We start from the raw sequence: 143,747 nt of genomic DNA, 5'->3' as shown, positions 1-143,747 counted from the left end.
GTTTGGATTCCATTATATGCATTCGTACGATTACCATTGATTTCCAACAAGTGATAACACGCTTTCCTTGCACAACAGTTAGATATAACTTCCTTTGCAAAGAAATAAACCAAGTTAAAAAATGAGTTAATTTAATGAAAAATATTATGTCACATTAATAGAACTGGTGAGAAAATATGGCAAAAATGGTGAAAGTGGGGAAGGTAACTAAAGCTTGTCATATACAATCTTAAGGAAAGCCAAGACCAGATAGTCACTGTGTCTCTTCCTTTGATGTCCCAAATCATAAATGCAAAAGATTGAAATGAAAATGACAACATATACAATGACTAGAAAAAGCATGAAGTGGGCAAAATTATTTTGACTTTGTCTTACCTTTTCCCACCTTCTCCCCTTGTCATTTGCCTTCCCTCGCCTGGAGTCCCAGGATCTGCATCCAGCCAGGCTCCTGCTTTTCTCCAAAAAAAAAAAACCAATCCAGCCGGGTGCAGTGACTCACACCTGTAATCCCAGAGCTTTAGGAGGCCAAGGCTAGAGGATCACTTTAGTCCAAGAGTTCAAGACAAGCCTGGGAAGCACAAGAAGACCTCTCTCTACTAAAAATTTCAAAATTAGCCAGGCATGGTGGCATGTACCTGTAAGTCTCAGCTACTTGGGGTTATGAGGGAGAAGGAGGATTGTGAAGCCAGGGAATTCTGAGGCTACAGTGAGCTATGATCGCACCACTGCACTCCAGTATTTTAGTATTCTACTAAAAATATAAAAATTAGCCAGCCATGGTGGCGGGTGCCTATAATCCTAACTACTCTGGAGGCTGAGGCAAGAGAATTGCTTGAACCCAGGAGGCAGAGGTTGCAGTGAGTCAAGATTGTCCCATTGCACTCCAGCCTGCGTGACAAGAACAGGACTCCGTCTTAAAAAAAAAAAAAAAAAAAAAAGAAAATCTGATAAACTAGCCTCCACTGAGCTTGGAGTTAGAGAACTCAGTGACAGCCCCATCACTGTCACTAACGTGGTGAGTGACTTTGGGCAAATCCCTTAGTCTCTCTAGACTTCAGTTTCCTCTCTACAAGAGCAGATAAGACAATCTTCAGGGTCTCTTTTTGCTCAGAATTCTGTGCTTCTGGGATGTTAGCAAGTTAATGTGTTCCCCTCATAGGGACTCACGTTCCACTTTGAAAAAGACTTTAGGAAAAAGATTAATAAATCAGAGGAATGAGTCCCCAGAAGTGAACTTCCAGGTTCAGTGGCATGTGGGGGAGAGATTTTTTTTAGGGTGGTAGGTGAGGCACTTGTAAAATCACACAGTCAGCAACCAGCAACTGCTGCCTCTGTATGAGACCGGGTTCGCTTCCAGATGGTACCGCTGTCTCAGACCCCTGTGCCCCACGAGGCCTGCCCTGGCCCTTTGGGTAGCCTTCCATTCCATCAGAAATCAGGAAGTCAGATCTCTGATAGGGATAAATACTGTATTTTTAATTTTTCAAAAGCAAAATATAGATATTTATTTATATTCATGTCCGTGTACACACATGCACACACACACACACACACACACACACAGAGTTAGGGGCAGGAAAGGGCCAAGAAGAAAAATCAGCTTTGACAACCTAATAAATGTCAATTTCTGAGTGGGGCTGAGTTAGAAGATGAATCCTCAGAACTTTAATTGGAGACATGATGCTCTCACTTTGCCGACAGACCCGCCTCTCCCGATCCCTCCACAGATAGCAAAGCCCTTCCCTTGCTCTAATTGACAAGAGGCCTCTGTCTGCTAGAATTTGCCTCTGGCATGTCAAGAGGCCCAGGGATAGGGTGAAGGTGGTGCTCTAATGCCCTTCAGAGAGAAGAGGAGAAGCAGCAGATTTGTGTCCCAAAGGACACAAAAGAGAGCCCAGTGGGCTGACCAGTCACACAGATGTGTCCTACAGTGTGCCTCCCCTACATGAGACCCTGCAGAGACAAAGGGGTCCCTCCTGGCGAGTGATGGGAGCGAGGTTGTGTTGAATGGTGGTTTTGGGGATCCCTCCCCAGCCAGGCTCCCTAGAGTCACCAGCACTGCTGAACTTTGTGTCAAGTGTTTGACTCCTCTGTGCCTCAGTTTTATCATCTGTGACATGGAGATCATATAGCACCTACCTAAACACACTATGAGAGGGTCGGATGGGTTAATTGGGGTGGAGTTAACCCACACACACTCATGCCCAACAGAAGACTCAGCGGTAACAGCCCTTCTTCCACTCAGCACAGCTGCCAGAGCTTTGGAGCCAGCACTCCTGGGCAAACTGTGGAGTCTCGGCACCATCACCCAGACAAGCTGCATGTCATGCATGAGACAGTTCGGCTGTGACAGACAGCCACCACAGTGATCTAGCTGGGCAGGAGAAGCAGTCATGGCCACCAACCCCTGGCCCGCCACTGCATTCTAACCACCACTATCTAGTAAAACACCGAGGACCACTCTTCCTTCGAGACCCCCACTCTAACTTCTGCCACCTCCAGAACCCCCAAGCGTTCTTTCTTTTGGCCTCCTACAGACTCTAATCTTAGCCATGAAATTTAGCTCGTTTGTGTCTTAGTAATAGTTCAGGTAACTAGCATCTGCACAGTGCTTTGCAGTTTACAAAGGAATGTTTAGTTTACATTTTTGAATTGTTAATAAACTAACATGGTTCAAAATTTAAAAATCTGTATTGAAAGGCAAACAGTGGGCCAGGTGTGGTGGCTCACACCTGTAATCCCAGCACTGTGGGAGGCCAAGGTGGGAGGATCACAAGGTCAGGAGTTCCAGAGCAGCCTGGCCAGTATGATGAAACCCTGTCTCTACTAAAAATACAAAAATTAGCCTGGCATGGTGGCACATGCCTGTAATCTCAGCTACTGAGGAGGCTGAGGCAGGAGAATCACTTGAACCCGGGAGGCGGAGGTTGCAGTGAGCTAAGATCATGCCACTGCCCTCCAGTCTGGGTGACAGAGCAAGACTCCATCTTAACAACAACAACAAAAAGGGCAAACAGTGAAGAGTCTCCATGTGACTCCTGTCTCCTACCCTTCCAGCCCCCAGCCTGAGCCGCAACAGGTAACCACTGTTTTTACTTCCTCAGAGATCCTTCTAGAGTTGCATTCTGTATGCATAAGTAAATATTTCTATTTCCCCTCTTTTTATTTTATTATTTTTTTAGAGATGGAAACCACTATGCTGCTCAGGCTGGTCTCCAATTTCTGGGCTCAAACCATCCTCCCACTTCAGCCTCCCAAAGTTCTGGGATTATAGGTGTGAACCTCTGCACCTGGACTCCCTGCTTTTTAAACACAAATGTAGCATGCTATGTATGCACACTGTTCTGTGCCTTGCTTTTCTTCACTTGATGAGATGTCTTATACATAAGTGCAAAGCTTTCTGTCTCCTTCCTTTTTATAGCTGCATAATACTCCATTGTGTGGGGAAAACAAAATATCTTTTTTTTATTATACATTAAGTTCTGGGGTACATGTGCAGAATGTGCATATTTGTTACATAGGTATACACGTGCCATGGTGGTTTGCTGCATCCATCACCCTGTCATCTAAATTAGGTATTTCTCCTAATGCTATCCCTCCTCTATCCCCTATCCCCCTGCTATCCCTTCCCTAGTCCCCCACCCCCCAACAGGCCCTGGTGTGTGATGTTCCCCTCCCTGTGTCCATGTGTTCTCATTGTTCAACACCCACTTATGAGTGAGAATAAGCAATGTTTGGTTTTCTGTTCTTGTGTCAGTTTGGTGAGAATGATGGTTTCTAGCTTCATCCATATCTCTGCAAAGGACATGAACTCATCCTTTTTTATGGCTGCATAGTATTCCATGGTCTATATGTGCCACATTTTCTTTATCCAGTCTATCATTGATGGGCATTTGGGCTGGTTCTAAGTCTTTGCTATTGTGAATGATGCCACATACAAACAAAATATCTTAAAGAGGCCCCTGTTACCCAGCATTTACATTGTTTTCAATCTTTTCCCATCACAAACATTCTGTAACAAACAGCCATAAACAAATCCTTTGCACTTATGCAAATGTATTTATAGGACAATTTCCCAGAAATGGAATTGCGAGGTCAGAAAATACGTGCATTTAAACCGTGGATAGATACTGCCAAACTGCCCTCCCTAGAGGCTATACGCATTTATCTTCCCTCATCTACTTCCTTACAACTTTACTCTAACTGTGTAACCGACTTTCTGGACTTTTGCCAATATGATAGGTGAAAAAATTGTTACTGGTGTAATTTTAATTTACATTTCTCTTATTTTGAATGAGGTTCAGCATACTCGTATATATTCAAGAGCTATTTGCATTTCCTTACCCTAAATGTACTTTGCTAGCCATTTATCTCCTTTGTCTTCACAATCCCCCTGTGAGAAATGTGAGATAATTTTAATAATATCTGCATTTTTAAATGGTAGGGCTAAGACTCGAAGAATTTAAGATACTGGCTCAAAGCCTAGGCTGGTGTGGAAGGGCCAAAATACCATCTTGCATTTTTTTTTATTGTTTTATGCTTGGGATAGTCTCAATTGAGTGGTACACTTTTTTCTTTTTTTGAGACAGTGTCTTGTTCTATCACCCAGGCTGGAGTGCAGTGGCATGATCTCAGCTCACCTCAACCTCCACTCCAGGTTCAAGCGATTCTCCTGCTCAGCCTCCTGACTAGCTGGGATTACAGGCACATGCCACCATGCCTGGCTAATTTTTGTATTTTTAATAGAGACAGGGTTTCACTATGTTGGTCAAGCTGATCTGACCTCGTGATCCACCCGCCTCGGCTTCCGAAAGTGCTGGGATTAAGGCGTGAGCCACTGCACCTGGCCAAGTGATACACTTCTTAGCTGCCTTCAGATTGTCCCCATGAACCTAGAATGGTGCTGAGATATGGCGGAAGAGTGAACCAGGAGACCATGGGTACCAAGCCCTGGTTTCTTGCTGTGGCTGAGTTGCTGGCTTCATGCCTTTGGGCAATTCCCTTGTCTGTAAAGCCAAGATTTGAATGAAATAACCAAAGTCCCTTCCAGGAAATGATTATAGTGGGAAGCACTCCATGAATCTTTTATTATTATTTGTTTTTGAGCAGAGGAAATAAAACCGTTTTCAGACCTCCCAAGATGAGAATGTTCAAATCATACCCGTTTATGCGAACACAGTCTAATCAGGGGCAGTGAGCGAGGCAGCAGGGGAAGGGATTAGGGGGTCTTCAGGCAGTATTGCAGAGTGGAGAGGCTGTCGAAGTGGTATGTTGGAGTCTGCCTGTACTGAGAGCCGACTGCAAGATCTTTTAGGAGTTTTGCAAGCCAATTGACATCCCATTGATAGCTTAAAACAGGCCATGGTGGGAATATTTCCACCATAGAAATCAGCAAATGCTACATGTGATAGCATCCCCATCTCCCACACCCAGAGCCTGTATTCAGCCAGTTGTTCACCAGTATTCAGCTGCCAGCACATCACTCCTGAGGATCTACAACATGTCATTAGCAACAGGGGCACTGGAGAATTGACAGGACTGTCAGGGAGCATGGAGGGTTCTGGGAGTGAGAAGAGCTTACACAGCTCAGGACCCTGCTCAGACAGGGGCCACTGGGCCACACCCTACCTTAGCCAGGAAGTCAGTTGACCCCAGTGGTCCACGTCATCTTCAAGGGTAAGAGCAATAACCCTAGAGCAAACTGCAAGGTTTGCAAGTCCCCGCTCCCCACATACAAGGTGCGTGACCTTGAATAAGTTGCTGAAGTGCCATGTTCAGGCTCCCCATCTGAAAAATGGGGAAGTAAGCCAGGTGTGGTGGCTCAGGCCCGTAATCCCAACACTTTGGGAGGCTGAGGTGGGTGGATCACCTGAGGTCAGGAGTTTGAGACCAACCTGAGAAACATGGAGAAACCCCGTCTCTACTAAAAACACAAAATTAGCTGGGCGTGGTGGCATGCGCCTGTAATCCCAGCTACTCGGGAGGCTGAGGCTGGAGAATGGCCTGAAACCAGGAGGCGGAGGATGCAGAGAGCCAAGATGGCATCATTGCACTCCAGACTGGGCAACAAGAGTGAAACTCTGTCTCAAAAAAAAAAAAAAAAAAAGAAACAAAGAAAAATGGGGAAGTAATAGCTATTATCCCTACCTCAAGGGGTTTTTGTTAAATTAACCAGTTAACACATAGGATGGATTTAGGACAGTAAGTGTCTGGCACCATCAAATGCTCAGTAAGCAATTGCTATTGTTATTCTTTTACTAGAGCCATAGGGTGAGACTTGGGTTGGAGAGACCAGAAACCTGGCCCCCAGTCTGTGAGATCTGGAAAAATTATCTTTCCTGCTCCAGGCCTGTTTTGCTATCAGTAAAGAAAGGGATTGGGGTAGTTGTCACTGGGATCCTTTTAGCCCTTCCCTTCCCTCGTCTAGTGCTATAGTCCCTTGACCCTGTGGGTTCTCATTAAGGACACTCCTGCGTCACCACCCCTGGGAAGCCTTCCTGGGTGCCCTGATAGAGTCAAGCCTCCTTCCTCTGGGCCCCGCATCCCAGCACTGTGTCTGTGAGCCCCTGATCATCTAACACACCTCCTTTAATACCTGCCCACCTCCCCTCTAGATTTCTCCAGGCAGGGATATGCCTCTATTTTGCCCAGGCTGGAAGTGCAATGACGAGATCTTGGGTCACCGCAACCTCCGCCTCCCGGGTTAGAGCTATTCTCCTGCCTCAGCCTCCCTAGTAGCTGGGACTACAGGCATCTGCCATCATGCCCAGCTAATTTTTTGTATTTTTAGTAGAGACGAGGTTTCACCATTTTAGCCAGGATAGTCTTGATCTCCTAACCTGGTGATCTGCCTGCCTCGGCCTCCTCGGCTGGGATTACAGGCGTGAGCCACCTTGCCCAGCCACCGCCTCTATTTTCTTCTCTATCCCCTTCCCTGGAGAAGACCCTCAATAGTGGAATGAGGAAGGGAGAGAGGCCAGGCACCTTCTGAAACATACCCTTACCTACCAAGCCTGTACCCATCCCACTCTAAGTGCCTTCCAAAACTCCCACAGTCTATCATTTCCAGTCTGTCATTTCTTTATTCAGTCAGTGATAGACTGGGTAAAGAAAATGTGGCACATATACACCATGGAATAGTATGCCGCCATAAAAACGGATGAGCTCATGTCCTTTGCAGGGACATAGATGAAGCTGGAAACCATCCTTCTCGCAAACTAACACAGGAACGGAAAACCAAACGCTGCATGTTCTCACTCATAAGTGGTTGCTGAACAATGAGAACACATGGACACAGGGAGGGGAACATTACACACTGGGGCCACGTGTTGCTGGGGGGCCTAGGGGAGGGGTAACATAGGAGAAATACCTAATGTAGATGATGGGTTGATGGCTTCAGTGAAACACCATGGCACATGTATACCTATGTAACAAACCTGCACATTCTGCACATGTATCCCAAAACTTAAAGTATTAAAAAAAAAAATCCCAAGCCTCAACTTTCTGCTGGAGAGTGACCCAAGCCCTGCCACAAAGCTGTGCTTCTCTGCTCCCTCCTCATCTTGGTGTGAAACAAGAGAGCAATTGCCCAGAAATGGGCTGGGTAATAATCCATGTGTGGGAGCCAGCACTACGTTCCCCCATAGTCTGGGCTGGTCCAGAACTTGCCAGCTGCACTTGCTCCCTCCTTCTGCTGGCCCAGGAAACATCTCCAGCTGGTGGTCTGCCAGGAGGCTGGCTCCCCACAGCCCACTCCACTGGGCTCCGAGGGTTCTCTGGCTGTTGGGGCGTTTGGTGGAAGAAGGGAATGGGCAAACTCAGAGGGCAGGCCCCAGGGAACTTAAAGCTTCTGAGGGCCAGCAAGGACCCTCCTCAGTTCTGTGTCCTGAACACCTCACCTATTTCACCCTAGTCCTGGCACTTGCAGAGAAGAAAAGTCTCGTCCTCCCCTGGTAGCCAAGCCCAAAACCAGAAAGTCTGCCTCCCTCCCCCAACCATAACCTGTCCCTCCTCGTTGCTGTATTTTTCTCCATCGCACTTACTGCCATCTGACATATCATAAATTTTATTTGTTTTTTGTGTATTGCCTTCCTCCCTCAAAAGAAAGTAAATTCCACAAGGGCAAAGGTTTTTATTCTTTCTTTCACTCTCTATCCCCAGGACCAAGAACACTGTTTAACATTTCATTAGTACTTGATCAATATCAGTTGAATGAATGAAAAACTACATCTGTTGCCCTCAACCCAAACACACTACACACACACACACACACACACACACACACACACACACACACACTGATTCTTCTATCCAGATCAAATTTCTGGCAGTTACCTGTTTTCTGCTCAAACGATAAAACTTGAGTTGTTGGCTGATAATGAACTTAAGCCATGACCACTTTTTAGAGGTATTTGCATTTTACAAGGGAAGCCTTTAGAAATGATAAAATTGGCCGGGTGCGGTGGCTCACGCCTGTAATTCCAGAACTTTGGGAGGCCGAGGCAGGTGGATCCCGAGGTCAAGAGATCGAGACCATCCTAGTCAACATGGTGAAACCTGTCTCTACTAAAAATACAAAAATTAGCTGGGCCTGGTGGTGCGTGTCTGTAGTCCCAGCTACTCGGGAGGCTGAGGCAGGAGAATTGCTTGAACCCAGGAGGCGGAGGTTGCAGTGAGCCGAGATCACACCATTGCACTCCAGTCTGGGTAACAAGAGCGAAACTCCGTCTCAAAAAAAAAAAAGAAATGATAAAATCTTTCTTGAGTCAGTGAAGTAAAGCTATAATGAGTGAATTATATGGGGAGGCTTTTAGGGAACTCTCTCCCCCACTGCTCAGAGTGCTTCAAAGCAGATCAGCACATAGGAGTCAGGCCCCCACATCGCACAGCCACCAGCCAGACCCCTCAGCCCAGTTCTGCTCTCCCTGATTCTAGGGGAAGTTGTATCAGCTGTCCAGACCACTGAAATCTCCATCTCGCTCTCTTTCCCCAGCCTAGCTCCTCCACAGAAGGACTTATTTTATCTTTGTCCCAGCAGTCAAGTGGGGCTGCTGGGCATGGACTTGGAGCACTAGGAAGCGTGGCTTTCTAGAGAGGGGATTCCCAGCTAGCGCCAGGGGTGGCCCAGTCCTCTGCTACCAGAGGCCTCTGGCATTTCATGGAGGTGTTACTAGGCCTAGAATCTCAGGTGCCTGCTTGGAAGAGCCAGCCAGCATACTGACACTCTGGGTATCAGACCCGGTAGCTTAGGACAGGATGATTAAGGATGAAGCATGGGACTCTGCAGAGTGAAGACCATCTGGGGATTATCAACGAAGTCATCCTTACCGAGCATCTAGTTCGTGCAAAGCATGTGGTTGGGGTCCAGGCAGAGGAACATCCCACGGCGCAGGTCACCATCTCCTACCCACATAGCCCTCATCAGCTCTGATCTGGTCAGGGTGTGGGCTGCTTTGGGGGAGCCAATCAAGAGGCTAGCCTTGAAGGCAGAGGGTGCTCTTCAGATTGTCCCTTTACTTTGGAAGCTCCCATGTGCAAGTGGCGGTGAGGCTTTTCCATCAGGGCCCCAGCCTGCTCAGCCAATTCTGTCCCTGCTTGGGAATGTTCTGAGCAGGAGGAAGGGTTTCTCTGGAATGGGAAGCAGGGAGAGGACATTCTGAACAGATGCTGCTCCTAGGTCCAGACCTCCTGGAGCTGATGGCATGATGGGGCTGCCCCTCTGAGCACCCCCTCCTGGGGGCTGGAGGAAACCCTGAAGGCTCAAGGCAGCAGTGACCTCAGGGTACCCACAGACACCAGCAGTGACAAGCCAGGGGACATTCAGATATGAATGCATCCAGACACTGAAATGAAAACACACCCTCCCAACACCACCTGCTCAGTGCTGCTGGGGCATACCTTCAGCGGCCAGCACATTTCGCTCCAATCACACAACTGCTCAACAAAGCCTCCCCTGCAGTAGAGTCTCGGTAAGGAGGGTTTCTGGACTGTCCCAGAGTTAGGGTGAGGCTCCAGCCAGAACTGCTCTCTTCTGTGGGGGGCACAGAAGCATACAACAGGCTCCAGGGAGCCCCTGTGCTCCCTTCCTGGCCCGTAAATGCAGCCCCTCCATCTAGATATCTCCATTGATCTGCTGGAGATTTTGCAGACTGGTCAGTTCTCCATCCCATTGTTCTTGCAGCTCCAGTCCCCTCCTCCTCGGACTATCCATCATCTGTCCACCTGCCTGAATCACATCAGGGGTTGGAAGGGGCAGCCTCTTAAAGGAGCTGGGCCCGACCCTCGGGTACCATATTAGCTGCCCACAGGTACCAAAGCCTCCCTCTGCCCTGGGACATTTGCACTTGGTTCTGACTGTGCAGTCTCGAGAGCCCCAGAGGGAGCTGGCTGAGCTCACAGCAGGTGGATCTAAGGGTCTCTAGACTTTGTCCTCTCAGTGGGCCTGTCCTGTGTCCTATCCTGATTGTTCTCAATCTGATGCCTCATGGAAACTCCAATGACCCTGGAGATGTGAGCTGAGAAAAATGTAGACATTTGCTTGCCATGCAGGACTCTGAAGGATGATCAGGACTTACGATTCAACAGAGGTACATGACTTCCACTCTCATTTCAAGATCTTATTTAAGCCATGTGACAACCCCATGAGGTCTACCTCATGTTTCTAACCCTATGTGACAGATGAAAGATCCCAGCTCAGAGCAGTGAGTTGACTTGCCTAAGTCAGCACAGCTGTCAGGGAAGAGTCCCTGGAGTTAGCTCTCTTGCCACTGCCCCTTGGAAGTCTTCAAATCACAAAGGAAGGAATCTCCCCAAGGGACAGTAACCAGCAGCATGGCCGGCAGGCAGCCTGGCACACTGGGAAGGGCTTGGCCAAATCCCAGCTCAGCCACTTAGGAGCCCTGGCAGCCTGGGGCCAGTTATCCAGTTTCTGCGAACTCACTTTCCTCATCTGCAGAACACAGAGAGCATCCATGCCTTTCCAGAAAGAAACAGAGGAAAACGTGGGGTGTTCCAGATCTAAGAAGTCCTGTGCCCCAAGAGGGGCCAAGGCTACTGCACCCCCAGGAGGCCCCCCATGCCCAGTATTTGGGACAATGTGACATGCTGCAACAAAGCAGCCTCTGCAGCTTACTGTGGTTTCCATAAACAGAAGCTGCTGTCTCACTTCCTCCGGAAGAGACCTCTGTGTCCATAACTCCATTTGTAAAAGGAACAAAGGATGAGCACCGTGGCTCACGCCTGTAATCCCAGCACTTTGGGAGGCAGAGGCGGGCAGATCACCTGAGGTCAGGAGTTCGTGACCAGCCTGGCCAACATGGTGAAACTCCATCTCTATTAAAAATACAAAAATTACCTGGGCATGGTGGCACACACCTGTAATCAAAGCTATTCGGGAGGCTAAGGAAAGAAAATCACTTGAACCCAGGAGGCAGAACTTGCAGTGAGCCAAGATCATGCCACTGCACTCTAGCCTGAATGACAGAGCAACACTCCATCTAAAAAAAAAAGGAATTAAGAGGACCAGGCCAATGGCTGAGAGGAGAGAAAAGAAAGAAAGCTACATGAAGCAGGCAGGGCTCAGGTCAGGGATGATTCACACTTAGAGACAGCTGTTCCTGGTAGCTGAAGCAGGTGAACCCAGCTGGGACCCAGACCAGCGGGGACAGGAGGGAGAAGAGACAGCTGGACTGGGAGATGGCTCTAAGACCAGCTTCCCAGGAAGAATGAAGCTGGATTTTACAGCCACTTGCAGGCACCTGCTAATGCAGGACCCTAGTCCATGAAAAGTGCCTCCCAGGTATTTGTGGCTGTCCCCAGGGCCTGGCTCTGTGTCTTCTGGCACTGGTGCCATCTCCACCAAGACCTCTGCTTCTACACTTTTGTGTTCACTGGGTACCATCAACACCCAAATTCTTGAGGCTGACAGTGCTTGGCATCCTGTAGCAAAGTGAGGAAACTGTCCCATTCTCTGCTCTGTTTCAACCTCAACTAGATGAATGCCCAAATGTGCAGTGAGTGTCCAAAGGCCTTAAGAGCTCTAAGTGAAAGAGGCATGTTGAGAGAGAAGTCCTAGAGGTAGATGCCCAGAGGTGACTCCACTGTGGTCTAATGGTGCCACCTGGACTAGTGCAGTGCACATCCTGTGCAGCTGTCCATGGTATCCCGGTAGACACTACACTATCCTCACAGTACCTCATCTACCTGACAGCTTGCTCTTTTGCCTTGGTCAAATTTGTCGTGCTTGCCTAAGCCCTCATTGTAAATGCATCTCCTAAATTTGCTCATTGCTCAAGCTGCGTGAGCTTGCACAGAGAACCTGCAGTGCAGTCTCCTTCCGTCAGAGACAGTTCTGTCCCAGGGAGCCCCTCTGTCCCTCACGCTACTGGACCCATCCTACTGGGCTGACTTACTTCCTCCTGTAAGAGAGACCATCCTACCATTTCTGTAGACACAGCTGACTCCCAGAAGTGAGCCCCACAAGGTTCAAGTTAAGACTTTGAACCTATATTTACCACATTCCCTCTTGGCAAAGTCATTTCTGCCATCTCGCTATCCTGACAATTTCCCCCAAACAAAAGAGAATAAAATCAATGGGAATTTTGAAGATCTTCTGATCCGGGCCTACCATTCTGCAGATGCAAGAATAAGGCCAAGAGAGGGAAGAGACTTGCTGGACAGACCATGGCCAGTTAGTGGCAGAGCTGGAATTAGAGCTCCTGGTTTTGTTCCCTGTCTAGTATCCATTGTCACAGACCTACCGAGGTTATGGGTTGATGAAGAAAGCAAGCACAGTGTCCTCTGCCCTGCTGCTGGGCTCACCTGCCTTCCCCATCAAAGAAGTCAAAGACCGGCCTAGCCAACATGGTAAAACCCTGTCTCTACTAAAAATCCAAAAATTAGCTGGGTGTGGTGGCAGGCGCCTGTAATCCCAGCAACTCGGGAGGCTGAGGCAGGAGAATCTGGGATTGAACCTGGGACGTGGAGGTTGCAGTGAGCTGAGATTGTACCACTGCACTCCAGCCTTGGGTGACTGAGCAAGACTCCACCTCAAAAAAAAAAAAAAAAGTCAAAGGTGACTATTTTTTTAGGAGGCAGCTCTATTTTGTCTACTGGGGAACAGGGCCCTGTGCTGAGCCAGCCACGCCAGAAGTCAGGACTAAGAGAACAGAGATTGGCTGTCTGGAGGGTCTGACAATGACTGACGATCCTTATGTCCTGCAGGGAGGTGGCCCAGTCTCTCCCATAGGTTCAGGCTGGGTTTGCTGGGCGTGGCTTGTCAATTCGGCCCAAGTGGCCCTGAGGGCCCCAGACACTGAATGTGTGGTTCTGGGCACCAGTTCTTACTTCTAGCAAGGCTCATCTCCAGCCTGCCAGGCCTGCCCAGGAAAGCCTACTGAGTGCTCTGTGTCCAGTCCACCCTGGCTGGCCATGCTTCTGTGAGCCCCCAACCTCTCCTCCATCCCCCCTCCCACCCCAGAGCCAGCCAGGTTTCCATTCTCTTTCCACCAACAGTCTTTGAGAAAACCAAATTGTTTTCATTGCCTCTTAGCCATAATCCCCAGATTCAGACAAACCAATCTTTTTTTTCTTTTTTCCTTTTCTTTTTCTTTCTTTTTTTTTTTTTTTTTTGGAAAAGGAGTTTCACTCTTGTCGCCCAGGCTGGAGTGGAATGGCCCAGTCTCGGTTCACTGCAACCTCCACCTCCTGGGCCCAAGCCTCAGCTTCCCAAGTAGCTGGTATCATAGGCATGCACCACCACACCAGCTAATTTGCATTTTTAGTAGAGACTGGGTTTCATCGTCTTGGCCAGGCTCATCTCAAACTCCTGACCTCAGGTGATCCGGCCGCCTCAGCATCCCAAAGTGCTCTGATTACAGGCATGAGCCACTGTGCCCAGCCAGACAAATGAATCTTGCAGGCAGCTTAGCGGGGCTACACCCAGGCTTCAGTAACTGCTCCAGCAACCTCTTGAGACTTCTCCTTGCCCTGTGGCCCAGCAGGTCATCTTGTCCCAGCTGCCCTCCCTTGAGCCATTCCTAGATGAACCCTCATCACCACGGAACCTCTGGTTCCTTTCCTAGACCCTGCCTCTGGTTGTTTCTTCATATGTCCCAATCCCTCCCCTTCAACCAGACCCATCCCAGTTCGTTTCTGCACCCCATCAGCCTAAGCCTGTATGGCCTCATGCATACTCATGGGCCAAGTGGTTCTTGTCTGTAGGTGGAATCCAGAATTGGAGCCCAGAGTTGGCTGCTGCACCTTACTCTGAAGTTGCCTGCTGGGGAAGCTACGCCTCAGGGATCAAGGTCAATGGTAACATAGAAGGAGTTGTCATCAGAGGAGGATGGAAAGGGAATAGGTCTTTCCAGCATGGGAAGCAAGGTAACCAGCAGGAAAAGAGCAGGTCAGTCTCAGCTGCCTGTAATTAACCGGGGCCCAGGCTCACTCCCCAATGCATTTGCTCAGAGCCATGCAGTGGTGGCATTAGTGAGGGGAAGAAACCCTTGCTTAGTGATAGTGGCCCTTGCAGGAAGGTAGAACAGGGAACCAGAAATCTCCTTCCCTTTTGCTCTCCCCCATCTACATTAAAGGTCAAAAACCGTTTCCCATTGGCCAGGCGTGGCAGCTCGTGCCTGTAATCCCAGCACTTTGGGAGGCCGAGGTGGGCGGATCACCTGAGGTCACGGGTTTAAGACCAGCCTGGCCAACATGGTGAAACCCCGTCTCTACTAAAAATACAAAAATTAGCCGTGTGTAGTGGTTCATGCCTGTAGTCCAAGCTACAAGGGGTTACTGAGGCAGCAGAAGTGCTTGAAAGGGTGGAGGTTGCAGTGAGCTGAGATTGCGCCACCTTACTCCAGGCTGGGCAACAGAGCAAAAGACTCTGTCTAAAAAAAAATAGCCGGGCGCGGTGGCTCAAGCCTGTAATCCCAGCACTTTGGGAGGCCGAGGCGGGTGGATCATGAGGTCAAGATATCGAGACCATCCTGGTCAACATGGTGAAACCCCGTCTCTACTAAAGATACAAAATATTAGCTGCGCACAGTGGCGCGTGCCTGTAATCCCAGCTACTTGGGAGGCTGAAGCAGGAGAATTGCCTGAACCCAGGAGGCGGAGGTTGCGGTGAGCCGAGATCGCGCCATTGCACTCCAGCCTGGGTCACAAGAGCGAAACTCCATCTCAAAAAAAAAAAAAAAAAAAAATCCGGGCGCGGTGGCTCACACCTGTAATCCCAGCACTTTGGGAGGCTGAGGCGGGTGGATCACGAGGTCAAGAGATTGAGACCATCCTGGTCAACATGGTGAAACCCCATCTGTACTAAAAATACAAAAAATTAGCTGGGCATGGTGGCGGGTGCCTGTTATCCCAGCTACTCAGGAGACTGAGGCAGGAGAATTGCCTGAACCCAGGAGGCGGAGGTTGCAGTGAGCCGAGATCGCGCCATTGCGCTCCAGCCTGGGTAACAAGAGCGAAACTCCGTCTCAAATAAATAAGTAAGAAAAAAAAATCCCTGTGGAGGAAGGAAACCCTGACATTGGTGACTGAGTCCTTTCCCTGAAGCACAACCATAAACAAATTCTCATAAAATGTAAAACACCTGAGAAGGATTCAAAAATTAACTTGGCCTTGCCGGGCGCAGTGGCTCACGCCTATAATCCCAGCACTTTGGGAGGCAGACACGGGTGGATCACTAGGTCAAGAGATCAAGACCATCCTGGTCAACATGGTGAAACCTCCGTCTCTACTAAAAATATAAAACTTAGCTGGGCATGGTAGCGCAGCCTGTAGTCCCAGCTACTCAGGAGGCTGAGGTAGGAGAATTGCTTGAACCGAGGAGGCAGAGGTTGCTGTGAGCTGAGATCGTGCCATTGCATTCCAGCCTGGGTAATAAGAGTGAAACTCCATCTCAAAAAAAAAAAAAAATTAACTTGGCCTCAGTTTCCAAAAGTACGAAAGTTCTGTAAGGCTGGAGTGTTGTTAGGACCCTTTCCGGATCAGACATCATGCTCCTTGAAATCTCTGTGGTTAGGAGTTTCTCAGCCCCTGGGGCTCCCAGAAGTCCCCAGCCCACACAGGATGGCAAATGAGGTGAGGACATAGGCACAGGGAGAGAGGTGGGCATCAACAGAGGGAAGACAGGGCCCATCCCCAGGGCTCTGTCTGGACCTCCATCTGCAGGCCTGGCTGCCAGGTTTTGAGAGCGCACCCCCAACTGCAGCTCCAGCTGAGGGCCATTCTCACCCTCTGGGGGTCCTGGAGACCTCATTCATCCCAGTGATGCCTCACCCCATGGCATCTGCATTTAAAAAGAAGCCTGCTAGGAGAAGGAAGTGGGATTCTTGGCATGGGCAGGGGTTGTATTTCTGGAGAGGGAGTCCTCCGAGGGCCACAACTCTACACACTGGAGATCACCTGTGTAAAAGGCAAAGTGGACTTCTTTTATTCTTCCAATCAAGAAACAGTTATGTGTGCCTGCCTCACGCCAGGCATTGTGTTAAGTGTCGGGAATGGAACAACGGACCCGGTAAAGTACGAACCCTGCCCTTTGAACATTTGCAGTCTAGGGGGAGAGATGGCAAACTCCTGAATGTTCTCTTGGCTCCTTTCTGCCCACCTCCTCCCCAGCTTCCCCCTGAGTAGTTACTGTTCCCAGAGCTCCTCTGTGGCTGCAGGGCAGAGGCCCTGGGAGTGTGTATTGATCACACCAGTTGGTGAGCCCTGCCAAATGAACCAGGGGCTCCTCCCAGCAAGGAGCCTGCCTCTGCACCCCGATGAGCCGCCCGCTGGGCCATGCGGGGGTGGGGGGGGATGTGGCAGCTCAGATGAAAGGAGGAAAGCCCCCCCCGTGGCTGCCTGTTCTCCAGCCTTGCCTGAAGCCAAAGGTCTTCTAGTCAATGAAGCAGCTTCCTTTCACCGCTCTCCCATGTCTGGGCATAATAGGCCGCTCGAGCATTGCTCTGCCCAGGTGTGCAAATTCGGCCCCCGCTCAAGCCCCCCTGTCCAGCATCTGAAAGGCCATTCATGCTGCTCTCTTCACCTCTCCTGAAACACCCTTCTGCTATTGTGCCTTCCTATCAAAAGCTTAGCTCCTTCCCAACCAGGTACTTCCATCCGCAAAGCCTCAGTTCACCCTCCGAAGGCAAGGACGTCTCTGCTCCCCTATGCCTCCATTGTCTTGTTGGTAAGACAGGGATGTCTTGCCTTGCCCGCCTGGCAGAGCTGTTGGAGATGAAATGAGATCATGAATAATCTCGGAGCTCTGTGTGTGTCAGGCACTGTTCTCGAGCTGGGCATTTATTCACTCATTTTATCCTCACCACCAGCCTCTGAGACACATATTATCATCATCTTCATTTTTCACATGTGCAAACAGATGCAGCTGCCCAGAGACACAGCTAGCAAGTTGCAGAAGCAGAATTTGGACCCAGATAGTCAGGCTACGGTCTGCATGCTTAACAGTCCACACTCAACGGCCCCCAAAGCAGTTTGGAAGCAGAAAGTGCTGTGTGAACTCAAGAACATTCTTACCATCCTAAATTCGGGTGCCCCCTAGCCAAGCACTAGGACCCCATCTCCCTCACAAGTCTATCGGAACCCAGTACTCCCCCATCTGTTCCCCTACCCCGCTCCCGACCAGCCATCTCTGGCCCAGGGATCCAGTAGCTAGGCTTAAGAAGAGAATTCCGACCAGCCCCAGTAGCTCACACCTGTAATCCCAACACTTTGGGAAGCCGAGGCGGGCGGATTGTGTGAACTCAGGAGTTCGAGACCAGCCTGGGCAACATGGTGAAACCTCATCTCTACTAGAAAATACAAAAAATTATCCAGGTGTGGGAGGCTGACGCTAGTGAATGACTTGAGTCCAGGAGTTTGAGACCAGCCTGGGCAACACGGCAAAACCCCATCTCTACAAAAAAATACAAAAAATTATATGGGTGTGGTGCAATGCTGAGTATGGTTGACAGGTCTGTCCTGTGGTCCCAGCTACATGGGAGGCTAACATGGGACGATCACGTGAGCCCAGGAGGTCAAGTTTGCAGTGAGCCGAGATCACGCCACTGCACTCCAGCCTGGGTGGCAAAGCGAGACCCCGTCTCAAAATAAAAAGCAGAGGGTTCCAGAGGCTGCAGGGAGGCAAAGAGGAGAGAAGCAGACTTGGCCAGGGCCTGGAGATTGATGGGTTCTGCTCCGTGCTGGCCAGCATGGGATCCACCCGGGAGCTGAAGATGGGAACAGGACAATGATGAACAGCCTCCTGCCATGGGGAAGCCAGCTTGAGGCCTAATCAGATCAGATCCCCCCTCCCAGCTCCTCTGGCTCCTTTCCTTCCTCTTCCCAGCTCACTGACCTCCCACTCTTAACTTCCCAGCCCTACCCTGCCTGAGGTCTCCAGCCACCCCAGTTGCTTTTATAAATGGCCCTGGCAGGCAGTGGGCACCTTGGCTAATTGAGTCAGCGCCCAGGAGACAGGAAGCAGGAGGCTGGTTAGCATCATGGCTGTTAGGCAGTGGCAGCAACAACTTGAGTGGAGTCGTCAGGGAGGAGCCTGCGGGAGCGGAGAGTGCCAAGGAGCTGGGCCTTTGTAGATTCTGAAGCTCCAGGTTGATAACTCATGGGGTGGGGATGGCGGGGCGGCCTGATTCCCACTGTCACAGGCTGACACCACGGACCACTGGCCAACATACATACACACACACACACACACACACATATCACTCCTATGCTTTAGAAAAAGAAAATTCAAGGGGAGGCAAGAGAGGCAGAGAAGAAAAGGAGCGGGAAGAATGATGATGTATGCTGTATGTGCACACCTCTGTGCTAGATGTCAGTCATGAAGCCATCCTTACCTGCCCAGTGTCACCTCTGCATAATAATTAGCAAATCAAACCAGTTTCTAGGTGTCCTGGTCACAGCAAACCTTCTCATGGTATCAACAGCTATCTGACTTCAGACCTTGGAGCCTTCAAGAGACCCTTCTGGATGGATCAGTTACTTGCTGTGATATTGCCCTGTCCCCTTTGAGGGCAGCTATTTCCTTACCTATGAATTTGCCCCTGGGCAGCCTGGTGGCATACAGGCCCTCCAAGGAGGCCAGCACAGTGGCCCATGCCTATAATCCCAGCACTTTGGGAGGCCGAGGCAGGTAGTTCACGTAAGGTCAAGAGTTAGAGACCAGCCTGGACAACATGGTGAAACGCTGTCTCTACTAAAAATACAAAAAATAAGCCCAGTGTGGCGGCAGGTGCCTTTAATCCCAGCTATTCCAGAGGCTGAGGCAGGAGAATCATTAGAACCCAGGAGGCAGAGGTTGCAGTGAGCCGAGATCATGCCCTTGCACTCCAGCCTAGGCTACAAGAGAGAAACTCCATCTCAAAAAAAAGAAAAAAGAAAGAAAGAAACTCTCCCAGGAGGATCTGACCTCTGAGTGTCTGTTTGAGGAGGGTGATCCCTCAAGCAAACTCCTTCATTCCTGCATTCAGTGAGCATCTGGCTGCCCACTCCACCTGGCAGGCCCCCCCGCAGACCCCTCGAGGGTGGGGATGGGTCTGTGTGGCTCCCCAGCCCCTAGGTGGGGCTGGTCCATGAGCTATGCGATGCTCCATGGCATTTGGTTTTCTGTTGTTTTTGCTTTTGACCAGGTCCTCACTCTGTCACCCAGGCTGCTGTGCAGTGGCTCAGTCACAGCTTACTGTAGCCTCAACCTCCTGGACTCATGCAATCCTCCCACCTCAGCCTCCCTAGTAGCTGGGACGACAGACAAGCACCACCATACTCAGCTAATTTTTAAATTTTCTGGGGAGATGGAGTTTCCTCATTTTGTCTAGACTGGTCTCAAACTCCTGGGTTCAAGTAATCCTCCAGCCTCAGCCTCCTAAAATGATGAAATTACAGACGTGAGCAGCCGTGCCTGGCCCATGGCGTTTGTTGAATGAAGGAAGGTACACATTGCAGATGGCCGTGGTGCACTTGAGGCCGGAGTGGCACTGACACCATTCTCCGGAGGGTGGCCCACCCCTCAATCACATCTTCTGAGAGGGACCCTGATGGCCTGATCAGCATTTTCTCAACAACTGTCTTAAGGACTTTCATTACCCCTCCCAACTTCCCCAAATGCCACTTCCCCTGCCCCTCCAGCCCTCACGCCACCTTTCCCGAGGGCCCCAATCAACCACTTCCCCTTTTGAGGCACAGAGAGCATCAGAATGGAAGAATCCAAGTCCCTAGATTTGGAAAGGGACAGAGAGGGGACGAGGGAGCAATGTTCAACTTAGGACCCTGCACCTCTTGGAGGCAGGGTTCATACATCTGGGAGTGGGATTCTGAGGCTCTGAAGGGACGCTCTGACACACACACAGTCCTCAAATTATCCCCAAGCCCTTCGGGTAGTAAATGGCTTCCTTCAGGGCCAAGCCCCCAAGCCTGGCAGTGGCGAAGCTGCCAGTGGCCTTTTCCACAGGCTAACACTGCCCCCTGCCGGGCTGAGGCAGGAAGGCCACTTCAAATGCCGCCTTAGGAAATCCAAAATGTGGCTGCCTTGCCAAAGAGAACACCCAACTCCCACCGCTGGACTGAAGAAGGGGAAGAGTAAAAGCGTTAAGGGCAGTAGAGCCTTCCCGCCTTCAGTGATCCTGAGGCTGGGAAGGGATGGTGCCGGGCGACGCTCTTCTGCACAGACAGGAAGGCCCCCACTGGCTCTCCCCAGGCAACTCATCCATTGCTCAAGTTCCTTCAACAAGGGAAAAGGCCACAGTGAGAGGAGAAACAGAGGTCACAGCACACCTGGGAGGCAGACGTCCATGCCTAAGTCTATGCCCCTCTCCCTCCTAAGCGCTACTTCGGTCCAGCTCCAGGACTCGTCTTGCTGGATCAGTGCCAGCCATCTCCCTCTCAACGCATCAGAAACTAAGTTCATCCTGTTCTCAAGACCCAAGTCTCAGGACCAGCATGGGGGCTCATGCCTATAATCTCAGCACTTTGGTAGCTGAGGAGGGCAGATCACTTGAGGTCAGGAGTTCGAGACCAGCCTGGCCAACATGGTGAAACCCTGTTTCTACTAAAAAAAAAAAAAAAAGAATACAAAAATTAGCCTTGCATGGTGGCTCACACCTGTAATCCCAGCACTTTGGGAGGCTGAGGCAGGCAGATCACCTGAGGTCAGAAGTTCAAGACCAGCCTTGCCAGCATGGTGAAACCCCAGCTTACCTAAAAATACAAAAAATTAGTCAGATGTGGTTGGTGCATGCCTGTAGTCCCAGCTACTCCAGAGGCTGAGATGGGAGAATCACTTGAACCCGGGAGGCAGAGATGGCAGTGAGTCAAGATCGTACCACTGCACTCCAGCCTGAGTGACAGAGCGAGATTCTGTCTCAAGAGAAAAAAAAAAAAAAAAAAAAAACCAAGTCTCTCTAGAAAACCTCTTTCTCTGTGTTCCACATTGAGTATGAGTCCAAGATCCGCAGGGGCCAGCTGTATACCTTCTTTTGAATCCAGTCCTTTCTGAATTCTCCCTTCCCTCTTTTTTTTGAGCCAGGGACTTGCTCTCTTGCCAAAGCTAAATGATTCTCCAGCCTCAGTCTCCCAAGTAGCTGAGACTACAAGTATGCACCACCACACCTGGCTAAATTTGTTTCTTTGTTTTTATAGAGACAGGGTCTCACTATATTGCCCAGGTTGGTCTCAAATTCCTGGGCTCAAGTGATTCTCCCACTTTGGCCTCCCAAGTCGCTGGGATCACAGGTGTGAGCCACCATGCCCAGATGAATTTCCCCTTTTCAGTTTAGTCCCAACCTACCCCTTCCTACCCAAAATCCATCCTCCACAGGGCTATCAGGTTATTGCCCTAAAGCTCAGCTTTTATGGGACTCACTGTTCAAAAGCCTTGAGTCATTCCACCTTTCCCTCTAATTAGGTACCAATTACCCTTAAGACAGTCAGAACCTGCCTTCCCAACTAGATTGTGTCACCTTCCCCGAGCTCTGGGTGTAGAACTCCATCCTGAATGCGACACATCCATACGCCCCGTGGTTTCACCCACACTCCCATCCCCATCCAAGATGCTCCTTCCCACCCCAGAATCTCCATGGAACTCCTTCCCATCTGTAAACACCCACCTGAAATGGTATCTTTGATACGAAGCCTTTCTTGCGCTCCCAGGAAATAGTTATCTCTCGGGCACTCACACCCACTGTGAGACAGACACCTGTGCCCTGTCTCATCTCGTCCTGTTCTGGGCTGTGCACCTCTCACAGGCCAGGCAGTCTACAGCCTCCCACAAACAGACTATGCCGATAGTGGAAGTCCATGGACACACCCTGCCAGGAAAGCAGGTTTGATCAGAGGACCAAGCACAAGGACACAGGCTGACCTGCAGGAAAATGGGTGTGTGGGGGCCTGGGAGCCCAGGGCCAAAGGGAATCACAGAGCTGGAAGGCTGCTCAGTGCCCACATGGTGCAACCCCCTCATTTTACAAAGATGTACACAAATCTCAGAGAAGGGAGAGAGCCTAGGACCACGGAGCAGGTGACTCCCACCCCTGGTGTGTAAGAGGCTCCAGCAATCCAATGCTTTCCTTCCTTGCAATTCGGCTTTCCCTTGCTCCCCAGTGTTTCCCCCACCATTTCTCTGAGGTTGACCTTATCCTGGCAAAGGGGGGACATGCTTGAACACTGTTCTCAGGGCGCCCTGACTTCTTTTTTTTTGAGATGAAATCTCGCACTGTCTCCCAAGCTGGTGTGTGATGGCGCAGTCTCGGCTCACTGTAACCTCCGCCCCGCAGGTTCAAGTGATTCTCCTGCCTCTGCCTCCTAAGTAGCTAGGATTACAGGCACCTGCCACCATGCCTGGCTAATTTTTTAGAGATGGGGTTTCACTATGTTGGCCAGGCTGGTCTTGAATGCGTGACCTCGTGATCCACCCAACTCAGCCTCCCAAAGTGCTGGAATTACGGGCATGAACCACTGCGCTGCCTGGGTACTCCGACTCCTGCGGGCCTCTGGGAGGTTACCAGAGCGCAGCCTAGGCCCTGGGGGCACCTTGCAGCTGGGAGAGGAGGTGATCAAGGGTGGTCAGTTAGAGTCTTCACTCCCACAGCATTCATGCCACACAAAATGTTTCCAAAATGCTTTAATGCCACTGAGAAATCTGAAAGCTGAGGAAGCTACCGCCACCCACCTTGGTGCCTGGGCCCAGGCTGTCCCTGAAGTGGCCATCAGCAGTCAGGAGGCCTGCACAGCCAAGCAGCCCAGGCAATTGCTGACATCCTTTTGTCCTCTGCCCCAAATGCCCCAGGTTCCCCCTCAGCTGGGGAAAGAAAGAGGAGGAAGTGGAAAAAGAGTGGGAGGAGGGTGGGTCCTCCAGGGCACCCTTCCTGCTTTGGGATGGTGACTCACCCAGCAGGCCCTGGGAGGGGCAGTGTTTCAGCCCCAAGGAAGGCAGGCCAGGCCTCGGGCTCCAGAGGGGCAGAGGAGGGTCGTCTGATGCTGTGGCCATGAGGAGTCACCAGCAGAAGCCAGGGACAGGGCTGCGGCCTCTGTCACTACGGGCCTTTCTTAAGTATGACGTTGTCATACTCGGTTCCTGGCTGCCAGCCAGAGGCAGAGAAATCCTGCCCGGCTGGGTGGACATGCTGGAGGCCACTGGGGTCCCTGTCAGCTGTTGCCTGCCTCCTCCAGGCCTCACCCTGGGGCTCCTGTGGGCTGTCATAAAGGCACAGGGCAGCCACTCCCTCGGGCTCATCATATATGTGGTCGGGTCGAGGGGGCGGGGGCTCCTCAATGCTGTCGTACAGAGGGTCAGCCAAGAGCTGAGGAGGGACTGCCAATATGCTCCTGAAGTTATTTCCCAAGGAACGGGCCACTGCATCAAAGGGCACGGCATACTCCCCCTCTGGGCCCAGAGGCCGTGGAGCAGGTACTAGTGCGGTGGGTGAAGGCAGCGGCAGTGAGTCATGGGGCCGGGAGTAGGGGCTCTCAGGCCGGGGCAGTGAGGCGGGGATTGTGGCTGGCTGGGGTTGGGGTGCAGCGGGGGTGGCATTCTTCTGGGCAGAGATGGCCTCTTCCAGGGCCAAGAAGATATCATTGCCTTGCCGGGTTTCAAACTCAAAGTTGCCCTCTCCAGAGGCGCAGCGCCGGCCTGCCTCAAAGGAAAAGGTTACCTAGGCCAGGGAGAAAGGAGGTTATCGGCCAGCCACAGGGCAGGGATGCTTTCTTTCTTTCTTTTTTCTTTGAAATGGAGGGTCATTCTGTCGCCAGGCTGAAGTACAGTGGTGTGATCTCAGCTCACTGCAACTTCTACCTCCCGGGTTCAAGCGATTCTCCTGCCTCAGCTTCCCGAGTAGCTGAGACTATAGGCATGCACTGCCACACCCGGCTAATTTTTGTATTTTTAGTAGAAACAGGGTTTCAGCATATTGGTCAGGATGGTCTTGATCTCTTGACCTCATGGTTTGCCCACCTCAGCCTCCCAAAGTGCTGGGATTACAGGCTAAGCCCCTGCGCCTGGCCCAGGAATGCCTTCTAAACCCTATCTCTAACCCATGCCCTGGGACCTCCAGCTTCCCTTCACCAGAACCTCTGTGCTTTTCCCTACAAGCAGACTTGGCTCTCTCCTCTCCCATCTCCAGGCCCTTCCTGCTCACTGCTCCATTCAAGGATGGAGCCAGGCACTAGTTCAGCCACTGTTCACTCCTCCATGGTCTCTCCACCTCTTCTCATTCTCCTTTCTCCTTCCTTCTCCTCCACTTCCACCATCTTGTCACTCTCCTCTTTGCTTCACTCCGTCTCCCTCTCCTAGTCTCTCCCATCCCCTCGATGCTTCTTTTCTCTTCCACTGGCCTTTATTCTCTGCCTTTGCTTCCTCCCACCTCCTCCTCCCCACCATCCTCTCTGCCTCTAATGGCTCCCTCGGCCTCATCTGGCCTCCTCTGCCTCTCCCTGATCACCCACTTTGTTCATAGCTTATCCTTTCTCCCAACCCAGCCCGATGCAGCTTCCCACTCACCTTGTCCCGCCCAAAGCGCCGCAGAAACCTGTAGGGCCAGTTGTACAGCTGGGTCCCTGGTTCAGGCCCACCCCACAGCTCCAGAGCACTCTCCCCCGCCCGGAGGGTATAGGACCCCCGCAGGTGGCACCTCTCGCTGGCTTCTGTAGATCTCATGGTCACAGCAAATTCCTTGCGGGGGCCAACTGGGGAGAAGAGAGAGAAGGTGAAGGCAGTTAATGGGAAAGAGCTGGCCTGCCTCACCGCTGCCCAGTTCTAAATGACTGTGCCAGAAGTGTTCTAGAAAGAATATTATCCACGTACTCATGACCGCCCATCTGGGTCTTGGAGGCTGAGCTGCTCTATGCCAGGTCATACTCCCCAAAAGGCCAGGTACATCCACCCCCTACCCTAGTAGGCCTCATGTCCCTACCCACATCCACCCCAACCTCGTGCCCACATCCTTCCTGCCCCTGTTGCCAGAGCCACAGTCTTGTCTTCCCCACCCCTTCTCTCACCCCAAACCAGTCACCTCCCCAATCCCTACTGTCACAGCTGCAGGTGAAGCCTGGCCCTGCCCTCCCACTGCCAGGGCCCTGGGGGGTAGAGCTTAGATGGAAGGCAGATGAAAGCTGCTTCTCCCTCCACCAGCTCCTCAAAAGCAGCACCTGGGCCGGTGTGGTGGCTCACACCTATAATCCCAGCTCTTGGGGAGGCTGAGGTAGGTGGATCACTTGAGGTCAAGAGTTCGAGACCAGCCTGACCAACATGGTGAAACCCCTGTCTCTACTAAAATTGCAAAAAAATTAGCTGGACATGGTGGCGGGCACCTGTAATCCCAGCTACTCAGGAGGCTGAGGCAGGAAAATGGATAGAACCTGGGAGGCGGAGGTTGCAGTGAGCTGAGATTAGGCCATTGCACTCCAGCCTGGGGGACAAGAGCAAAACTCTGCCTCAAAAATAAAAATAAAAAGGCAACACCTGGGCCCCTAGGGTTCCCCTCTCGCACCAGCAGGCCCTAGGTAAAATGGGGTGAGCCAAGGGAGACACTCAAGGCAGGCCAGGCTCCCCTCCGCTGGGCTGTACCCGGAAGTGAAAAAGAGAGGCTGATAAGGTGGCTGGCCCCAGCTGCGGGTAACCACAAGGCAGGAAGACTTTGGGCCAGCAGCTAGCTGGCCCACACCTCCTCTTCACCTCAGCCTGGGGAGAACCCCCAGGGATAGCAGGGCAGCCCCCGCCCCTCACCTGTGGCCGCGCAGCTGTACAATTCATTTTCCTCCATGCACGGCCGGCTCTGCTTTCCCTCTGGCCCCGAGAGCTCCTTCCTCTGCCCCTGGGAAGGAGGCCCCAGGTCTCACCACCTTCCTCCCCAGGTCCCCCTCTGACCCAGGCCTCCTTGCAGGGCACCCCAGCCTGCTGGCTCTGTCTGTGCGCTGGGTTCGGGTCCCCTTCTCAAGGAAGCACCCTGACCTTGACTTCTCTAACACCTGCCCACAGGAAGCATGTAACACCCTGGCCTGCATGCCCCCTTGCCCTTTCTGCACCCCAGGGTGACTCACCGGGAAGGCCAGGAGGCAGATGGCCTGCACCCAGTCGCCTCGCTCTGCAGTGGGGGCCGCCAGTAGGTACAGGCGTTCCTTGGTCTCCAGGAAGAAGGCACTGGTGTCCCGGGGGCTGCTGGCCTCTCCGCCGGCCTCAGCCACCCGCAGGCAGTCACTAAGGCGAATAACCTTCCGGGCAGCCTCACCCCGACGGGGCTTCTCCGGACCCTCCTGCAGCTCCAGCCGGGCCAAGGCGCAGTCCGACTCTCCATACAGCGCAGCCCCGAAGCGGCGCCATTTCTGAGCCAGAGGCGTGGGAGGCGGGGGCCCAGAGGGGGCCACCCAGAGACAGGGGAGATCGTGACTCAAGGGGAGAAGAGGAACCGTGGGAGGGGGACCGGGACAGCCACGGGAGATGGGGAGAGAGAGGTGAAGATCACAGGAGACCCAGGGAGGCAGAGAAGAGGACAGGGACTGCAGGAATCAGAAAATCGGATCAGCCGCCAGCCGCCAGCCCCCAGAACGAGGCCCACGAGCAGGAGCACAGACTGCCCAGGCAGAAAGCAACACCGGGATGAGCCCTAAGCAGGCTGCAAGAAGCCAAAGGGGGCCACCCCAGCGGACTCCAGTCCCCAGGAGGAAAGCCGGGCAGTGGCCAAAGCTTTCCTCCAGAGGAGGGAGTGAGGAGGGCAGCATGTGGCCCAGCCTAGAGACCTCATTCTCCTTCTGTACCAAGTCCTGAAGAAGGCCCCATACTCCAGGAACGTCTCTCCACCCTCCTGAACCTTGCTGCCTCACTGCTTGATAGGTTGGGCCATGAGAGAGAGACAGGTGTGCCCCCAGTGTTGGTCAGCTGGGGGATGAGGACTTCCTGGTTCAAGGAGGCCAGGGAAGGAGAGAGAGGATGGACAGCTGGCTGGGTCCCAGACCCCAGAAGCCCCATGCATGAACACCAGCCACATGCACCTCACTGGGGTGAGGAAGGAACCTCTCCCATCATCCTAAACCGTCCCTCCAGCTGCCCTTCCCATTCCTTTCCAAGATGTCCTGTGAAAAGAAGCCAACACAAAGTAAAAGAGCAAAAGAGGCAAGAGATGAAGCCAGCACATCCCCCTACCCCCACCCAGGGCAAACAGCCCTCAGCAAAGAGCACAGTTTGGGACCTGGTTGGGGCCTGGTTCAGGAGACAGCGTCTGGTAGGGAAAGAGCCCTCCCAAGATTGAGCTTTGAGTCTGACTTGGTGAGTGTACAGTCAGACCTATAAGGGTTTTGAATATGAAACTCTGCACCTCAGGAATTTCTAGCAGTCCTCCAGGCCCAGTCCAGCCTCACTCCTACCTTTCCAAACGTCTGCTGCTGCTGAAGATACAGGAAGCCCTGCTTCACTGCCCCGTCTCCCATCCTCTGACCATCTCGGAGCCCCTGGCTTCAGCTCTCTCCTTCACTCCTGCCCTCTCCTCTGTCTTCTCAGCTGTGTGTTCCCCTTCTCTGAAGTTCATTTCCTCTCTGCCTAGAGTTTTCTACACTATTCTAGTCTGCTTGATGACGACAGGCTGATAGGCCCTGTGGTTTCTTCTGTGTGTGTGTGTGTGTGTGTGTGTGTGTGTGTGTGTGTTTTCTGAGTGAGTTTTATACACAAGCTTCCTGCATTTCCAGTGAGTTACAGACAATTTACAAAAAGGCAAGTGCCAGCTCTTCAGTGAGCAACAATTCAGGTACAGAAGTTGGCACATGGAGGCACCAGCAAACAGGGGCTGGCCTGCTGGAACAGAGACCAAGAAACCAAATTAGACAGTGAAACCAGCAGCAGAAGGGCCCCACCTCAAGCTGTATGCAAGTTGGAAGGGACAAACCACTAAGTTACATATAAGGAAACTGAGGCTGGGAAAGCCTGAGGAACTTATCTGAGGCCACCAAACCAGGCTTCTCAACTCTAACAGGTGAACCACACACACGACATGGCACAGAGAGACACATAAGACAGCTCATGTGGGCCTAACCAGACACCACTTTCCCATACACACACACACACACACAGAGAGAGAGAGGTGCCACCATTTAACTACATGGGAGCACTCCCTGCCTGCCAAGAACACACACTGACACCAACCCTGCAAAGATTCAAGAAACATGATCATCTCCTCTGGAGAAGGAACTGACTCCCCAAGTACACCTCAACTGCTGGATTTTTGCCTTCTTTCCAGCATTCTTGAGCATTAGAAAGATGCTTAGGTTTCATCTGCAAATTATCTTAAGTTTCAATAGCAATCACTTTCATATATATTTTGAAAATGCCTCATGGTTGCCGAAAATGCTTCATAGCTCCCAGTTTCCAGGCCCACACTTTCATCAGCCACTCTACCCCTCGACAAAGGCAGGGCAGGTGTGAACACATTTATTTGCATCTTGCCTGAGGTCAGAGCTAGGCAGCAGAGGAAGAAGTAGAGACCAGGGCTCCTGATTCAGCATTTCGCAGGCCCCTAAATGGAAGGCAGATCCATGCAAGAAGACCCATTGCTTTAGGGAAATCCAGGCTGCTCAGAGAAGTTTAGCTTAAAGCCAGAGGGTTTAGAAAGCAATCTGCATAGAGGCACGGTGCAGAAATGCTGGAAAAAACTGAGGCTCAGACCAGCAGTTCATTCTCTTGGGGTTCATTCCATAACAGGTGCTTATATACACAGGCCCACTTCCTCTCCCACAGGGGTTCAGTTACCCTGGCAAGGAGTGAGAGGACCGTGCACAGCTCAGGCCTGCTGTACATGCCGCAGACCAAATCAGCTTGAAAAGGTGAATGTCAAGAGCTCTGCGAGGACAGGGCTGAGTCACTTCAAGCTCACCACCCCCCACCCTGCTGCCTGGGTTGGAAGAGTTTGATCCAAAGCTCAAGGGAGAACCAAGGATGCTGTTTTGGGAAAAGCACACCTTGGAAAGTGGGTAGTTGTATGAAAATGGGATGTGGCCTAATCTTCCCCTTTAGTCCCTAAGGAGAATCAACTCTGCCTGGGAGCTGCATGGTCTCTGGCTCAGGGAGTGAGAAGAGGAGGGCTTTAGGGCCACCCTGGGGGCTGCCAGAGCAGTGCCTTCCAAACTGTAACACGTAGATCTTGTTAAAAGTCCAGGGCCGGGCGCAGTGGCTCACGCCTATAGTCCCAGCACTTTGGGAGGCCGAGGTGGGTGGATCACGAGGTCAACAGATCGAGACCATCCTGGTCAACAAGGTGAAACGCTGTCTCTGCTAAAAAATACAAAAATTAGCTGGGCATGGTGGCGCGCGCCTGTAGTCCCAGCTACTCGGGAGGCTGAGGCAGGAGAATTGCTTGAACCCAGGAGGTAGAGGTTGTGGTGAGCCAAGATCGTGCCATTGCACTCCAGCCTGGGTAACAAGAGCGAAACTTCGTCTCAAAAATAAATAAATAAATAAAGTCCAGATTCTGGCCTGGATGTGGTGACTCACACCTGTAATCCCAGCACTTTGGGAGACCGAGGCAGGCAGATCATGAGGTCAAGAGATTGAGAACATCCTGGCCAACATGGTGAAGCCTCACATCTACTAAAAATACAAAAATTAGCTGGGTGTGGTGGTGCATGCTAGTTGTCCCAGCTACTCAGGAGGCTGAGGCAAAAGACTGCTTGGACCCGGGAGGCAGAGGTTGCAATGAGCTGGGATGGTGCTACTCCAGCCTGGCGACAGTAAAACTCCGTCTGAAAAAAAAAAGTGCAGATTCCAATAAAGCCGGTCTGGAATGAGCCCTGAGATCCTACTGGTAGTGAGTGGGCCAAACCACACTGAATAGCAGGGTAACAGAGAATGTCCCCTGCTACCCTGATCGCCTTCCCTGAAGGTAAAACAGACACATTCCACTAGGAACCACAGGGGGGCACCCCAGCTTACCAGATTACTTGAAAGCTATTTCAATCCAGAGGCTGGAACCTCAGGCAATCCAGACACCCCAAGTCATCCCTTGCCTATGGAAGCTGGAGAAGTTCTCCGGTTGCTGTTGTCTGCAGAAGATAGGGCAGCAGAGCATATATGAAGAGTAACACCCTTGCAGTCCTTCTAGGCCCCTTCAACCGTCCCTAGCAGGATTTGTGGGGACCCTGAAGTAGAAGCAATAACCCCAGTACCTTCTGTCTAACCACAGGGAAACCCAGAGCAGGAGCCCAGAGACATTGCTCCAAGACACAGCAGAAACACAGAATTATATGCCCTGAGGATCCGCAGGCACAAATGATGTGTAGAAGAAGCACTGTATGCCAGGCGCAGTGGTTCACGCCTGTAATCCCAACACTTTGGGAGGCTGAGGTGGGTGGATTACCTAAGGTCAGGAGTTCAAGACCAGCCTGACCAACATGGTGAAACCCTGTCTCTACTAAAAATACAAAAATTAGCCAGGTGTGGTGGCAGGCACCTGTAAATCCCAGATACTCAGGAAGCTTAGGCAGGAGAATCGCTTGAACCCAGGAGGCGGAGGTCGAATTGAGCCAAGATCGGGCCACTGCACTCCAGCGTGGGGGTGGGGGGGGGCAAGAGAGAGACTTTGCCTCAAAAGAAAAAGCATTGTAAAGGAATTTAGGGTGCCTCTTGGCTTCGCTTTGGTTTTTTTTCTTTTTTTTTTTTTGAGACGGAGTTTCATTCTTGTTACCCAGGCTGGAGTGCAATGGTGCCATCTCGGCTCACCGCAACCTCCGCCTCCTGGGTTCAGGCAATTCTCCTGCCTCAGCCTCCTGAGTAGCTGGGATTACAGGCACGCACCACCATGCCCAGCTAATTTTTTGTATTTTTAGTAGAGACAGGGTTTCACCATGTTGGTCAGGCTGGTCTCGAACTCCTGACCTCATGATCCACCCACCTTGGCTTCCCAAAGTGCTAGGATTACAGGCGTGAGCCACCACGCCTGGACTTCTCTTTGTTTTTAAGGAAAGGAAGAGGCACTCCAAACCCCACCTGTGGCTCATTCTAAACCACTGGGACCCCAGTCCTATTCAATGGTTTCTCTCAGCAGGAGTCAGGAAGGACAACTTTGCAACTTTTTGTTACTATTATGCTGCAGTGATTAGCCACCCAATCCTAAGGGGTAGCTCTGGACACAAACAGAAAAGTAGGTACAGGATGGGCAGAGAACTGATGTGGCCCTGAGAAGGGTAAAGGACGGAGTGAAGAAATCAGTGAGCAAGTATTCTGAAGGATCCCCTCCCTGCCCCTTCCACCTTCAGTGGGGGGGGAGGGGGGGAAGGACAATGCCAGTCTCTTGAGTTTCATTTGTAGCCCCTACCCTTTCTCCACTAAGTCTATCAATTTTCCGGTAGGCGTGGTGGCTCACACCTGTAATCCCAGCACTTTGGGAAGCCAAGGTGGGTGGATCATGAGGTCAGGAGTTCGAGACTAGCCTGACCAACATGGTGAAACCCCGTCTCTACTAAAAATACAAAAAAAAAATTAGCTGGGCATGGTGGTGCGTGCCTGTAATCCCAGCTACTCGGGAGGCTGAGGCAGGAGAATTGCCTGAACCCAGGAGGCGGAGGTTTGGGCCGAGATCGTGCCACTGCACTTCAGTCTGGGCGACAGAGTGAGACTCCATCTCAAAAAAAAAAAAAAGTCTACCACTTTTCTCAGTACTAAGGAAAGGGAGAACCTAGTTCTAGAAACCCTGAGAGGAAGGGCCTGTAACATAATATAACATAATGTAACGTAACATAAACATAATAATTATGTTACCTAACAGTAACATAATATTTAGAACACTTTATGTCTTCATATGAAACCCACATGCACCCTGGAATGAGACATAAAGAAGCTAATACATTCCACAATTTTTAAAATTTATTTTTTGTTTTGAGATGGAGTCTCACTCTGTCGTCCAGGCTGGAATGCAGTGGAACTCCCTGCAACCCCCATCTCCTGGGTTCCAACCATTCTTCTGCCTCAACCTTCTGAGTAGCTGGGATTACAGGTGCGTACCACCATGCCCGGCTAATTTTTCCTCTTGTTGCCCAGGCTGGAGGGCAATAGCATGATCTTGGCTCAACACAACCTCCACCTCCCAGGTTCAAGCAATTCTCCTGCCTCAGCCTCCTGAGTAGCTGGGATTACAGGCATGCACCACTATGCCTGGCTAATATTGTATTTTTAGTAGGGACAGGGTTTCTCCATGTTGGTCAGGTTGGTCTAGAACTCCCACCCTCAGGTGATCTGCCCGCCTCAGCTTCCCAAAGTGCTGGGATTATAGGTGTGAGTTCTCGCCCAGCTAATTTTTTAAATTTTTAGTAGAGATGGGGTTTTACCCTGTTGGCCAGGCTGTTCTTGAACTCCTGACCTCAAGTGATCCACCCACCTTGGCCTCCCAAAGTGCTGGGATTACAGGCATGAGCCACCATGCCTGGCCTCAATGATTATTTATTGAGCATCTACTCTGTGCAGAGGTGCTAGGGATACAACATAAACAGAATCCTTGTTTACACTGTATCTGCTTCTAGTTGAAGAGACTGACAAAGAGGAAATACGTAGTTTTGGACAGTGATCAATGCTGTGATAGTGACAGGCACAGGGGACAACTTTCAAGAGGGTGGTGAGAAAAGCCCCTCTGAGGAGGTGGCAAGTGAGCTGAAAAGTCCTTGAGGAGAGTGAACCAGCCATTGCAAGATCGCAAGGAAAACCAAACCAGGCAGAAAGTACTGCAAGTGCAAAGCCCCTGAGGCAGGAAGACGCTGGCTTTGCAAAACTGCAAGGCCGGAATGACCACAGAGCATTTTGCCAGAGGGAGCTTGGTACAGATAAGGTCGGCTCATATATACCTCTCGGGCCACAGCAAACGTTCAGATTCTAAATGCAACGTGCATGCGGCCACTTAAGGATTTTAAGTAGGAGTGTAAATTATCTGAATTATGATTTTAAAGCCACTGGCTAGGCCCAGTGGCTCATGCCTGTAATCCCAGCACTTAGGGAACCTGAGGTCAGGAGTTCCAGGCAAGCCTGGCCAACATGGTTAAACCCCGTCTCTACTAAAAATACCAAAATTAGCCGTGTGGTGCTGGGCGCACGTAATCTCGGCTACTGGGGAGGCTGAGGCAGGAGAATTGCTTTAATCGGGAAGGCAGAGGTTGCAGTGAGCTGAGATTACACCACACACTCCAGCCTGGGTGACAGAGTTGAGACTCTGTCTCAAAATAATAAACAAACAAATAAATAAATAAATGTTCTGCAGCCACCTATGTGGAAAATGGATTATCAAGAGGCAAGACAGGAATCAGAGAAACTAATTAGGAATCTGTTACCAGAGCACAGGGGAAATGTAATGGTGGCTTGGATCAAGGTGTTAACAGTGGAGATGGATGGAGAAGTGGTCCTATTTGGGTATACATTAGATATAGATTCAACAGGACTTGCAGGTGACTTGCACGTTGGGGACTGATAAGACCTGAAGAATCAACTCGAGTGTGTATTTGGAGCAACTGGATGAATGGTGGTATCACTTACTGAGAAAGGGAAGGCACAGGGAGAAACATGGAGAGGTTGGGATGCAGGGGTCGGGGGGAAGTGGGGGTGGACAGAAATTTGGGCCTGGCCCACCATGAAACTGTTACCTCTACCCAGTCCAGTAGGAAATCCAAAGAATTTCCATTGCAATTGTGACTCCGAGAATACACCATTTCACGATGCCAGGTTCAGCAAGCCACTGACCCCACCATGCTGCCTCTTTATACTCTTGGAATGATTGGATACTAAAAGGTTTTTGAGAAAAACAAAAACCCAACATCTCAAAAGGTAGAAGCAACTGTCAAAAGCTCTGCCACTTAAATCTTCTGCCTCTTAAATCTTCTCTCAGTCAGCCTAATTGGAAGAGCTTAACTTGCATACAGAACCCTAACTGCAAGGAAGTCTGGGCAATGTAGTTTCCAAGTGCCCTACCTTCTGCAAACCCGGAAGACCCACCAGGAGGACGGAAGTTGAAATGAATGCTGAGTACCGGTCCACTATATCCACAAAGGGTGTGTAATTCACTACCACCATCATTTGCATATGATGGTAGCTCCCAGTAAATACAAACTTCAAACAATCAATGCTCTTTGAATCCAGCTATGATCTAACCTGGGGGCCTTGAATGGAAGCCACAGTGGAATCCAAAGGAAAACGGGAACCGGCATTATCTAACAGATAATTCCTAGTGAGAAAGACTGGAATTGGCCTCAGCATGCAGGGCTGACCTCATCTGACTCAGAGAGATGGCTTCCCCACTCATACCTCCACATGGCCGAGCCTAGGGGTCCTAACCACCAACCCCGCCGCCTCTCCCAGCATCTGACCCCTCTCGGGAGACAGCCTAGAGTATTGGTGACGATAACAATGTCTTTGGGAGATAGGACTGTGTCTTCGTTTGTTTTTATCATCACCAATATTCGGTGGTTATTTCCATGAATGTTTATCAAGGACGAAAGGACAGAAATGAAAAACACGAGATCAACCACTGGGGTTGCTGGTGAAATCCAGACCAGAGAGCAATGGCTCTGGTCCAGAAAGCGAGACAGAAGCACAGATTCGGGCCCCGTTGAGAAGAAGGCACTGGAAAGTAAGGAATCCCGCAGACAGCCTAGGTGGGGTATGGACGCGGACGCCCTCCTGGGTGTGGGGTCACCGTAGCCGCACGGTGGGGTGGGGGTGGGAGGCGTCCAGGAGCGAGTCAACCGGGAAGACCGTTAGGAAGAGATGAAGCCACTGGGTGCAGCGGTCCCGGGGCGGGGACAGAACCCGGCCCCCATCAAGGAGTCCTCATCATGTAGACGAGCAGAAGGCAGCGCCAACTCCCACTCCGGCGGCCGCCCGCCGGAGCGAGCGCGGCCCCTTTAAAAACCATGTAAACAAAGCTTTGTTCCCCCAACCACCCCTCCTTCGCGCTTCCCAGGCCCGCTCCTTCCTCCCACCCGGCGTCTCCGGGCCGCTGACGTTGCCCGTGCCTTTACGCCGTCCCAGCGGTGCTGCGCATTCTCCAACCACGGCCCGGGCTGCCTGGGCCTGCGCAACCGAGAGGCGCTACGCCACGAGCGTAGCGCGACGAGCCCCCAGCGCGCAGGCGCAGCGGCGACGGCGTCGGCGGCGGCGGCGGCAGCGGCCCCGGCCGAGGTGCGCGCTGGGGGGGAGGGGGGGCCGGAGAGGAGCATGAATGGAGCAAAATGGCGGATCATGTGCAGGTGAGAGGAGCCGCGGGGGGGTGGGGGCGGCCACGGAGAGCGGGGAGTGGAGTGGGGGGCTCATGCGGCCCACAGGGCGCCAACTGGCTCGGGGATCGCCAGGCCCGCGCCGCCGCCACTCGGGGCTCTGGAGCCGCCGCCCGTCCCGGAGCCACCGGGCCTTTCCCGCCTCCCGGGCCGGGGGCCTCCTCCGTCCCCTCCCACCCGGTCCCACGCCTCGGGCCCGGGGCTGCAGGGGCAGGAACTGGCATCCCGGCGCGCGCAGCCCTTAACGCTCGTCAGTCACTGTCTTGGCGCCCGAGGGAGGCCTCCGTCAAGTCCTCGGGACCCCCGCGCCCCACGGTGAAGCCTTTGCTGACTCTGTCCTGCGGGGGACGCCCCCATGACGCCCGCCATCCCTCAACAGATAACAAAAAGGAAACCTAACCCTGATAAACCTCTCTCTCCGGAGTCTTTCCCGCCGCCTTCCTCTCACGCCCCCGAATACGAGAGACGCCCCCCTCCCCCCCGCAACCCCGGCCTCCTCCTCCCTCCCACGGATGCGCCTCCGCTCCGACACTCCAAATCGCACAGCCAGGAGGGCCGAGCTCCCCGGTCCTCCAAAATGGGTGCTGAGGCCTCGGCCCGCCTCCCCTCGCGTCCCCCTAGCCACAGTGAAGGAGTTGAGCGCCCACACCTCCTATGAAACACGGGTTGGAGGGGGGTGTGTCTGAAATGAGAGATCCAGGGTAGGGTGCAGACGCTGCTTGGGAGGGTCTTGATTAGGCTCCAGAGCTGCCCCGAGCGTGCTCTGGGGCCAGGCCACTTGCCTCAAAGACAGGCACAGGCCCTAGAAAGGGGCAGCTCATACCGAACCCAGTTGCAGTTGGAGGACTGCAGGGTTAATTTCTTGCAAATTAGATAAAGTTTTTCCTGTCTGTGCCAGAGATCTGATATTTTTATTGCAATTATTAATGCACATCCATTCTGGGGAACCTTCCAGTTTTCCAGGTAGCCAGCTGCACAGGTTTTGTGTTGTTAAGTAAAAATTATAGGGCAAGAAGTGCCGCCTTTATACTCTGTGGCATCATTCCTCAAGTAAAAAGAATGATCTCATTCCTAATATGTCTACAAGAATCTGGAGTGGTGTGACTTCTGTCCCTTTCTTTGATTGGAGAGAAAGGACTAAATAAAAGACTTAATTTTCTGGCGAGAGATCAGTAGAGTAGATCTTCTTAGTGTGTGGGACAAGTTGTCAGGAAGAAACGTAACCACAGATGAAAAAAACCACGGGATTTGTGTTTTAAAGCCAGCATCCTGGCTTAATTCAGAAGTGGCAATAAAAGTTGATACAAGGTGACAGTAATAGTAGTGTAACACCTTAAGTTTTATAGCAGCCATTTCTAAGAAAGGTGAGAGATTTTATGTGATTTTTAAAATTTCTTGCATCTTAAAAGAATCAGTAGGCAGGAGTTACTTCTGTCATTTAAAGTAATAAAAACCAAAGCGCAAGAATGATAATGAGATTTGCTTAAGGTAAGGCTAAGTGGCCAAAAAGTCTTTGGAGTTGGGGTCCAGTGCACTTCCTTGCTGGGGGTGGGAGGGTGTCTATGAGCATTCTGGAACAAGCTTTGAATGGATAGCCCTTCCGAACAATGGTCTGGAATGCAGAGGGAGTGTGTACTTTTATGTACAAATATACATCGTGCTATTTGCTATTTCCTGTAAAGAAATATCTCTTCATGTGGTCGCGTCCACATTTCTGAAGCAAAAAGGTTGTTATTCCTGTTAAAGCAGTCTTCACAGCATTTGTTGCTCCAAGGAAGATCTGTTTTATTTTTAGTAAGATGTTCTCCCATCACCCAAAAATCTACGAAAGTAAGAATTTATTAGCTTTCCAAAACAAAGGGAAGCACGTTGATCGGTGTTTTATTTGTGCTCTTATTTACTTTTAAGAGCTGTAATCTGTTGGTCTAAATTAGTGCTTGGTGGTCTTCATATCAACAGGGTTAGTTTGTGAGTGAATTTTTTTCTCTTTAGGGAGAATGGGACATACTGCTTTTCTTTGTTAGACCACTAAGTGTTAATAATATGGGCACTCACAGACTTTAAGGTGGTACTTTATTGTGGCAGAAAACCTTCCTATGAAAAAGATACACCCTTCCCTAGGTAGAATGAGTAAATAAATAAAGGCTTCATTAAAGACCGTCAGCTGTGCATTGGGGGAAGAGTTAGGGGGGAGGGGTATTTTTCTCATAATACTGATCAAACCTGAAGTTTATAAAGGTGTCTTACAGATTCATGACAATGATTATTTGAGAGTTGCATATGTAGAACTAAATAGTTGAGTCATTATGTATCTAGTGCTTTTCTGAACCACCAGGGTGAGCAGTTTTTTCACAATTGAGGCTGTCATGTGATTCTCAGGCTCTCTCCGGCTGATGTCTTGGGTATCTCTCTTCTAAGGATATGTGTTTTATGAAGATTTCAGTGCTATAAAGCTTTAGTAATGGGAAAATTATAATATTTGGTTTCAATTTTAGCTCTGTTGATGTCATAGGCAAGTCTGTAGAAGAGTGGCCTTAAGCTGCTCCTCGCTGTGATGGGTTTCTTATTCTTGGTCTTAGATGACCTTATCTAACTTTCACCCTGAAGACAGGGTGGTTACAAAGCTTTGCCTGGGAGAAAAAAAATCAAACTTATTTGTGTTTAATTATCTTCAGTGCCCTTCCTTCCATGTTTTTTTTTTTTCTTTTTAACATATCTAAAGTTAAATGACGAGAAGGAGAATTCAGTATCTGAATAGGCAAGTTAGTGCAAAGAGATGAAGACAACGCTCAGTGAACAGTGGTAATGCAAAAGATTAAGAAGGATCAGATGTTAACTTTAATAGTGCTAGCTGGTGTTCAGGAGCTCGAGAGGAAACGGAAAGAATATAATTTATACATCGAATATGCTATTTATGTGAATTATATTAACTGTACTATAAATAATGGAATCGAAGGCTGATTTCAGGATTTTGTTGGAATTACTGTGTTGTGCTGAGTCTTATCCCAGATCCTAAAGTGTTATTCACTGGGCTCTGCATTATGACTATGCTAGCAGAATGTACTATTTACAAAGTAGTCATGATTTGTTTTAAATTTTAGGCACAGTAATTAAATATTGACTGCCAATGTAACGCTGGGGAGTTGTGAAGAATCATTACAGCTGTCAGGTTAAATTTTAGCAGGGTGCAAAAATTCGGCCTGATGATAGCAAAAGTGATGGTGGTTTTTTCAGCTTTTAAAAATACGCAACGAAATAAGTGCTATGGATAGTCCATTTTGAGAAGGGAGTTCCATACAAGTTTTGAAAATTTTAAATGAAAAAATAACTTTCCTAACTTTTTTCCAGTTCAACTAATACCAGAATGCTTAGTGTGTGCAAGGCCCTCGCTGTGCTGGGCACTGTAGAGGTCTCAGAATGAGAAAGACACTGGAGCCAGTTGCTCTCTCTTGGCAGGCTTCAGGAGCACTCATATGGATACAAGAACGAATACACTGATTTCAAAACATGCTACATCTGTGTTGGGTGATAAGCAATAACTATATCCCCTTACCCACTCCCACCTTGATATACTTTTGTGGGTTTATGTAAATCATACGTGTGTATTTTGTTTCATTTTTTTTACTCCTATTTAATACAACACTGAAAAATGTCTATATATATATTTACTTGATTACTCTGACTTCAGTATATTTTCTCTGAGAAGCCTTGAGAAAAATGAAGGGATGTATATGTATAAAGCAAAATACAGTACAGTGATGGAAGAATCTCTAATTTAGAGAGAGGTATAGAAAGAAATATCAGGAACATCTCTGTTCTATATCTTACAGAGAAATTAGCTTCCATTTGACTCAGAAATTGATGTTCATAACCCCCCGCTGTATTTTCTTTTTTCTTGGTTGGGTTTTGAAAGCAATATTGTACCACAGCCTTTCAAGGTGGGAACGTTGCCAATTTAAACCAATAAGCTAAATGTCTCTCTGTAGGTACAACTACTGAGGCTACTTTGCCCACTTCAGTATGTGCAAGGAAGATAGTATTTTGAAACTGCATCTTTGTTTTAAACACCTGACACTTACTATCTCACAGATTTTTCTCAGGGTTAGGAATCTGGGTGTGGCTTAACTAGATGGCTCTGGTTCAGGGTCTGTAGTTTGCAGTCAAACTCTCAGCTGGGGTGGTGGACTGCAGTCAATCTCAGGGCTTGACTTGAGGATAAAGAATCTATTTTCATGCCAAATGTGGGTGAAGGGGAGGAAGGCAGCAAAACACACTGCCATGTGTGTACCTGTGCAACTATCTTGCATGTTCTGCACATGTACCCCAAAACCTAAAATGCAATTAAAAAAAAAAAGAATCTATTTTCAGGTTTACTCATGTGGGCCTCGTCAGGCCTCAATTCTTCACTGGCTTCAGTTCTTTACCACATGGGCCTCCCCTAGTGCATCATTTTAAAGGACTTCATTAAGTTCTGTAATGATATATGTTTGTATAAGTGACCCATCTTCATTTTTTTTCCCCAAAAACTTTTTATTGAAATATGTACCTGCAGACAGGTACAGAAATCATTAAGTGTTCACCTTGATGAATTTTCACAAAGTGAATACTCCTTCATAAGCAGCACCCAAATCAAGCCAATATTATCAGTGCCCCAGAAGCCCCCTGATACCTTCTCAACTGCTACCGGTAGCGCACCACCCTACCCCACTAACCACTATCCTGTCATTTGATTTTTAAATCTGCTTTTAGAACTCAAGCTGAGTAACTTGAGAGTTTTAGCTTCAAAGCCAGGGGGAGAAGCAGTACAGAGCAGTGATTATACAGCTTTGGGGGGATTTATTTCAGAATGCGATGGAAGCTGTGTTGCTGTTCTCTCTGGTAGGGGTGGGGAGAATGTGTTTACACAAAATTGTACCTACAAGTTTAGGCCATCCATAAACCTTGTAACTACAGTTTAAAGATAGGCTCCTTTTTAGATGAAATGCTCACAGCATTTTATTGAGAAACTGATTTACAACTATTTCTTTTTTGACTTATTTGAAAGGCTAGTTCAGGAACACGATAGGTGTTCCTGGAGAGTTACATGCAAACTGAATTTTTAAGTAATTAAATTCTTGAGGATGATTAATAGTAAATGCTTAAGCATCTGCTAATATCCAATTTTTGTTACTGTGCAGACACATAGAAAGAAATACAAGATATATTTATACAAGGACTTTACATTGAATTGAACATCATAAGAAGCCTGGTCATTGAGTTGTAAATTTGTAATGAGACTGGTTTTGTCAACGTGTCCCTGAATGAGGGGGTGGTCACTATTCCATTATCTTTTTTTCCCATTCCAATACATCTGAAGAATACATTCATTCCTCACATTTATAGTGATTCATTAACAGGAAATGCTCAATGGAATGGGATTGGTACCCAGGAGACATATCATATCTTGGGGAGGAAGGAGAAGTATAAAAAAAAAAACCTAGATCCTAATATTTCTGATATTTGCTTCAATGGCTGTTCACCCCTTCAGACGTGTGTGTATGCACACAGGGATACACACACTCCTGCCATGAAATGGGAAGGATTTAAGAGAAGGCAGAATTGGAAAGTTCATCCTAGCATTAATTGATCTTCTTTAATGCTCACCAAAGCAATGTAACATAGGTATAGAGATAACAGTAATGGAATTTTCCTTGAAATAAGCTGACAGACCTGGTATCCCTGGAAGACTGGAGAACTCGCTGTTAGAAGATTAAGATGATATTCATGGTAGTGGTGATTATTGTAAGACCTACTGGAATGTGAGTTGGTTGGGCATAGGGAAGGGGGATGCCAGTATTAACTGAGTGTCTGTTATATGCCAGGCACCATGCCAAGCCTTTTATAGTGTTGTGCCATTTAGTTGGGAAACTCATTTGGTCTGTCAGCCTGGATTAAATGATCGGTGAAGTCCCTTGTACTTCAAGCATTCTGAATGGGATTTCCAGTTATTATTCTTAGATTCTCTCCCCAGTATACCACCATGTTCTCAATTCCTATGTACATATTTGTAAAGTTTCTTAAAATATTTATGCTCAAACTAGTATTTCCATTTTACCTATCTTAAATATATCTTCCTCTTCTTTGTCCCCAGTTTCTTAAACTGCCAGAGTTTTTTTCTGTAAGATCTAGTCATCTGTAGCACTTCTTGCAAATTGAACTCTTTTAATGGCCCACACAGTAACGAAAGAGGTCTCTTAGTTGGACAATAAACAGTGAAAGACATTTCTTATGGGACAAGAAATTAACATTATTAGTCAAATGTTGATGCTAGTAGGCTGAGAAATGATTCTCACTTAAAAGCCCCTGGGTTTTAAACCTCTCTTAGAAAAACATTTGTTAGATGAAAAGAAAATCAAAATATTGTACTCTGGAACACAAGGTTCCTCTGAAGACAAGCAAATTATTAAAATATCCCTTGTACTTGGCCGGGCACGGTGGCTCACACCTATAATCCCAGCACTTTGAGAGGCCGAGGCAGGTGGATCACGAGGTCAAGAGATCGATACCATCCTGGTCCACAAGGTGAAACCCCGTCTCTACTAAAAAAAAAAAAAAAAAATACAAAAATTAGCTGGGCATGGTGGTGTGCACTTGTAGTCCCAGCTACTTGGGAGGCTGAGGCAGAAGAACTGCTTGAACCAAGAAGGTGGAGGTTGCGGTGAGCCAAGATCGTGCCATTGCACTCCAGTCTGGGTAACAACAGCGAAACTCTGTCTCAAAAAAATAAAATATCCCTTGTACTACTTCAGGAAATTGTAATCTATGGCTGTGGTGGCCTTTTAGCTTTTGAGTATATGAACTTGTGTTGGACACATGCTGATCTCATTGGTACTTTGCATAAGAAATTGTGATATTTAAAGTGTGCAGTCTCAGAAAGAATTGAGAGTTCTGCTAGACATTTGCCCTAAAGTTTGAGTCAATTTATGGTTTAAAGGGGTGTATTTAAGGCAAGAAAAGGGAAATGAAGGGTTTTCTTAGGATTTTTTCCAATTCTATTTAGAATTGTTTGCAAAATTTTGAAAGCATGTGTCATGTCATGAGTTTGGCAAAAATTATTTCAAAGCTTGTTTTTTTTTTTTAACCTCATTCACCTGCACTAACTCCTGAACTTGGTGCTTTATTTCTGTCTTCCAAAAAGACATTGCCTAAAATTAGTCATGAAATTTAACTTAACTCTAAGAACCTGTAACATAGTTTGCTCTGAAAAAGATCTGGTAAACTCGATGTGTATTTCACATATCTATACATGTATACTCAGTTGAAAAAAAATCATCTAAATTTTGTCCAGTATATAGCAACAAATTATTTAGGATATAATGTTTTGTGTTGGTAGTTGATACTTTTATCTTCAGCTTGTCATTGACCCATCTGAGGATCCCTGTGAGGTCTTGTCAGAAACTAGTCTGGGGTATTCCCAAGAATTTTAAGGATTAAATAAAACTTACTGGAAAATGTGACCTTGTTTTCCTTAGTCTTAATATTTTGAACTGATAATGTTCCAGAACTGAGCAGCTTTCTTTAAGCCTTCATAAAACCAATATTAAATTGTTTTTATGCCAATTGAACCTGAGCAGCAGGGAGTATTTAAGGACAAGCCAGGCATGGGCACACATGCTTATAGTCCCAACTACTGGGGAAGCTGAGCTGGGAGGATCACTTGGGTCCTGCAGTTCAAGTCCATCCTGGGTAACAGCAAGACCCCAATTCAAATAAAATAAGGACTATCCCAAAGGTGTTACAAATGAAAATTTGTTGTAATGTAAAGGATTATTTACGAATTCTTGGAATTGTGCAGTTAGCCACACTCCAAACAGGGAGAGCAGAATGTTGTGAGCAGGAAGTTTTAATTTCACAGAATTTCTAAAACCTGTCCATTCAGAGTAGTTTGGTTTAGGTTACTATTAATGTAGCCTGGACGTTGCCAGAGGCACATTTCACGTCAACATTGATAGCATTTATCGGGTGAGACTTAAAAACTAACTTCTTTTTTTTTTTTTGAGACGAAGTTTTGCTCGTTGCCCAGGCTGGAGTGCAGTGGTGCAGTTTCGGCTCTCCACAGTCTCCACCTCCCAGGTTCAAGCAAGTCTCCTCCCTCAGCCTCTTGAGTAGCTGGGATTACAGGCATGTGCTATCACGCCCTGCTAATTTTTAGTAGAGATGGGGTTTCTCCATGTTGGTCAGGCTGGTCTCAAACTCCTGACCTCAGGTGATCCACCTGCCTCAGCCTCCCAAAGTGCTGGGATTACAGGCATGAATCACCATACCCAGCCAGCCCAACTTATCTATTCCCCCCATACCCATCACCTCAAATGTAAACAGCACTCACGGAAGTGGATATTTGGTTCATAAAGATTGTTGTTGGGTAAATCTCATGCCAGTGGAATCAGATCTTTTCTTAATTACTCAAATTTTATATGTACAGTAAACTGCATCCATTTTAAGAATGCAAATTGGGGAGAAGGATCCAAGATGGCCGATCACTAACATCTCGGGATTGCAACTCTCAGGGAAAGCGCAGAAAACTAGAGGACGCCACACTTTCAGACAAATTCTGGTCGCTCACGGAGCAGAAGATTCCCAGTGGAGGAATCACACGGGTCGCCAGTGCGACTCTTGTGTCCAGCGCAGTGGTTTTGCCAGCACCTCGGTGCGGCAGCTCTCGGAGCAGAGTAAACAGGGCTGGCTCCCCTTCTGACCAAGGTTTGGAGGACCCACATGGGTCCCCAGCATGACTCCTGAGGCCGGCGCAGTGGCTGTGACGGCACCTCGGCGCGGCAGCTCTCGGGGCAGAGTAAACGGGACTGGTTCCCCTTCTGACCGAGGTTTGGAGCCCTGGGAAGGCAGAGTTGCCTATTACGGACACAAGAAGGAAGCCAGAAAGGAGAATCCTGGGCAGAAAAAAGCACCATCAGTCTTAATGCCGCTGTTCTGGCCCTGGGAACTAACAACTTGGACGTCCACTCAAGAGACTTAATCTGAAAGTTGGTAATTTCAAAGACGACAGGAGGATAAATTTACAATGATGGGAAGAAACCAGCGTAAAGAGGCTGAAAATACTCAAAATCAGAACGCCTCTCCCTCTAAGAGATGATCACAGTTCCACATCAACAATGGAACAAGGCTTGATGGAGAACGAGTGCATCCCAATAACAGAACACTCTTCAGGGAATGGATAATAAAAAACTTCTGTGAGTTAAAAGATCATGTTGTAGCCCAACGTAAAGAAACTAAGAACTTTGAAAAAAAGGTTTGATGAAATCCTATTGAGAATAGACAACTTTGAGAGGAATATAAGTGAATTAATGGAACTGAAGAATACAATACAGGTTTAAACACTCGAATTGTTCAAGCAGAAGAAAGGATATCAGAGGTCAAAGTCCAACTTAATGAAATAAAACAAGAAGACAAGATTAGAGAAAAAAGTATAAAAAGGAATGAGCAAAATCTCCAAGAAATGTGGGACTATGTGAAAAGACCAAATTTACGTTTGATAGGTGTACCTGAATGTGACAGAGAGAATGAATCCAAGCTGGAAAATACCCTTCAGGACATTATTCAGGAACATTTTCCTGAACTAGCAAAGCAGGTCAATATTCAACCCCAGGTAATACAGAGAACACCACAAAGATATTCCTCAAGAAGAGCAACCCCAAGGCACATAATCGTTAGATTCACCAGGGTTGAAACGAAGGAGAAAATACTAAGGGCAGCCAGAGAGAAAGGTCAGGTTACCCACAAAGGCAAGCCTACCAGACTTACAGCAGATCTCTCAGCAGAAACTCTACAAGCCAGAAGAGAGTGGGGGCCAATATTCAACATCCTCAAAGAACAGAACCTTCAGCCCAGAATTTCATATCCAGCCAAACTAAGCTTCACAACTGAAGGAAAAATAAAATCTTTTATGAACAAGCAAGTACTCAGAGATTTTATTACCACCAGGCCTGCTTTACAAGAGCTTCTGAAAGAAGCATTACACACAGAAAGAAACAACCAGTATTAGCCTTTCGAAAAATATACCAAAAAGTAAAGAGCACCAACATAAAGAAGAATTTACATCAACGAATGGATAAAACAGCCAGTTAACATCAAATGGCAGTAACCCTAAATTTAAATCAACAAAATCCCCCAATCAAAAGACACAGCCAAAACCCAACGGCATGTTACATCCAGACCTGTTTCACATGCAGGGATACACAGAGACTCAAAACAAAGGGATGGAGAAAGATTTACCAACCAAATGGAGAGCATAAATAAATAAATAAATAAAAAGCAGGAGTTGCAATTCTCGTATGGGATAAAATAGATTTTAAAGCAACAAAGATATAGTGGTAAAAGGATCAATGCAACAAGAGCTAACGATCTTAACACCCAGATACATAGAGACTTAGACTCAATGAGACAGAAAATTAATAAGGATATCAAGGACTCGAACTCAGATCCGGAACAAGTAAACTTAATAAATATTTATAGAGCTCTCCACTTCAAATACACAAAATATACATTCTTGTCAATACCACATTACACCTACTCATACGTTTAAATGAAACATTGGTCATTATTAATACCCTTTTTTTTTTTTTTCAGAATAAAGCAATATTTCCATTCACTTTCCCTCTTTCTCTCTCTCCATTACTCGTTTTTTTTTTCTTTCCTTCTCTTAAAAAAAAAAAAAAAAAAAAAAAGAATGCAAATTGACAGACATACACACGTGACTCCTTCACCGGGATCAAAATATGGAACATTTCCTTGTCTTTGCAGTCTGTCCCTCCCTCAGTTCTCAGCCCCACACAACCCTGTTTTGCTTTCTGTTGCTATAAATTAGTTTGTGTTTTTTGGAATTTTATAGAATGGACTTACTTCTTGTTTTGTGACTTCCTTCACTCAGCCTGGTGACTCTGAGGTTCATTCTCATTGTTGCATAAAAGTATTCTATTGTATGAATATATTACATTGGATGTATCCATTCACTCTTCTGGAGACATTCAGGTTGTTCCCAGTTTTTAGTCCTTGTGAATAAAGGCACTGTGAATATTCATATACTAGTCTTTGGATGTGTGGGTTTTTTGTTTGTTTGTTTTGAGACAGAATTTTGTTCTGTCTCCTAGGCTGGAGTGCAGTGGCGCCATCTCGACTCATTGCAACCTCTGCCTCACAGGTTCAAGTGATTCTCCTGCCTCAGCCTCCCGAGTAGCTGGGACTACACGTGTATACCACCACACCTGGCTAATTTTTTGTATTTTTAGCAGAGATGGGGTTTCATTATGTTAGCCAGGATGGTGTCAATTTCCTGACCTCCTTATCTGCCCACCACTGCCTCCCAAAGTGCTGGGATTACAGGCGTGAGCCATCTCGCCTGGCTGTGTATTTTTATTTCTCTTGAGTACCTGGGAATAGAATGGCTGAGCCCTATTGTGTATACTGACATTTTTAAAGAAACTGGCAGTTTTCTAACATGACCAGCTCGAGTTATTTCATAACTTCACCAACATTTAGTATTGTCATTCTTTTGCCATTCTAGTAGGATCTTATGTTTTCAATTTGCACTTCTTTGATGATTAATGTTGAGCGTCTCTTCACATGCTTAATAGCATTTGTATCTCTCAGGCTTGCAAACCAGGCTGGTGTTTTTGGTTTGACAGCTTATTTTTGTATGGCTTGCACTCTGAGAATAGCTTTTCATGTTAAATTGTTGAAAACATCTAAAATAATACTCCATGTTGTGTGATAATTATATGAAATTCTGATTTCACTGTTCATAAATAAATTTTAATGGAACATGGATTCATCTGTATATCCTCTGTGGCTATTTTTGTACCACAGTGGCAGAGTTGAAAAGCTTTGTCAGATATTTTGGCCTAAAATACTTACTTTCTGGCCCTTTACAGAAAACATTTGCAGACTCCTGATGGATCATCTTTGTGATGTGTCCCTTCAAATCTGTTTCCTGACTTTGGGATATGTTTCTAACCCAAGCCCAGTTTTATAGGAACTGCATCAGACTCTGAAATTACTTGATACATTTTGTTGGCTGTGGCATTCTGGGATCTCTAGTCCATTGTCCAAACCGGTAACCACTAGCTACATGTCACTCTCTAATTTAATTTAAAATTAAATTCTTCGGCCATACTAACCACATTTCTTTTTTTTTTTTGAGATGGAGTTTCGCTTGTTACCCAGGCTGGAGTGCAGTGGCGCGATCTCGGCTCACTGCAACCTCTGCCTCCTGGGTTCAGGCAATTCTCCTGTCTCAGCCTCCTGAGTAGCTGGGATTACAGGCGCACACCACCATGCCCAGCTAATTTTTTAAATATTTTTTTAGTAGAGACGGGGTTTCACCATGTTGACTAGGATGGTCTCGATCTCTTGACCTCGTGATCCACCCGCCTCGGCCTCCCAAAGTGCTGGGATTACAGACTTTAGCCACCACGCCCGGCCACTAACCACATTTCAAGTGCTCGGTAGCCACATGAGGCTAGTGCTACCATGTTGCATAGTGCCGATACAAAATATTTCCAGTGCTACTCTAGAATAAACTTGCTGCTGAACAAAAGGGATTAGAAGCAAAGTGGAGTATAGGTTATAGGATTGCTTTCCTGGATGTCAGTAAAAATAAGCTAGATTCTCTTCCTCTCAGATGTGTGTGAATGCAGACGGATATATTCTGTTATCCATGTGTGTTCTGTTCTCTTGGCCAAGTGATGAGAGGAAGCATTTAACTCATAAATTCAGAATTTTACTGATAGGAAATGTGTTTTAAGGGGAAAAAAACAAGTATTAATGTATTATCTCCCAAAGCCTTTTGCAAAGAACAACCCCTTCTAAAATTCACACATATTTGTAACTACTTTACAGATAAGATGGAGAATATGGAGGGAGATACTAAACCATGAAATCGCTTTTTCCTGGTGCTAAGTCCTGATACACTAGCAATCCTGGTCTCTTCAACTTCTGATTTTAAAATATTATTTACCATAAAGTTTTTAATAATAGCATGAGCTTTGAAAATAATTCAGAAATGTTCTAAGTTGAAATGGCTAAGATAGCCTATTTTGAGATTGAATTTAAAGGGTATTTTTCACTGATAACCGTTTTGTGAGACTGTGCTGAGGGGCAGCAAAACTGATTCTAAAGAGTGAATTAGAAGTCAGTAAATCTGTGATTACATAGTCATTCTCTTTGGCAAAAATGTTATATAATTATGAATTATTTTGTTCTTAACATAGAGATGTTTGTAAGTTTTTGGCGATTCATCACTTATGTCAGTATCTCCCTAATCCATCCTAGAAGTAAGTGTTTTGCTGAAGTTGGAATCTAAATATTTGCACCAGCTAACACTGAGAAAGTGGAGGAAATATGTAGTGAGTGGATGTTTTAGAGGCATCCAGAAAGATATGTTTTAAAACAACTTCTGCCATTTCTGGTTTTAAACATTGTTTTTGTCACATTCTCTAACTGACCACATGTATTTTATATGCACCCTAAATGTTCACCTAGTGGATTGTTTACAGTAGTATCATCCTCCTGGTTATTTGGTGAGATCCACACATCAGTAAACATTCCCTCATTTGGCTGGTATTGTTTGGTCATGTACTGTGTGCCAAATTGTTAGGCAATGGGAATATAAATGAATAAAATACAATGTTCATTTTCAAGGACCTGAATAGCTAGAAATGTATGCCAATAAGGGTTGTAGAGTGAGATCAGTGATAGGACACATCTCTGCGTAGAATATAAGACACACGTGTCAGTCCTCCCTTGGAGATCCAGGAAAGCCTTCTTACAGTGGTGAATGATTAAGACAGATCTGAGCCGGGCGCGGTGGCTCAAGCCTGTAATCCCAGCACTTTGGGAGGCCGAGGTGGGTGGATCACGAGGTCAAGAGATCGAGACCATCCTGGTCAACATGGTGAAACCCCGTCTCTACTAAAAATACAAAAAATTAGCTGGGCTTGGTGGCATGTGCCTGTAATCCCAGCTACTCAGGAGGCTGAAACGGGAGAATTGCCTGAACCCAGGAGGCGGAGGTTGCAGTGAGCCGAGATCGTGCCATTGCACTCCAGCCTGGGTAACAAGAGCGAAACTCTGTCTCAAAAAAAAAAAAAAAGATCTGAAGAGGCCTAGTGTTTTCCAGGTTGATAAGAGCACATCAAGCAGAGTACCGTAGCTATATATATGTTCACATAACATTCCAAGAAAGCAAATATGTCTTCTGTATAGGAAATCAAAGTAGTAGTAGAAAGATACCAGAGCGTGAAGTGCTTCTTGTATCAAAATAAGGAATTTGCACTGTGGGTGTATAGTTGAAGGTTTTTAAGTAGAGTGACAGAATAATTACTGCAACAGGGATATAGGAAATTGATTGTTCATTATCAAGTTGAATTAGAACCCACATTTTTTTCATAGTGAAATTCCATTTCAGTAGCCTTTAGATGTTTTCAGTGTATCAGATGTTAGCTGCTGTGTTGCCCAGGCTGGAATGCAGTTGTGCGGTCTCTGCTCACTGCAGTCTCTGCCTCCTGGATTCAAACAGCTCTTCCACCTCAGCCTCCCAAGTAGCTGGGACTACAGGCATGCACCACCATGCCCAGCTCATTTTTGTATTTTTTGGGAGAGACAGGGTTTCACTGTGTTGGCCAGGCTGAACTTGAACCCCTGACCTCACGATCTCCTCACCTCAGCCTCCCAAAGTGCTGAGATTACAGATAGGAGCCACTATGCCCGCTCCATGCCTACCTTATTTCTTATTAACTTATAGCAACTGCAAGACTTGAGTGAAACACTAATACATTAGTCTGTTTTGTTTGTTGGAACAGACAGATTCTGTTACCACTGACGAGAGTGAAATGTTTTTTGCAACTGGCAATGAAGTAGTCATGCGTTTAATTTATTGGCATGCATTTAATGCAAAAAAGAAGAGGTCGTAGTCTCAGGATTTTGAATAAATCATGAAATGTTGACGACTCTGGCCACCGATACCCCTTAAAGGTTTCTACCAATTCTACTTTATCTACCCTTAGTCTGTTTTGTCTCTCCATCCATGTTTTAACTGTTGGAAAACCAGATTAGTTTTTCTTATCCTCTATCAACTGTTGTTTCAAGGGTATACAGAAAAGACTTCTTTTTTTTTCTTTTTGGCTACAGTCTTGCTCTGTCGCCCAGGCTGGAGTACATTGGCGCAATCTTGGCTCACTGCAACCTGCAGCTCCAGAGTTCAAGCGATTCTCCTGCCTCAGCCTCCTGAGTAGCTGAGATTATAAATGCCCATCACCATGCCTGGCTTATTCTTGTATTTTTGGTAGAGATAGAGTTTCACCATGTTGGCCAGGCTGGTCTTGAACTCGTGATCTCAGGTGATCTGCCCCCCTTGGCCTCCCAAAGTGCTGGGATTACAGGCATGAGCCACTGCGTCCAGCCAGAAGATTCTTTTAAATATGCTATTTGCCTAATCTTCCTTATTTGCTGACTTGATTAATAAAAAGCATTTTCCATAGTTGATATGGCAGTGTGAATTTGAAAAGCAAATTGATATTTTACTAAACGGTTAGGGGAAAAATGATTTAGAATTCCAGAGAATGAGAAAACCAGCAATGTGTGGGGCATGTATGTCAAAACTTCTTAAGAAACATTTACTTTAATATTCCTTTTTACTTTTTTTTTTTTGGTCAGAGGGTAAATATGAAATCCTGAATTCTTTGCTTCTGTGAATCAAAGTTCTGGGTTCTAAGATTAAGTATTGTGATTGCTTTTATCTTTCTTCCCTTTAATGTTCTGTTTTGAATTTCTTATTCTTCTTTCTTGCTGAGTCTTCTAAAGGAGTACACACAGTGTTTAGGGTTTTCTCATGGGAAAAGAGATAAAGGGAGTCGAATAGCTTTCTTTTGAATTTTTATGCCAGTTAAAACTCTCTGTCCTCTTCCTTTGTGCCTTTATTTCGTATCTCTTCTTTTATTATATCTAACTTTTAAATGTTTATATAATAAATGGATTGTGAGTCAGTAGGCCAGAGGGGATGGATGCTAAATGTTAATGTACTCTAGCCGCTAGTCATACACTGTAGGCTGTCCATTGTTTGTTTATAGCTGTGATACAGAGGTGTATGCATGAGTAAAGAAATAATACAAAATGGGGGCATTCAAGGGAACTTGGCTGTAATGTATGTTTAATATTCACATTGACCTCTGTTAGAGAATCAAGGGTATGTTTCTACAGGCAGGAAAGTATTCATTGGCATGTGGTATACTGTAATAATTTACTGCTAGGATTATAGGAATATATTACATTCTAAGATTTTAGAACATGATGGAAATTTCCTTCTTCCTTTGCTGGATTTTACAATGTTACTGTTGTTACTGTTGTTTAATAGGTAATATACTACAGTTTGAAAATTTCTCTGATTTTACACTTCAAGGCTATATATATCATTAGTTTGCCGAGCATGTGTACATGTCTGTTTAACATTGAAATATTACCCTAACTCTTGTTTTTAAACAGAGACAGGTTATTCTATTAACAGCGTAACATGTTTTATATTACATTTTATTTATGTGGTGGGTATATTAAGAAAGCATTATTTTTATTTTTCGTTTTTTTTTTTTTTGGAGATGGAGTCTCACTATGTCACCCAGACTGGAGTGCAGTGGTGCCATCCTGACTCACTGCAAGTTCCACCTCCCCAGCTTCAAGAGATTCTCCTCCTCAGCCTACCCGGTAGCTGGGGTTACAGGCATGCGCCACCATGCCCAGATAATTTGTGTGTGTGTGTGTGTGTGTGTGTGTGTGTGTGTGTGTGTGTATTTTTAGTAGAGACAGGGTTTCACCATGTTAGGCTGATCTCGAACTCCTAAGTTCAGGTGATCCGCACACCTCAGCCTCCCAAAGTGCTGGGATTACAGGCTTAAGCCACAGCGCCTAGCCAGCATTGTTAAACTGGTTAACGTTTCTCTACCAAGTCTACCCCTTTTGTTTACCCATAGCTGAGTATTTGTAATGTTTCACTTGTGAACGCGGTAATTTTACTGTATGTCCATGGTATTCAGAATAGTACTGTTACCAGGTTAAGTGGTACTAGAATCACATCATATTTAAGCTAGAAAAAAGAATTTTAGAGTGTGATTATGCAGTAAAAATAATTCATACACCATTTTTGTAGAAGGTAGCTAACTGTACATTGTTAGAGATAATATATGAATTTTAACTTTTCCAACCATTAAAATCTTAATTTTGTTATGTTAGCATAATTAAAGAAAAAGTACAAGTAAATGTGCTTCAAGTTTAAACTAGAAAATGGTTTTTTCAATTGTATATTGCTGTGGGGCAAATACTGTGCTATATACAAGAGATAAAGCGGAGAACAAAATAGGCATTTCCTTGCTTTCATAGTGTTTATAGATTCTTAGTAAATTATAGCAATAATTGTATATATTTATAAATTGCAATGAGTGCTGCCAAGAAAAGCGTAATGAAATATTTTAAGACAGAGAACTGATTTCTTATTTTGGGGTGACAGTATTAACAGACAGAAGGGGACAGTGTACCAGACCAAAAGAAATGACATGTTCAAAGTTCCTACGGAGGCAATAAGGCTCAAGAGATTAGCGAGAACTAGAATATGATGGATTGCTGTGCAGGCGTTCAAGCCAGATTTCCAGAGATTTGAGTCATTTATTGAAATACTCATTCCCTGAATTAAGTGGAAAAAGCACGAGTGAAATCTTGTGTAACATCTTGACCATGATTTTCAGTTGCAGGGTCTCCAGCAGGGTGGATTGTAACACCAACACAGTGAAAGTACACCACAGAGCAGGTGGCGACATCTGTGTGATTAATGAAGAAAGCACTTCATATGTTTTCAGTTTGGCTGTTTGTTGGAATTAGGTCATGAGAAATGATAAAGTAAAGACATTGGTATCGTATGTAGGCATGACCAAGACCAGAACCAACACTCCCTATTTGCATCAGGACATTCACAGAGGAGCTTTCGTGCTTACTACTCTGGGTTTTAGTTCTCTTAGGTTTTGGCCCTATGATTTTGCCTACTCTTTAGCCAGGCATCTAAAAGGACTTTTGTATTTAAATAGCAGCTGTAGATATTTGTGGCAGGAAGGTTCGATGCTAACTAGTTTGCCATATTGCTGGAACTAAAAGTCTCAACCTAGCTTACACAGTGTTTTCAAATGCATTATTTCTTTTGATTTTTATATCAACGTGCAGGCTTCTTTCAGACAAACAAATTGGAAATTAAAGTAATTTGGACATTTTGCCTAAAGTCCTATGAACAGTGACAGAATTAAAACTCTAGTTTTAAGCTTTATGTTCAGTTATCTTTCCAGTACTTCCTCCTTTCCATTAAATACAGGTAGTATTAACTCATGTATTTGGTGTGTCCATTAGTTTTCACTTACTAGCTTGACCTTTTGCTTCTTTCTCATAGATAGGACTTTAAGAGGAATTTATTAGACCGAATTTGGAGGGAGCATTGCATTTTGAAGTAAGATCTGAATTTTAATTCATTTAATAGTGGTGCGACCTTGGGCAAATATCTTTAACCTTCAGAGCTTTCGTTTTCTTATATGTAAAATGGTGTTGGGCTTCTTACTAAAATTAAATTCATGGCCCTTCTCCTGCCCATGAAGAGTCCACATGAGGGGTAGTATGGGGCAAAATCAGTCGCGCGCTCTCTCTCTCTCTCTCTCTCTCCCCCTCCCCCCCACTTCCCCCTCTCTCCCCCCCCTCCCCCCTCCCTCCCTCTCCCCCACTCCCTCCTGCAAATCCCACAGACTCAATCAGCTTTTCTTGTTTTTTGGTGGTTGCCACTGTCTATTTTTCTGTCCCTTGGGGTTTTTTTTTAATCAAAACCTTTTTGTGGAGTATTTCTCTCCAAAACAACCTCATTTTCCCCCCTAATAGTTTTACTCCTAATCACTACCTGAAAGATCAGCTGGGCATAACAATTACAACAGTATTTATTGAGCTCTTGTCACATGTCAGACATTTTGCTAAGTTCAAATTTCTGTAGTTTCCAGTCTTTCAATGTCTGCTAACCCTACCTCTGTTAAAATTGCCTCAATCAACTGAATCGGGCTTTGATTGCGGGATGTTAATTTTTTTTAAGAACAGCACCCCCAAATGATTACGATTAGCAGCCATTATAGATCACTGATAATTATTCTTTCTACCATGGCCTCTGTGTGTCCAGAAGATAAAATCAATCAACAGAACAATTTTTTCCCTTTTGTTTAATAGATGTAATTTGAATCTCATAGTCTTCAGTCTTGCCCAGTATCCAGGTCACTAGATTTCTGCCCTGTGCTTGTTCTCACTAATGTTACTATATGTATAAAATGATACATATTCTAAATATAGTCTCAAAAGATTTATCTCCCAACTTTGATGAATCTTCAAATTTTGTGAAACCACAAAAGCAGTATTTTCTAAGTATTTTGTGGCTCGTTGGTCTATCACCTATTGCACACAACAAGGATTATTTGATCTTAAAAGTTGGAAACAGGGCCAGGCGCGGTGGCTCACGCCTGTAATCCCAGCACTTAAGAAGGCCGAGGCAGGTGGATCATGAGGTCAAGAGATCGAGACCATCCTGGTCAACGTGGTGAAACCCCGTCTCTATTAAAAATACAAAAAATTAGCTGGGCATGGTGGCACGTGCCTGTAATCCCAGCTACTCAGGAGACTGAAGGGGGAGAATTGCCTGAAACCGGGAGGCAGAGGTTGCGGTGAGCCGAGATTGCGCCATTGCACTCCAGCCTTGGTAACAAGAGCAAAACTCCGTCTCAAAAAAAAAAAAAAAAAGTTGGAAACTACATATTGTATTCATAGTGTAGCCAGGCGCGGTGGCTCACGCCTATAATCCCAGCACTTTGGGAGGCCGAGGCGGGTGGATCACGAGGTCAAGAGATCAAGAGATCGAGACCATCCTGGTCAACGAGGTGAAACCCCGTCTCTACTAAAAATACAAAAATTAGTTGGGCGTGGTGCTGCCCGCCTGTAGTTCCGGCTACTCAGGAGGCTGAGGCAGGAGAATTGCTTGAACCCAGAAGGCGGAGGTTGCAATGAGCCGAGATCGTGTCATTGCACTGCAGTCTGGGTAACAACAGCGAAACTCTGTCTTAGAAAAAAAAAAAGAAAGAAAGAAATTCATAGTATATATTAGTATACCAAAGACGCTTAAGAGTTCCTCTGTTTAAAAATGATTTTGCTTTCGTTAACTGGGCAGTTCCCAAACTGGAATTTTTTTAATCGTATAATCCTATTAGTGGCCAGTGTGAAGCACTCACTACTCTATAGGTAAAATTTTCTGGGGGGTTTTCTCTTCTTTTTTCATTTGAAAAAGAGGAATAATATAGAGGGTGGTTTTGAGGGTGAAATGAGAGTTGAGGGGGAAGCATTGTTGAGAGGTTAACTCAGCAACCTACTACTGATCCAAGTGCCTTGCTGTTACGTTACTGGCCTTGCAAGATTAAAAACTCACTCTGCTATCAACCTTTAGATCACTCTTGGCAGGCTCAGACTTTGACAGATCGAACTGTGAGTTCCAAAATTAGAACTTTTTTTTTTTTTTGAGACTGAGTCGCCCAGGCTGGAGTTTAGTGGTGTGATCTTGGCTCACTGCAACGTCTGCCTCCCAAGTTCAAGCAGTTCTGCCTCAGCCTCCTGAGTATCTGGGATTACAGGCATGCACAACTCAGCTAATTTTTTTATTTTTAGTAGAGATAGGGTTTCACTGTGTCAGGCTGGTCTCAAACTCCTTACCTCGTGATCTGCCCGCCTTGGCCTCCCAAAGTGGTGGGATTACAGATGTGAGCCACCACGCCTGGCTTATACCTTGTTTTTAATGCATAGCACAGTAAGAGGTCAAAAATGTCAAAACTGCCTATCTTCTGGAATTTTCGGCATGGCTAGAAAATGTTTAGAGTAACATATAATTTATATAATCATTGGTAGATAATAAATGACCACCATAGAGCATACACAAATACATATTAATCGAATAAATGAATCAAGTCTTATATGGATGTGTTAAATGTATTTCCAAAACACACTTCAGTTCAATTATTAGACTGTTTGCTTTTTAAAACATCTTGGGGCTGGGTGAGGTGGCTCATGCCTATAATCCCAGCACTTTGGGAGGCTGAGGCAGGCAGATCATGAGGTCAAGAGATCGAGACCATCCTCGCCAATGCAGTGAAATCCCGTCTCTACTAAAATACAAAAATTAGCTGGGCATGGTGGCACGTACCTGAAGTCCCAGCTTCTCAGGAGGCTGAGGCAGGAGAGTTGCTTGAACCTGGGAGGCAGAGGTTGCAGTGAGCTGAGATCATGCCACTGCACTCCAGCCTGGCGATGAAGCGAGATTCTCTCAAAAAAAAAAAAAAACCAAAACAAACAAAAAAATCTTAATCTGTTATGTTTAAGCTGAAGCACTTTTAATGTCTTATGGTAAGAGTTACCAAGAATATTGAACCTCTTAGTATTCATATAATAAGGAAGACTTTTAATTGATGTTGTGCTTGCAGACTCCACAGGAGCTGAGTTTAGTATACTTTTCAAACTGTGTCTAGTTTCCTAGGATTCTGCAGTAACTCATGACTGTTTCCCTCTGTTTCCACACTGCTCCTGTCACTGCAGTGTCCCCATTTACAACAGCTGCCATTTGTCAACACAGGGAAGGCATATTTTTTTTTGGAGTTAGTTCATTAATTATTAAAAGGTTCACTAGAATCACCATAAGCAGAAATTGAAGTACCCTGTACCAACAAGGAAATCAGTACCTGATTCTTTGTATCTTTGTTCCTCTTTTATAAAAGCAATATATATTTGTTAAGCAGATATTATGTTCAAATTGATCATCAGTTTTTGCAAGTAGAAATGTTACATGAGTAAATGTGAATCTTCAAAGGTTTTGGAGTAATTTATAAAGTAGATAAAAGTTTTGTATTAAACTCCCACTTTCATTACAAAAGCTTCAGAGAAATAACATATGGATAATATTGATGAGTCAGTTTTTTTCAGACTTTCTTAATATATAGCCCCTTTTTAAATGGCTAATGGTGTCTCACAAGCCCTCCAGTATTGATTTAAATTATTTTGGTTTTAATGTAACATATTAACAAACATAAAAATAGATGTAAATTCCTCCGGCTTGTCTTCTTGTGCAACTATAAACTGATTTACAGATTGAAAACAAACCACAAAACCAATTACATTCAAATTAGCAACATATATTTAATATGTTAGATGGTATATCATACTTTCTTTTCTTTTATATTTTTAACATTTACATAACGTGAAACTTAAAATTGGAAAGTTATGCAATTCATTGACTTCCAATACATTCACAATATTGTATAACCATTATCACTATCTGCCTAATTCAGAACATATTCATCACCCCAAAAAGAAACCCTATACCCATTAAGCAGTCACTGTAAGTTCTTTTTTGAGTTCACTATATCAGGACTGCTGGTGTGCCATTCGATGACCCAAAGTTTTCACCATTTTTCTGTATTCAAGGCACTGCGAAACTCATTCATAATGTAGTTTGGCCTTCACTTGATAGGATGCATCATTTACATATTAGGCTCACCTCTGCTTTTTTTTATTAGTCCTCAATGATTAAATTATAACCACTTGACAGTAGCACACCCCTAAACAGGAATGTGAATACCAAAATCATGCAGTACCAGATATTAAGGTGATCAGCCAGATGATTCCAAATATCCCTTTTATTTATTTATTTGAGAGAGTCTCACTCTGTCACCCAGGCTGGAGTGCAGTGGCGCCATCTCGGCTCACTGCAACCTCCGCCTCCTGGGTTCCTGCAATTCTTTTGCCTCAGCCTCCCGAGTAGCTCAGACTACAGGCTCACGCTGCCATGCCCAGCTAATTTTTATATTTTAGTAGAGATGGGGTTTCATGGTGTTGCTCAGACTGATCTCGAACTCCTGAGCTCAGACAATCCACCTGCCTCGACCTCACAAAGTGCTGGGATTACAGGCGTGAGCCACCGTACCTGGCCAAATATCCTTATATTAACTTTTTAACAGTCATAAGAATGAAAATACATCATTTAAAAAAAAATCTTACAGAGAACTCATGGAGCACTGAGACTGTCTCAAGATCCCAGATTGAGAAATGTTGTTATGAGTGATTCTTGAGGTTTTATGTGTGCTGCTTAATGAAAATGAGGAGCCTGGGCATTTTAAAATCTCATTATACTTCTAAATGTTTAGGATAATTGCCCTTGTGTCTGAAAATTATCTTTTGGGAAAATCTTATTCATCTCTCATTTGGTAACAACAAGATTTTATTTACGTAATTTTTTTTTCACTGGGAATATGAAAAATACTCCCCTTTGGAAATTTCAAGTTGATAATAAAATGAAATAATTTCATTTTTAGCTCTTTTATTCTATTCTTATTTTGTTCTTTATATATTGTTTGTATCTTAAAAATAGGTATAGGCTTTGCCTATGGAATATACCCATTGTTTTCAAGCATTAACTTGGTTTTGGATTTTTTTTTTTTTTTTTGAGACGGAATTTTGCTCTTGTTGCCTAGTCTGGAGTGCAATGGTGCGTGCAATCTCGGCTCACCACAATCTCCACTTCCTGTGTTTAAGCAATTCTCATGCCTCAGGTTACCGAGTAGCTGGGATTACAAGCATGCACCACCACACCCAGCTAATTTTGTATTTTTAGTAGAGACAGGGTTTCTCCATGTTGGCCAGGCTGGTCTCAAGCTCCTGACCTCAGGTGATCTGCCTGCCCCAGCCGCCCAAAGCGCTGGGACTACAGGGATGAGCCACTGTGCCTAGCCAGTAGTCAGGCATTTTGATCATCCTATATAGTCTTGCCAAAAATACTACTTGTGTGCCTGAGGTGGGGTAGAACCTCAGTCTGATCCAATCTCTGAATCCATCTGTTTTCAGGAAATACCCAAATGAGAGGTACATACTGAAGTATACCAAGCACATGTAATCAGCATAACCTAAACCTAGGGAACTCTATTTAGGTCAAACAGCCTGTGTTCTTCAATAGGTAAACTACAGTCATGCCTTGGTGTCTGTGGGGAATTGGTTCCAGGCCTCTCCATATATCTACTTCTGAGAATGCTCAAGTCCCTGATAGAAAATATGTTAGTGTTTACGTATAATGAGCATATCTTCCTGTATGTAGTTTTTTTTTTTGAGTCAAGGTCTTGTTTTGTCTTGCAGGCTGAAGTGCAGTGGCACAATCATGGCTCACTGCTGCATTGACCACGCCACAACCTCACTCCCTGGACTCGAGCTATCCTCCCACCTCAGTCTCTCTAGAAGGTGGGACTACAGGTCCACCCCTGGCTAGTTAAAACATTTTTTTTTTTTTTTAATAGTGATGGGGCTGGCCCTGTTGCCCAGGCTGGTCTCAAACTCCTGGGCTCAAGCAACCCTCTCACCTTGGCCTTCCAAAGTGTTGGCATGAGCCACTGCACTCAGCCTCATATACTTTAAATCATCTCTGGATTACTTATACTATCTAGTGCAGTGTAAATGCTATATAAATAGTTGTTATATTGTTTGGGGAATACTGACAGAAAAACAATCTATACATGTTCAGTACTGATAGAGACAAAATTTTGTTTTTCAAATACTTTCAATCCACAGTTGGTTGAGTCCATGGGTACTGAACCCATAGATACAGAAGGCCAACTCTATAAGAAAGTGAAAGGGATCCTGGAGAAACCTATGGGTTAAACCGAGACCTAAAAGGTGTTTTGAGTTTTTTGTTTTGTTTTGTTTGTTTTTGCAGACTATCTTCTAGGCTTAAGTGATCCTCCCCAAGTACTAGCTGGGACTACTGGCGTGTGTCACCACACTCAGTGAATTTTTAAAATTTTTTATGTTGTTGTTGAGTCGAGGTCTCAGGATGTTGCCTAGGCTGCCTTTTTTTAATGGACAAAATAAATAAACTGATGTCTAGGGAAGGAAGCACACATAGATGGTAAAACCATAAAAAGAAAATGGTGGCTGGGCACAGTGGCTCATGCCTGTAATCCCAGCACTTTGGGAGGCTGAGTTAGGTGGACCGTGATATCAGGAGTTCGAGGCCAGCGTGACCAACATGGTGAAATCCCGTCCCTACTAAATTGGAAATTGGAGGGCATGGTGGCACGTGCCTGTAGTCCCAGCTCCTTGGGAGGTTGAGGCAGGAGAATTGCTTAAACCTGGGAGGCAGAGGTTATGGTGAGCTGTGATTGCGCCACTGCACCCAGCCTGGGCAACAGAGCGAGACTACATCTCAAAAAAAAAAGGAAAGAAAATGGTAAGGAAGTGATTACTATAAAAGTCAGTAAGGGTTACTTACAAGGGAGGGTGTTAATGTTTGGTAGAAGGCACATGTAAAGGGCTTCTAGGGTAGGTTGGCAGAGTTCTGATCCTGGACTTGAATAATGTTCTTATGTCCTTATAATAATTCCATTGGTCATACATTGCAATATTGGAGAAGATACACAGATAGCAAATAGTATTGCTAAGTAAATAAGGTGAATCAGATCATTTGTAAGTCCTACTGTGTGTAAAGTGGAGTGGCAGTCCCAGGGGGAAGATTTTCATCATCTGTAGCAGCAGTTCTCAAACTTTTTGGTCTCAGGGTCTTTTTACACTTTTTAATATTTTCAAGGACCTCGAAGAACTTTTATGTAGCTTACAGCTAAAATATTTACTGTAGAAATTAAAGCAATTTTTAGAATATGTGATTCATTTAAAATAACCATCTTAAACCTGTTATAAACATTATTATGAAAATTTTCAGGACAAAGCACAAAATTTTAGTAAGATAGCGTTTTAAAAATAATTTTTTATAAAATTCTTTTATATCTGCCTTATTGGAGTACAGCTGGATTCTCATAGCTACTTCTGCATTCAGACCATTTGTGATACATTGTTTTGGTTGAAGTGTGAAAAAAATGCTGTCTCAACATAGATATATAGTTGGAAAGGAGAGGAGTGTTTTAATAGCCTTTTAGGTAATTGTGGATATTCTTCAACAAGGAGAGTTTTGTAAAGGTTAATTGCAATTAGGAATCTGAGACCATATCTGAACTTTCCTTACTCTTACACGAAAACCCGTTGGTATGCAGCAGAAATGTTTACTTGTACTTCCTATTTTGACACATAGAATAATACGAGGATGTGTCCTCAAGTTAAGATTTAGTAAAAATAATAAGTTTTCTGCTTCTTTAGAGAGGGCAGTCTTACATGAAACTGACTGGGGTTTTTTGTTGTTTTTTTTTTAAATGAGTGTGTGGCAGTGAAGAATATAATGGCCCCCGGTACACTTTGATATCACTGCTCTAGTTTGTGCTAAAGTACCAGCTGTTTTATCCGCCATCACCTTTGTAGCCTGGGTGCACTGTCTGTGCAAATGTCAGTACAGCAGAGTGTATAGATAATGTCTTGGTATTCCTATGAAAATAGCTTAGCTCTTACACTCCTTCTTAGTTTCAGTAGCCCCCAGGAGTCCATGGATCACATTTGGGAACCTATGAACTAGAGAACTTCATATATTCTCACTGGCTGTTATATTCAGCACTCTTGGGTTAATTTTTTAGAAAGATGAAAATAACTTCTTGGATTTTTAAAGAATTGGCACACAATTTGCCTTTCCCTGGCTTGTCAGGAATTAAGAACTTGCTATTTTATGGCAGTTCCTTTTGGATGTCATGAATTGAATAAAATATTTAGGACTATAGTGTTAGGATGCTATGGTGATTGACTGTGTTTCAAAATATTCTAATTCACATAATCTGAGAAATGTATTGCCCCCTTTTATTCTTTGGATTACTATAACTGAATACATTTCTCTCACAAGTGTTTCTTGCCATAATTCATTTGAAGAAATTTAGATTTAAGGATATAAAAGCAGATTTTGATAGTATTAAAGAGTGAGTGAGTCATTTTGTTAAACCCATAAAACATTCCTTATTTCCTTCCCTTGAGAGTAACTAAATACAGAATCCTATTTCTTCCTTTCTATTTTCCTACTAGTGAGGGTAGGGCTAAGATGAGAATTCTCATTTTCTTGCCCACCTATCTCACATGTTTGAAAGATATCCTACTATTAAAAGAATAGTTATTTATTGACTGCTTGCTCTGTTCCCATGATATTCAACACTGTTGAATATCATGGGAAGATAAGTTATAATCTTACTAAACAGTCAAAGAGAAAAAGGCAGCATATGGTTAAAGTATTTAGAAAGTATATTGGTGAATTCAAAGTTGTGCTAGAGAGAGTAGTATGGTCTAAATATTCAGAAAAGCTTTGTGAAGGATTTAAGACAAGCTAATAATGTCTGAAGAAAAGGGAAATGCTATAGACAAAATGTGTCTGGATTTCAACAAAGCATTTGATAAAATCTCTGAATACCCTCATAGACACTAGGTAATTGACTATAAAGTAAAATGTAATACAGTCTCAAATACTCGTTGAATCATTGAGTAACTAGTTGAATGGCCATACCCAAGAGTGGTAATCAGTGAATCATTGACAGCTAGGAACAAGGACTAGGGCCCAGGACTCTGACCATGAGCTTGTCCTAATTTTTCCTGATAAAAATTTTTTTTTATCAATAACTTAGATAAGGACATTCATTCAGTATACCTTTATTGAGTACCTCCTATGAGTTATACATTCCACATGCCATCAAAACTAAGAAACAAGGGCCAAGCGCAGTGGCTCAGTCCTGTAATCTCAGCACTTTGGGAGGCCTAGGCCAGCAGATCACCTGAGGTCAGGAGTTTGAGACCAGCCTGGCCAACATGGTAAAACCCCATCACTACTAAAAATACAAAAATTAGCCGGGCATGGTGGCGCACACCTGTAATCCCAGCTACTGGGGAGGCTGAGACTGGATAATCACTTGAAGCCGAGAGGCGGAGGTTGCAGTGAGCTGAGATCACACCACTGCACTCCAGCCTAGATGACAGAGCAAGACTCTGTCTCAAAAAAAAAAATAATAATAATAAATAAGGAATATATTATCCTTTAATCTCAAAGGAATTGTCCTTTAATCTCTAATCTCAAAACCCATAGAAAACTGTTGGAATAGAAATCTAACATGCTGGGCATAGACAGAGGGGTAGATTATTTATAAGAGTTAGAAAGATATCTAAATTAGACTAGAACAGTTCTCCAAATCTGACAAGATAAAATTTTGTACAGATAAACATAAATGTAAGATCCTACAGGTAGGTACGGAAAATCCACATAGGTATAAAATGGGAAAGATATAGTTTAACAACATGTTTGGGGGAAAATAGGTCTTCTGAAATTGTTAGCATGTGGCACAAATGCTATCCGAAAATGCTCCTATACAACACCTAGAAATGCTTAGTAAATAAAATATTGAAACAAATCCTTTTAAATACATAGTCAACCTTACTCCAAGTAAGGAAAATCCCTTGGGAGCAAAAATTAGAATAAGAATTCTATTTCCTATTGTATGGCAAACCAATTACCCTAAAGTGCCTTATCACTAATATAAGTAGAACCTCTTTAAATTTGAATAAGTCTCCTTTTTTTAATCCATTGACAAGCTTGCAAGAAAGAGGAAATCTCAATATCCCCCACTCCGATTAATTAGCTTAAATGAACCTATTCAAACTGGAGTGTTGTGAGTAATGAAGTCCAAATTGCTGTAGAGTCAAATGCCAAAATGTAAGGCTGACGCCCTCTGCAGGATGAGGAGGCTGAAGCTCAGACCTGAGGACTCCAGAAAGCAACGTGGAGTTGTTAGCTCTCCATGGCCACCAGCGGAAACAGGAAAATGGAGGTACTCAGGATTTCCATAGATTTATGTCAACTTATAAGCTTATAAACAAAAACTACCATGCACACATGAATCTGCATGGAAAAAGCCACCATAGATGAGATTCAGCACAAACTGTAAGTAGCAGGTTTAGGTTACTCCACCATCTCACCCTCACACATCAGAAACTGACTTCAGATACTAGAATATCATCAGATACAGAATTTAAAATAAGTTACATTTTAAATGCTTAACAAAATAATATTTAAAATTTAAAAGGAAAAATAAGCAACTAAAAAGTGACCATCAAAAGTAAAAAGGCATACTTGAATAAGAATCAAATCAAAGTTTAAAATATAATAGTTGAAATTTAAAACTCCATGAATAGCTTATTAAAGTAGAAGAAAGAGAACTAGAAGATCTGAAGATACTGTTCAGATTACAGCACAAGGCAACAAAGGACATGAAAAGTACAAATGGTTAAAAGACATGGAGGGTAGGCTATCACTGAATAACTAGAAAGAGAATGGAGGAGAGGCTTTTCTAGAACTGAAAACAAAACAAAACATATCTAAGCTAAAGGAGTTCCAAATGTATAAAACAAGATTTTTTTTTTAAAGATAGAATCTTGCTCTGTTACCCAGGTTGGAGTGCAGTAGTGTGATCTTGGCTCACTGCAACCTCTGCCTTCTGGGTTCAAGCAATTCTCAAAACAGGATAAATGTTTAAACTCATACCTTAACACTTTATAGTAAAGCCACAAATATTAAAGAGAAAACATCTGATCAGAAAGAAGGCATCACCTGCAGAGTACAGGCAGATAAAGACATCTCAACAGCAACCTGGAAGCCAAAAGCGAAAAATGAATGTCATCCTAGTATCGTGTACTAACACAGTTATCTTTCAAGAATGAGGGCACTAAAAGTCATTTTTAGATAAACACAAACTGAGTTTACCACCAGCACATCTTTACTTATGGAACTTCCATAAGGGATATACTTAAAGAAGGAAAATGCCATATAGAAGTGTTTGGTTATAGAAGAAGTAAAGGTGACCAAAGAAATTGGTAAGCATAGGTAAATCTAAACATTGTATGACATAATAGTACTAATTTTTAGGGCTACAGAGAGAAGCCAAAATAAGGGACAGTAACAGTATAACACAGGAGAGAACTGGTTGGCGTTTATCTTCTAAGGTCACTGTTACTCAAGAGGGGAGGGATAAGATGCTGCCTAATTTTGGATTTTTTTTTTTTTTTTTTTTTTTTTTTTTTTCTTAAGACAGAGTCTTGCTTGGTCTCCAGGCTGGAGGGCAGTGGCATGATCTCAGCCCACTGCAACCCCACCTGCTGGATTCAAGCGATTCTCGTGCCTCGGCCTCCTGAGTAGTTGGAATTACAAGCGAACACCACCATGCCTAGCTAATTTTTGTATTTTTAGTAGAGATGGGGTTTCACCAAGTTGGCCAAGGGTGGTCTTGATCTCTTGATTTCTTGATCTGCCTGCCTCAGCCTCCCAAAGTGCTGGGATTACAGGTCTGTGCCCAGCCTGGACTTTTTCTTTTAGAATGTGTGGTAACTAGTACTGGGGAGAAAAAATGGAATTCAAAAACATGCAAACAACATTTTTAAAAAGAAAAATTAGACAAGATTGCACAAAGGAAGAAGGGACAGAGGAGTCTGAGGTATATTAGTAATCACAAATATTAAGTAACCTCAAAATGAAAAGCCAGTTTGCGTGAATTAAAAATAATACTATAAAGTAAATTAAACCTTACCAGTACCATCACCACTACCCCTGCAACATAGATACACATCATATACAATGCTCAACAGGCTTTTAGATCTTAAGGTGAAAGCAAAAGAAACAAAGTTCTTAAAGATAATTTCAAGCAAGATGTTTATGACTTTAGGATAGGAAAAGATTTCTCCAACAGGGCAAGCAAAGTACTAATCATAAAGCAAAATAATAATAAATTAGGCTGTGTTAAAATTAAGAATGTATGTACGTCAAAAGATGACTATACAAGGGAAAAAGCAGTCCACAAAGTGGGGGGAAAGATTTATAACACATTCTGACAGAGGCCTTTAGGGATCACAAGAGTCACTAACTAACAAAAGATTCAGCTCCTCAAGTTGTATGTGCTTTGCAAAATAGCTTCAGAATATATACAGTAAAAACTCATAAAACTACAAAAAAAAACCAAAAAAACCTTAGCAGGCGTGAAAGCCCAGAGGAAGAAGGAGCACAGTAGATTTGAAAACCAGAGAGACCAGAGGATTCTTTTTTTTTTTTTTTTTTTTTTTTGAGACGGAGTTTCACTCTTGTTACCCAGGCTGGAGTGCAATGGCGCGATCTCAGCTTACCGCAACCTCCGCCTCCTGGGTTCAGGCAATTCTCCTGCCTCAGCCTCCTGAGTAGCTGGGATTACAGGCACGCACCACCATGCCCAGCTAATTTTTTGTATCTTTAGTAGAGACGGGATTTCACCATGTTGACCAGGATGGTCTCAATATCTTGACCTCGTGATCCACCTGCCTCGGCCTTCTTAAGTGCTGGGATTACAGGCTTGAGCCACCGCGCCCGGCCGAGGATCCTTATTTAAGAGTAACGGGAGAGTAAGTTTAGAATAGATGAATTCCAAGTCAGATTACTTACCAAATTTGTAATAGGTCTTACTCATATATTTACCTAAAACTGAAACCCATTCCTTAATTAGAAGCCGAATGTAGATTTCAACGTGCAGTCATACACTGAATAGCAACATTTTTATCAACAATGGGCCACATATATGACAATGGTCATGTGTATTTGAAAAATTCCTGTCGCCTAGTGACATAGCCATTGTAGTACCACATTACTTGAAATATACCTGCTTAGATATGTTTGGATACACAAAGACCATTGTGTTAGAGTTGCCTAAGATGTTCAGTACACTAACACTCAGTAGAGGTTTTTTGCCCAGGAGCAGTAAGCTATTCCATATAGCTTAGGTGTATTGCAGGTATGCCATCTAGGTTTGTGTAAGTACACTCTGATGTTCACACAGCAGTGAAATTGCCTAAGGCTGCATATCTCAGAATGAATCCCCATCATTAAGCAAGGCATGACTATACTCTAAAGGATTTGTAAAATGTTTTATGTACTGGATTGACCCACATAAAATTATCAGTTTTACAGATCAAAAATATTTGGATATTTGGTATTTTCATATGGTTCAACCTAATATAAGATGAGTAATTGAGCTTTTCTAGTTTTGTTATTTTTAAATTCACCTTTCTGCAGAGAAATAAATATTGGGAGGCCAGAATTCAGCATCCTATCAAAAGCATCTATGCCAGAATCTTCCTGAATTCATTTAACATTTTACACACCAGAAGGCATCACAGGTTTTAAGAACGACACATTTCTAGACTAGAGAGATGTGATATTAATTCAAAGAAACCATTTGGTTCCTTCAAGGATCCTTTAAAAAGTCACCCTAAAGAGCATGGCTACTGAATGTGTAGACTCATCCATAGTTGTTGGAGTCATTACCAGGAAATGTGCCTCTCAGTCTGTGGGCTTCTGGCAGCAATCGCAAGTTATAAGCCCTGAGATGAGAGCAGATGAAAGTTTCCACAAATCAACTTAGTTTTCTAAAGGTTTGGTAATCCCTGTTCAAATGATAACCCTGCTTCTAGTTTCTGTTTTACTGTTGAATCACATTTTTTCAGAAAAATCTCATGAACTGACGCATTAGTTCCAGAAATTAACATTGTAGGTAAAATTGTTTATTCTTACTCTGTGAACTTTCATTTCTGCATTTTTTTGAGATGGAGTTTTCACTCTTGTTACCTAGGCTGGAGTGCAATGGCACGATCTCGGCTCACTACAACCTCCGCCTCCTGAGTTCAGGCAATTCTCCCGCCTCAGCCTCCTGAGTAGCCAGGATTACAGGCACGCGCCACCATGCCCAGCTAATTTTTTGTATTTTTAGTAGAGACGGGGTTTCACTATGTTGACCAGGATGGTCTCGATCTGTTGACCTTGTGATCCACCTGCTTCGGCCTCCCAAAGTGCTGTGATTACAGGCAGGAGCCATCACACCTGGCCCATTTCTGCATTTTTAATTAAGTGATTTTACTTCCTAGCGTAGCACAAGTTTTGGGGATTCTGTTGTTGCTCTGCTAGCCGTCAAAATACTGCCCCAGATATCCTTAGCCCATTGCCTGCCTAGAGGCAGTTGCCCACATAGCTGCCCGTCTCTGAAGCCTACATGCTGATAGCATGGCTCTGGTAACTCTTAAATTGTTACTATGTGTGATACTTCTCCCATTATTGCCATTCAGATGGAACTTCTTTTTATGCAATTATAGTGTCCCAGAGTAGTTACAGAAAGCATTCGCATTTAAGAATAAAGTTAAAAGCAGTGTGGTGGGGGAAGAAATTTCAAAAGAGTGATATGGTGAACACTATAGGAGCATTACCTACAGTGTTAAAGGCCACATGCTTCATGACTTTCTTTCCCCCATGTAACGACAAAGGCATGGCAGCCACTGCTCTCTGCCAGGAGTCAAGTGAAGCTCAGTCATGCCCAGGCTGTTTTTTTATGTTGTTGTTGTTGTTGTTTGTTTTTGAGGTAGAGTCTTGCTCTGTCGCCCAGGCTGGAGTGCAGTGGCACAGTCTTGGCTCACTGCACCCTCCACTTCCCAGGTTCAAGTGATTCTCCTGCCTTAGCCGCCTGTGTAGCTGGAATTACAGGGGCACACCACCCAGCTACTTTTTGTATTTTTAGTAGAGACAGGGTTTACCATATTGGCCAGGCTGGTCTTAAACTCCTGACCTCAGGTGATCTGCCTGCCTCAGCTTGCCAAAGTGTAAGGGTTATTTATTGTCTTGTGAGGTTTATTGCCGAGTTTAAAATGAGGAAACTGAGGCCTGTGTGAGAACAATTAGAAGCCAATTTATTCGGCTCCTGGGTGAGGTTCTGTGGTCCTGGGGAAAGAGGCCAGAGAAGTCACACCCGACTGCTCTCAGGCATGGCGTTTATAGGGAGGGAAGGCGTTCTGATTGGCTGTGGAGAAACAGGATGTGGATGGGGCAAGCTGCTATTGGTAGGTAGGTGGGATTTCCGGTGAGCGGGCTAGGTGCCGAGTGCAGAGCTTAGTGTTGAGTGCAGAGGGGATTTCCAAGGTGGGCTAGGTGCTGGGTGCAGAGCTTAGTGCTGAGTGCAGAGGGGATTTCCAAGGCGGGGCTAGATGATGGGTGTCTGGTGATGTAATTTTCAGGGGGGGAGAGGGATGGGTGTGTCCGAGCTCCAGGCAGGGCAACCGGCCTTACATTCCGACCCTTTTGATGATATATAGGACGCCTCTTCTTTCTGGCTACTTCCTGCTGAATAGGGGCAGAGTGAGGGGGAGGGGTCAGTTGGCTGGTGCCTCAATTGGGAGTTGGACATAGGGGTGAAGTATCATCTGGTTTATGGCCACCCTGGAAATTTCTCTCATGCAGGCCTGTAAAAACTTGAGAAAAAAACGGGTTAGTATTAGTAGAAGACACACAACAATAACAGGGGTGATAATGGGAGCTAGCCAGGTAAGCATGGGGGATTGCCACCAGTTGAGAGACGAGGCTGGTGTGCTCTGCTTCCTGCAGAGGTTCTCTTGGAGGTGATAGAGTGTTGACATTTTCTTCCACAGGGCCTGTTTCATTGATGTAATAACAGCACTGCTCCTGGAGAAACAGACAGGTACATCCTTTTTCTGCCGTTGACAAGGCTAGGACCCGTCGGTTCTGGAGAGTCACCTGAGCCAGTGACGTGATTTGTCGCTGGAGGGAGGCTAAAGAGGTGGCCGACGCTTCAATAGCCACAAGGAGCTTGTCTTCCAGTTGAGCAGCTGAGGTGACACTGTAGCCCATGGCACCACTTCCTATTCCAGCTGCTACTAGAGAGGATGCTAAAGAGAGGCCAACTACTATCGGGAGGAAGACAGCTCATTTGCTCCGGTGATTAGGGGACGGTGCGATGAGGGATAGGAACTCGGCTTGTCCATACACTTCTAACTGCGGGACTGGTGTGACAGGCACACAGGGGAAAGGGAGGGATGCGTCAGTGACTTTGGTTAGGGTTCCATTACACCAGAAGTATCCTCCTGGAGGCGCGTAAAGGGAGGATTTTACTTCTACCATGGTGTTGCATGGGGCTGCTGGCTATCCCATAGCAGAGAGAGAGATTTTGAGAATGTACATTGAACAAGGGGATCCCCATTAAGGTAGTGTCAGGCCCCGTGGAAGATTGTGACAGGTTGAACTAAGGGGGGTTTGTTAAGGAAGGCACATAAAAATCAGTTGGTGAAATCCATGGCCCTGGTTAAATTTAACATGTTAGCCCTCTGCTGTACTAAAGCTAGCCAGGAGAAAGGCTGGGGGGCATTGTTTGAGGGCCTGGGTTGGATTGAGGGCTTAAGTTGGTTAGTTAAAGAAGCCTCATTTTGTAAGATCGAATTCCTTAACGAATCCACTTGTTCTACTTCCACGGTACGATCCACGTATAGGACCAGAATATTAGCCAGGTACCGCTGGGGCGGCTGTCTGTAAACCTGGTGTATATTTTACCTGCCGTACCCTTTATCCAGTGGGCATCCCAGGGATCATGGATGATAAGGGACACTTTACCTTGGTTGTTGAGTAAAAGCATTTTACTTGCTGGGGAGGTTTTGTTCTGAAGTTTCTGTGTATAACACAAGAAGCGTACGGGCACCCACCATAGGTATCGTTCCTGGAATGACAGGAGTCTTTGGTTTGGTCATATAGAAAGCAGAGACCAAAGTTATTCCAGGAGTTTTTGATAGTAATGGACTTGGATTTGGGGAATTCAGATTTTATGGCTGATTGGCAGCCTGCACGCTGGCAATCTGCTTGGGCAAGGTATTGGGTTTTAGTGGTGGGGCCTTGTGTCCAGGACTCCTGAAGGTAGAACCGCCAGACATAGTAGGAGTTGGCTTTAAGAGGGGACACCAGAAGGATTGTTAGGAGGAGAATTTGAAGGGTTAGGAGTTGACGGGTAGGGTTACGAGTGAGGCGGAGGCGAGTGGGGCCCAAGGGTTCGGACTTCCACTGGTCATTTTCGGGGGCCAGCTTGAGGCAGGACACATGATGCCAAGGGGTGTGGCCTAAAAGTTTGGCGGCAGTCGGGGTGGTTAGGATAATGATGTGGGGTCCCGACCACCTGGGCTGCAGAGACCTTGGCTTGAGTTCCTGGAGGAGGACACTGTCACCTAGTTGAAGAGGTACAGTCGGGTGGGAGTCCTCTGGTCCCGGAACCTCAGGGAGAGTACAGTCTGCGTGTTCCCTGAGTAATTGGCAGAGGAGAGAGAGGTAGGGAAGGTAGGAAGCCAGAGGAGGCGGTTGTACTGGGAGATTGTGAGAAACCAGAAAAGGCCTGCCATACAGCAGCTCAAAAGGGCTGAGACCTGTTGGCTCCCATGGGGTGGCTCGAACCCGGCCTAGGGCAAGATGTAAGAGTGTGGGCCAAGAGAGTTTTACCTCTACGGTGAGTTTGGCCAAATGATCCTTGAGGATGCCATGAGCCTGTTCAAACTTACCCGATGACTGAGGGTGGTAGGGGATGTGTAGTTTCCAGAAGATGTTGAGAGACTTGGCGACCAGCTGAACCACCTGAGCTTTAAACACTGGACCGCTGTCTGACTGGATGTTTCCAGGTAAGCCGAAATGAGGGATAATTTCCTGAATTAAGAGGGAAGCCACCATGTCTGCGGTTGCCCTGGCAGTGGGAAAGGCTTCAATCCAACCTGAAAATGTATCTACAAAGGTTAGAAGGTAGCGGAGTTTTTTGTGAGTGGGCATATGAGTAAAATCAATCTGCCAGTTTGTGCTGGCAGGTGGCCACGCATTTGGTGGGTGGGAAACTGTGGCCTTAAGCCTCCCTTAGATGAGACCTTAGAGTAGGTAACGCATGCCTTGTGTACTTGCTCAATTGTCTGTTGCAGGCCTGGTGAGAAAAAGAGGGACTGCATGAAACGGTGCAGCGCTTTGGGCCCTATATGTAAGGATTGGTGGATTTCAGCAATGATTTTGGGGGCCTGTTCCCAGGGAAGGGCGATTCTGTTGTTTAGGAAGATCCAACCCTGATCAGACTCGGTTCCCCCTTTTAATATGAGGGCCTGCTTCTCTGATGGTGAGTAAATCGGCAGCATGGCCGTGGTGAGAAACAGGACTGGAATGGGGGCTAGCCTGGTATTAGTTAAGGATTTTGCTGCCGCGTCTGCCCTTGCATTGCCCCGGGAAACAGCATCCTGCTGGGCTTGGTGTCCTCGGCAGTGGATGACAGCAATTTCTTTGGGCAGTGATAGGGCCTGTAGGAGATTAGAGATTTGGGTAGCATTGATTATAGGGGACCCTTTCGTAGTAAGGAATCCCCGCTCTTTCCAGAGGGCAGAATAACAGTGGATAATAAGGAAAGCATACTTTGAATCAGTATAGATATTTACCCGCTTTTCCCGTGCTAGGGTGAGAGCTCGGGTTAAGGCAATGAGCTCTGCTTTTTGTGAGGTGGTTCCATCAGGGAGGTGACATGCCTCAAGGGTGGCTGAATCAGTGACTACTGCATAGGCAGCTTTTCGCCGGCCCTCAGCTGTCACTACTGAACTCCCATCTACATAAAAGGTAAGGTCTGGGTTAGATAGGGGAAGGTCAGACAGGCCCTCCCAAGGTTTAGCAAATGTATCCATTAGTTCAGGGCAGGAATGGACTGGGGAGGGAGAATGGGATGGAAGGGGAAACAAAGTAGCTGGGTTGAGTGAAGAAGTGGGATGAAGGCTAACTGAAGGATTTTCAATAAAGAGTAGATGAAACTCCTGTAGGTGAGAGGGTCCTAGGTGAGCGAGAGATTTGTGAGAGAGAAGGTCGGGCAGTCGATGAGGAGAGAACACCGAGATAGACTGGCCCAAGGTAAGTTTTAGGGATTCCTTGGTAAGTTCTCTTGCTGCTCCCAGGGCCCGCAAGCAAGGCTGCCATCCCCTGACTGTGGGATCAAGTTGTTTTGATAAGTACGCTACAGGATGACACACAGGGCCTAGGGGTTGGGTTAGGACTCCAACTGCAATACCTTGTTTTTCGTCAGTAAATAAGTGGAAAGGATGGTTAAGGTCTGGCAGTTGAAGCAGAGGTGCCGTGGACAGAGCAGTTTGTAGGGTTCTGAAAGCTTGTTTTACAACTCTGGGATGAGAGAGGGGTCCCGTGGGTATGTCCTTAGCCACCACCTACAGAGGTTTAGCTAGAGCGGCAAAGTTAGGTACCCAGTGACGGAAGCATCCTACAAATCCTAAGGAGGAGGGAATCTGGTCTGCAGTCTCTGGAGGCTGCAGCGCAAGAAGTGCCTGCGGGAGTTGGTTGTTAGGCTTTTAGTTTTGGGGGTGAGACGAATGCCTAAGTAGATTGCTGAGGTGACTGACAACGGTGCTTTAGCGGAGGATACCTGGTATCCCCCAGATCCAAGAAAGTTAAGGAGAGTGGCAGTGTGCTGTTGAGACAGAGAGAGGGAGGGGCTACAAAGTAACAGGTCATCCACATACTGGAGAAGGAGACTGGGTTGGAGGGAGCAGGAGCTGAGGTCAACTGCTAAGGCCTGTCCAAAAATATGGGGGCTGTTTCTAAATCCCTGGGGCAGGACCGTCCAGGTAAGCTGTTGTGACAGGTTGGTGTCAGGATCAGTCCAGGTGAAAGCAAAGAGAAAGTAAGACTCCGGGTGAAGGGGCATAGTAAAGAAGGTATTCTTGAGATCAGGAACCATAAAATGAGAGGTAGTGGAGGGAATGTTGGATAATAGGGTGTATGCATTGGGGACCACTGGGTGGAGGGGTACCACTGCTTCATTGATGAGGTGCAGGTCCTGAACTAGGTGGTAGTCGCTGGTTGGCTTTTGGGCTGGTAAGTAAGATAGGAGTATTAACAAGGGGAACTGGTGGGGATAAGGAGTCCCTGGGCCAGAAGTCGGGTGATGATCGGCTTTAGGCCCTGGCGATGGGTTTTGGAGATAGGAAACTGAGGACGTGTGTAGGGTTTTTGAGAAGTATTTTAACTGGCATGTGATGTCTGGCCACCACAGGCTTCACAGGAGGTATCCCATACCGAGGGATTAACTTGATTAGAAAGGATGGGGGTTGAGGCAAGGGGTCAAGACAGGGTGTGGTACTGGTTAGGAGTAGCAATAGGAGGTGAGTGGAGGATGGGCTTGAATGTTGGGGGTCAGTGAGTTGGAGGGTGCCCCCTACAGTCTGGAGAATATCTCATCCTAAAAGGGGGACTGGGCATGAGGGTATGATTAAAAAGGAGTGGGAGAAGGGGTGTCCATTAAAAAGGAAATGGACTTACCCGCTATCTGCAGCTTTACCCTGGGCTCGGCAAGGGTGATTGGGGTCCTTGAGTCGGGCTGCGTCAGTCATCCAGAAGGCCGAAAAGTTCAAGCGAAGGGACTGCGTCCTGCAGACTGGCCTGCCCTTCACATAGAGGTGTTGGGGGTGAGCCTGCAGCCCAGAACCGGCAGTCAACCTTCCAGTGTCCATCTGTTTGCAGCTTGGGCAGGGTCCAGGAGGTGGACGAGGACAGAGGCACTGCCATGCCCAGTGTCCCTCCTGGCTGCATTTGAAACAGGGCCCAGGCGGGGCCTTTGAAGAATTTTGGGAGGGTTTTGATGGACCCCCTCCATAGAATGTTCGGTGGGCTGCCGGTCTCAGGGCTGCTACAAGAGCTCAGGTTTGGAGGCCTACCTTTTGCTGTAAATGGGCCTGGCAGGTGGCCTCAGCCTTTTCCTCTCGGCCGTTGAAAACTTTAAATGCTGTGTTCACCAAGTCCTGTATGGGAGTTTGGGGGCCCTCCTCAGCTTTTTTAAGTTTCCTCCTTAAGTCAGCTGCCGACTGGGAGATGAAGTGGGTGGCTAGGACTGTAGCCCCTGCTAAGGAGGCCGGATCCAGCCGGGTATGAAGGATCATAGCATTAGTTAATCCGTCTAGGAAGGCAGCTGGGTTTTCATCAGGACCCTGAGTTATTTCCCTTAACTTGTCATAATTAACTACCTTTTGAGCTGCACTTTGCATGCCCTCTAGGAGGCACTGTAGCATTTGGTCTCGGCAGCGGCGGCCATCTTGACCAGTTTGATAATCCCAATTAGGGTCGGCCTCGGGAACTGCCGCTGCACCTACTGGTATTTGATTGTTTGTGAGATGTACCTGATCAGCGTGTGCTCGGGCCACTGTAAGAATGCGGTCACGCTCATTGGGACTAAGAGTGGAGGACAGGATCACATAGGTGTCATGCCAGGTTATGTCGTACAACTGGGTGAGGTAACGAAATTCTTTGGTATAAGCAGTAGGATTGGTAGAGAATGACCCTAGACGTTTTTCAATGGCCAATAGATGAGAAAGAGAGAAGGGATCGTGCACTCAGACAACGCCTTCTGCTCCGGCTACCTCATGCAAAGGGCAGAGGAGTGGGGGGGTCATAAGAGCGGGTGCAAGCACTGACAGGGGAAGTCATATTAGGGCTTTGGGAGGGGAAGGAGAAGAGGGAGGAGGGAGTTGAGGCCTCGCATAAGAAGGGGGGTTGGTAAAGCGGCGGAGCACGACAGGTCTTCCGGGCCTTCGGAGAGTGCGGAGCCGGGCAGGGCTGAGGGTAAAAGCGGGGTTTTGGCTAACAGAACTTGGGCGGTGGTGCAGGAGGAGCAAAGGGCAGGGTGGGAGCGAAGGTACCAGAAAGCCTGTACGTAGGGGACCTCTGACCATTTGCCGTTCTTTTGGCAAAAGTTGTCTAAATCTGTCAGGACATTAAAGTTGAGTGTGCCCTCTGGAGGCCGCTTAGACTGGTTGTCCAGAGAGTACTGTGGCCAGGCCATGGTAGAGAGGAAAAGCAGCCTTTTATTATTTATTTATTTATTTATTTGTTTGTTTATTTTTGAGATGGAGTTTCGCTCTTGTTACCTGGGCTGGAGTGCAATGGCGTGATCTCGGCTCACCGCAACCTCTGCCTCCTAGGTTCAGGCAATTCTCCTGCCTCAGCTTCCTGAGTAGCTGGGATTACAGGCACGCACCACCATGCCCAGCTAATTTTTTATATTTTTAATAGAGACGGGCTTTCACCATGTTGACCAGGATGGTCTTGATCTTTTAACCTCGTGATCCACCCGCCTTGGCCTCCCAAAGTGCTGGGATTATAGGCTTGAGCCACCGCACCTGACCAGCCTTTTCTTTTAATGGAAAGACCCAGTTTGGGTAGATTTTGGACTAGGCATCCTAATAGCGATTTAGGGTCTGGGCAGGACTTCTGATTGTCCATGGTTCACCTTCTTGTCGGGGTAGTTAGGGGTAAGAAAGGAATATGGAAAGGTATTATACCCAACACGGGCAGAAGTACTCCTTTCCCCGGGGAGCGGGAGTCGGGGGGGGGGCGAGAGAACTTAGAAGCTGCAACGATTATAAGGAGCAAGAAAATAAAAAGAGACAGGGCTAGGGCTATCTGAGACCACATATAGGACTGCCTCCCAGATGGGAGACTAGTCTGATGCCTTTCCAGCCACGTCCCCAAAGGGATGTTTCAGGGTGTCTTGGCTAAGGTGTACTTGTATAACCCTCGGGCCTGGTCACCTCAGAGCTTTCAGTCCTTAGGTGAATCACTGTTATGCCTTATGACGTCCCTGTGGAACCGCAGGTTGAGGCCCACACAAGCCCCGTAGCCATGAGGCCATGGGACTACACATAAACTCGCTCACTCACTCACTCGCTCGGGATTAGGAAGAGAAACCGAAAGTACAGTTACTTAATTAACAGGAGCTTATATGCCAAAAGGCTGATTTGAGATAGACGTTTTAGTACCGTAAGCCAGGGGATTTGGTCCTGATGTTAGGCAGGGCCTGGGTCTGCAAACGGGGCTTCTGAATACCTAAACCTCGGCCACTGCTGAGGAGATGTTCGGAAGGCATCCCAGACTGCACTTCTGAACACCAGAGAGGGTTCAGGAAGATGGGGACATCTCCCTCAAATTCCTGACCCCCAGAAACCCCTCACAGGGAGAAGACAAGAGTGTAAGAACGTCTCCTCTACGCTCAGGTTCTTGAGACAAGGCCGGGGCCCCAGGCCCACGGCGAGAAACGAGAAGGAGTCCCTGATGCAGCTGCGATTACAAGCAGGGAGTCCACGAGAATATGAGAGGGTTCAGAAAGGTGGGGATGTCTCCCTCAGAATCCTGACCCTGAGAAACCCCTCACATGGAGAAGACAAGAGTGTAGGTACGTCTCCTCTACTCTCAGGTCCTCGAGACAAGGCCGAGGCCCCAGGCCCACGGCAAGAAACGGGAAAGAGCCCCTGACGCGGCCACAGTTACGAGCAGGGAGTCCACGAGGCAGGCAGCGAGAGAGGTTGTGGGTAACAGAAGTCTTACCTTGTGATGGATCAGTTCCCTGGTCTGGCTTCGCATGAAGGAGTCAATTTCCCCCAGGAGGGGTCTTACAAATCCTTCCCGGGTTTTGGCACCACTTGTAAGGGTTACTGTCTTGTGAGGTTACTGCCAAGTTTAAAATGAGGAAACTGAGGCCTGCATAAGAACAATTAGATGCCAATTTATTCGGCTCCCGGGCGAGGTTCTATGGTCCTGGGGAGAGAGGCCAGAGCAGTCACACCCTACTCCTCTTAGGCATGGGGTTTTATAGGGAGGGAAGGCGTTCTGATTGGCTGTGGAGAAACAGGATGTGGACGGGGCAAGCTGCTGTTGGTAGGTAGGCGGGATTTCCAGTGAGCGGGCTAGGTACCGAGTACAGAGCTTAGTGTTGAGTATAGAGGGGATTTCCAAGGCGGGCTAGGTGCTGGGTGCAGAGCTTAGTGCTGAGTGCAGAGGGGATTTCTAAGGTGGAGCTAGATGGTGGGCATATTCTGGTGACGTAATTTTCAGGCGGGGAGAGGGATGGGCGTGTCCAAGCTCCTAGCGAGGCAACCGGCCTTACACCAAAGTGCTAGGATTACGGGCATGAGCCACTGCACTCAGCCCCAGGCTGAGTTTTTATTTATTTTATTTTATTTTATTTTTGAGACAGAGTCTTGCTCTGTCATCCAGGCTGGAGTGCAGTGGTGCATACTCAGCTCACTGCAACCTCCAGCTCCCTGGTTCAGGTGATTCTCGTGCCTCAGCTTCCTGAGTAGCCAGGATTACAGGCACACGCCACCGCGCTTAGCAAATTTTTTTGTATTTTTAGTAAAGGCGGGGTTTCACCATGTTGGCCAGGATGGTCTCGATCTTCTGACCTCATGATCTGCCCGCCTCTACCTCCCAAAGTGCTATAATTACAGGCGTGAGCCACCGCACCTGGCCCAGGCTGTGTTTTTAAAAAGCACTTGGCCTCAGTGTCTTCAGTCTCTTGCCCTCAGGTATTATTCAGTTCTGAACTTGAGTGAACACTATTGGTCATTTTTGGTAGAGATTTGCAGGTAAGCATTTAATGTATTGCAGTTTGGGATATGTTTTACGTTTCTGAAGAAATCTGTGTGGGTAGTTGTAAGGACTTAGCTTTAAACCTAATCACCAAAGCATTATTCAGTTCTGAACTTGAGTGAACACTATTGGTCATTTTTGGTAGAGATTTGCAGGTAGGCATTTAATGTATTGCAGTTTGGGATATGTTTTACGTTTCTGAAGAAATTTGTGTGGGTAGTTGTAAGGACTTAGCTTTAAACCTAATCACCAAAGCAGGAACAGAGATTTAAGTCCCAAGATAAATTTTTAAGGTCGTTCTTAATCTTACTTGTTTCATAGACATTGAAGGACGTCTTCAAAGAAACACTTACCTGAGGATTTAATTAGCTTTAGTGCCATTCATTGATGGAATATTTTATATTCCTAAACTTACAGGAGCTAAGTTTTGTTCTTCTAAAGAGAACAAAAGTGAGAATTATTCTCTCCATCAAATGAGTAAGATTTGTTGGTGAGGTTATGTTGACATGTTTAGGTTGCATCCTGTCTGTTTCGGGGAACATGAATGGTATTTTCACTTAAGCAGCTAGACTGTCAAATTAGTTTCAAGTTATCTTTATTATTAGTCTACAAATAATATTACATGGACTTTCCTTAGATGAATTCAAATTGAGGTATCTTATAACAGATGATTGTTAATTTAACTTTAAAAGAGTTCTGTGAATTAAAAACATATAGTATATACACATAGATTCCTATTAGTTTTTCAGAAGCCTTTCCTTGAATCAATTTATGTAAAATTTGTATTTGCCTTTTACGTCTTAGAAAATGAAACTACCAATGGGATTTCGATATTCTACCATAAATTTATATAGAAAATGAGGCATATATAAAGTACCTAGGGCCTGCCACGGTGGCTCATGCTCATAATCCAGCACTTTGGGAGGTTGAGATGGGTGGATCACTTGAGGCCAGGAATTTAAGACCAGCCTGGTCAACGTAACAAAACCTTGACTACTAAAAATAAAAAAATTAGCTGGACTTGATAGTGCATGCCTATAATCCCAGCTACACCTGGGAGGCTGAGGCACAAGAATCGCTTGAGCCAAGATCACACCACTGTACTCGAAACTGGGCGACAGAGCAAGACTCTGTCTCAGAGTTAGTAAATAAATAATGTACTTAGCACAGGGATCAGCATGTGGTTGGTACTCAGCAAACTGGCAGTCTCTCCCTTTTGAGGACGTGGTGGGCATTATCCAGAGAGAATCCTTGTTAGGTGACATAGGTAGATATGCTCACCTATTTGATTAAGTACCTCACCTTCTAAAACTTTGAGCTCTTATTTTTTTTTCTTTTTAACCTATGAGGCCTGCCTTAATTACCCCACTGAATACTGCAACCTGCACCTCTGTATACCCACGTATATTCTTAGTCTTTCTTACTCTTCTGGTTTTTTTCATAGTATTTATCACCTGCTAACATACTCTATAATTTATTATAATATGTTTAATCAATCATTTAGAATTGTGCTTGGCACAAAGAGACTCAGATATTTGTTGTATGGATTCTGTTTCCCATGTAATAGAATAGAAACATTCAAGAAGTAGGGGACTTCTGAGTCACATAAATAGTCTAGAGCAGAACTGCACATAAAACTACCACTTAAAACCCTTTTATGATTTGCATATTCAGTAGCCTGCTTTTCTGCCCATTTTGTTTGAATATTATTACATCTTGTCAGCATCTGGTCATACTTAGAAGACCCAATAGCCATGTAGGTGTGTTGTCAACTGTTTCGTTATTGTCTCCAACTATTACTAAGGTTTTTCAGAGCCTCGTGTTCTCAGCTCAGTATTTTGGAAAATTCTTGCTGAAGAATATTTATGGTACTGCAATTGACACTAAAGTCTTATATTAATTATGAATTGTAAGGCTGTCGATCCTGACGCTGTCTCTACAGTGTGAATCCCTAGAAGTGGTGGAGACACGGCAGTTCAAGATAGAAGAGATTGGTCATAACCAGCCCAGACTCAGGAAATTTCAGGGAAAATCCCCAGACTCAGGAAATTTCCCACATTGTGGAAAAATGTCTCTTTGGCGTTAATGACCTGTTCAGCAGTCGTCAACTTCTCTCCTTTCCTAGGATGGCGTGCCTTCTTCCTTTGCGAAACTTTGGCTTAAAAAACATGCCACTTTAGGATGTGAGGGATGGTAAAATACCTGTAGTCATTTCCTGCAACAAGCTTGTAAGTGAAAACTATTAGGAATGTTCAAAAATAAATGTGTTGATATGTTGCACACTAACGTTTTTGTTACATAGTTTGCTAGGTAGATGTGTAGCAACAAAACTGCTACAGTTTACTATCACCCCTGTTCTTCAGGTGAATGAGTGTTGTACTCTTTTTTTTTTTTTTTTTTTTTTTTTAATGGAAGCAAATGCTTGATTGAGCTGCAGGAAAATGTTTTTAACTGTTTTCAACTGTTGAAGTATGTCAGAATTGTATTCAGAATTTTGAAAGGAGGGTAGAACTCCAGAGTTGCTATATAAAATAGAAGACTGAAACAGCAAACTAAAGTATTCTTTGCTGACCTATCTATAGAGACGTATGTTTGGGTGGGTGGTGGGCAATAATTTAGAAAAGTAACAGTAGCTTATTTATTATGAGTATTACTTTGAAGTGACTTTTTTTTTTTTTTGGAGACGGAGTTTCGCTCTCGTTACCCAGACTGGAGTGCAATGGCATGACCTCGGCTCACCGCAACCTCTGCCTCCTGGGTTCAGGCAATTCTCCTGCCTCAGCCTCCCGAGTAGCTGGGATTACAGGCACGCACCACCACGCCCAGCAAATTTTTATATTTTTAGTAGAGACGGGGTTTCACCATGTTGACCAGGATGGTCTCCATCTCTTGACCTCGTGATCCACCCGCCTCGGCCTCCCAAAGTGCTGGGATTATGGGCTTGAGCCACTGTGCCCAGCCTGAAGTGGCTTTATAAATCTACCTAATTGAAGTTCTTTATTTTATATAGATCCGCTAGCAGAAAAATATTTTATACCACATAGGTACAGTATGAATTCTAATTTAGAATGGCAGAGAGCCACGCTCAGTACATTGGCTTTGACAATGAATGTCAGAGCTGTAACACTTGTGTTTTCAGCTAGAGAATTAAAACCATTCTATTGCCCCGTCAGGTATTAGGGAGTTGGGTATGAAAGCGAAGCTGTAATATGTCATGTTTTAGTATTAAGCAATTGTTAGTAAACCAGCCAGTGTTAAGATAATACTCTGAAAGAATAGAACTTTTTAAACTGTCAAATTCAATATTTTCACTAGACTTTATTTTTAGAACAGTTTTAGATTTATAGAAAAATTGAGCAGAAAGTACAGAGTTCTCACATAACCTGTTATGACCCCATTAACAGCTTGCCATTGGCATGGTATATTAATAGTTGGTGAGCCAATATTGATACATTATTAACAACTTAAGGCCACTCAGTGTTGTATTCTGTGTGTTTTGACAAAGATACAGTGACATGTATCTACAATTGTAGTATAATACAGAACAGTTTCACTGCCTTAGACACCCCTTGTGCTCTGCCTCTTCATCCTTCTCTCCCTCCCTCTGTGACCACCATTCCTCCCCCTGCAGACTCCCTGCTCTTTCTGCTGTCTCTGTAGTTGTGCCTTTTCCAGAATGTCAAATAGTAGTTGGAATCATCCAATGATGTAGCCTTTCCGATTGGCTTTTTAAACTTAGCAATAAGCATTTAAGTTCCTCTATGTCTTTTTGTAGCCAAGTTTGGTAATTATGAATAAAGCTGCTATAAACATTTGTGTACAGGTTTTTGTGTAGACATAAGTTTTCAAGTCATTTGGGTAAATACCAAGGACCGCAATTGCTGGATCATATGGTAAGAGTATGTTTAGTTTTGTGAGAAACTGCCAAACTGTCTTGTAAAGTGACTGTACCATTTTGCATTCTCACCAACAGTTCCTGTTGTTCCACATCTTTGCCAGCATCTGGTGTTGTAAATGTTTTGGGTTTTAGCCATTCTAATAGGTGTGTAGTAGTATCTCACCGTTATTTTAACTTGCAGTTTCTTGAAGATAGATGATGTTAACCATCTTTTCATATACGTATTTGCCATCTGTATATCTTTGGTGAGGTGTCTGGTCAGATCTTTTGACTATATTTTTAGTTGGGTTTTCTTATTGTTGAGTTTTAACAGTTCTTTGTATATTTTGGGGATCAGTCCTTTATCAGATTTTTGTGAATGAATGTTTTCTCTCATTCGGTAACTAGCCTTTTCATTTTCTTAAGCAAATTAGATTCTGTTTGTAAATGCAATTTCTATCCTGGAGATTGTAAGAACTAGTAATGTAATACAGAAAGAAGAGTAGGACTGAGGAATCCAAAGATTGCTGAAGTTCCTTGATATTCCCTGGGCCAGTTTATGTATTCGGCCAGCCTAATAATATACCTAGGTATAATTGCTTGAATTTGAAATCCTTTTTATCTGGTCATTGCTAAACATAATGATGGAGCTTAGTGCTTGGTGGCCTCAGAGAATTGGTGATTATGTATTTTTGATCGCTTCCTTTGCTCTATTATATGTAATGCAGTGCATAAATGGAGGTTTTAATAGGATTCTTCACAAAATACACCCAATAATCCAGTTTGAATATTGTATCAAATAGATACTAAAAACACGAAATAATAAATGTGGGCCAGGCACAGCGGCTCATGCCTATAATCCCAGCACTTTGGGAGGCTGAAGCAGGTGGATTATGAGGCCAGGTCACAAGACCAGCCTAACCAACATGGTGAAACCCGTCTCTACTAAAAATACAAAAATTAGCCAGTGTGGTGACACATGCCTATAATCCCAGCTACTCAGGAGGCTGAGGCACAAGAATCACTTGAACCTGGGAGGTGGAGGTTACAGTGAGCTGAGATCATGCGTTGCATTCCAGCCTGGGTGACAGAGCAAGACTGTCTAAAAATAAATAAATAAATAATGTGCACTGGCCCAACAGTGTCCCTCTACAGTAAAGCTTACGTAAGAACTCCAACAAATAGCCCTTGGAAATCAGAAATTAATTGAGTTGATACGACCCTTTCTCATATTTTGACTCCTTTAATATCAGCCAATAGGCTCTCATTTTCAGACCTTTAGAAGTCAATTGTTTGACCTTGCTTACTGTATGTAAACATCACTATTTATAAGGAAAAAAACTGACAATCTCAAGACAGTTATCACATCAATTTAAGTTGTTTGAGATGTTGGTTAACTTTCTTAGGAGTACTGAGCTATTATAGGATTGTTCTCCCAGCATGGGAGATAAATAAACTGCTTATAAAAATGTAGTTTCTAGGGAAATGGTAATATAGCAGAAAAGTTTATTTACATATGTGGTTGTTTCACACTGCAAATTTGGGTTCTCAAATAGCTGGGTATTGGCATCCTTTCTTCAAGTGATCTGCCTGGCCTGTATAATCTTTTATACTCAGGCATTTTCATAGCGGAGTATGTTGTTTTGGCTTTTAATATTGTCCATGCAGAATCTAGTTCCATGAAAGGCATTAAACAATGTTCCTTTTTATAAAGAAGGAAGTGAAGGTGGCAAAAGCCAGGCATATGGGTTTTTTTTTCCTCCTTATCAGAGCTCAAACTGCCTTTTGTCTTTGGAACATCCGTTAAAAATGATTGTGCGTCTTTGTAGAAAAACTTTCCAAATTTAAAATACAGTGGTTATTTTGTCAATTGAGGGCTTTTCTGTACACTAAACTTCAACCTGGATTAAGATTAAATCTTAAATGAGAATTCTCATCCAGGTATTCTGTTCTCAGATCAAAGTGGGCAGTGGTGGCACAGATCTGGGTGATAATTCTGTGAATATGATTTGTCCCTTAAGCCACACTGCTTGAATAAAGCCTGGTTGCTCTTTTTTTGTTTGTTTTTGAGACAGAGTCTCGCTCTGTTGCTCAGGCTGGAGTGCAGTGGCATGATCTCAGATCACTGAAAACTCTGCCTTCCAGATTTAAGCAATTCCATGCTTTAGCCTCCCAAATAGCTGGGATTACAGGCACCCGCCACCACGCCTGGCTAATTTTTGTATTTTCAGTAGAGACAGGGTTTCACCACTTTGGCCAGGCTGGTCTTAAACTCCTGACCTTGTGATCCACCCGCCTCGGCCTCCCAAAGTCCTGGGATAACAAGCGCGAGCCACTGCGCCTGCCCAGGCCTGGGTGCTCTTAATGGCCAACTCACAGTTGTTGCCCTGAGATTTCCCTTTACCATCCTTTTAGGGGTTTCCTTGAAATCCCTCTTCTCTGTTGGGTTTCATAGGATCAGCATGACCATATAACTCGTGTCTTGTATTCTGTGCTTACCTTATTTTCTTTTTTGACGCATAGTCTTGCTGTCTCCCATACTGGAGTGGAATGGTGTGATCTTGGGTCACTGCAACCTCTGCCTCCCAGGTTCAAGCGATTCACCCAGCCTTCAGAGTAGCTGGGATTACAGGTGCCCACCACCACGCCCAACTGTTGTTTGTATTTTTAGTAGAGACAAGTTTCACCATGTTGGCCAGGCTGATCTCGAACTCCTGTCCTAGGTGATTCACCTGCCTTAGCCTCCCAAAGTGCTGGGATTATAGGTGTGAGCCACCATGCCCAGCCCATGCTTACCTTTTTATGGAATTACACTTACTTTGGTGTGAAGTATATTTCTTAGTAGCTCTTAGAAAAGGGGAGCATGGAAGATAGATTTTCGTGGCCTTTTTTTTTTTTTTTAAGATGGGGTTTCACCATGATGGCCAGGTTGGTCTTGAACTCCCGACCTCAGGTGATCCACCCACCTCAGCCTCCCAAAGTGCTAGGATTACAGGCGTGAGCCACCACACCTGGCCAGTTTTTGTGGCCCTAAACCCCCAAGGATAGTTTTGTTCTATTCATATGTCATTCCGCCCTTGGCTGAGTATAGCCTTCTTTGCTGGAGCTTTTTCTTTAGAGGATTTCTAAAGAAAATTGTTCTCTTGCCTTCTTGTTTCCAGTGTCGCTTTTGTGATGTCCAGAGCCATCTGATTCCTGATCCTGTTCTTTTGTTTTGTGTGGGTTTCTCTGTCTGCTAAAAGCAGCTTGTAAAATCTTCTCTTTGTCATCAGGTTTCTGAGGTTTCACAGTAGTGTAGGTTGACTTTTCATATATTCTGCTAGCATTAGGAGGACACTTTCAGTCTGGCAGCTTATGTTCTTCAGTTCTAGGAAGTTATTTGAAATCATTTTGTTGATAACTTCCTTTCCTTCACCATACTCTGTTCTCTGTGTAACTCTTGTTAATTGGATGTTAGACCCATTGAACTGGGACTCTGATTTTTTTAAACTTTGCTCATTCCATCTTGGTCCTTTTGCCCTGTTTGCGAGATTTTAACTTTATTTTCCCACCTTTTTTTTTTTTTTTTTTTTGATATGGAGTCTCGCTTTGTTGCTCAGACTGGAGTGCAGTGGCGCAATCTCAGCTCACTGCAACCTCCGCCTCCCAGGTTCAAGCTATTCTCCTACCTCAGCCTCCTGAGTAGCTGGGGCTATAGGTGCCCACTACCGTGCCCGGCTAAGTTTTGTATTTTTAGTAGAGACAGGGTTTCACTATGTTGGCCAGGCCGGCCTTGAACTCCTGACCACGTGAGCCACCACGCCTGGACTTTTCCCACCTCTCAGAATATTTTGTGTCTGTCATCATGTGTTTATTTTCTAACATCTCTATATGTTCTTTGAATGTCTTTTTTTTTTTTTTAGAACATCCTATTCCACATCTTTCATCTTTCATTTTTGTGGTCAAGTTTTCTTTTCCCTATATAGTTTTACTTGTTCCAGATTGCTTTCTGCTTGTTTAGCTGTCTTCCATGTTAAAGGCTTTCTTCAGATTATAATACTTGATTATTTGCTCATGATCAAGATTAAGAGAATACAAAGCTGAGTGGAAGCTCTGAAAGCATGGTGAGGCTTGTCTGCTGAGGCATCACAAGAGGGTGATCGGGTGTGCAGTTTGTGGGGTAACCCGCATATTAGTCTATCTGCAGCTTTTTGCTTTGTAACTCGTGAGCTTCTCAGGGGAAAATCTTCTAAATTCCTGCCTAAAGAGTATGTCTACACACTGAAATTTCTGTGCAGAACCCAGTGAGGGAAGAGACTGAGTGGCACTCCTGCTTCGTCAACCTGTTTGCTACAGGGTGCCCATAGCTTCAGATGTGCTTTTGACTGGCTTGGTTTCTCCCAGTCCAAAGACAGGGACAGTTACTGAGAGGCGTACAGTGAAGAGGGCTATCTGGGAATCTAACTTCTCAAATACTTTTACCCTTTTTCTCCTTGTTTGGGCTACCCCACTTCACCTTAACATCTGAGCAGGTAGCATAAATGAGGTCTGTTTTCAGCTTTTCTCACTGCTGGCTAGGGATTTGGTTTTCTTAGGTCATTTAAGTCAGTTACCATTGATTTTTTTTCTTTGGATTCTAAAACTATGTTGTTCCTTTTCCTGTCTTCCCTATCTATCCTGTGGGATCTTGAGGGTTTAGGGGTTTTCTTTTGTTTTTAATACCTTTAGTATTTTAGTTGACCTTTGGAAGGGAACAAAATTAGATATGTGATCAATCTGCCGTTTTAATAAGAAGTTCCTTTGGAAGCTTTAAGAGACTTATCCAAATGGTAAGACATTCTTGTGAAGTGCCTACTGTGTGCCAGACACTCTTGTACTTTCCATTTCCATCCCGTGCATGTAGTGTGCTCACTAAAGTCATAGTATATGCATAATTAATACAAATGGCGATTTAAGCAAACATTTGAGACAGTTGTACAGACATTAATATGGAAATTATGTCGGCTAATAAATACTTCTATTTGAACAAATCCCCTTAAAGAGTGGCATTAAATATAGTTATATGGGGAAGTATGTACTGAATGCCACCCAGTGATGCCAGAAATGGAACTGATCCTCATTATTCCTGTTGTCATGTTCTAGAAAGTCACCAAGAACACTGAATTAGCAAATACCGACCCATTGCTCCTTGGGGAAATACAGAGTTAGATTCAGGCCAGCCTCTGGTCTGAATTTGCATCAAACAAGCAATATACAACCTTGTTTTATTTGTGTTTTTGTTAAAGATACTTTATTTAATACATGTTGTTGATTTATTAACATTAAACTAATCACCAAAAGCACAATAACTCATGACTGAATTATTTAACACATGCAATTTTGCTGTAAGGTACATCATAGCCTTCTTGAAGTTAGGAGCTAGACATAGCACTTCAGCACTCTGTGGACCATTTTAAGCAGTGGAATTACCAAAAAAAAGCAAAAAACTGCAAGAAACATGGCAGTAAAAAAAAAACCATAAAGGACCTTACACTTATTTACAGTGTGAAAGCTGAAACAAGAAGGCAAAGCAAGGCCTGCATGGTTGCTCACACCTGTAATCCCAGCACTTTGGGAGGCTGAGGTGGCAGATCACCTGAGGTCAGGAGTTCGAGGCCAGCCTGGCCAACAGGGGGAAGCCCCATCTCTACTAAAAATATAAAAATGAGCTGGGCCCGGGAGGCTGAGGCAGCAGAATCACTTGAATCCGGGAGGCAGAGGTTGTAGTGAGCCGAGCTCACACCACTGTACTCCAGCCTAGATGACAGAGCAAGACTCTGTCTCAAAAAAAAAAAAAAAAAAAGATGGCAAAGCATGGCAGTGTTCAGCCTCAGCTGGGAATGTAAGTCAGGTGACTCAAATTGTTGACCCATCTGTCCATGTGCCTGAATGACTGCGGAAGCGCCCTGAGCAAATATTGATTTGATGGTTACATTTTAGTGAGTAGTTGAATTCACAAAAACAGAAGCTTGGAATAATGAGGAATGAATTATGTATTTTATCCCCAGTACCCCTGGCCCTATAGGGAAAGGGCATTCATAATCCCCTTAGAAGAAACAGTACAGATTTTGTGTGCATTTATGCAAGCAATATAAAAGCTGCTATTCTCCAGAGTTTTAGGTGGCCGGTAGAATCGATAATAGCCAGTAATGGTTAGCAATTTACACACATTACTTCATTGACTTTTACAACCTTGTGAAGTGGGTGTTATTTGTATGTAAAAGAAGGGAACATGTTTGAATGATTTGAGTAACTTAATCATGCTCCTACAGTAGATGGAGGAGTAGGGATTTGTCTGCCACCTAAAATCTTAACCATTACTCTGTATTGAATCAACTCCAATAAGAAACCTTATTCCTGCTACTAGGTAACTGAAGTTGTTTTGTGGGTAATGATCCTATGCTACAATCACAGGGATGTGAGTGTTACCCAATTTATTTTTTAAAATGTCATTCTCACTTTAAAAACAAATTGTCCTAATCATCGTTTTCATGATCATTTTAATATTTGTTTACTTGGAATTCTGATTCACTAATATGGTTAAAATATGAAAGATAGTATATTACAATCAATGAATTTTAGAACTGGAAGTGTCTTTTAAAAATTATGTAATAAAAGTTGGGTACAGTGGCTCACGCCTGTAATCCCAGCGCTTTGGGAGGCAGAGGCGGGTGGATCTTGAGGTGAGGGGTTCGAGACCAGCCTGACCAACATGCTGAAGCCCCATCTCTACTTAAAAATATAAAAATTAGCCAGATGTGGTGGCATGCACCTGTAATCCCAGCTACTTGGGAGGCTGAGGCAGGAGAATCACTTGAACCCAGGAGGCGGAGGTTGCGGTAAGCTGAGAGCGCATCATTGCACTTCAGCTTGGGCAATAGAGTGAGGCTCTCTCTCTCTCTCTCTCTCTCTCTCTCTCTCTCTCTCTCTCTCTCTCTCTCACACACACACACACACACACACATATGTATTTACTTTACATATGAGACAGTGAAGTTTATGGAAGTTAACTCACCCAGGTCACACATTTAGATAGTAAGACCAGTATCTAACGATCCAGTATCAATTGAACTCATTTTCTCTAAGTTTTATGTAGCTTCTTGTGTTTTACCCAAATTTTGTGAAGTAGTGGTACCCAAAGTTAAACCCAAATCTGTTGTCCTATCATGCACACCGCTTTTTAACTTTGACCTTCTGTAATGAACCACTGATAAGAGACAAAATTGCAGGAGAACAAGGGGAGACAACAGCTGTTTACAGAGGATACATGGGGAACTAGAGAGAGCCTGCCCATGAAAGCAGTCCCTCTGTGACCCTTCAAAATGCAGGCCCAGTGTTTTCAGAGCTCTAATTTTTCATAGGAAGCTGGAAAACTAGACAGTATGAAATATTGTCAACTGTGTCACTTTAAAACCACAGTGCAAGACAAAAACCAAAAATCAGTATGGGCCAGTTTTAAGCTCCCAGATTGAAACCTCTCCTTTTGAGGATTTCCCTTGTACTGCAGCTTTCTTTCTTCCACACCATTAGTGACTGTGAGAAGGTATCCCCGCCAGTTTCTAGTGACAACTTAAGTGAATTCTTTTGGGTTAAACTTATAAGTCAATAAACCATTAAGTGACTAGGTTCCGTATGGCTATTTACTTCATGAAATAATTTGTTTACATGTGTTTTGGCCACATATTACCTACAACGCTAAGATCATCTGTGTTTATTTCAAGTGAGAACTGATTAGTATTTTGAAGTTAAATGTAGAATTTTGCAGTCTCATATGGTAGCAGACTTGCCATCCTTATCTCATGCACACCGGGTTCTGGCATAGCTTTATCACTGCGGAAAACATGTATTTTATCTTGTTTCACCGCAGTTGACGTACACAGCATCTGCAGCCAAAAAGTGTTACTCACTCTCTTAGCCTTACCTTAGTTCTTCCCAAGAAACTAATGGGAGTCATGGTTATAAAAGCATTAAGTGTTGTAAAACTAGAACATTCTGAATCTAAAGTGCAGTTGTAGGTTGTTGATGAAAACTTCTTTCCATTAGTATTAAAGAGTAATTGATGACAATAAGTAACTAGAGAATTTGGTGGCATTCATCGATACATACAGAAAAATGAATTATAAATATACAAATAATTAAAATATGTAAATTAGAAATTCACAAACTCTGTGAATTTTCACAAACTGCACATGCCTGGGTAACCAGCACACAAAGTAAGAAATGAAATACCCATACTGCTATTAATTGGTATTTGGCTTTCTGTTTGGAAACTATTACATTTAGTGCTGCCGTGAGTAAGCGTGGTACGCATCTCCACTGGGTGTCTATCTAGGAATGGAGTAGCTGGGTCATAGGGGGTGTTCTCTTCTTCCTCTTCCTCCTCCTCCTCTTCTTCCTCTTCCCCTTCTTCTTATTCTTCGACAGGGTCTCACACTGTCACCCTGGCTGGAGTACAGTGGCATGATCACAGCTCACTGCAGTCTTGACTTTCCAGAATTGGGCAATCCTCCTGCCTCAGCCTCTTGAATACTTAGGATGACAGGGTCACCACTACCATGCCCAACTAATTTTTTGTCGTTGTTGTTACTTGTAGAGATGGGGTCTCCCTATATTGCCCAGGCTGATCTTGAACTCCTGGGCTCAAGCAATCCTCCCACCTCAGCCTCCCAAAGTGCTGGGATTATAGGTGTGAGCCACTGTGTACAGCCTCCATATGTGTACCGCCTCCATATGTGTACCTTTATGCTGCCAGTTTTCTAATGTATTTGAATCAATTCAAACTATACTAGCGATACATGAATTCTAGTTGTTCCACATGCTTGATCTTGGCTCTTTCATTTTAGTCATTTGTTTTGTTTCGTTTTTGTTTTGTTTTAAGACAAAGTCTCACTTGGTTGCCAGATGGGAGTGCAGTGGCAAGATCTTGGCTCACTGCAACCTCCACTTCCTGGGTTCAAGCAATTCTCCTGCCTCAGCCTCCTGAGTAGCTGGGACTACAGACATGTGCCACCACATTCAGCTAATTTTTATACTTTTAGTAGAGACGGGGTTGCGTCATGTTGGCCAAGCGGTCTGGAACTCCTGAAGTCATGTGATCTGCCCATCTAAGCCTCCCAAAGTGCTGGAATTACAGGCATGAGTCACCACACCTGGCCTCATTTTAGTCATTCTAATGGCTATCTCATCCTGGTTTGAATTTACATTTCCTGTTGAGTATTGAGGTTGCACACCTTTTCATTGCTTATTGGCTGCCTGGCTTATTCTCTTGTAAAGTACATAAACAAGTATTTGGCACTGACGTGGTAAACTTTTTCCTTAAACTGAGTTCTAAAAATAAATAGTGTGCATTTATAAACATTCTTATTCAAAGAGCAAGCAAGTTTGCCCTGTGAACTCTATTGCAGTAAATAACTGAGAAGTTGCTGATAAATCTATAAACCAAGATGACTTTGGCCACCATGATTGCCTTTCATATACATTTATAAACAAGAAGAAACCTTGAATGTTCTTTTCAGGCCACTAAAGCTACCAGCATTGGTAAGAAAAAAGAAAATAGAATTAGTAATAAATGCAAGTGTTGTTTTTTAGCCTTGGGAATGGCTTTTTGTCTCTTTGGTTTTATGAATTCTGATTGGTAACAGAATAAACTGTTAATTAGTAAAATATTACTAATGTGAAGAGTTAATTAGGGAAAAAAATGTAGCGTAAATTGCCCTTTTAAAAAAATGCTTATCTTTACAGTTAGGATTTGTTTTTTCTGCTTACAGAGGAATGCATGTATATATCTAGGAGTGGAATAGCTGGGTCATAGGGTGTTCTTTTCTTCTTTTTTGGTCAGAATTTCCAGAGTTACAGAAATTCAAAGTTTATCATATGCTCACCTCCCAGAGACAATTAAGTTTGATTTGTATTAATCCAGGTTTTCTTTTATAAATTTACTAACGTGTCACAAATGATAATATACTCTACATACTGTTTTGCCATTTGCCTTCTAACAATAATTGTTGTTACTAAATTTTTAAGTTTATTATCTGTGATAATTGGATACTCAATTATTGACTGTAAGAATGCCTTATTAAATAGATAAAAATGTAATTTGTATGCCAATTTTATTAACCTTCTAGATCCTTAAAATGGTTCATTTTCTGGCAAGGTTCAGTATAAATATTTCAGTTTACTCAAGATAGTGTTTCCCAGTACACAGAAAAATTGCAACTGGGGGGGGCGTGTAAGTGAAACGGGTGAAAGTGGCTCGAGTTTCCGCAATTCTTTTTATATTTGTGGCATTTGAATTATGATAATTCAGCTACAAAATTGGTAAATCTACTCTAAGTTCATTAGAACGTCTCTGGATTGAGCCTACACTTTGTAATATGATGGCAGCTTCTCCTCATCTCAGGTGGCCGGGTGGCATTCAGCCTCAGAACACCTGCATATCTGACTGGTCACCCAAAGATTATGCTTGTGTCCAGTTCAGCACTCAGTTTTATTGGGAATGTCGTTGAGTTTTTACTAAAAGCATGAATCCTAGTCTCTGATTGGAAATCTCCATGTGGATTTTTTTAAGCAGTGAGACTAATTTAAAAGTACAACCATTGGGCTATTTAAAGAGCAATATTATAAAAATAAAGTAAAATCTGAGGTATTCTGCTTTGTGGAGTAGTATAACATCTAATGTGCAAACAAAATCTTTATTTTCCCCTAATCTAGTGGCGACTTGTCAGGCAAATCATTATATTGTAAGGTCTGTAATCTCAACAAATCTCATCTTATATTTAAATAAGAATAACTGAGCTGCTTTTTCTTTACCCAAGTTGAATAAACTATATAATACTGGTGTTGCTAGATGTTGAAGAAGATGTATTCTTTTAATACCTTCACTGTAATTATGTTGGTGAACTCGGTCTGTTTCTAGGTTTGGGAATTCTCTTGAGTTTCTTATACTAAAAAGCAGTACTTTTCTTAAGACCACCTTCCACTTGTATCAAGCATTTCACCAAATATACTTTTCTATTCCAGCGAGACCAGGCAGAAGTCTCTCCATGGAGTATAGGCAGTTTTTCAGGAACGGAAAATAGACATTCTTCTCTGGAGGATTTTCTCTGACCAAAGTGTCACAGAATAGATATCCTTAATGAGAACTGGCGAATAGGAAAACATTGGACGTAGATGTCATCATGCAAAGGAGTGTGCTGTGGTGTGCTGTTTGCCACCCTTAATGTGAAGTACTAGTTTTAATAGCTAATCAAATAATGGTAGGATAAATTATCTTACGCTAGGGCAAAAAAAAAGGCGATTCAAAAGAACCTAACTATTAGATTTGTTTTGGAAACACTGGTAACCAAAGGAGCATAAATGTTAATGTCTCAGTCTTCTCTCCTTCAACAGTTGTGTGGGCAATCCAAATAAAATGACCCTGTTTTTCAGATGTTTCCACTAATTGTTTGGGAAAACAAAATTGTTTCTCATTTGTTCTTCTGGGAACAAAAAAAATGGAGCTTGCTTTCTTCAAACTGTGTAAATGGTCAAATTGCGTTTTTGTTTTTTAAACAGTCTTGTTTCCTGAGCTGAGAACTCATTACCAGACTTACCCTGCAGTTATGTTTTGTCTGCTAAATTAAAGCAAATCAAAACAAAACAAAAACAAAAAGCCCGCTATAATCTGTGTTTAGGTTTTTAGCAGTAAGGAACTACCTGTGACAGATGCTTAGCCATTGTCATGTGAACAACTTTGTTGTAATAAACATAAACAAGAGTTGCAGTGGGGGAACCATGGGAACTGATTGATCAGACTTTAAGGAGAGTCATTTACCATAAGCACCAGGACTGTTTAGGGAGTATCTGTTCAGGATGTTGAAAAGCTTAAAGTGTGTGATGGCTGTGGAGGTTCAGAGACTGCTGCAACTCCCCAGTGCCTGATGCCAGGTTTTATAGCAGCTTACGTTTTAGTTACAGTGGCTTTCTTTGGATGTCTCTCTTGTTACCTATTTTCCTAAATAATCTTTTTCTTTTAAGGGAATCATCATATAGGAGTGGGGAAAAACAGACTTCAGTGTTGAAACAAAATTTTGTGAAGGAGATTTAATGCCTTGCTTAGGAATATGCGTGGTTATGATTAAACTGATTCGGTGTTCAGTAGGGTCTTGAGCAGTGCTGCCAAGGATAAAAACGGCTTTTGCATGTATTTTATGGAATGTATGTAATAAGGCTTACCTTCTACTTGTGTTCATCAGCCATGTGAATAAACTCAGATACTACCTGTAGAACTTTATTGCTTGACATCTGACCTTGCAATTGCAGTTTTCTCTGTGCTTTTGAATTGAAGAATATTTTAAGCGGAATCCCTGGACGTCAGAGAGAAACAAGTTAAACATAAGCCTAATCAAAATCCCAAGATGTTTTGGAAGGTGGTTTGTTTTGTTTTCAGGGCAAGGTTTTTTTGTTCTTTCAGGGGCTCTCTGAAGTGAGACTAATGATCTTAGGGTGTCAATATTCATCGTTCTTGTTTCCTTGAGTGTGGGAAATTTATTAATCAGGTTGAGTAAAATATGAATCCTGCCCTAAGGGCTTTCCTACATAGTGGAAAAGCTGTGATTTATAAAGACACAGTGTAATGAACTAAAGTGATAATGAAAAGCCTTCGGCAGACTGGCTGTGTAATATATTTTAGGCAATTTACACAGGTTAGTTTGTTTAATTATTTTTGTTCTTGTCAGAATTGTCCTTTCTAATAGTAGGATCCCTCAAACTGCGCTCGCTGCTGGTGAAAGTAGGCTCCAATTTTTTCTTAAAGTTCAAACCATTCCTTTAAAGGTTAACAGATGTTTACTCTCCACTTAAGTCCGTGAAAGGTGATATTTAAGTATAGTCTTAACTAATTACTTTCCTTTTTGCCTGTAAACACCGCATTAAGTGCAAGTATATATGCATTTCTGTGGGTTTTTGACCAAAGCACACACCCATACCCCTTCCTGCCTCCCTGGAACTGGTTCAAGATTTGGAAAGAAGAGTTTGCTTGCGGGTGTTTCCCGTGTCTTATCTCTGAGTGAGCATATGCCACGGTTGAATTTATTTTGACCCTTTCATTTTAAATTTGGAACCGAAGTAAGAGTTTAAAGTGCAACAGGAGAAGAGAGTCTGCTGAACTTTAGACATGAGGGATCCAGGGAGGAAGGTGCGTAAATACATCCCGAAGCTTTCTTTAGAGGTTTTCTCATACAGGTGACTGTTTTTACACATGTACATTATTGTAAACTAATAACTACTACTCAAAGGAATATTTAAAGCTATATGAAAATGTATGGGGCACTTATATCATGTTCATGTGCTGAATTTTAGTAGCTGTGTCTCTAGTATTTCACACTTTTTACATTAATAGCAGAATAAGAAAATTCTGAATTTTTATTTGAAAGCCTTTTAGGAAAGCTTAGGCTGGGTATTTGCAAGGGGAAAAATGTATCATGTGTGATTGATCTTCAAGGGAATGATGAAAAAGTATATAGGTATTTTCTATAGCATCAAATAAAGAGACCTATAAATGGTTATTAGGTAACGGTTACCCAGGTCCTCCTCAGAGTTCAGAATCAATTGTTTCTTTACTGATTATTATTTATGTTTGTTCATTAGTTTTAAGTACATTTGCTTGCATTTATAGTAGGCTGAACTGATTTCTTTCGTGACTGATCTTTTCCAGAGCCTGGCCCAACTAGAGAATCTGTGCAAACAGCTGTATGAAACCACAGATACAACCACTCGACTCCAGGCAGAGAAAGCCTTGGTTGAATTTACCAACAGCCCTGATTGCCTGAGCAAGTGCCAGCTACTCCTCGAAAGAGGAAGTGTGCGTAAGATCTGAAAATCCTAAAGGATAACAGGCGCTTAGGAAACTTTATTCTGGTTCTCTGTGTAGGGATGGCTTGGGATAGCTTCTGTTCCCTTATTTTTCTCAGTGTCCCTGACTTATTTTCACTTTTAAAAAGCACCGTAGCTGCCAGATTGGCAAAATGGCCATACATACAGCCTCATCAAGAAAATCTCTTTGAACATGTTTTTCTGTTCTGTCATTTTTCTTTTCTTTTTTTTTTTGAGACGAAGTTTCGCTCTTTTTACCCAGGCTGGAGTGCAATGGCGCAATCTCAGCTCACTGCAACCTCCGCCTCCTGGGTTCAAGCAATTCGCCTGCCTCAGCCTCCCGAGTAGCTGGGACTACAGGTGCACACCACCATGCCCAGCTAATTTTTGTATTTTTAGTAGAGACGGGGCTTCACCTTGTTGACCAGGATGGTCTTGATTTCTTGACCTCGTGATCCACCCGCCTCAGCCTCCCAAAGTGCTGGGATTATAGGTGTGAGCCACTGCACCCGGCCTGTTCTGTAGTTTTTCATCCTAAATTTCCAGTACTTATTTTCCGCTTTTACATTTTTTTTTTTTTTTTGAGACAGAGTTTCGCTCTTGTTACCCAGGCTGGAGTGCAATGGCGCGATCTCGGCTCACCGCAACTTCCGCCTCCCAGGGTCAGGCAATTCTCCTGCCTCAGCCTCCTGAGTAGCTGGGATTACAGGCACGTGCCACCATGCCCAGCTAATTTTTTGTATCTTTAGTAAAGACGGGGCTTCACCAGGTTGACCAGGATGGTCTCGATATTTTGACCTCGTGATGCACCTGCCTTGGCCTCCCAAAGTGCTGGGATTATAGGCTTGAGCCACTGCACCCAGCCTCTGCTTTTACATTTAAGTGCCACATCCTATCCTTTCCAGAATAAGATAGGGTTGTAGATAAATGACCTTTTTAATCCTAAGTCCTAGTACAAGATCTTCAGTCTTCTCTGTGTTTTGCACCCTCTCTGCCATGGCTACTGTTTATTGCCTTACAAGTCCAGGAAAAGTGACCTTGACAGTGAAATTACAGGAGACCATAGGATTTTATATGGGATTAGAACCTCCTCCAGCTTAAAAATGGCATTGCAGTCATCAAAATAATGTTTCTAATGAGGTTTAATTTGATAAAAATCACTATCTTTGGCAAGATGGCCACAGTCCTACGAAAAGGCATCATGAGAGGCAGATCCCAGCCTGACCTCAGCAGCAAGCACTAGGCTTCTTTCAACAAAGTGGCAACATGAAATGCAGTCCTCATATTTTTCCTAATGCTCAAACAGCTTCCCAGTTGTGCTTACCTATGTTACCCTCTTTCACGTATGAAAGGGAAAACACCAAGAAAAGGCACATATATTAGTCTTCATTCTTCTATGTATGGAAAACATGAAAATAGAAAAGATCATGCCATGTGGTATTCTGAACAACAGTAATCCCTAAAGAACTGGTTAATCAAAATTTGCTTTTCAAAAAGTAGCCTTAAGACTGCAACAAAATGTAAAAAAATGAAAGTTAATTAGTAGAGAGGATACAATTCTAGGTGAGTTTATTTTTTATTAAATTAAATTGTTTATACAATAAATAGAACAAATTATAATTGGTTGAAATTACCGCTTAGAGGTGGAGGAATGTGACTTTCCCCCCAAATATCTGAATGATACCAAGTCATGGTCAGAGATTGTGTGGTGGTCTAAGTTTTATGCATATAGTGTTTCATATATTTCTCTTAAATCACTTGGTGTTTGGATTGATTCACTTGTATTTGTCCTGTGGGAGATACCCAGCTTCCTCTGCCAGCTGACTCCTGCCGGAGCGACAGTATAGTCTCTCTCACCACTAATCTTATACCTGGTGGTATTATGTAATACTAACATAAATGGATAGCCTGAAGGACTACCATCTTTTAATTTTTTTATTTTTGTTTTTTTAAGACAAGGTTTCACCGTGTTGGTCAGGCTGGTCTTGAACTCCCGACCTCAGGTGATCCGCCCGCCTTGGCCTCCAAAGTGTTTGGATTACAGGCGTGATCCATCACGCCTGGCCAGGACTACCATCTTCAGGACTTTCTGTTTCATAGAAAATTGTCCTTGACCCTTGATTAAAATATTTTAATGGTCTGAGCCTGTTGCTGTTTTATGGCATTATATTATAATACAGCCACATGGAGGAATTCTTCCATGCCTCCTTATGCATTGTGATCGAGTGGAATGCTTTGATTCTCCATAAGTTTCAGACTTGTTAAAGCGACATTTGAGAATGTGATAAACCTATTCCATTGCTTAATACTTCTTTTTTCCCTAATATCATGCCATGAAATATTTTGAGGTGATACTGAAATATCATTATACAGATACTGAGGGGAGATTTCTTGGTAAAATGAGGGGAGAGACTTTTTTTTCCAATCTCTTTCTGAAAAGATGCCCTCTAGTGTCTGTCTCTCAGAGTGAAGCAGATGTTTGTATTACATTCACATTGATCGTGCTGTTCACTTTATCTTGCCTGTTGTTCATTGTTGAAGTCAGCTAAATAAACTTATGCTGTGTGGTTCATTTTTCCTCAGAGCAATAGACTCTAAAATCCAGAGGATCAAGTATGCCAAAACTGATTGCCTTTTCTTGAATCTGAGCACAGATCTCCAAGTAAAAAACCTTGTGACTGGCTTGCCGAATACAATTTTAAGTCCTTTTTCCCTCTCTTTTCACAGTCCTCTTATTCCCAGTTACTGGCAGCTACATGCCTTACCAAGCTTGTATCACGCACAAACAACCCCCTACCATTGGAACAGCGAATAGATATTCGTAAGTGAAGAATTTTCTGTTCTGTCTTGAAGAAAATAGTTTGTTTAGTGATGGACTAGTAATAGTCAAATATATTTGTTTGTTCAGTGACATGCTGAGATTGCTAACCATACAGAATGTCTAGAATCCAATTTGTTTCCAGAATTTTGAACTTATGAAAGTGAAGGGCCCAACACAATTAATTCTAGATAAAGCTCTTTACTGCCACTAATAACTAAGAAAAACATTGTTAACAATTTTGAATTCTGTGTAGACCACATTATTTAGTTACCTGGGAGTAGAGTCAAGGCCGCTATACTGCAAATTCTTCATGTGACAAAATAAAATTAGAACACCTACTAATCTTAAATTTGAGGTCTCAGTAGCAGAAATGATTAAGACACTTTGTGTTGAATAGTCTACATTTATAATTTCCTGGCCATTTAGCATGTCTGAAGATACACGCCCTTCTCTGGCAGAGGTTTCTGTTACATGGATTGGTTTTTGTTTGTGTGTTTTTTTAATAGGGAACTATGTGCTCAATTACCTTGCCACTCGGCCGAAGTTGGCTACTTTCGTGACACAAGCACTTATTCAGTTATATGCCAGAATCACAAAACTGGGCTGGTTTGACTGTCAGAAGGATGACTATGTCTTCAGAAATGCAATCACAGACGTCACAAGGTTTTTACAGGTACAGTGTATATATTTGATGTAATGGGAATGGGAGAACCAGCATGTGTGTGTGTATACACACACACACATATGCACACACACACACAGATAAGCACATGCTTATCTGCTTTTTAAACATGTTATAAAATGGAATTATTTGATATATTCTCTTCTGCATGTTTTTACCCTTAATATGTCTTGGCAGTGTTTGCATGTTAACAAAAACAACCCGTGTCTCATCCTTTCAAATTCCTATATATTTACTTTCTTTTTTTTTTTTTTTAAACTGTTAAATTAATACTTCAGTGAATAGCCCAGTACATATATTTTGAATAAGTATGTTTTAGGGTTAATTCCTAGCCTTGGAAAGATATTTCCAAGTTATCCTCAAAAAAGCTATACAGCATGCCCTTCATAATGATGGTTTGATCACCAGTAGACCACATACACAACAGTGCTCCCATAAAATTATCATGGAGCTGACAAAGGAGCCTAGTGACGTTGAGCTGTCTTAGTGTCGTAGCACAATTTATTTATTAAGCAAATTTAGTGTAGCTTAAATGTACATATGTATAAAGTCTATAGTGGTGTACAGCAATGTCCTAGGCCTTCACATTCACCCACCACTCTCTCACTGACTCACCTGGAACAACTTCAATCCTGCAAGCTCTGTTGACAGTGAGTGCCCTGTACAGGTGTACCTATTAACAAAAAATATTTTATACTGTATTTTTACTTTATCTTAGCTATGTTTGGATACTAGGACAGTCACTTGCTGTACAAGTTGGTGCCTAGGAACAATAGCCTATATCATATAGCGTAGGTGGTAGTAGACTGTACCATTAGGTTTATGTAAGTACATTCTATGATGTTAACACAACAATAAAATTCCCTAATAACACATTTCTTAGGATGTGTCACCATTATTAAGTGACTCATGACTGTATCTACTTTATACTTACACCAAGAGTTTATAAGAGGACCTGCTTTCCTATACCTCAGCCCTGGAAGCTAAACTTCAGTTTTTCCAATTTAATAGGTTAAAAAATTGGTATCACATTATTTGGGTTATGAGTGAGACTGGACAAATTTTCATATATGTATTTGTTGCTTCCATTTGTTTTTCTGTGAACTTCTGTTTATATTTTAAGCACATTTCCTTAGGTGTTTTGCCTTTTGCTTATTGTCGTATACCGTCTCTTTGTAAAGTGTGTTGCTTACTTGTCATTTAGCTTAGTAAATGTGTTCTGCAGTTCACGTTTTTTAAATGTATATGCTATAATGCTAATGGGAATTTTTTAAATGTAAAAGTTTTAAATTTTGATGAAGTCAGATTTGCGAGTCTTCCTTTGTGGTAACCGGTTTTATGTCTGGCAAAACAACAGTTTTAAACTATGATTCCTTGCTGCCTTGTCTAGGCAGTTTCATTAGGGACACAGTAACCCATCATTCAAAAGTATGAGTGCGTTCCAGATGCCAAAACCAAGCACACATGACAACTCTTTCTACCCTATGCTTTTTTTTACCCAGGATAGTGTTGAATACTGCATCATTGGCGTCACAATTTTATCTCAGCTAACCAATGAAATTAATCAAGTAAGTGCTACAGCCTTCCTCATTGAAGTAAGTGCCATGTTTTTTCTTAGTATTGGTGTTTTCTGCTGTGTGTGGGATGATCTTTTTTGGCAGTTGTGTGCTTTGCGGTAAGTGATTAATGCCCTTTTGAAACAAAATAGTTCCATTGGGTTTTCCTCTGTAAGTGCAACTCACCTCACTTTTTGTCCTGTTCCCCTTCTGACTCCAGGATATTTCCCCCTTGTACCTTAGCTTTTTTGGTTGGTATTAATTTTCATTATTGAGATAAAAGCAGTCAAAATCATAACGAAATACTGCCTTGAGCATGAAAGAGAATGACTTCAAAGAAGGGGCTGGGCGCTGTGGCTCAGCACTTTGGGAGGCGGAGGTGGGTGGGTCACGAGGTCAGGAGTTAGAAAGCAGCCTGACCAACATAGTGAAACCCTGTCTCTACTAAAAATACACAAAATTAGCTGGACATGGTGGCGGCCGCCTGTAATCGCAGCTACTCAGGAGGCTGAGGCAGGAGAATTGCTTGAACCCGGGAGGTAGAGGTTGCGGTGAGCCGAGATGTTGCCATACTCCAACCTGGGTGACAGAGTGAGACTCTGTCTCCAAAAAAGAAAAAAAGAACCATAAAGGTGGACTTTGCCCCTTCTGCTCCTCTATACCTTGAATTTTTTAAATAGTCATTGATGTGACAGAGGATTACAGAGGAAACACCAGTGGCTTTTTGCTCTGGCTATATTTTAGTCATTTACTTTTATGCAGCTAAAATTTTGTGATTATGAAATAGACCCGTATCAATATTAGTTATAACATCTTACCCTTAAGTTGGCAGCATATTAATTATATTGGCATTACTGTTGCTATTGCTCATAATTATGCAGGCATTTTTATTAATCTTCAGAAATCTTAACTGTGAGTTTATCCTATTTCAAATGTGTTAGCTTATAGCCTGTGAAAATCGGGAGTCCATGTTGTGTTCTCTAGCCATGTGCAATCCCCATTGTGATCTGTAATTGCCAAAATAATAACAGCTTACACTTTTGAGTGATTACTGTTAACCACCGTTCTAAGCACTTACAGTCAATAACTTTATTCTCAGAACAGTCATATGAGGTAGATACTGTGGTTGTCCCATTTTATGGATCAGGAAACTGAGGCACATAAATGTGAAATTATTTGCCTAAGGTTTCAAAAGCAACAGTGTGAATCGAACCCACATAGTTCTTATTCTAGGGCTTGTGTTCTTAACAATTAATGTACTATTTAACTACCCTTACCTTCACAGTAGAAGAGCAGATGCATTAACTGAGGATAGAGATTGTGGGCAGAATCTTTTCCCCTTTGAAGCTTGGCCCTACATAGTACATCAATTTTGATATATACATATATATAAAATATATATAAAACTTTTTAAATATTTTACTTTTCTTGAGAAAATGATGAAATTGTGTAGAGCATTGAGTGTGTAGTCATTCTCTGCATTTTGATCAGTATAACAGATTATATGATATATAATCAGCAATACCTTTATTATCAAGACACATGATAACACAATGACAGAAGCAAGAATTGGAGAATATTTTCAGCTTTTAAATCATTTGAATTTGTCATTGTTTTGTGGTTGTCAGATTCAAAAAAGAAAGCATATTTCTGTCACTATTCTTACCTAGAACCTAGAAATAATTTAAGGAAGACTTGATTGTCAGTAATCTTGCTGCTTTACACTTTAATGTGGCAAAAACAAAACGAGTCTCCTCTTGGATGAATTCATCAGCAAATAGGAGAGATTTAAGCTTTCAGTAAGTGGTTAGACTGAAAATACTCCTGACAACCTTGAAATTATTTTATCCCACATGTTGAGTACCTACTCTGTGTTAGAACTAGTTGCATACTAAAGAAGTAAAAGATTTAGCTCTTGCTGGGTGCAGTGGCTCACGCCTGTAATCCCAGCACTTTGTGAGGCTGAAGCAGGCGGATCACGAGGTCGGGAGTTCGAGACCAGCCTGACCAACATGGTAAAACCCTATCTCTACTAAAAATACAAAAATTAACCGGGCATGGTGGTGCATGCCTGTAATTCCAGCTACTCAGGAGGCTGAGGCAGGAGAATCACTTGAACCCAGGAGGCAAAGGTTACAGTGAGCCAAGATCATGCCATTGCACTCCAGCCTGGGCGACAGAGTGAGACGCCATCCCAAAGAAAAAAGATTTTGTTCTTAGCCACAAAAACATTTATAAGTTAGCTAAAAAGACAAGAACTGCAAAATAAGAGACCACCATTTAAATTGTTTTCACTTCTGGTGTATAGGCAATATGTTGAAATAGGTTAGAAAAGGAGGCAAATATTACAGTCTGTTGTCATTTGGAAATTCTGCAGTAACTTCAGCTTTGAGGGTTTTTTGAGTTTTGCTTACCAAAATCAAAGCCTGTTACTCTGTCTGTAGGTGTTTAAGAGACAGGATCTCACTCTGCTGCCCAGGCTGGAGTGCAGTGGTGCAATCGTATGTAGCTCACTGCAGTTGTGAATGCCTGGGCTCAAGGCCCTCCTGAGTAGCTGGGACTTACAGGCATGCACCACCACACCAATTTTTTTTTTAAGTTTTCAGAGGTAGGTGGGGAGTCTCACTGTGTCTGCTCCTGGGTTCAAATGATTCTCCTGTCTCAACCTCCCAAAGTTCTAGGATTATAGGGGTGAGTCACCATGCCTGGCCCATTAAGCCAGAGTACAACATGACAGTAATTAATAGTAATGTCTGCCAACAGTTTAGGTTTATCTCCCTGAATACAGAGGAAAATAAGAATTTGCCGCAGAGATACCCATCCTTTTGCTTTCCCTCTGTAAGCTAGAAAGAAAGGATATCCTGGCTCTCAGCGGCTTATATCCTCCATCCTTTCACTAGATACGGTTTCACAATCATGTAAATGTCAAAAATGTACTTTATGTTCATGTTGCTCTTATTGGAAATCCTAGCTTATTTGAAGGCTGCATGAAAAATTCTTTTTTTTGCAATTAATTCTTTGCATTGGTTTTTCTTTTTCTGCACAGGCAGACACCACTCATCCTTTAACCAAGCACAGAAAAATAGCCTCCTCTTTTCGTGATTCATCATTATTTGATATCTTCACACTTTCCTGCAACTTACTAAAACAGGTGAGCATGTATTTTGGGTCATGTTTCCCAGTTTCTTTTGAAAGAATGAGAATGGATGGGAACTTGTTAAATGTCAGCTTTTAACTGACACTATGAGAATTTACACATCATCTCTTACATAAGACTTAGAGAGGTGTTGAAAGAACTGGTCAGAGTGACCACTGAGGTTGGAGAAATGATGGCCACTTTTCTGTTTCAGATCAATTCCCCTAGGTAAAGAGCAGTGAGTGAGTACTTATCCCATACTCCTTATCTTAAAGGAATCTAGTTTGCCTAACTCAGAGTTTGAAGTTCTGTTGTTGTTATTTTTATAACCACATAAAATCTTTCTACATGGTGTGAAAGCATGTTAGTTTTACAGTGTTTGGATTCTTAGTGCTCTGAAAGCAGATTTAGACTACATTGTTAGCATACAGAAACCAGGCTGGTTCCCCTGCCCCCTGCTGAGTTAAAAGCAGCACATAAACAAGCAACATCTGTAAAGAAAAGTAGATTTTGAATTTTTAACATCCATTTAGATTTAATAACCTGGAGGGTAGACAGTATCACATAAGGAAATTACCTGTGTTAAAGTCGAAAGTTGGTGTTTCAGTTCATTTATTGATAGAGCTGAACTGAGAAAGAAGTGTTAAGCTGAGAGTTCCACACAGTTGCAACCCAGCTTGGATACTTTGTCCTACAGAAAACTAAATAGGGTTTGCCTCTGGCTTTTTGTTCATTTTTGTGGTTTTGTTCTCATTTTCTAACATTTCCCAGTTTTAGTTTTACAAGCCAGTTTGTATTCTTTCTGTTTTCCCTTTTATTCCAGTTAATGATATTCATCTTTTTCCTCAATTACGTAGTTTTACCTTAGAATTCCCCACTTAGGGAGGCCGAGACGGGTGGATCATGAGGTCAAGAGATCAAGACCATCCTGGTCAACATGGTGAAACCCCGTCTCTACTAAAGATACAAAAATTAGCTGGGCATGGTGGCGCGTGCCTGCAGTCCCAGCTACTCGGGAGGCTGAGGCAGGAGAATTGCTTGAACCCAGGAGGCGGAGGTTGCGGTGAGCCGAGATCACGCCATTGCACTCCAGCCTGGGTAATAATAGCGAAACTCCGTCTCAAAAAAAAGAGAATTCCCAAATAATCCTCGGGTTAAGCAAAGCTGCCTGGCAAAAGCTGTTGCGGGGAAAAGGTTTTGAGAAAACTAAGCATTGAATTCTTACCTATACTATCGGGAACAAATAATTAGCCAGCCAGTCTTGGAGGCCCAGCTGGTATAACCTTGCAATGGGACAGGCACAGTAGCTATGGACAGTACTCACCTGTAGTCTGTAGGTATATTGCAGATGAGTAAATAAAATTCAGTGATGATTTTAATTCTGGTTTGAAAGATTTTTGGTGATGGTGGTGGTGAAAAAGAGGAAAGAAAGTATGGCAGGGTATTAAGCATCCTCAGAGCTCCCTCCACAGTTTAATCCCATTCCTGTCTAGAAATAACTAGGATCTCACATGCCAGTAAAATGACCACAGGACCCATATTGCCTCAGAATTCTCTGTGGCCATTATGTCTACGTTATGTGAGGAATAAGTATTAAAAAGGGGCTTTCTTTAAATACCAACTTCATGTTTTTATAGTAAACATATTTTCATAGTATATAAGGAACCAGGTATTTTCATAGTGATATTAAGGTGATAGAAGTCTTTGAAGAGAAGGGGACATTTTACTGTGCTGAACTACAGCCCTCCTTTTCTGGCTTAATAGGCTTGTCGAGTCTGGGAGCAAGCTGGGAAGAGAGGAGTGATTTTTGGGGGCTCATTATGTGGTCATTTTTACAGGCTTCAGGAAAGAATCTAAACTTGAATGATGAAAGTCAGCACGGCTTGCTCATGCAACTGCTCAAGCTCACTCACAACTGCCTCAACTTTGACTTCATCGGCACTTCAACTGATGAATCCTCAGATGACCTGTGTACAGTGCAGATTCCCACCAGCTGGAGATCAGGTAACAGAACTTCCTCCATCTCAAAGGCTGTCACTCCCCTACAGAGTGTCTGTAGGATGATCTGTAGAACTCCTGTGTATTCTGAGGGAGAACTGAGAAAAAATTCTGACTTTTCTTTTTAAAGACAGAGTCTCACTCTGTCACTCAGGCTGGGGTGCAGTGGCACGATCACAGCTCACTGCAACCTCAACCTCCTTGGCTCAAGCAGTCTTCCCATCTCAGCCTCCTAAGTAGCTAGAACTGTAGGCATATGCCACCACACCCAGCTAATTTTATTTATTTATGTTTTGTAGAAGTAGGGGTGTCACTATGTTGCCCAAGCTCATCTTGAACTCCTGGGCTCAAGTGATCCTCCCACCTTGGCCTCCCAGTGCTAGGACTACAGGTGTGAGCCACCGTGACCGGCCAGTCACATCTGTTTTATAATATGGGGAAGGTTGTTGGAGTAATAGACCTCCCAGTGTCAAAGAACTTTTAAAATTGCTGATTAATAATAGATCCGTGTTTCACCTTCTTGGACTAACTGCCTAGAGACTTCTTTAATCTATTCGGGGTAATATCTATCTTTAAAAACAAAATCAAACAGAACAACTTGTTTTTATGTTTGTCTTTGTGTTCCAGAAGGATAAAATTTTAAATTATTTTTATGGACAGAGGTGTTTGGATTGCCTTAAATTCTCTGAGAATCGAAAGGAAGAATCTGTTTCTTAGAGAAGCTAATAGTACTTTCCAAAAACAGAAAAGAAAAAGGAAAACCAGAAAGCCCCTATTTGCTTATCACTTCCACATGAAATAAATATTCTGTAAGCTAAGTAGGCAGAAGGATGTGCTCCCTGATCTACAGTGCCGGAAGTATGCATACCTAATAAAGTGATGTCTTTTGTCTTTTTCTTCCCCAGCATTCTTAGATTCTTCAACTCTGCAGCTGTTTTTTGACCTGTATCATTCCATCCCTCCTTCATTTTCACCTCTGGTGAGTCAGGACCACTTTTCTTAATGCAAACCTATTTCTAGAAGATAGCAATGGTGAATGAGCCTTATGTTTATTTGTTTTATACAATTATAGAAGTAAAGCATAGAAATAGTAGGCTAGTTATCTAGTCTTTTGAGATTAAGCTTGTAGCCTAAAGGTTCTAGCCTTAAAGTCTTAATTATTTTTAAATTATTCCTGTCTAAAGGCCAGTTCCTGCAGATGGTCAAGCTCTTTTGGGTCTCATCTTTTATCTGACTTTATGCTATTTCTCAAATATCCACAGGCTAGCACATGGGGATTCACCTAGTTGAACTATTAAGACTGTCTAGTTGAACTATTAAGATTGTCCTGGCTCAGAAAACCCCTCAGGCGTACATTAGATTATGATAAATGGAATTTGTGATGGGAAGGCTAATTTGCATACTTACCCTGAATAACATTTGAAAGCTATTGGGAATGATATATTTCTCCTTTAAAGCCATAATTAACCTAAAACTTCAAAATTCATTCAGGTTCTAAAATACTATTAGTCTGGTATTTCAGATTGTTGGTGTAAAATACCGGTTGGTGTTATACACAAAATATATAAAGAAAACACAGTGGGGTAACGAGTGGTGGGCATAGTATTTGTGCAGTAGAGGACTTTTCTGGTCATTGTAGCACTTCTCCAAATTAATATAGACCTTCATTTTAGCCGAAACGTGATTCAGTGTTGTTGAGTATATTGTTAAGGTTACTTCAAGAAAAGGTAACACAGTCAAGAGGGATAATTAAGAAAGGACTACTTACAAAGGTGTGAGTACAATTAAGTGACACCAACATGGAGTGGCAGTGCATGCCCCTGGGGCTGGCAATAGAGGAGAGCCTCAAAGGGCAAGTGAAGGAAACCTGGAGAGAGCTGAAGCTGTGTTGTAGAGGAGGGCTGGACAAGAACTACAGCCATCAGTAGAGAAACTGCTGCATGGTCATAGCCAGCTGGATGGTTGGAAGAGGAGTACCTCGTTCTTTCTACCCTCTGAGCTTCTGCTGGTACTTTCCATTGGTTGAAGCAAACTAGAAGCCAGAGGGCAAGGGAGCTTGGCTGCTGTCCTCAACAGAGGTCAGCCTCCTAGGGAACAAGGCGGGGTGGAGAAGGGTCAAAAGTAGATCTAGAGGGGCAGACAGAGAGTATAAATATCTAACACAGCAAGAACGAGGAAATGTCTTCAAGGGTAAAGCTGCCTTTTTTTTTTTTTTTTTTAGGGCCCAGATATGATATGCTTATTTCTTTATATCATGTAATGAAATAAGCACAATATATTGCATGTCAAACTCAGATTAGCCAAGAAAAATAAATCTAAAACTTTAAAGTACAAATTGCTTGGTATTTTCATGGGCAAAATATATATCTTAGCAAGAACAAAGATGCCATTGGAGTGGTTAAAGGGAATTTGTACCTAAGAAAATTTCCAAATTCGGAATTTAATGAGCTGCTATGGTCTGCTTGGATCTGTGCCCTTTTCTTTTTCTAAAATAATGTTGTTTCAGATATTTTAAAGAAGAATATTGTAGCGGAGGAATGTTTCTGGTAAAAATATCTGTACAATCTTTAATCATTGTGTTTGGGTTTTCCCCTGCATTTAGGTATTATCCTGCTTGGTACAGATCGCCTCAGTCAGAAGATCCCTGTTTAACAACGCAGAGAGGGCCAAGTTTCTCTCTCATCTTGTAGATGGTGTTAAACGAATACTGGAAAATCCACAGGTAAGTTTTTCTGAGAATGTACATCCATATAGAATTAGTGTATGCCCAGCTGTTATGAGTCAGAAGGAAATCCATCCCGAGGCCCAGTAAACAATTCAGTCTGTTGTTCTTCAGGGAAGGTCGGTGTGAATCTCTATTCATAGGCCAGTTCTGAGAGTATTTGCCCAAAAGAGGAGCTCATATCCTCCAGCTTCAGAAATGTAGGCGTTACGGGAAAGAATCACTTTGTTATAAGGGAATAAGGAGGAAGCTACTCATTTTTCCCCCCAAGAAATTCATAATATTTGCTTTTTGATTTTGTTTACCTTTTTAAAAAAATGTTTATTGGTAACCTAAGTGTATAGGGCTGCTTTTAGGTGGGAAGGAAGATAATATCTTTCAAATGTTCATGTCATAACTCGATTCCCCTTTTTGTCTTGAAGTCCCAGTGATTCAGCATTTTATCACTTCTCTACACTAGAAGAAAATTAAAAAGCAGTTTATTTTTAAATATACTCAGTTTTGTCCCTCTTTTTAAAATTTATTCATTCATTCAACAAATTATATCGAGTACATACTCTGTGCCAGGGATACACTGGTGAACAAAATAAGGTCTATGCCTGCATATGCTAACAGAGGAAGACACATACCAGGAAACATACAATTAAATATACTGGTAGAATAAATTTCAAAAATCTATAGTATTTGTTATAACTCTATCATATAAACAACATGAATAAATTACAGTAAGTGATATAACTATAGGAAACATTTGTATAACTTTGCTAACTATAGGTTATTTGTGCTTAATGATCAGTTTGACAGATGTAGGATTAAAATTTCATTAGATTTCCTTTGATTGGTAGCAATCAATAAGCAAACAAGCTAGTCACGTCTTAGATTGTGCCCACTTCTGCCATAATGAGCTTTACAGCCTCCGTGTGATCCTTCTAGGCTTCTGTTTCAAACCTTGTCCATTGAGGCTAATAATCTCATCTCATCTCATGGGATAATTACTGAGAACATATCAGATGATAAATGTTACTGTCCCTTTTTAAAGTGTCTTTTAAAAATATTGTTTCTGAAGATTATACAGATGTCTCATTCTGAATCATGACCTGTAGCCCAGAAGTTAAAAAGTAGATTTTACCCCTTCCCCCATGCCATCCCAAGTATACATCATTCTTGAAGTATTGGTGAGTCATATTTTACATTTTCTTTTTCTCCTGTGCTATTGCCAGAGTTTGTCAGACCCAAACAATTACCATGAGTTTTGTAGACTACTGGCCCGATTGAAGAGTAACTATCAATTGGGAGAATTGGTAAAGGTGGAAAACTACCCTGAAGTCATCCGATTGATAGCCAACTTCACAGTGACCAGCCTACAGGTTTGTCTTTGATTGCTTGTGTCTTCCTTCCTAAATACTGGAATCTCTTCTCTTGCTCATTGGTTTTAACCATGTAAGAATATATGTATTTTTTTATTGGCAAAGGTAAAAAGTTTAGCCCTACAGAGTAGTTACTATTATGACCTGTGAATTTACATTTATACAAGTGTAAGGATTGTGGGGAGAGGAACATGTGGGAATTACTAGGATAATATTTATACTCACACCAGAGAGAATTCCCTCATAGTCACCCCAGAAAAGCCAAGGCAGGAACAGGGAGCCAGACAGAAGAGTAAAAAGAAAGTTAATTCTTTCTCTTTTTTAGTCGTATAATAAAGAACAATGGGTCTCAAATTTTATGGCTTGTATCACAGTCATCTGGGAGACTCATGAAAAAGTACAGGTTCTTGAGTCTTACCCCCGTAATTTCTTGTTATAAGGGAATAAGGAAGATGCTACTCATTTTTCCCCCAGGAAGCTGTGTTCATTAGGTCCATGGTAGAGCCCGGGTGTTTCTACTAACTTCTTCAGGTGCTTCTCATGCATACTAATGGTTGACAGCCATGTACATATGGCTTTCCTTGTGGTATAAGGCTTACATAGCCAGCATAGAGTACCTCTTCTCATTAGATGCTTAATCTCCGAAATGCTAATAAGCACATTAAACTAGTTGCCATACACAGAACAACCCCCACAAAAGTCTATCCTCTTTTTTAAAAAAAAGAAAAAAGTCTTTATCTTCTGTGTTGATGGTGTAAGACTACTGTATAGAGAAATGAAAAATATGCCTTCTGCTTTTCTACTTTTCTTTAGCACTGGGAATTTGCCCCAAATAGTGTGCACTATCTTCTGAGCCTGTGGCAGCGGCTGGCAGCCTCTGTGCCATATGTCAAAGCCACAGAGCCCCACATGCTGGAAACTTACACTCCTGAGGTCACCAAAGCCTACATCACATCCCGGTTGGAATCTGTGCACATCATACTGAGGTAAGGAAACTTCGCCTCATTCATTCCCCCACCAGTGGCCTGGTGTCACACTCCCTAGAGATCAAACAACCCACTGGCATAAAGGTATTCGATGGGTGTCTCATTGGAGCTCTTACTGTTAAGGGTTCTTTTTCCTTGTCAGCAGAGTAGCACGAGAGCATAAAGCCTGATAGGATAGTCTTGTCTCTTGAACATTCATATCCTATTCATATTCCCCCTTTCACTGTCCATAGCAATAGCTTCGAATACAGAGTATATTCATATAATATTTGTCCTTGCCACTGTTTTTCTTTAAAAGTGAGAAACATTTATAAGATATAGATAATAAGAATTATAATGTGTAACTTATAGGTGCTTAATGTGAACTGCTAAAGAAATAAGTGGATAAAGATTATACAATCTAGTTATCAACTCTAATTTCAGAGCTAGAGGACATAAGAATTCTAAGTCATTGATCACTGATTGCATTACATTTTCATGTGGTTTCTATCTACATTGACTTCACTGAACCAGAAACCCATAGCTAAAGAAACGTCAAGCTCCTTCAGAAATGACCTATATTACATGAGGTTATCCCTGTTTAGGTAGCTTTCTTGTGTATTTTTTTCATTGGCTGTTTTTCAAGAGAATTTACTTGGAGTCTGAGGGTCTGGGGCCTTTTCAAGTTGGGTTCTTAATTTGCTTAGCTCCAAGTGCATTGAATAGTCATGAGTTATAGTCTTAACTGTTTATGACTTGAATCAGTTCAAAATCTGAGTATTCATGAGTTCACCAGCAAGCCTTGTTCTTTCACCTCCATAGCTTCACCTCTTGAGGGTTCAGCTGGCTTCAGTGAGGCATCATTGGGGAGTGGTTATGTGTTTGTAGGCTCTGGGGCTGGGTAGCCAGTTAGTAGCTGTGTACTCTTGGGCAAATTTCTCCATTTCTGTGTTTGTAAAATTAAAATAATAGCCTACCTCATAAGGTTCTTACGAGGATTAAATTAATATGACCTGGTACAGTGTGTAGCACATGGTAAGCACTCAGCTAGTTGTGGTGCTGCTGTTGACATTATACTACAGTGTAACAGCAGAAAAGCTTCTCATTGGACAAGATGTTACCTAGGAGCCGGCAGATAAGGCAAGACCTAGTACAGGTCCACAGTGCCTTGTCTGCAATTCCAAAGTCCAAGACGTGACAAAAGAAATGTCCTCGTCAGTTTGGCATCAGAATTAACTTGTTTACAGAACTGGACAGGAGTCGGTATGAGACTATATATATAGATTTTTAAAAATCCTACATAGTAAGACCATTTATAATATTCATACATTTTGCTACAGGCGCATTGAATTTGATGTGCCACAAAGCCTGCCAAGGGTTTTACGTGATACAGTAGAAGCATCATACTGCCTTCCACCAATCTGAACATTTCTGAATTCCAAGACACATCTAGCCACAATGGCCTCCCACACAGGACTGTGTACTTGTCCCACAGTTTACTGTAGTCAAGAGCAAGTGAAAAACTCTAAGAGTCGAGATCAGAGAGGTGAGAAGGGCAAGACTTTGAGGTTGAAGGCAGAAAAACATTAAGAGATGAGAATTCAGATTGTAAGATTTGACACCAACAAGCAGCATATACCTAAGGGAGACTGACGCTAGGGCGAAGACATCTGCCTTCTGACTTATTAAATACTCTTCCTTGGGAAAAAGTAATGTTGGGATGTAGGCCTCTACAGTTGGAAATGGTGGCTAAAATGAAGAAGTCAGAGAGCTGATATATTGGGGAAATCAGTAAGCATATTTTAAGAGTGCTGCCTTCCTTCTTCCTTGGGAGTAGAGATGGCCTGGAAGATCCCCTGGAGGATACGGGACTGGTCCAGCAGCAGTTGGACCAACTGTCCACCATTGGGCGTTGTGAGTACGAAAAGACGTGTGCACTCCTCGTGCAGTTGTTTGACCAGTCGGCCCAGTCCTACCAGGAGCTGCTACAGAGCGCCAGCGCAAGCCCAATGGACATTGCAGTGCAGGAGGGTGAGTGTGCAGCCTATTGGGAACTCTAGACCTGTGAGGAGTTCGCCCATTGCCACCTCTTGCCTACCTCCCCACAAAAGGATTCTTTCATCATCAGTTACCTCCATATCCACAAGAATCTTTATGAATGAATGAATAAACCCCTCAAGGGACTAGGGAAGAAGAACTGAAATCACATCTGCAATGAGACTTTGTTTTAAGAGATGTGGTCTTGCTATGTTGCCCACGCAGGCCTTGCACTTCTAGGCTCAAGTGTGATCCTCCTGCCTCAGCCTCCCGAAGTAGCTGGGACTACAGGCATGTGCCACTACACCTGGCTTCTGTCTACTTTTTAATCCCCCACGGCACAGCTGGGACCCAGCCTAGAGTTTTATGACTGCTAAATAAAGGCCCAGGGGAAACAGGGAGATAAGTTCAGATAGTAACCTGGACTTCCTGTTTTCACAGGGCCTGGCTGGTGTTTTTAACATGGCACTGTGCCCAGCATGGGGTGTTTTTAACTCTAAGGAAGTACTACACTCTAAAAAATAATGGCCTTGTCTGATGAAGGAACGTTGATTAACTAACGAATTTCCCCCTTAGTATTGCCCTTACCAAAGCAGAAAAGTAACCATTCTGTATAAGAAAAGTAAAGTTTTATGGTTTCACCATAGTGTTCTTAAGATTAGAGTTCTTAAGTTTAGAGTGAGGAGTGTCTTCACAAAACTGTCACTGGAGGTGACACTAATGGGTCTGTCTCCTGCTGCAGGAAGGCTGACATGGCTGGTTTACATTATTGGAGCAGTGATCGGTGGCCGGGTTTCTTTTGCCAGCACTGATGAGCAAGATGCCATGGATGGTGAGCTTGTCTGTCGGTAAGTGCTCCCCACAGAAGCTCTCCACGCCGCCTCACTGGCACTTCTCTACTCCCCAATAGGGTCCTCTCCACCTACAGAACGTAATCTTAAGATGCTAACTGCCTGAGACACAGCTTTTCGAGCCTTTTATAAGTGCTGCAAGAACTCTGCCTATGATCTTTACTTTAAAAAAAAAAGCAGCAATAATTCAGCAAGGAAATAATTGGATATAGAATTAGGAAAACTAAAGGAGAGATTCTCTGTTAGATCTGTTTAAGGACAGTATATCAGAGTTAGTAAAACATGCACTGCTTTTGCAATCCCAAAATAAGTCTAAAAGGAAACTGTGGTTTTTTAAAGTTCACCAAAGATGGAGTTAATAGAGTTCCTACAGCCTTCCAAATCTCTTGGCCATACACTTGTCCACCTACAGGATTTCAACTTATTTTGCATCTGTACAATTCTCATTTTATCAAAACCTTTCTTTTTTATTTTGGAGATGGAGTCTTGCTCTGTCGCCTAGGCCAGAGTGCAGTGGCACTATCCTGTCTCACCGCAACCTCTGCCTCCCGGGTTCAAGCGATTCTCCTGCCTCAGCCTCACAAGTAACTAGAATTATAGGTACACGCCTCCACACCTGGCAAAATTTTGTGTTTTTAGTAGAGACGGTGTTTCGCCATGTTGGCTAGGCTGGTCTCGACCTCCTGACTTCAGGTGATCCACCTGCCTCAGCCTTCCAAAGTGCTGGGATTACAAGCATGAGCCACCATGCCCAGCCTTCAATATATGTATCTTCTGAAAATCCTCATTTGTCTCTTTGTACCCTCATTTTGTTTATCAGATGCCCATTTACCCAGAGGCGCCTTAATCCTGACAAGTCTCTATAGCATTTTCCCACTGGTGTTTTTTGAAGAGTTGAGCAAAGCTTTAATAAGAACGAAATCTAATGGTTTTCTGATTCTGCAGCCTAGTTCAGTGCTCTGTGTCATACTATAAATTTAGTTTAAACAATGTCTTGCAGAGTGGTTCTCAGCTTGAGTGTAGCAACACAGTGATTGAGTCTCATTCACTCATGGTATGTCACAAATAGTTAGCCATTCCCACATTCAGATGTTAAATGACTCACTTATTATGACATCCGTATTCTCATTCACTCGCCTGCATTCCAGTATCCTTTCTTTTGGGGAGAGGGTACAGAGAAAAGGGATGAAGCCACAGGCAGCATTTCTGCTATTAATCCCTGGAAGTGTTACCTACCTGTGAATATCATCCTTCATGTGTCTCCATTCCTTTCGTGGCTCTGTGATGAAGAAGAGATCGAAAACTCCCGGTCTAGTCCTGCCTCCCTCATTTATATGGATGAACTTGGCTGCAGGAAATTGCTCTACCCAAGTACAGGCATACACAACCATGTCACGATAGCTTGTGTTGTCTAGAGTAACCAGGATGTCCTGCTGTTGAGAGAATCGTTGCTCCTCTTCCTCCAGGGTGCTCCAGCTGATGAACCTAACAGATTCTCGTCTGGCCCAGGCGGGTAATGAGAAGCTAGAGTTGGCCATGCTGAGCTTTTTTGAACAGTTTCGTAAGATCTACATTGGGGACCAAGTGCAGAAATCTTCTAAGGTAATGGCCTCTCAGTTGGCTCCCCTTAGTTCTCACTTCTTACTTGTGGGATTGCTGATGGAGGGAAACAGTTGCTAATAATTCACATAACCTCCAGATTTCAGGTAATAGGACAGTTCAAATGTTTTCTCTTAGTCTTTAAATTCTGGGATATTCGTCAAAGAATTGGGCACATTTCTCAAGTACTCCATATGCTTAACAAATGGCCAGTCCAAGCATCTGTTGTTCTCCCACAAATGGGCAATTCTTAGTCTCCATACATGAATTAATATTCAGAACAGCAGAAGATTTTGGCTTTTTGTAATTTCAGGATTTGAAAGGGACCAGTAAGATTGCTCAGAATCTGTCCAATAATATTTAAAACTAGCTATCCCTTCAGTAAATTCCTCTCTGGGATTCTTGTCCATTTTCTTCCACATCTTACCCCCAAGTACGGACAAAAATAGTACCGGGGTGTGATTCTTCTAATTCATGTGTTCTGGTTACTTTCTCTTCTTAACACCAGCTCTACCGCCGACTCTCAGAAGTTCTGGGCTTGAATGATGAGACCATGGTCCTAAGTGTCTTCATAGGAAAAATGTAAGTGTTTCAGCTTGCCACCAGCAAGAGTCCTTTGCAATCCTGTTGGAACTGTAAAATGTGATCTTGGCATTGTGCTGCCAGTGCCTGGTATTCCAGCATTGATCGTTTGCGTCAGAAAATTGTGCATTTGAGTGTGTGACAAGCTGTGCTTAGAGATATGGCCCGGCCCCAGAGCATTCCAGGCTTGTACAGGCAAGGATTTAATTTTGTTCTTGCAGAATCTCCTCTTTAGCCTCTGGAATCACAGGTGAAACTCTGTCATGTCATTAGCAAAACAGACCTCCGCCCCAGTAATTCCTGCTCAGCCTCTCACCCAATTGCTGTGCTCCAGGGATGCCCAGAATAGGCATTCACTTTCTGTTACTGATTTCCTCTAGTTATCCCCTCAAAGGGGAAAGCTCCACTTTAAAATGGGCTTATTCCTCCCAGGAAACATCACACCCTTTAAGAGTCTTGAGTTTCCAAAATCTATTGCTGCTGTTTGAACTGTCTTCAGAGTTGGAGCTCCTGATTGGCCCTTTTTTGGTTTTTTGCGTTATACCCCTTTGGTTACCTTTTCCCCTTTTTAGGAGCTCAGTTTATTAAAGCACACGCTAGGAGCCAAATATATTACCCAGGGCTGTGTGCAAAGTGACATTTTGCCTCCTATAAACTGTTCCAACCCTAAACACTCATATCCATGAGCTGGTTAATAATTTAAGATGGAAAAAGCAAAGGAGGTCTAAAGGACTCTGCCAGCCAAGAACCCAGAAAAGCAAGGGCTACTAGAATTCTGCAGCTGACAGTGGATGGTGCAGGTGCAGAATTATATACGTCTGCCTGTTATCACTGCCGCAGAAATCTCTTACCCTTGCTGCAGAAATCAGCCCTGGAGTGCCCCAGAATTCCAAGGGCCTGGGTATGGGCCAGTGTAGCTTTGGAACCAAGTAGTGAAGATTATCTGAAGGATAATTTTTCTAGTCAACCAAATGTAAGTACGGAGATTTCCTACCCATCTTTTTTTGTGGTCGTGATGTCTGTGAATTGGTGGTGCAGATGTGTGGTGACATTTGATGAATGACTTTCTTCTGCTCCCAGCTCTCAAGGAAACCAGCAAATCAAAAGGGTCTCCTGCTTTTTTTTTTCTTTTTGTCCTCCAGCATTACCAACTTGAAGTACTGGGGCCGTTGTGAACCAATCACCTCCAAGACACTACAGCTTCTCAATGACCTCTCCATTGGATATCCTTTTCTAAGCTAGCTTCTGTGCACAAGAGAAATTGACGTGCCAGTGTTAGAATCACGCCTTCTGCCCCTTCCACTTCAGTTGAGCTTTAGTGTGTACTCACGTATCTTCCATTTTCCCAGGAGTCACATACGCCAGTGCCCACACAGAATATAGGAATAATAATTCAGGCCCCAAAATTAAGCTGACACCCAACCTGAAAGTTTAGTACAGATTTATCCCTGTCTATTCCTTAATTCCACAAGTACATAGAAGCCCATCTCACAGCTACACACTCTGTGTGATCAAGGTTTTAGTATCCTTAGTAGAGACAAAGTCTCTCTTAGGTTGTCCCATCAGCTGGTTGGTAGAAACATCCTGATTCCAAGCTTTGTGATAGAAGTAAGGACTGTACTTCCTCTTGACTTGAACTAGGTTTTCTATAAAGTTTGAATTGCTCTAGGGCAGCTTTTCAGAACCAGGGGTCTGCAAGAAGGGTATAAACTCTGTAAAATTATTTGAGTGACTGTTTTTCTCACTTCTCCAAATACTATATTTACCTAATGCCATTCTAAATAGGAGAGAAGTTCATTCATTATACACAATATATGCCTCTTATGCAGGGCTTTAGGGCCAAATTCTCTCTGGGAACCCCTGCTGAGAGAAGTCCTCTTAGGATATTCATGATAATTGGGTAACCTGCTGGTTTTATCTATTTTCTTACAGCTAGGAGTTTGATATAGGTGTTTTCTTATTAATTAAATAGTGCTTAGAAGAGAATGGATTTTTCCATATTTGGCAGTGATATCTTCAAGTGGTTTTTAAAAAAATAAGATATTTGGGTAAACTGTCCTTTATTCTGAAAACCTTCCATCTGTCCTAGAGTCTGAGTCTGCTTCATACTTTCCTTGACCTTCTTCCTTTGTCTTTACGTACAGTAGCGTAAGGAAGCTAGTGAAGCTTAGTGCGGTACAGTTCATGCTGAACAATCACACGGTGAGTGATTTTATCTTTTCTCCTGGCCCTCCTACCACGTACACATACACTTTCTCAACACATAAAGGAGATATTTAAATGGAGGTCCCTGGTGTTACTACTTTGCTGATTCCCACCACACTGCCAGATTACACTCACTGTCATCAGAGTGGCTCTTTGAGATCCAGATGATCTGAGTTATGGTGAAGTCACCTACTGCTGCACATACTGCAGATAAATTAGTAGTAGTAACAACAATACGCCCCCTTCAAAAAACAAAAAACAAAATCTTCAGATCCTCAAGGAATGACTACATGGCCATTGCCTTGAAAGGGCTCAGTAATTCTCTGATTACTGGCTTGCATTCTGCCTCTAACTCATGTTTTTACCATTTAACTTGTTTTCTTTTTTTCAATAGAGCGAGCACTTTTCATTTTTGGGTATTAACAATCAGTCCAACCTGACAGACATGCGGTGTCGGACTACCTTCTACACAGCACTTGGGCGTCTCCTCATGGTGGATTTAGGTACCGTAAGAAATCCTAGTGGCTCATGAAGTCATCTGGCACTATTCTAAATTTTTATGTGAGGACAGAAAACTAGATGGGGGAAGGCTTTTCTGTTATTTCAACAGTAACAAAACTATCTGAAATAACAGTCTGATTTCACCAAGAACAGATCATGCTATCAAGGTCCTTATAACTGGAAGAGAATAACAATCTGCTTCTGAAGTTTTTATCTGATATGCAGTGGCTTTAACATTCTCTTCATATTTCTTGGGTATTAAATAAGGGAATTGAGATTCCTAAATGTATCTTGTTGGCCATATAACTTCTCCACCCCACAGTGAGGTGGAAACCCACTTGAAACGGTCAGCAAAACTTTTTATTATCCAGTTTTCTAGCACAGATGAGCCAGAAGGGCTTAATCACTTTTGTAGCACTAGTGGTGATATTAGCAGTTTTAGGTCAATTAATAACTAAAGCTCAATGGTATTACTCTAATTTTGAGCTGTTTAAATTTAACCCTACTAAAATGACATGAAACTTTCTAAGATTATGAAAGGTGACTTTAAATTAAGTGTGAATGAAGCCTCCATACCCATTTGAAGTTTGAGTCTCATCTAGTTCTCACGCACCAGCTTCAGTCCTTTCTCCACTGACTCTAATTCTCACCAAATCAAAATAAATAATGTAATGCCTTATACACAGATGAATCTCTGATACTGTGACTCAGTGTCAACAAACGTAGCCTAGACTAGGTGATTTCTGTCATTTTCTAGTTTAATAATTCTGTTTCTATATAAACATGTTATTCTTAAATTGCTTCTAATATTTGTTGGGATAATAAAGGGACCCCCTTGAGTTCTCCTAGGTCTGCTCATCTTTTATCCCATCTTCCCATGTATGCACAGCTTCGAATTCTTGGTATTGGGGTCACACCCTGGGATGTTTCTTTTGCAGGAGAGGATGAAGATCAGTATGAGCAGTTCATGCTGCCACTCACAGCAGCCTTTGAGGCTGTGGCCCAGATGTTTAGCACCAATAGTTTCAACGAGCAGGAGGCAAAGGTGAGTGAGTCTTTCACCCAGTAATTAATCATCTTCTCGTTTAGGGCAGTCCCCAGTAGAAAATCGTGCTTAACTATAAACTATCCACTGCCTTAGCTTTTTTATTTAATATCTTGGACTTCTGGAGTTTGGGAATTGCAGAACCAGTATAGATTTGTAAACTTTTGTTTTTATATGGCATTGTATTTACTTTAGTAGCTCTTAGGTATTTTTAGCTAAGCTTTCACATTTATTAGCATAAAATTGTTTACAGTTTTCTTACTGCCTTTTTAATTCCAGTTTTATCTTTACATCCCCTTTTCATTTTTAATACTGCTCATTAGTGACAAGTTGGGTTTTCCTTTGTTTTTTTGTTTTTGTTTTTGTTTTTTTTTTTGAGGTGGAGTTTTGCTCTTGTTGCCCAGGTTGGAGTGTGATGACACGATCTCTGCTCACCATACCTCTGCCTCATGGGTTCAAGTGATTCTCCTGCCTCAGCCTCCCGAGTAGCTGGGATTACAGGCATGTGCCACCATGCCTGGCTAATTTTGTATTTTTAGTAGAGACAGGGTTTCTTCATGTTGGTCAGGCTGGTCTCAAACTCCTGACCTAAGTGATTCACCCACTTTGGCTTCTCAAAGTGCTGAGATTACAGGCATGAGCCATTGCACCTGGCCAGGTTTTCTTAAAATTGTGGTAAAAACCAAAATTTACCATCATTACCATTTTTACATGTACAGTTTACTGATGTTACGTCTTTGTTTCTTTTTTTGAGACAGAGTCTTGCACTGTTGCCCAGGCTGGAGTGCAGTGGTGCCATCTCAGCCCACTGCAACCTCTGCCTCCCGGGTTCAAGCGGTTCTCCTGCCTCAGCTGCCCGAGTAGCTAGGATTATAGGCATGTGCCACCACGCCTAGCTATTTTTTGTGTTTTTAGTAGAGAGGAAGTTTCACCATGTTGGCCAAGCTGGTCTCAAACTCCTGACCTCTGGTGAGCTGCCTGCCTTGGCCTCCCAAAATGCTGGGATTACAGGCATGAGCCACCACACCTGGCCAATGTTAAGTATTTTTATATTGTTGTGAAATAAATCTTCAGACTCCACAATTTTAATATGGAACATTTTCATTATTCAGTTCTTTGTGGTTTCTGATTTCCATTGAGATTTCTTCTTTAACATGTGAGTCATTTAGAAAGGTTTAAGAATTTCCATATATATCAGTTTTTGTTTTTGTTAGAGACAGAGTCTCACTCTGTTGCCCAGGCTCTGGAGTACAGTGGCATGATCATAGCTCACTACAAGCCTTGAACTCCTGGGCTCAAGCAATCCTCCTGCCTCAGTTTCCCATGTAGCTGGGATTAATGTCCAGTGAGTTTCCATATATATGGAATTTTAAGTTAGTTCTTGTTTTCTAGCTGTTAGAATTGTCATTTCTTGATTGTTGCTTTCCTCATCTTTTTACTTTATACCTACTGTTCTCTTGACTTGTATAGATCTCTGTGTCAAAATTAGAAGACACTGGGATGTTACTATTGGTAGGACTTTTTACAGTATTCCTCAGGACACCAGTGCTGAATGGTAGACCTAGTGCTGAATGGTAGACCTACCAAATAGCCAGGGTATTGCCAGAAAAAAATGTCAGGCTTTACCTAACATTCTAAAGTTCTCCTTCATCTTTAGCCTTTTCTTTTTCCATCTACAAGTCAGCAGTGTAGACAGAGAGCAACACCACTTAATACAACTCTCTCTCCCCTTTATATTTGTGTTTTAGGGTCTGAGATAGGTACCATTCAAAGCTTCGGTTATCGTGGAACATATTGGCAACTTTAGGCTAGAGTGTCAACCAATATCAAAGATTTAAGCATATCAGTGAATATCAGCCCTTTTCCCATCATATGGTATTAGTTTCATATAAAACAAGTAAAATTAACCAAAAGAACCACCTTGATAATGGACTACAACTGTCACCCACTTCTTAGTCATGTCCCATGTCGTCTTTTAAGAGATTGACCAAGTCTTGGACTGGAGTACTGAGCTTGTGGTATCAGCTTGAGAAGTGTTTGCTTACAAGCAGGCTGTTAACAGAAGTGCTGACGTTTTTGCCAAATGTGTCGAGATCTCCAAATGCGCAACCTTCTTGAGCATATTGATGACTACTAGATTTTGTTGTTGTTCTTGTTGTTCTGTCTTCACATTTGGAGACAAACCACAAACTACAATTTTTAAAGCAGTTTCATTGCTGTTCATGTCACAAGTAAAAGTTCTATTGAGAGAGTGAGTATTGGATTTGGGGTCTTGGTGCAATGTATGAGTCCTGATCTGGGCCCTCCTGCTACCTAGCAACATGACTGTGGGCAAGGTTTTTGTCCTCTTTAGTCCTCAGTCTCTTTTTCTGTAAATGGAGAGTACAGATTCAACATAGGCTCATCGAGATGGCCCACCCAAAGGGAAGAGGCACTGTGTGGACTCCCCTTTGTCTTCCTCCTGGCAGGGCTTGCATCTGACTTCCTTTAGGGTATAAACCATTAGGGTACATATGGCTCTTCTACCTCTTCTTCTTTGGGACTTCTGGTTTTCTTTTTTGCCTTTTTCTGGCTTTTTGAGTGGGTTTCTTTGCCGTGCGCATGTGTGTGTGTGTGTGTGTGTGTGTGTGTGTGTGTGTGTGTGTGTCTGTATCTCTCTCCCTGGGTGGGCTCAAAGCTTTTTCACTTTTTACATATGACGTATTACTTCAATGTCTTAAAACCTTGTCAGCCTCTATTTTTGCTCTGAACCAGGAACCTATTTTCTTGGCGTAACAAACTTCAAAGCTAATTTTTCAAGTGAAAATATCCCATTCTAGCATGGAAGAGACTGAATCAGAATATTTGAGAAGGAGTATTTGTTGAACTGTGAGAGGAAGAGCTTGATGACATGTGGAATCCTCATCAGACTGTTTTTTCTATTCTATTTTAACATGTTTTTGCCTTCTACTACAGCGAACTCTAGTTGGCCTAGTAAGAGACCTGAGAGGGATCGCTTTTGCTTTCAATGCCAAGACCAGCTTCATGATGCTCTTTGAATGGATGTATCCTAACTCTGACTAGCAACGCCCCTACAGCAAGCCTTAACTGAAGTGTGATTGGGTGATGGGGTCAAGAGAGGGTGTGCGGGGAAGGGAAGAGGTAGTGAGGCAGAGAAGATGAAGAGCTACCCAGAAGGGGCCTGCATATGTTCTGGAAACCACCATTTCACAGTGGTTTAATGACAGACATAAGGTTGTCTGAGGTTAGAACATGAATGAGATGGTCTCCCAGTTTCTGTTTTGGATCTCAAATATAAATGCCTGTGGAACTATATACCACTGTAGAACTGTTGATTTTGCTCTATTTAGAGAGATGTTTCAGTCTAAGGAAAAAAAAAAAACGAATAACAGTTTTTACAAATTAGGAAGTCTAAGTTTACTGACTCCCTAACCTTGTGCAGATTATTTCAAATCCAGGTGCCTCTTTTGTAATAGTTAATGTAAAGGAAATGAGCTGATCTCCTGTCATACCATATAAGTGGTAAGAGGATAAGTAACAGTCTGAATACAACATGCTCTTTGGGAGAAAGGTACTATGTAAATTAAAATGTATTATTAGATGCCTTTTACAGGTTAAAGAACACAAAATCACTTTAGTGTCTTCTGGTTAGAAAGACTCCAACATTAGCAAGCAAGAGACTGGAACTCAAAGAACTGTAATTTGACAGTTTGTGCTTGGCTAGTGCTAAAAACCTGTTTTAAATACTGTACCTTTCTTGAATCAGAAATCCCTCCTTAGCTTCTCATTTACAGATATCCATCCTACATGCCAATTCTCCAACGGGCAATTGAGCTCTGGTACCATGATCCAGCCTGTACCACACCTGTACTCAAGCTGATGGCTGAATTAGTTCATAATAGGTAAGCAAGAGGCAGAGCTTCCAAGGTTACAGCCGCCCTGTTATCTGAGAGAATTTGTTGTATGTAGTGCTTTGGGCAGATTGTAGGAGATGAGAAGATTTGCTGCTGCATTTTAAAATTTGAAAAGTTTCTGTGTATGTTTTTGTTTGAAAGAACAGTATTCCTCTCTACACAAAATCATAGCCAACTGCAGGAAATAAGTCACTTTTAAAGAGTCTCCATTGGGGCACAGTGGTTCACACGTGTAATTCCAGCCCTTTGGGAGGCTGAGATGGGCAGATTGCTTGAGTGCAGTAGTTCAAGATCAGCCTGGGCAAGATGGTAAAGCCCACCTCTGCAAAAAATTAGCCAGGCATGGTGGCATACACCTGTAGTCCAGCTACCCAGGAGGCGGAGGAGGGAAGATCACTTTAGCCTGGGAGGCAGAGGATACATTGAAGCCAAGATTAAGCCATTGCACTCCAGCCTGGGTGACAGAGTACCCTGTCTCAAAAAAAAGTAAAATAAAATAAAAAGAATCTCCAGATGTCCATTCTTAGGAGAAATAAATTTGGCAGCCAAAATTCTGATTTCCTGCTCACGGATATAAAGGTTAACATTTGGTAGTGGTGCCTTGTCCATCACATTTCATGGTTAGAGGTGTTGAGAAGGATATGATAGGTATCAGAATAGCTTTATCTTCACTGTCTCCATGAAACCTTTTATAACCACGATGATTACAAATAGTTCTTTCTTTGTTGAATTATTAGGTCCAGAATAGAAGATGTCATTGTACACCTCATTTCACTCACACTGTTAGGCTCTGATGTGCTGTGCTTAGCTCTCTGCCAGAGATGGGTAACTTATTATAAAACTCATGTGTACTACTTAAGTTTATATCTTATGCTAGTTTATAAGAACAATTAAAAGGACTTAGATTTTAAAAAAAAGGAATACTCTTTCTTAAGAAAGGTATTTATTACGCAGGTTGTGACAGGAGCAATAAAAATTTACTTTTAAAAAGTCAGAATTATTTTCAAAACACCAAATTAAGGATAGTAAAAAAGAAAAATCTAGCACCTTAGCTTTCCCAGGATTTCAGATACGTGCATTGGTCTCTCATGGCAGTTCTGAGACAGTGAGTTTTAAAACTACCTTAGGGAGTGGGTAATACTCAGAGAAGCTGTAACCTCCCAGGAGGCTTATATTCAGGAGTTATTCATTTATAAAGTGGATACTTGAGAGCACTTGCTCTTTGCCCAGCCTTCGTACCCACTATGCTGGACAAAATCTCTACCCTCTTTGATGTTACAAATGGTGAGGAAGACCCAATAAAAACAAGTATGGAAGATCTTTCCAGACAGTGATTAAGTGCCATCGGGAAAAAAAAAAAATAAAGCAGTAAAATAGAGGAGAATTAAAGGACAGGAGGGTCAGGGAAGACCTCTCTGAGAAGGTAGTATTAGTTAGGATCTAAATGACAAGAAGGATTCTGATAGCCCTGCAAAGATAAGGGATGTTCTAAACAGAAAACAAGTGCAAGAGTCCTGAGACAGGATAAGCTTGCTGGGACTCGTGGCACGAGTCTGGTGGATGCGGGAGGCTGCGGGAGCAGGGTCAGACCAGTGAGCAGAGCCAGATCGTCTAGTGTCTTAGCACAGCAGTAGTGAGGAGTGGGCATTTACTCTTATTGCAGTGCAAAGCTGCTAGAGTGTTTTCAGCAAGTGATTAAAATGATCTCATTTATTTAAAGGCTACCATGTGAAGAATGGGACTGAAGGCAGGTAAGAGTAGGAGCAGAGGGACTGTAAGGGAGAGGTGTATTCGGGTGTATTTTAGTTAGATGTTGATGGATTCGGTGTTGGCGGTAGGAAAGAGGACGTAGGAAGGACTCCTAGGCTTTTCAGGTCTTACCAACTTGAGTCTAATGAAGCTTATCAAAATGTGGAGCAGACAAAAGAGAAGATTGTTAGAAACGTTTACCTTTTCTGTCCAGCTTCTTTTAGACCATTCCAATTCCCTTTGCTTCCTTTCTTCGTATAAAATAGTAACAGCCTTTGCCCCTCCCTCAGATGCCACTGAAGCCATAAAGGTCCATGCAGACTAATGGCTGAAGGGCTCTGAGTTAGTACCAAGAGGTGACTGGTAGAAAGTATACTTTAATCAAATAAAATTGAGATTTTTAAGACAGTAATTTTATCTGCTGCCTTTTTTTCTTTTAAATGTTTTTAATTTGAGCAGCAGAATCTGAATCTAGCATGTTGGTCTTCAAGATAGAAGCGACATTATTGGTTAAATATCTATAACTTGGTTATTCTCATATTAGAATAGGCAAGCTACTTATTTTAATGTAAATGCAGGATCACCCAAGGTATGAGAGCCTCAAGTACCCTAGTCTTCCAAAAAAACAGTTTGACTTTTTCTCTTTCTGTGCTCTCTGCTCAGATCCCAGCGACTCCAGTTTGATGTCTCTTCCCCCAATGGCATCTTACTCTTCCGAGAAACCAGCAAGATGATAACAATGTATGGTAAGTGCTTCAGAGAATCATGCCTCTCGAAGTTAATTCCAGCTCAGTCACCACACTGTAAGCAGAATGTGTCTCTCCGGCCAGCCCTGGCAAGAGCCAGGACGGCATTCCTGTCATATGCTAATACAGGTGCATTAGAGTGCCACCTGTCACCAGGGGCCTGCTGGAATGTAGTATGCCTTTGGAGTAGGAAGGCTGATATAAATGAGCACTTCTAATGTAGTTGAATAAACATATATGACATGTCTACTCAGGCAATCGAATCCTGACACTAGGAGAGGTCCCAAAGGATCAGGTCTATGCTCTGAAGCTCAAGGGCATCTCCATCTGCTTCTCCATGCTGAAGGCTGCTCTCAGTGGGAGTTACGTCAATTTCGGAGTCTTTCGTCTCTATGGAGACGATGCCCTGGACAATGCTTTGCAGACCTTCATCAAGCTGCTCCTCTCTATTCCCCACAGTGATCTCTTGGTAAGCCTTACGCTGCATTGCCAGAATCTTGTTCCTCATCACATTTAGCCTTTTTCACCTGAGACCATGATGGAACATTGCTCTTGAAAAACTATATAAGCTAGCTCTTTTCTGCTATAACTAAGTCTTTTGTTTTCCCAACTGAAAAGAGGATCTATTTAAGATCGTCTCCCTGCATGCTGGAGTGCATAGTGCCTAAGCTGATTTTTTTCCTCCTCTCTCCCACAGGATTACCCCAAGCTCAGCCAGTCTTACTATTCACTACTGGAAGTCCTGACCCAGGACCATATGAACTTTATTGCAAGCCTGGAACCTCATGTCATCATGTATATTCTCTCTTCCATTTCTGAAGGACTTACTGCTCTTGGTAAGCACGTGGGTGGGGTGGGTAAGTTGGTGGGTTTTTTTTGTTTTGTTTTGTTTTTTTTAACCACTTAACAGAAAGGGAGAAGCTTTAGAGATGAGCAGGAGCAAATCTGGAGATCATGAAGGGGGCCCATAAGCCGTATTAGGCTATTTGAACTCTGTCCTGAGGGCCGTGGAAGCTGGGGAAAGGTTTCACACAGCTAGCGCCATAAGTTTTTTCTTCCTAGTCCATCTGGTTCCTGTCAACCAATTTGTTTATAGGTAATAGGTGTATGTAATAGGTAAATGTGTTTTGTAATAGGTATATGTGTTCGGAGAATAAAACAGATTTTTATATTAGGCTGAGCAAAACCTAAGTAGGAGGATTAAGTCAGCTGCCAAATAGTGATGATATATTGCAAATACACATAGACTGACTTGTGGATTATCAACTGTGGTGAATTATCCATGCCTCTGTGCCACTTTGATACACACTCACTTCCATTTCCACTATTCCATCAGGGTGCACAGCCATATGTAGTACAGTCCAGTCAAGGTATCAGTCCTTGCTTTGGAAGACTGTTGCCTTATTGAAAATAGAGGGACCTTTGCATAAACCATCAGTCCCGTAGGAATCAGAATTGCTTACTCGTTTAAGCGTTCATCCCTTAGTTCTTTGGGCTCACCTCATCAGAGTTCTGTTCACAGGTTGTGCTGTACTGTTCCCTTTGTAAAGATGCATAGATGAGTCTGCAGCTCCCTCCAGAGATGTGCGGGAGATAAACACATAATACAGCACAGCCCACTCTAACAAACCATAAACATTCATAGGCTACATCAATCTTGGTTTCATGACATCCTGCAGGTAACTCAGAGCATAGGCTCCTACCCCAGGCTTCTTGGATTCCAGTCACAGCTTTTGCAGTTACTAGCAGTTGATCCTTAGGCCAATGCATAACCTTTCCAAATTCTGGTTTCCTCGTGTGTAAAACAAAACCTACTTCGTGGAGTTCTTGAGAGGCTAAATTAGATAACAACACCTATAAAGTACTTAGAACAATATCTGGCACCACAGAAGCACTTGCTGAACTAAACTGTTTGTCATTTTGTGTGCAGCAGAAGATGTACATCAGCAACACATTGAGACAGTAATTTCGGTATTCTTTATTTATATATATTACCAATACTCACTTTCAAACTTGGAAATTGAGCCCAGCTATACAATGAGGGTAAGAGGTTAACAAGGAGTCTTGACCAATGGCCTTGGCTGAATTGGCCACTGGACCCTAGTGGATCTCAGCCAAAGATAGTCCATATTTGCCCAGGTCATCTGCAGCAGCTGTCCTACTCCTACCTTTCTTTCTTGCAGACACCATGGTATGCACAGGCTGCTGCTCCTGCCTGGACCACATAGTGACATACCTCTTCAAGCAGCTGTCACGTAGCACCAAGAAGAGGACCACACCCCTGAACCAGGAGAGCGACCGCTTTCTGCACATCATGCAGCAGCATCCAGAGATGATCCAGCAGGTAAGAAAGTGGAGGCTTAGGAGGCAGTGATGGAGTGTCCGACAGAGGAAGGACCTCTGCAAGACAGGGGAGGCCACACATGATTAACCTAACATCTCATCAGGTTCCTGCTGCTGAGATGAAGTTTGTTTCTTCAAGTTGCAGTGGAGTTTGAGTTTGCCAAGTAATCAATCCCTGGATATAGAAAATCTGAAAAAAAAAAAAATCAGGTTCTGGATTATTATTCTGTCACAGCAACCCCTGTGCCTATCTCATGAGCACTATCCTCTTTTCTGTGAAAATTACTTTGCTCACCCACTGCAATAAATAGAGCAAGAGTTAGCAGCAGCCGGCTTTCTAAAGGCCTGTGCTCTTGTTTACAAAACAGGAACGTAAATGTAAGACAGAAGGAAATAACTGGCCACAGAGAGATCAACTATATGCTTGCCCTTATTTTATTTGTATGCAATGAAAATAAAACTTGAAATAACTTACAGAAATACATACTAGATAAAAATAGGTAAGGAAATGGGATCACTAACTATTGAGATTTTAGCCAATCTTACCTTTGTCCACACTGTTCTCTAAAGAAGCAGTGACATAGCCAGGTGTGTAATCCCAGTATTTTGGGAGGCCAAGATGGGTGGATCACGAGGTCAGCAGATCAAGACTATCCTAACACAGTGAAGCCTCATCTCTACTAAAAATATAAAAAATTAGCTGAGCATGGTGGCACGGGCCTGTAACGTCAGCTATTCAGGAGGCTGAGGCGAGAGAATTGCTGGAACCCAGGAGACAGAAGTTGCAGTGAGCCAAAATTGCACCACTGCACTCCAGCCTGGGCGACAGAGTGAGGCTCCATCTTAAAAAAAAAAAAAAAAAAAAAAGTGAGGGGCAGTGAAATATCATTATTTATCCACAAACTATCATTAAACTATCAACTCCAGGTACCTGGAAGGGATCATGCAGGTTGGTTTTGCCTAGTGTAATTTTGTTTATGTGACCCCATCCTATTCCCCACAAGTCAGGGTGAACTGGAAAGATCCATTTGTAAGTGAAATTATCAAACCAATTTTAAGAACAGGAAAGGAAATGAATATCTTAGAAGAAAAGGTTATCTTGAAATAGAAGACTCAGATGAAGCTTCACAAACTATTTGTCAGACTTACCCTACACCGAAAAGGCCTTCAGTCTAATATAATCCTGTATTTTGGAATCTGTCGTTTTATCTTGGGTAGCTGTACATAGGTCACTGCCTCAAATCCTCCGTTTTCAGATGCTGTCCACGGTGCTGAACATCATCATCTTTGAAGACTGTAGGAACCAGTGGTCTATGTCCCGACCCCTACTTGGCTTGATATTACTTAATGAAAAGGTGAGAGCGCGAACTCCTTGGTGCCAACCCAGAAGACCACACACTTGCTATCACCAGGCACGGAGAGAAATGGGTATAGAAACACTCCAGGATGGTGAAACAGGGAAAATGGGTCATTTACTGAGCATGTCCCATTCGTGTTTTCAGTATCACACAGTCCCTTAATTGTTAGAAGTCAGCATGTGTGGTAGCTCACAGACACAGGGTAAAGGAGTGTTTCCCCCCAAGGCAGTAAGAGAAACCTTTTAAGGAAGTAAGGTACTTGCGTATCAGAGGGCCTAAGACCTGTTCCATTTCTAGCTCTGCCACAAACAAGTCTCAAGATTCCTATAAAAGAAAGGGCTGGTTACATGACCCTTTTAAAGTGCTTTACAAATTAAAAATTCTTGATTTTTTAGTAAGATGAAGACATATTATCCTGGAAGGACTTGCCTGAAGTTTTTTAAGTGTCCAGTTTTAGTAGATATTCCATTACTCCTTAAAGAAGAACATTTCTCATCCCTGACAGTGATGGAGGGTTAATCTGCCTTTCCCTGCGTCTCTTACCTTCTGTTCCACTCCTTGCCCCACAGTATTTTTCTGACCTAAGGAACAGTATTGTGAACAGCCAGCCACCAGAGAAACAGCAGGCCATGCATCTGTGTTTTGAGAACTTGATGGAAGGCATCGAACGAAATCTTCTTACGAAAAACAGAGACAGGTGAGTATAGAGTGTCCTGCCTAGAAATCTCAGACAGTTGTTATTTATAACCACATCAACAAAACAGGAAGTTCCCTTAAAGTCTTTATCTGTGTTTGGAGGCCATCTAAAGCAGTGCTATCCAATAGAAAAGCGAGCCATGTTAAACAGGCAAAATTCATTTTAATAATATACTTTGTTTAACCCAGTGTATCCAAAATATTGTATCAATGTGTAATTAGTATTTTTAAATTGTGGGTTTTCACATTCTTTTTATTGTACTACGTTTTTCATACATTTTTTTTTTTTTTTTTTGGAGAAAGAGTCTTGCTCAATCACCAGGCTGGAGTGCAGTGGCCCAATCTCAGCTCACTGCAACCTTTGCCTGCTGGGTTCAAGCAATTCTTCCACCTCAGCTTCCTGAATAGCTGGGACCACAGGCGCGTGCCACCACGCTCAGCTAATTTTTTTGTATTTTTAGTAGAGGCGAGTTCCACCATGGCCAGGGTGGTCTCATCACTTGACCTCGTGATCCACCCGGCTTGGCCTCCCAAAGTGCTGGGATTACAGGCGTGAGCCACCACGCCCAGCCTAATTCATACATTTTCATCAGAAATACTTGATTTGTATTTAGATTTCATAAATTTACAATTGACAAAGTAGATTCCAATACCCAGATTGTTTTAAACAGCTAGGGATTTTTCAGTAACTGCATTATCTAGGCTTGACAATTTTTAAATTTTATTTTAATTTAAGGCATTTTAATTTAAAATTAAGATGCAGTTGAGGAGCTGAATGTTAACTGTATTCAATTTGGAATCATTTCCTCAGTCACACTGGCCCTAATTTAGGTACTCAATAGCCATGTGTGGTTGGCAGCCACCCTATTGGACAGCATGGCACTACACCAACGGGTTTTGCTGCATTAAGAAATGAAACGGTGTCGTTCACTTACTGCCTCACTTTGTGAGGGTAACTTCTTACCTCTGTCAGTGAAATTTCTTTTCTGTTGCCATGAGCCCAAGGTAGCCCTCAGGGCTCCAGACTTCACCAGATCTCTAGGTCAACTTTCCCTTAGAGTCCTAAGACTGAGATTAACTGATCTTTGAAACAGAACCCATCAATTCATGCATTCTACTTCCTGTGTTAAAAAAAAAAATTCTAGGCAGATACGTTTCCCTCACACCCTCCTCCCCCAACCCACATGCATCCTCTCTGCAGGTTCACCCAGAACCTGTCAGCATTCCGTCGAGAAGTCAATGACTCGATGAAGAATTCCACTTACGGCGTGAATAGCAATGACATGATGAGCTGACACCTCCTTGGACTCTACCTGTACAGAGCAGCGTCCCTTTGGTTTGGCCCAGAGGGGCGAACAATTGCAAGGGAGAGGGCCTGGCTGATCCTGGCTCCTTCCTCCAGGGGTGTGGGGAAAATGGCAAAAGTCAACTAGCTACTTCCCCAGGGAATAGGGGTGTGAGTGCACTCATTGGGGGGGCAGGGCGATGCTGGTTCCTGGGGGACTGGGTGGGAAGGGTGGTGGGAGGAGATAAGAAACACAAACTGAGACTCCAGCCCCTCCTCCTGGGGCCACCCAAGTGGGGAGAACCCCTAGTGTCCTGCCACAACCTGCCTTGTATAAACATGTACATTTTTTCATAACATTTTGAACAAGGTTTATATTGACTCAAGTTTAAAAACAAAAAGTGTGACTGAAAAATTTTTACAGAGTCTAGTGCACCAATGCTGATGTGAGGGGTTGTGTATGCGAGTGAAGAAAATGTGTATTCTGGTGGCCTGAAGCTTTACTGGACAAGGATGTGTGAGAGTGCAGAGATATATTTAGTGACACAGTAGAGAGGCAAAAGAAAAGAAAAAAAAGCTAAAATTCCAAATGTATATTTTTTCGTATTGCCCTGTCCTCACCCAGAAGTAATCACTTCCTGTTACTGTATTAACCCTTGTTATTAGGAACTCTAAGCCATGCCAGAACACTGTCCCTCGCCTTGGACCGTATAGGTTCTGCCCTGAGTCCCTGGCCCCTTGCAGTGACAAATAACTCCAGCTAAAAGTGTTTGGTGTTCTTAACTCCATCCTCTTTCCCACTTTGCTTACCCTCATCCTCAGACAGATGCCTCTTGCTTTTAAAAGTTGGATTTAACGACATGTTGTAGGGTTCTTGGTCTCTGTGAAGGTAGAGAACAGAGAGAAGGAAGTGAGCCCACTGCTCTCCTATGGAGCAATGTGGGTGAGTCCACCGGAGGCCCTGCTGTGTGTGGCCAATAAATTTCAGTCTTCCCCAGCCCTCGAGGCAGTGTGTGTGGATGTGTGCGTGTGGATATTTATATATGTACCCTGCACTCATGAATGTATGAACTGGAGGAAGTTACTACAGTGGAGGGGTTCTTAATAACAAGGTCTACCTAGCATGAAGTATTTAACATTCTCCCACCCCTTAAAAATATACATTTTTATAAAATGAAAACCATAATAAATGTTTTGAATATTAAAAAAAATTAACCTACAGAGGAAAATTAATGGAGAAAGCTATTTGCCTTGTACTTTTTCCACAATTGTTGCTGCTAGTTGTACACATCTCTAGTTCAGCTCTTGCCCACGGGACACTCATCAATTAGGTTTTATTTTTATTTCTCTCCTCTACCCCCAGAAACAAGCCTGTTAATTTTTTTCCCTTCTCCTCTGGCGACTGTGTGATGAATCCTTTCTTGCGTGATCAGGTTGCGGATAGACTTGTAAGGGTGTTTGCTGCATACAGTGTAAGCATTGTGACCGCCAATAAACTTCAATGGTTTCTACTGACCTGGTTTCAGCAATCATGTCCAGTGTGTGTGTCCAAGGACATGTCTCACTCAAAACACGTGAAGATGTGTGAGGCATTCTTAAAAGGCTGGTAAATGACGGGCCCCTCCACCTGATCGAATTAACTTGTTTCTCATTGCACTCAGTTTCTTCTAATAGCATGATATGGTTGATTTATCCTCTCAGCAAAACCAATCATAAGCTGTTGTCCATTGCTATAAAGTGGAAGCCACTCTACCTCTCTTATTAGCTCTCAGATAATAACATGGCTACGAGCAGACAAGTAGTCATTGAAGAAAGCCTGGTCGTGTTAATGTTCTGACATCAGCTTCTCTGATGTGGGCTGGGTTTCCTTCATTAGACCGTGACAGGTTCAAGGGTAAATGTTATCCCCATGGAATATTTTGCAGACTCACAGGTCAGACTTACCAAATGAGGAACACTTGTTAAGAGGGACTACTTCTAACCCCTGCACTGTGTATTCAGAGTACCTGAGTATGAGGAAGCTTCATTGCCAGAAACACAGGAAAGCATTAAGTAGACAGGTACGGGTATCTTAGTGTAGATGTCCATCCCATGACTCAGGGTGGCATTCTTGTCTATTTATGTGTATGTTCTACTACCTGTCTCAGCCTTCTGGGAACTGCTATAGCTGCCTCAGTTATTTCAAAGGCAAAAAGTTGTGCTCTGGTGGCTACAAGGCAAATGAAGTTGATTTGTCTTAGCGAAATTCCATCTCTAAGCCTAGCAAATATTAAATGGTGAGTTTTCATTAATATGCATACACTTCTGACATGTCCCCAGGCCCTTTAATTCTGATTCTGTAGTTAAGGGACACAAAAATAACTTCGTCATGTATACTTGAAGGAGCATCCCCCTCCCCACCTATTTTGAAGTGCTAATTAATCAGCAAAACTCCAGACCTCTCCCTTCCCTTCCACAAAAATAATTTCAGAGGCAAGAAACTCACCGAAGATGGGGCTAGTGCAGTCCAGTCACAGGTGCCATAATTAAAATCCTCCACAGCTTCACCAGACTTCAAACGTCAGGCTGTTCACTCCTTTGCCGACAAGAGGGGGCACAAATCACCTTTTGGTCAAAAATGGTCAGTTAGCATTTTCATATGATTCAACCTAGTAAATGTGAAAATTGGTTATCTTCAGATTTTGTTTTCCCCAGAAATCAAGCCTTTTCAGTCAAAAAGTGAATGTCTAGGCTTATTTCCTAGGCACTGTGTCCATCTAGTCACGGGTCTAGTGTTCCCTGACACAAACTGTACCTTAAATTAAAAATGCCTAAATTCTTTACTATAGATTATTAAATTGCGTTTGTATATGTTTTGTTGGCTCAGCCCAAATAAGGGTTATCTGTTCCCACTAACATGTAAATCAGACAAAGGAAGAAAGGATTTGGTCCAGGATTGCCATTTTAAGTTTTTAAATTTTAAGAAATAATTACTTTGGGCAGAAGTGTCCATTTTCTGATGACACTTGACAACCTAAGAAATAAGTTTTTCATTCTCTAAAACATTGGCTTTATTAAGGGACTTTCTCCCCTCCCCCCCCAACTTCTCCCCCCACTGGAAAAACGTTTTAGTCCCTTTTGAAATTTCAACTAAGTACATCAACAGATCACCCTCCAAAATATCCATGCTTGTAGGGTAACATGAATTAAATCTAGAAAGCCAGAAAAACCTGTCTTCTTTGCCACAAGCCAACCCTAGCCCAGGATTTTTGGGTAGATATACAAACTTAGATTGACGTATAATGCTGCCAAAACTGTCAAATGCTAAAGTCAAAAGGGAGAGGAAAGGCAGTTACAGGGAACCTGTAAAAGCCACAAGCTTGATGATTAGGCCTTGAAAAAGTGTTTGAAAGTATAAAAAGTGAAAGTATAAAAATGTGTTCATCGGCCATAATTAGATACGAGGACATGTCTAAGCAGATTCTTGCCTCTAGCTTGTCCTCTGGGTCCATTACATTTATGTTGGGTGTCTTTACCCTGAAGTCACTGGTCAGCTACCACTTTGGTGCTTTTCAAGAAGGGTGGATCAACTAAAGGAATCAGCTGCCAGACAATGGGACATGGGACTGTCAAGGTAGAGGATGAAATTAAGTTTGGAAAATCATTCCCCTTCCTCAGAAAAGCCTCTTGTTCTCAGGACAGCCTGACTGCTACCCTTTGCCATCTGTCCATCAAATACTTATTCAGTATCTGTTATGGCCCAAATATCTTTTTGATGGTCAGCAATGGAAAAGGAAACTCAAAAACAGAAAGTCACTCACAAGCAAATTTATTTCCATTCTTCTGTTTTGTGATCACCTAGTAACAAACTGACTCTAAAACATAGTAAACAGTATACAAAAGCACCATGCCCAACAATTGCTTTAATTCTGTGTGATAGCCATGAAGACATATGGCCTAAAAGAATGGCAAGTGGAGAATCTCTTAACCTTTACTATTGAATCACAAAGTAATCAAGTCAGAACCTCTGAATTCAAAGTGTGGAGGACAGACTCACAGGATACAGACCATCTAATGAACAGTTGATCTAGCCTTATGTAAAGCTCAGCATGTCCAATGTAGAGTCTGACAGGTACTCCCTACAGCTAGTGAAAGGGTGGGAGGATGTAAAAGCGGTGGTCTCAAAGTGCGGAAACCCAAACCTCTTCCCAGCTGACCATACTGTGTAATGAAGGTAAAGCATCCTCTCGGCCCAATTCAACTGGAAAGTGGTGAGAACACCAACTAAGATGATGGAAACAAAACCACTTTTAAGTTTAGGAGATCAGGAGACCATTATTTCATTAGAAAGCTAGGTACCTATCCTTTAACACCTTGCAGTCCAGGGCATGTGTCACGAGTTAAAAACTTTAGCAGCCAAGCTGCGGACGCTGCAGCAGAAGTCATAACATTCAACTATGAGGATGCAACCGCCATCTCTGCCTCCACATCCTACCTCCAGCCTTTGCGGGTCTGCAGAACACTCTTCTCAGTCTAAATTTACATGCCCTTTGCTCACCTACCCTTTTCTAGGCCCCAAATCGGACCCAGTATCTCTCAAGTCTCTCCTTACTGTGCGGGTTCCTAAGAGCCTTAGGGGCCACCTACTCTTCTGTTTGGAGTGCTCCTGACCCCAATCCCTGCCTGTCCCAGTAGCCAATGTATGCTCATTATGAGCAGCGGCCAAACCATGGTGTCATGACCAGAGACAAGGATGTGCAGTTTCTGGAGCATGGACAGTAAGGAGAGTAGTGGAACCAATTTGGGTGAAGCCCCTGCAAAGAGACACCAGGCTGGTTTATGCGGGTTAAACTGCAATGAAAAGAGCAAAAGCTATTGACACCAACCCGCCTGCACCCTATGAAGGAAAGGGAGAGTTCACACCCAACCCGGCCCCACCTCTCAGACTAGCATCGTGGCCCCGGAAGTAATTTAGCGCGTTTCTTATGCCGGGAGGCGCCGCCGCACCCCCTCAGCGTCTGCGCACTCAGGTCCGTGCCCTCTGTTCCGGCTCTCGCCCCGCCTTCGCCGCCGCCACCACCGCGCGCAGGCGCAGCCCGGATTTGGTCCTGCCCTGGGCCGTGTTGTGGCTGGAGGAGCGAGGTCTTTATTGCTTTGCGGGAGCGTTTTGGGGATGGCCCGAGCTAGGATCCTAGGGCCCTTGGACCCCCACTGCTGTGTGTGTGATGGAGGTTTGAGTTCATACGCGCTGCAGTGCTAATCAGCGGCACTGTTCCCGGGCTGGGTGCAGCGGCTAGGGACAAGGTCCCTGCTTGGAGGAACGCAGTGGCGTGGGCAGACCCCGAAAGGACCGCCATGGCGCACACACCCTCCTTAGGGTACAAGGGAGGGCACGCAGGCACAGCCCACGTAGGGCCTGAATGCCGGGAAGAGCAATCAGGGCTGCAGAAATAGCGTGGCTGGGAAGGTACAGCCGTGTGTGTGTGTGTGTGTGTGTGTGTGTGTGTGTGTGTGGGCTGGGGGAAGGTGCAGCCGTGTGTGTGTGTGTGTGTGTGTGTGTGTGTGTGTGTGTGTGTGTGTACGCGCGCGCGCACTAGGCACAGGAGCTCGGGATTTGATCCTAAAAGCTCTGTTTCCAAACCCCACTTGGCAAAGCAGCCTGGTGACCAGTCTTTGTTTAGCCCACCAACTAGTGGGGAATTCAGACCTGGACCAAGACAAGGGCTACAGGAGAGTTAAGAGATGTTAGGAGATGAGGGCATGTGATCAGTAGGTTTTGGAGTAAGGAGGATTCTAGGATGATTCCCAGGTTCCAGGATAGACCGGCAACTGAGTCAGAAAGAGGGAGTTGGGCCGGGCGCAGTGGCTCAAGCCTGTAATCCCAGCACTTTGGGAGCCCGAAGCGGGTGGATCACGAGGTCAAGAGATCGAGACCATCCTGGTTAACATGGTGAAACCCCGTCTCTACTAAAAATACAAAATTTAGCTGGGCATGGTGGCGCGTGCCTGTAATCCCAGCTACTCAAGAGGCTGAGGCAGGAGAATTGCCTGAACCCAGGAGGCAGAGGTTGCGGTGAGCCAAGATCTTGCCATTGCACTCCAGCCTGGGTAAGAAGAGCGAAACTCAGTCTCAAAAAAAAAAGGAAGAAAGAGGGAGTGTGGAGCAGTTTGGGGATGAGGGCGCCACGCTGAGTGAGCCTGAATAAGACCCTCATTCAGAGAATTCCCTGCTCTTGCAGGCAGAGTGCTGGGGAGATTGCTACAGAAGAAAATACCAGTCCCACAAAAACTCAGAAAATAGTAGAAAGGGGACCAGGAATGGTGGTTCATGTCTGTAATCCCAGCACTTTGGGAAGCCGAGGCAGGAGGATCTCTGGAGCCCAGGAGTTCAAGACCAGTCTGGGCAACATGGGGAGACCCTGTCTCTATTTTTCAAAAATAAATAGAAGAGGGAACATTTCCCATCTCACTTTGAAATAAGCAGTTTCAGCCAGAGACATTCACTCAACACCTGTAATCCCAGCACTTTGAGAGACTGAGGTGGGCAGATCATCTGAGGTGTCAAGAATTTGAGACGAGCCTGACCAACATGGCAAAACCCCGTCTCTACTAAAAATACAACAATTAGCCAGACCTGGTGGCATACACCTATAATCCCAGCTACCCAAGAGGCTGAGGCAGGAGACCCCCTGGAACCCCAGGGGCAGAGGCTGCAGTGAGCCAAGATTGTGCCATTGCAATCCAGCATGGGCAACAGAATGGGACTCCCATCTTAAAAAAGAAAAAAATAAAGCAGTTTCCAAATACCAAAACCACAGACATCAAAGAGAAAAACAACACCTTTTTAGACCACTATCCTTTATGAACATAGATGCAAAACTGACAAAATACAAGCAAGTCAAATCCAACAGTATATGAAAAAAGTGGCTAGGCACAGTGGCTCACACCTGTAACCCCAGCACTTTGGGAGGCTGACATGGGAGGATGTCTTGAGTCCGGGAGATGGAGACCAGCCCAGGCAACATAGTAAGACCCCATTCCTACAAAAAAAATGAACAAGACTCATGGGCATGTTGGCACTTGCCTATGGTTCCAGCTACTCCAGAGGCTGAGGTGGGAGGATCATTTGAGCCCAGGAGGCCAAGGCTGCAGTGAGCTGTGATCCTGACACTGTACTTCAGCCTGGGTGACAGAGCAAGATCCTATCTCAAAACCAAAAACACAGTGTTGGGGGGGAATGGGGAGGCAGATAAAATGACCAATGGAATTGATCCTAGGAATGCAAGTTTGGTTTGATTTTTTTTAATCAGTAAATGTAATCAACCACATAAAAATAATGGATCACCTCAGTGACAAAACTTAATATCCATTCATAATTTAAAAAAAAAAACTCAGCAAACTAGGAATAGAAAGAAAACATTCTTAATCCAGTAAAAGACATTTATCAAAAACCAGCCATTTACAGCATAAAGGTGAACGATTAGCTGATTCTCCTAAGATTATGAATAAGCCAAGGTTGCCCATTCTTACCACTTCTATTCAGCATTGTGCCAGAGGCTCTAACCAGAGCAATAAGGCATAAAAAAGAAAAGGAACACAGGTCAGAAAGGAAGAAGTAAAACTGTCTTTATTCACAGATGTCATGATTTGAGGTGTGAAAAGGCTATTGTAACAAAGGAATTTAGCAAAATCACGGAAGGTCAACATGCAAAAAATGTTATTTCTGTATACCAATGGTAAACAATTACAAGGTGAAATTTTTAAATATGTACCTGAATCTTAGCTGAGAATTTTTTTGTTTTGTTTTTTTGAGACAGAGTTTTGCCCTTGTTGCCCAGGCTGGATTGCAATGACACAATCTTGGCTCACCACAACCTTTGCCTCCTGGGTTCAAGTGATTCTCTTGCCTCAGCCTCCCAAGCAGCTGGGATTACAGGCATGTATCACCACACCCGGCTAACTTTGTATTTTTTAGTAGAGATGGGGTTTTGCCATGTTGGTAAGGCTGGTCTCAAACTCCCAACCTCAGGTGATCCCCCTGCCTCAACCTCCAGAATTGCTGGGATTACAGGTGTGAGCCACTGGGCCTGGCCTAGCTGAGAATATTTTTAAAAATAAATGAGTAAAACAGATACCATTTGCTGTGGGATCCAAAAACATGAAATATATAAGAATAAATGTAAGAAGATATGTGCCATATCTGTACACTAAAATCTATAATTCATTGCTGAGGAAAATTAAAGACTGTAATTGGTTTTAACATGTTTGTGGATTGGATGACTCAAATTTATATCAAATCCCAATAAAAATCCCAAGAGGTTTTTTTGGTAGCAACAAGCTGAATCTTGCATTTATATGAAAATACAAAGAATCTGAAATAACCAAACGTTTTTGAAATAGAAAAAGAATCCTCACTCGTGCTATCTAATTTCAAAGTTTACTATAAAGAATTAAGACAGTGTGGCATTAGCACTAGGATACACAGAGATCAGTGGAGCAGAGTAAAGTCCAAAAATAGAACAACATATGTGGTTAATTGACTTTCAACAAAGATGCCAAAGTAATTCAGTGGGAAAAGATTATCTCTTCCAAAAATGGTACTGGAGGAACTAGATATGTAGTTGAGGGGGAAAATGAACTCTGATCCTTATCTCACACCATAGACAGAAGTTAATTCAAAATGTATGATCGATATAAAAGCTAAAATATTTCTACGAGGGAAGTTAAAAATAAAACAAAAACAAGAAACTTTTATTACCTTGGGTTAAGCCAAGATATCTTAAGATACCAAAAGCATGAGCCATGAAGGAAAAAGAAAAAAAAAAAAAGGACATCAAAATTCAAACTTTCTGCTCTTCAAAAGACGCTATTTTAAAAATGAAACAGCAAGCCACAGTTTGGAATAAAAAAAAATCTTTGAAATATATATATTGGACACAAACCAGGTACCCAGTTAAATATTAAAAAAAGAAGGACCAGGTGCAATAGCTCATGCCTGTAATTCTAGCACTTTGGGAGGCCAAGGTAGAAGGATCCCTTGAGCTCAGGAGTTCAAGACCGCCTGGGCAATATAGTGAGACCTCATCTCTACAAAATAATAATAATAATTAGTTAATAGCCAAGCATGGTGGTGCATTCCTGTAATCCCAGCAACTTGGGAGGCTGAAGTGGGAGGATCACTTGAGCCAGGGAGGCAGAGCCTCCAGTAAGCCATGACGGTACCAGAGCTCTGCAGCCTGGGTAACAGACGAAGATGAAGAAGAAGAAGAAGAAGAAAGAAGAAGACAGTACCAGAGCTCTGCAGCCTGGGTAACAGACGAAGAAGAAGAAGACGGAGACAGAGACAGAGAAGGAGAAGAAGAAAGAAGAAGGAAGAAGAAGAAAGAAGGAAGAAGAAGACCTCAATAAGAATAACCCGACTTTTAAAATGGAAAAAATAATTGAACATACATTTTGTAAAATAAGATCTACAAATGACCAGTGATCACCTTGAAAAGCAGCTCAAAATCACTTGTCACCAAGAAAATGCAAATAAAAACCACAATGAAATGCCACTATACATCCACTAAAATGGCTAGAATTAAGAACACTGAATGCCAACCGTTGGCAAAGATGTAGAACAATTAGAATTCTTAGACACTGTATGTAGAAATGTAAAATGGTACAGCATAGCCAGCTGTGGGGGTGCATGCCTGTAGTCCCAGCTACAAGGGAGGCTGAGGTGAGAAGATCACCTGAGCCCAGGGAGGTCGAGGCTACAGTGAACCATGATCATGCCACTGCACTCCAGCCTGGGCAGCAGAGTGAGAATCTGTGTCAAATATTAAAAATAAAAGGGTAGAGTATGTCAAAGTAGTTTTGCAGTTTCATATAAAAGCTTAACATATGTTTACCATATATCCAGCAATTCCACTCCTAGGTGTTTACCCAAGAAAAGTTAAAACATACACGCAAAGGCTTGCTCTCGAATATTCATAGCCATTTTATTCACAAGTGTTTAATACTGGAAAGTTCCACCAACAAGTCTATCTGTCAGGGACTTATTGCAAAGAATTATCTCATGTGATTATTAGGACTGACCAGGAGAGTCTATAATATGTAGGGCAGGCTATAAAGAAGAGCAGCTTGGAAGCTGGAGAGGAGCTGAAGCTGCAGTCCCCAGGCAGGACTTCAAGAAAACCTCCCTTCTGTTCCTGAGGTCGATTACCTTGATAGCAACACATAGATTAATATCTGCTTGAATAACTGGGTTGATAGCCTGGTCATGTTGACACACCACACTAATGGGTAGATGGCTGGATAGAACAATTGTGGGATACTCCTCAGCAAAAAACAAATACTGATACAAGCACCAATATAGATAAATAAATCTCAAACACATTTTGCTCATCAAAAAAAAGGCAGACAGAAAGTCCTTGTAGGATTCTACTTATGTGAAGTTCTAGAACAGGCCATACTAATCTATAATGTCAGAAAGCAGATTACCATTTGCCTAATGCCAATTAGGTATAGCAAGGGGCAGGGCAGGGGGGCACTGACTGCAAAGGGAAACAAGGAAAGTGGGAATGGAGGATGGAAATTACATCTTGACTGTGGTGATGCTACATGGGTGTATACATTTATCACAACTTATCAAACTATACGCTTAAAATGAATAGTTTTGTGGGTTTTTTAGACAGAGTCTCACTGTCACACAGGTTGGAGTGCAGTGGTGTGATCACAGCTCACTGCAGCCTCAAACTCCCAAGCTCAAGTGATCCTCCCACCTCAGCTCCCAAGTAGCTAGGAATACAGGTGCATGTCACAACACCTGGCTAACCTT

General features: G+C 43.8%; 2 protein-coding genes and 1 long non-coding RNA gene across 9 annotated transcripts; 1 reads left to right on the top strand and 2 right to left on the bottom strand.

The window, feature by feature from the left end:
* Nucleotides 1-23,107: 23,107 nt before the first annotated feature.
* DOK2 (docking protein 2) lies at nucleotides 23,108-28,010 on the bottom strand. 2 transcript variants are annotated; one of them, XM_002756861.7, is made up of 5 exons: nucleotides 27,859-28,010; nucleotides 26,539-26,820; nucleotides 26,225-26,312; nucleotides 25,001-25,185; nucleotides 23,108-24,155 (listed from the first exon to the last, which is right to left on the bottom strand). In XM_002756861.7, exons 1-5 carry the CDS (start codon nucleotides 27,919-27,921, stop codon nucleotides 23,538-23,540), a joined length of 1,236 nt encoding a protein of 411 aa, XP_002756907.1. In that variant the 5' UTR covers nucleotides 27,922-28,010; the 3' UTR covers nucleotides 23,108-23,537. The 2 variants fall into 2 exon arrangements, with proteins under 2 accessions (XP_002756907.1, XP_078203428.1); XM_078347302.1 differs by lacking the exon at nucleotides 26,225-26,312.
* A 6,998-nt stretch (nucleotides 28,011-35,008) lies between these two features.
* Nucleotides 35,009-134,461, top strand: XPO7 (exportin 7). 6 transcript variants are annotated; one of them, XM_078347285.1, is made up of 28 exons: nucleotides 35,009-35,084; nucleotides 96,631-96,777; nucleotides 99,516-99,609; nucleotides 100,116-100,282; nucleotides 101,794-101,859; nucleotides 104,894-104,998; nucleotides 106,822-106,987; nucleotides 107,887-107,960; nucleotides 109,584-109,703; nucleotides 110,924-111,070; nucleotides 111,884-112,056; nucleotides 113,873-114,066; nucleotides 114,815-114,920; nucleotides 116,390-116,525; nucleotides 117,031-117,104; nucleotides 118,247-118,327; nucleotides 119,243-119,306; nucleotides 119,704-119,812; nucleotides 120,749-120,855; nucleotides 123,811-123,899; nucleotides 124,650-124,757; nucleotides 127,182-127,264; nucleotides 127,519-127,733; nucleotides 127,962-128,100; nucleotides 129,448-129,608; nucleotides 130,864-130,962; nucleotides 131,535-131,662; nucleotides 132,863-134,461. In XM_078347285.1, the coding sequence occupies exons 7-28, from the start codon at nucleotides 106,873-106,875 to the stop codon at nucleotides 132,954-132,956; spliced, it is 2,616 nt and encodes an 871-aa protein (XP_078203411.1). In that variant the 5' UTR covers nucleotides 35,009-35,084; nucleotides 96,631-96,777; nucleotides 99,516-99,609; nucleotides 100,116-100,282; nucleotides 101,794-101,859; nucleotides 104,894-104,998; nucleotides 106,822-106,872; the 3' UTR covers nucleotides 132,957-134,461. The 6 variants fall into 6 exon arrangements, with proteins under 6 accessions (XP_078203411.1, XP_078203410.1, XP_078203408.1 ...); XM_078347284.1 differs by lacking the exon at nucleotides 35,009-35,084 and adding an exon at nucleotides 35,602-35,703; XM_078347282.1 differs by lacking the exon at nucleotides 35,009-35,084 and adding an exon at nucleotides 35,602-35,703 and having other exon boundaries at nucleotides 101,794-101,886.
* Nucleotides 129,223-130,287, bottom strand: LOC103787467 (uncharacterized). The gene is made up of 2 exons (XR_013525536.1): nucleotides 130,154-130,287; nucleotides 129,223-129,797 (listed from the first exon to the last, which is right to left on the bottom strand). It is a non-coding gene; the product is annotated as an uncharacterized LOC103787467 (long non-coding RNA).
* Nucleotides 134,462-143,747: the final 9,286 nt, after the last annotated feature.

This window comes from Callithrix jacchus, chromosome 13, assembly GCF_049354715.1.
Source record: "Callithrix jacchus isolate 240 chromosome 13, calJac240_pri, whole genome shotgun sequence".
Classification (NCBI taxonomy): Eukaryota; Metazoa; Chordata; class Mammalia; order Primates; family Cebidae; genus Callithrix; species Callithrix jacchus.
This window is presented reverse-complemented; position numbering and strand designations above follow the sequence as displayed.

What these genes read in the sequence shown, in the direction of transcription:
- XPO7 (XM_078347280.1), top strand. Translation starts at nt 96,091, where the DNA reads ATGAGGGATCCAGGGAGGAAG. An exon ending in TCCCACCAGCTGGAGATCAG is followed by an intron (nt 106,988 to 107,886) that starts GTAACAGAACTT and finishes TTTCTTCCCCAG; the next exon opens with CATTCTTAGATTCTTCAACT. An exon ending in CTCCTTCATTTTCACCTCTG is followed by an intron (nt 107,961 to 109,583) that starts GTGAGTCAGGAC and finishes CCCTGCATTTAG; the next exon opens with GTATTATCCTGCTTGGTACA.
- DOK2 (XM_002756861.7), bottom strand. Translation starts at nt 27,921, where the DNA reads ATGGGAGACGGGGCAGTGAAGCAGGGCTTCCTGTATCTTCAGCAGCAG. An exon ending in TCTGCCTCCTGGCCTTCCCG is followed by an intron (nt 26,313 to 26,538) that starts GTGAGTCACCCT and finishes CCTCCTTCCCAG; the next exon opens with GGGCAGAGGAAGGAGCTCTC. An exon ending in GGCGCTTTGGGCGGGACAAG is followed by an intron (nt 24,156 to 25,000) that starts GTGAGTGGGAAG and finishes TCCCTGGCCTAG; the next exon opens with GTAACCTTTTCCTTTGAGGC.